At 45.7% G+C, this 121,896-nt stretch overlaps 1 protein-coding gene and 1 non-coding gene across 2 annotated transcripts; one reads left to right on the top strand and one right to left on the bottom strand.

Moving 5' to 3' along the window:
- Positions 1-5,969: 5,969 nt before the first annotated feature.
- Positions 5,970-6,076, bottom strand: LOC122898242. Its single transcript, XR_006382928.1, has one exon. It is a non-coding gene; the product is annotated as a U6 spliceosomal RNA (small nuclear RNA).
- A 2,801-nt stretch (positions 6,077-8,877) lies between these two features.
- On the top strand, positions 8,878-109,519 carry CLIC5 (chloride intracellular channel 5). Its single transcript, XM_044252067.1, has 6 exons — positions 8,878-9,267; positions 61,993-62,102; positions 65,460-65,585; positions 73,433-73,539; positions 97,578-97,762; positions 104,831-109,519. The coding sequence occupies exons 1-6, from the start codon at positions 9,205-9,207 to the stop codon at positions 104,996-104,998; spliced, it is 759 nt and encodes a 252-aa protein (XP_044108002.1). The 5' UTR covers positions 8,878-9,204; the 3' UTR covers positions 104,999-109,519.
- The last annotated feature ends 12,377 nt before the right edge of the window (positions 109,520-121,896 follow it).

The raw sequence follows: 121,896 nt of genomic DNA, 5'->3' as shown, positions 1-121,896 counted from the left end.
AGGATAGGAAACTCTAGGGATATCAATTTTTAGGTACCAAGCGATCTAGTCACTCAAACAATAATCAGAACTTGGGCTTCCTTTCTCCATCTCTTAGTCCTTGTTTTCTCTCTACTGGCTTTACTTTCGATTATGTTCTGTCTTCGCGGGGGCAAGACAGAGCAGGCAGCCCCGGGACCATCCTGCAGTTTCTCTGCAAGCCCAGCAGAAGGAAAATTGTCCCTTAAGCACATTTCTGACAAAAGGCCCAAATCTGAGCAAAGGCTGATCTTTTTTTTTTAATCACATCATAATGAGGATTCATAGTCTATCTTCTAAGAGTTACAAAGGAAGAGCCTTAACTAACTTTGCCACCTGGAGCCCTAAATCCAGTTTTAAAAACTGATTCTTTGCCAACTAGATTTTAAATGAGAATGTCACGAACCTACGCTAAGCAGCATGCTTCACCAGTCTACTAGAAGACGTGACTTGTTTCTCATTTTAAAAATGGAACATTGGGTCCCAGTTGATCATGTGTCCATTTTGAACCAATCACTGTGCTCCCAGGGATTCTGTGTTCCCATTGGCCCACGCCAGTTACCTGCCCACCCCGGAAAGTCCGCGGGAACCTAATGGGCTGCGAATGGAGCAGGTGTAGATTCCCAGGGTAATACGCGGTCCTTTTCAAAAAAGCAAATGGATTTTGGTTGTCAATCGTAACAGCTATTTGCTTTTGCTTTCAGAATTCTAATCTGCTGGGTCACTGGCGTTTGCCCACTTCCTTCAACTCATTTTGCATTCTGCTCCCACCCATGGACAAGCTGACTCCCCCTCCCCAACATTCCTTATCTTTCTCCCCCCCTCACCCCCTGGGCTGGGGGCCTCTGGAATACCATGCCTTTTTTTGAGTTACTAAGGGCTATCTCTGGTCAGTTGGCAAGATGGGCCTGTTGTCCAAAAGAAAATTAGATGTGTGCATAAAAGTAATATGGGTCAAAAAGTTTTTTTGAATTTTGTTACACATGTGTTTATCTTGGATCCTGTCCAAGGCTTTTAAAAATATATTTGTGTAATAGTTGTATTTTAATGTGATCTTGCTGTGACTAAAGTATGAACTTTGCCATTAAGTGAGCCAATTACCAGAGCAGTAAATTCTGCCAAAAATTCATGGTGCTGCAATAGAACATGACCTCAGATCACTTTGCTCTGGCCTCTTGTCTCCCGTGGCTTTCCTTTCTCTAGGGGCTAGGTATTTGTTTCTTTTTCATGTGCCACATTTTTGTGCCTGCTTCTTTTTTCAGCTCTGTCTCTGGTGTCTCTGAGGTTAAGCAGAGTGAAGGAGGGTTCCAGAATCCCCAGTTCCACCTGTTCCTTATCCAAGATGAGTCATTCACTGATTCCAACTCAAGAAGCAATTTCTAAGTCTCTTTCATCATCCCAGCCTCCTCCAACTGCATTGTCCTTCTCACACACTGGAAAGCACGGGGGTTAATAAGACAGGCTTCTGCCGTGGAGAGACCTTGGGTTAGAATACCGGCTCTGTTGTTTATAATGATGCGTGTGATCTTGGGCAAGTTCCTAAACCTTCTTAAGTCTTTGCTTCCTCATTTGTAAAATGGGACTGATAGCACCTGTCGTGGGGGTTATAATAGAGACGAAGCAAGCTTAAGCATGATTTAGAGTCCCTGGCACATGGCGGACCCCTAGTAATGTTAACTTTTATTATTCCTACCTCTTTCCCATGTTTTACTTCAAAATTAGAATTTTTATACAAACCCCACACTCTAATGTCCATTTCACTGATGTCAGCCTTTGAGTAAAATAAGGGCTGAATCCTTAGTCGTGGAGGACCCTGGGAATAAAAGAGCTGCCTGATACTTGTTAATTCATTCCAACAACAATTATTTTTCCAGCTGTACTTGGATTATTAACAGTTTGTTGACAAGTGGTTTTTTTGTTTGTTGGTTTGTTTTTGTTTTTTGGTGGTGGTTGTTCACAAGTCTATATAGCAGGGAACCATTATGTTCTGAAGGTCATATGGAAGACCCATGACACTGGATTCCTGCCCCCAAGGAGTTCTAGATCTTGTGGAAAAGACAGAAGGCAATCCATGAAGGCATAACACAGGAGCAAAGATTGCTTGTCAGCAGGAGGCAATAGGCACAGCCTGTTCTCGGAGGGTTCTAGAATGAGCATGAGCAATCTGCCCCCAAAACACTGGTGGAGAGAATGAGTAATGAGTGAATCAGTGGGTGAGTGCCGGTTGTGGACAAGGACACTTGGCTTCAGTCCAGTGTGCTCCCAGTCCCCTCCCTGGGAGACTGTAGGCAGACTGCTGTAGGGACCAAGGTTACTGGTCAAGTGTGGCATGCGTAAGGGCACATTCGTTTATAAAGGAATAGATGGAACTTGCAACCCACCCTAACTCTCCTCACAGGCCCACCTGAGACTTCATGTGGGTGTAATTGCTCCAGGACTCGCTCCCTTGTCTACACCCACCTGGTCCTCCCCCAGAGATACCATATAACTGGGGTTTCTGCAGCTGTCATCAAACCCAGATGGTACCTTCAGCTTGAACCTTAAACCCTTGAGATGTTCCAGGAGATCCTTTGTAAAGAATGTCAGAAAGGGACAATCTGATTCTCATAAAAAGCCACCACCCTGGGCAAAGTGAGTGGGTTCAACTAAATATCACTAGGCATATAAAAGTTGGAGCTTGTAGCTGATGATGGGCTTATATTCTGGTACTGGGTGAGATATTTCTAAAAAAAAGAAAAACAAAACAATAACTCCCTACAAGGATCATCATTATTTCATAATAAATGTCCATTTATCATACACACACTCTCTCTCTTGGTCTAAATGTGCTTATTTTGTTGTTTTATTTTTTTATTTCAGTGAAAGCTTGTTTTACTTTATTGACTATAATTGGGAACACTAGGTCTCATGGAACAGAGACTTGTTTTATGTATCTGAAGTCCAGGGTAAGATAAGATCCGATACTAAGGATCTGAAACAAAGAAGGTGTGGAAAGGGGATATACAAAAAAAAAATCTAGCAGCTTTACTTTTTTTTTGAAGTGTTTAAGAATCTTGATCATCTGAAAAACTTATTTACAGAAAATTCTCATTTTGGTATAGTATTCTGTATGTTTTAATCATGCAGAAACCTCTATAACCATCACCAAAAACAGGATACAGAATAGTTTGATCACCTGAAAAATTACCTCATATTACCCCTTTGTAGGTTCCCCTCTCCCCGCGGTCCCGACAACTGGCAGCCACTGATGTGCTCTCTGTCACTATAATTTTGCTTTTCTATACTGTCATATAACTGGAACCATTTGGTATGCAATCTTTTATTTTTATGTGACTCAAATTTTATTTTATTTTATTTTTAACTTTTAATTAATTTTTATTATGTGATGTTAGTCCCCATACAGTACCTCATTAGTTTTTGATGTAATGTCCCAAGATTTATTATTTGGGTATAACACCCAGTGCTCCATGCAATACGTGCCCTCCTTAATACCCATCACTGGGCTCACCCATCCCCCACCCCCTGCCCTCCAAAACCCTCAGTTTGTTTCTCAGAGTCCACAGTCTTTCATGGTTAGTCTCCCCCTCAGATTCCTCCCTGCCCTCTGCTTCATTTTTCCCTTCCTTCTCCTAATGTCCTCCATGCTATTCCTCATGCTTCACCAGTAAAGCATTGAATGAACACTGGGGTATGGTAAAGCATTCACCATGCTTCACCCAAAAACCATACTATGATTGACTGTCTCTGCTTGACTTCTTTCACTCAGCATAATCTCCTCCAGTCACTTAGTATAGTGCAGCTGAGATTGGTCCATTTTGTATGTGTTCATTCTTATTTATTGCTAAGTGCTCTATAGTTGTACGGATGTACCACAATTCTTTTCTTCCTTTAGCTACTGAGGGACATTTCGGTGGTTTCTCTTTTGTGTCAGTTTTGAACTATGCTGCTATGAACATTCACATACAGGTTTTTGGGAGGACCTAAGTTTTCATTGCTCTAGGATACCACCCGGGAGGTGACAAGTGTGTCTTATGGGTAGCTTGTATTTGACTCTACATGGAATTACCAAATTGTTTTGTCAGAGTGACGGATAGTTCCGCATTCTCACTGACAATGTATGGGAGGGAGTTCCCGCTGCTCTGCCTTCTTGCTACCCCATGGGCTTATCGTGTGTGTATTATTTTCACCATTCCAATGGGTATATTGTGGTATCATTTTATTTGTATTTCTCTACTCAATAATGATGTTGATCATCTTTTCATGTGCTGATTTATCATTGGTATGTCATCTATGGTAAAACGTTCAGATTCTTTTGGCTAATTTTTAATTCGGTTGTTTGTTTTCTTATTTTTGACATGTAAAAATTGTTTACAAACTCTGGATACACATTCTTTGTTTCCTCCTCTTCTTATTTCTGGAAGAGATTTATAAAATTGGTATTATTTATTTCTTAAAGGTTTAGTTGAATTCATTAATGAAGACATCTGGGCTTGGAGGTTTTTTTGGCAGGGAGAAGATTTTCAACTATGAATTTAATTTCTTTAGTGTATATGGGACTTTTCAGGTTATCTCCTCCTTCTTGAATGAGTTTTGTTAGTTTGTTTCTTTGAAGATTTGGTTCTACAGAAGTCTCCAATTTATGTGCAGAGTTGTCTATATCCTTCCTTTATTATCCTTTTATGACTGCGGTAGTGCTATCCCATCTTTCATACCCATACTGATAATATATAGCTTCTCTCTTTCTCTTTTTGCAAATCTAGCTAGAAATTTATTAACTTTATCAATCCTTTACAAGAATTAGCTTTTGGTTTCATTGATTTTCTCTGTTGTTTTGTCTTGTTTCAGTTTCATTTTTTCTCCCCTTATATTTATTTTTTTCCTTCTTGCTTTAGGTTTTGCTGGTTTCTTAAGGTACAAACTTAGATTTGAGACCTGAATTTCCTTCTAAACAGAATATTTCAAACATAAATTTCTTTCAAGGGCTACTTTAGTTTCATCCCACAAATTTTGATACATTGTATGCTCATTTACATTCAGGTCAAAATGTTTTCTAATTATCTTTGAGACTTCTTTATTGACCAATGAATTTCTGAAAGTGAATTGCTTAATTTCCAAATACTTAGAGGTTTTCCAGAAACATTTTTTATTAATGTAATTGATTCTATTATGAGCACAGTTTCACTCTTTGAAACATGTTTACTTTGTGACCCAGAATATGGTTCACTTTGGTGCATATTCCATATGTGGTTAAAAATAGTGTGTTTTCTGTTGTTATTTAGATGGGATACTCCATAAAAGTTCATTAGGCCAAACTGCTGATAGTATGGTTTAGATCTTCTATATTCGTGCTGATTTGTTGTTGTTGTTGTCTATTTGTGCTATCAATTACTAAGAGAAAATTTTGTAGCCTCGAACTACAATTGTGATTTGACTCTGTCTACTCTGAGTTCTGTCAGCTTTGCTTCATATATTTGGTATGTATTTAGATGTATTTGGTACATATTTAGCTCTGGTATTAGGTACGTATTTAGAGTGTCATATCTTTTTTTTTTAGATTTTTTGTTAATTTATTTATTTGAGAAAGAGAGAGAGAATGAATGAGTAGGGAGAAGGCTAGAGGAGGAAAATGTGCCATTTTACAATACATTTTGTGTTTGCTCTTTTTTTTCCCGTCAAACTTATTATATTATTTGAAGATTTCTTCCCATTACATTTTAATATATCTATTGGCTTTTCACTATATCTCTCTGTTTAACTTTTCTAGTTGTTGCTTTCAGGGTGGTTACAACACACATATCTAAATTTTCTCAATCTTCTTAGAGTTCATAGTTGGCCACTTCAAGTGAAGTATAGAAACCTTACCATTATATAAATCAGTTTACATCTTATTGAAATCAAATATATTGAAAACCCCACAAGACAAGTTATAATTTTTGCTTTCAACAATCATACAAAAGTATGGATGGTACACAGACTCACACGTAAACCTTTCACTGGGGTCATGCCAATCTTCTCTGTATTTTTCCAACTTTAGTATATGTGCAGCCCCAGTGAGCACTGAAGGTGTTTTTGAAGTTCTTTAAAGGTAAATATTTACCCCAAACTTGCACCAACTTCGTGAAACTATGATTGTTAGAAGTACAGTCTATGACCAAGGACGTGTTTTTCTCGGGACAAAGCCATAATTGACTCTAACCAATAATAATTTGACATTAAAGGGTATAAAATAAAGACATGTGGTAACATGAACTAAAGCAGAATGCAAATTCAAAAAGTAGAAACATGCACAAAAATGTTTTATCACCAAAGCTGACTTTTTGTTTTGTTGTTTTGCAATATGAATGTTTATAATAGCAAAACTACCAGTTATCTGGAGGGATGTCTAAATGGAAGGTGTTATCTAGAAATTAAAATAGAACTGGTCCATTTTCCAATAAGCAGTAGATATCTGGAGAAGACGAAAGAGAGGCTGGCTCTGCTAGATGTGGAATTAAGGAGAGTGGAGGTCATAACAGACACTGTTCAGATCATAGCCAAGAAAATGATCACACATGTAAAGCATCTTTCATCTAAAAATAAATAACCCTCAACGGCATTTTATGCATATAATTTTATTTACCTCTGCCACAGTTGCTATTGCAAATAGTGTCCAGAGTCCAGAGCAGGGAAGTGATGAGTCTATGGGGCACGCAGTGAAGGTATCAGTCTCCCTCTGTGCCCTTGTCCTTCCCAGAGTATGCAGTCATTGGCTCAGAAGGTACAGCTGGGAAGGTGACTGTTTCTCTAAAGGCTTTGGTGATGTAAGCCAAAAACCAAGGAGGAGGAGAGGGCAATGAAACCTCATCTAGACTGAGCCGTAGTGTACTGTGAGGGTTGCAAACTTGGACTTGTTGACTGTTCAGTGAGAAGGAAGCATTTGTACTTGGACTTCATGGAGAAACAGCCTGCCATAAAGGGTGGTTGGGATACCACGCCATCTTCTCCATCTGTCAGATGTCCGACCAGTCAGGAAGGTTCAGTCAAAGTGCTTTCTGCTTTATGAGGCCTTGCCCTCTACCCACTCCAGCTGTGTTGAATGGTCTGCCTCTATGCTGACTGATAGAGCTTCTCCATCTGCCCAACTCATGTGATAAGCTTCATCTTCCTTCCGTGTGACAGTTACCCGGAAATGGATCTTAATCTCCATTCAGACCAGGACAGTGTCGTTGTTTCTTCAAAGTGACTTACCCAGTGTGCGCTAAGTTGGAAAGAGGCAGTTAGTAGAGTAGTTGAGAGAACAGGCTCACTCTTTCTGTGTTCAAATCCACCATTTTCTAGCTGGATGTCCAGGGACAAGTTATTGAAATATTTTAAGCCTCTATTTCCCCACCTTGAACACTGGGATAATAACCTTATTTGTAAAGACTCAACAAGTAAAGGTGTACAGTGCTGAGCATTTTTGTCTGGTATATACTAAGAACTATTACCTATTTTTATTATTAAGTGATTAAATTTTTTCTTACAAAGCTGTGAAATACATACATATCTGTGAGCAAGGCAAGCCAGAACACAAACAGGACAAGCAAAGAGAAGGCAGAGAAAAACAAACCAAAACTGACCAGATTTCAGATGCCAAAGATTTAGTACCTATTTTTAAACGAAGTGAAAGGTGGAAATGCAAATTGGTACAACTGCTCTGGAAAACCGTCTGGCAGTGTTGATTCAAGAAGAATATTCTCATACTCTATGACTTAAAAAATTCCACTTATAAGTATATGCCCAACAGAGAAGTGTCCTTGTATTACCCAAGGATGCTTGATAGAATGCTCTTAACAGCAGTATCTACAGTAGTGGTTAACTGGAAACTATGCATATGTCTATCACCTGAAAAATGGATACATAAATGTGGCCATGAAAATGGATGATTTACAACTACACACAACAGAATCAATGAATCTCACAAATGTCATGGTGAGCAAAGGAAGCCAGACATCAAGGAGTATTTACAGCCTTTACTGTAAGAGTCCAGGCAAAACTAACCTGTGTTGTTACAGGTCAGGATAATGGTTACAGGGATGGGGGCGGGGTGTGGAAGGGCAGGAAAGGAAGAGACAGGAAAAGCTTCCTAGCTAACATTTTATTTCTTTGTCTGGGGCTCTATGCGTGGCTTCAGTTCATTGAACTGAGATTTACCTGCGTTTTCCTACATGTATATCATACTTCACTGCAAAACAGGTAACAGAAGTAAGAATAGGAAAGCAAGGGAAGGAAAGAAAAGAACAGAGAAAGAAAGGGAGGGAAAAACAAGCCCAGAAGATGAGAAAGACACAGGTCCTGGGCTTTGGATGCATCTGACCAGTTGGGCTCAGCCCTCTACCTCACACACCAGCCCTGCCCATCTGCACCCCCTGCCCTACTCCATTTGCCCAGCACGTGGATGGCTTGTATGGGGTGGGTGGGGGGAATCCTCTCCTTCTCTGCCCTCTCCCCAAGCTCCTCCCCACTCTGACCATCACTAAGTCAGGAAGGGGCTTTCCTGGGGGGAACGCTGGTTTTGGAGTAACTGGGGAGTGGAGGGTGCTAAAGCATCATTAATGAAACCTAAGACTTAAAGCCATCTTTTCTCTCCTCTTTTCCTCTTCGCCTGGACTCCTTCTCCCTCCCCGTACCTTTCCCAGAAGGTCCCCCTGAATCGGTGGCAGTGGCAGTCCGACAGGGCCGCGCCTGGGGCGCTGCTGGGCTGGGGTGGTGGGGCGGAGCGGGGGCCAGAACCAGGGCCAGGGCAGGGGCCGCGCTGGCGGGGTGCCCCTCCCCCCCCGCCCCGCCCGGGCTGACCCCGCCCCGCGGCCTCCGGCTATTTTGGGCGCGTTGGCGGCGACGCGGGGATCGCTGACAAGCGCGGATCCTGTGACACCTCCCTGCAGCCCGGCACTTGTTGCTGGGGGACCTGCTGCTATCCCTGAATCCACCTTTCCCCCTTGCCCCCTGTCCCCTCTGGCTTCCCTCCTTTGCATTCGATCTCTCCGAACACTGATCTCTCAGACACTGCTGTTCCCGGCTTGGGAAATAGATTTGAAAATAATAGTAATAATAATAAGCGCCGCTCTCAAGAAGGGCCCCGTTAAAGCAGGAGCGCAGAGGGCTGGCCCAGGCGCCGCAGAGGTGGCGCCTCCTCGGCCCGGGACGCTGGCCCCGGGCGCCGAAGGCATGACGGACTCGGCGACAGCTAACGGGGACGACAGGGACCCCGAGATCGAACTCTTCGTGAAGGTAGGTTGGCATCCAGGCGCTCGCTGCACCTGTCGCTCCAGCAGTCGGGCTCCTTGCGGCGCGGGCTCACGTGCCAGCGCAGACAGAGCTGGGACACTGGACTCTCCCCAGGGAGGACATCTCGGCCCTAGCGCTCCCTTGGGTGTCCTTCCTGCAAGCGGGACAGCCTCGCTGAGGGGCTCCGGGATGTCGGGGAGTCAGGCGCAATCCGGCAGGTGGCCGCCAGTCTTCTTGTTGGCCCGCAGTTTGTCAAACCAGCTGCAGGGTCAGTGGATCAGTCCCGAGCCCTGCCCGGTGCGATTTTGGCCAGTCTTGAAGGGTATCTTGAGGTATAAAGAGGTGGCAGACGCATGGCTGGACCACTGAACCTTTCTTCTAAAATTGCGGGGCACAGGGAGGTAAGAGAGGGACGGGAAGAAAAGGAAACCTTACGGATATAATTCTCTCTGACAAAATAAAAATAACATCTCTTCAAAGGTCCTTTCTTCGGCTCAGAGCTACTTCAAAGAAAAGCAGAAGGAAACAAAGGTGTTTCTTGCTTTGTGACCTGCAAAGCAGAAAGCAAACACTCCTTTCGCCCACATTACTACTATTGTCATAATCATGATTCCGCAGGGTAGTATCAGGAAATGCTAAGGGTTGGGCAGTGGGGGAAACCCAGGTGGACTTGGGGCGGAAGGGGATGGAGGAGCACAGTGAACAAACCAAGTTAAGTCGCCTTGCTTCCTGGGTGAAACAATCTTCCCTCAACACTGCTGCACTTCGTTTGCAGCCCGTAGGAGGGAAAGGGATGGATGCCGGCGAGGCAGCGTTTCCCGGGTCCACCCGGTGGTGTATTGTAAGAAAGAAACATTTGATCAGTCCTCGCTGTGGCCGACACACTGCAGAAGCTGGGAAACCTGAGGCGGCAGGAGAGTTGCCTCCTGGGCAGTGCAGAAAGCCTCGCCAGGACTTGGGGGAGGGGAGTCCGCTGGCCGCCTGAGCTCCAGGACTTTTCTCAAATGGGGAAAATACCCTTTCGCTGCAGTTTTCTTGAAATGCCCAGGTAACTGAGAAGGGGGGAGTCCTTGATACCTTTTAGAGGTCTCCTGGGGTGCATTTAAAAGGCATATGTATTCCCTGGAGTGGGAAAGATGTTATTTGGGGTAAATTACCCTGAATTCCAAGCTAATTAAACAGAAAAATTGTCACAAAAAAGTGTAAGACCTACAGAAACCTTGATAACCACCTTCTGGTCTTTGGTATCTTTCCGTGCCTAAAAAAATAAACCCCTCAGGTTGTGACTTATGTTACATTTGTCTAAGTGGTCTGTCCCAGTTGGCCCAGCCTACCACAAAGGTCTGTTACATTTTCTTCAGCCAGGTGTTACGTCCTTTGGGTTTATTTTTCAAAATTATCCATAGAAATCACACCTGTCATTTAGTGACATTTGCTTTGAGAAGGCTATTTCTCTCCCCTCAAAGGTGGCTCTTGTCTCGTTTGGTTTTGCGACCCTTCTAGGCAGGATTACCAGGTCCTTTGGCAGACCTGGGTGATGAAAGAGGTCACGTCCTCTTGCAAGTTTGGCAGCATTGGACCAAGGGCCAGAAATGGGGGCTCTGGGCCTTGGTGTCCAGGTCTGTGGTCTAGGGAACCAGCAGGGAGAGCTTTAACAAAGTGATGAGTTTCCCTGCTCTCCTTGAAGAAAGCTATTCTAGGACTTTCTCAGATTTCCTGGGAGCAGGTAGTTTCATAGTGTCAAGTTCCTGAAAGCTATTTGAAACACAAATTGACTCTTTAGAGCCAAAGGAGCCCTTTGCCCCACTACTAGGCACTGAGACGGATTCTGCCTGCACCTTTGGAACCTCGTTGGCAGCTTTGAAGGTTTTCTCCATTTATATAAAAATCACACTGCATAGCCCCCAGGGCCCCTAAAAGAATTCTAAAATGCCCATGTTGTTGTTTTGTCTTAAAGGAAAGAGATCCATGGCCAGGCAGGCCTTCATGATTAACTCAAAAACTGGATTGACTGTGGGACAAAAAGATGATAGGAAAGCTCTTGATTTTTTCCCCCCTCTTGTTTGATGTTCTGGGTTGCAGTTACCATTTGCAGGGACTCACATAGGCCAAAAATGTTGTGTAGTAAAGATCCCACCCAGGTTATGAATGGTTTTATTTTAGGGAAACAAGGGCCTGATCTACAGAATCAGGTCCTCCCAAAGTTGGACATTTGTCTTAGCTGTGTGATTCCCATGAGAAAGGCCTTCCTGTTGAAGGCATCTGGGGCCTGAGGCATCTTCTGCAGAGCAGGGTGGGTTGGTTTCCAGGAAGCCTTTTGGCCAGGTGGGACCCCACTCAGAGTGGGATGTGTCATTTTCAACACCTCCTTCAGGGGACCTCCTCTCTACCCAGCTGGTATGCTGGGCGTGTCGTTCAAAACCAGGATCACTCAGGGAGTTTCAGGGATACACAATTCTATCCCACATCACCTGCTTATCAGCGTCTGTTAACTACTATGACTACTACTCCTGGTGCTCTTGGTAATAATAATAATAATAATAATAATAATAAATGGCAGCATTTTAGAATTTCTGAAACACATTCAAATGCCTTACCTTGTTCCCTGTGTATTAGCCTTAGTTCACTTCTGCGAAAAATGAAGGAAACAAATAAATGCAAGTCACAGGGAGTTCATGAGAGCTCCTGCTGTCTGATGTTCAGTGAGTCACAGTCTGCCCCATGTCACAACCTAGGGAAGTAAGAAGGATGATTCTGCCCGTTCGATGGTTGAACAACACCTGTGCTCAGAAGTACACTGTAAATAACGTTCAGATCCATTCCTCAAATGTTCCTGTTTGGACTCCGAATTTCTTTCTCTTTCTTTTCCAAAGACCCGTATGTCAGGCCTTATACCTTCTTTGGCTGAATTAGGCAATTCATTGATACCTCACTAAACCATTCTACTGTCGTAGAATGCTGCCCGCTGTGCTCTGCCCTCCTTCCAGGGAATACTAGTAGTGACATTTTTAGTTTCTTCATCACCAATGAGAAAGTCTTGAGTAACTCTGCTCTGATATAATATTTCATAGAGGCTCCATGGATGGGACAGAGGCTTGGAGACACAGGATATGAGTTTGGGTCTTGTCCCTGCTTCTAATTAACTCATGACTGAACACATTACTTAAGTTCTATGAGGCGCAGTAGCCTCCTCTTGAAAACAAGAGGATGGTTATATGGTTATAAATAACCACAATTACATGATGGCGATCATATATTTTATGGCTCAGACGATGACATTTGGTGTGAGAGTGAAAGGGGGTGCTATGAATAATTAGGCTGGGACAGCAGGTGTCACCAAGAATTGTTCCCAGGCAAATCAGGATGTGTGGCCACCCTGATTATGGGAATACCACGGACATGCTGTTGAGGATTCCACAGGAGCAAGTAGGTGAAAGTACTTTGTGAATGAAAATTGGTATAAACACATATGAGTAAAATAACAATGTGAATTCCATGGCAGATTAAACCTTTCCTGATCTGCAGGCCCCCGATTTGCCCTAGGGAACAAAAGCCTGCCTCCTTCCTCACTTGCAAGGCTATTTCAAGAATAAATAAATGGGATCATGTACAGCTTGGACTTTGATTGTAAGAGGAAGACAACAGGTTCGATAGTTGACAGTGGCAGCCAATGTAGTTTATAGAAAGAAGAAAGAGCAAGGAAGTAAAAGCAAAACAGAAAGTGATTTGGAAAAACAAATACAGGATGTGCTGAGTAGGTTAGATCAACCGCCCATCTGTGTTGACTCCTGGACAGCCAGTCCCATCCTTGGACCCAAGAAGTAGAACACCACCAAAGTTGTTGCAAATATCTCTTGCTGCCAGGCATGTGAATTTCAATAGAAACCAGTGGTTCTCAACTTTGGCTACATATTTAGATTGTTTGGGGGAGGTTTAAGGTTTAAGAACTCCTGATGACTGCTACTTCTTGATCAATTACAGGAAAATCCCTTGGGGTGGGGGAAGGAGACCCAGAACCAGATTTCTTACCCCCACCCAGGTGACTCCAGGGTGCAGTTCGGGTAGAGAGCCATTGAGTCATGATCAGAGGCAAGTCTGACTGCAGGCAGTGTCTGCCATGGCTAAAATAGGTAGCCGTCCTAGAGGGAATTAGTGCCCAGAATTTCTAACAGCTTCAGGGTGTCATGACCAGGAGTGTTGTTGATACAGAGCTTGTACCCTATCTGTGCTCAGTTAACAGTTGCTGACGGACTATGAAGCCCTATCCACAGGACTCCAGAACCATCCGTGCATGGGGTTGGTCTAGTTAAATAACCATCAATTCAGCTTGGGGGAAATAAAACGGAGTCCTGCTGATTGTTGGGTGGAAATGACTAGCTGTTTTATTTATTGAGTGGTCTGGAAGGCTCTGACAGTGGTGCAGAGCCCATGTCAAGTCGTGGTCACCCATTGTATAGTCATCTGACTTCCAGAACAGACAAGATCAAATCTTGTGGCATTCCCTCTCAGATCCCCACTGCCCGCTGGCTGCCTGGTTCCCTTGCACATCTCACCTAAATGTGGGAGCATTAGGTTTTGCTGTTCCCTTCAGTACATTAAGCAACTGTTTTTCTTTGAGTCCGGGTTTGGGTTGGGGTCAGGAACCAATACACAAGTTCACCTGCTGTGCCATGTCTGTGAGTATGACTTTTCCTGCATGCCTCAGGTCTGGTGGCAGGGGCAGTGGGTCTACAGATGTTGAAGCCCACTGTTAGTGCACTCAGCTCCTGCCTCCCTGCCCACAGTTCTTGCTTCCCCAGCTTGCCTTTCTCCAGCTGGGGCAAAGACTCCATCCATTTAGACCATCTGGCAAACATCTTCTCATCTGGATTCCTTTTTTGTTGCCACGTGCTGGGCCCCTTTTAGTGACAGCAGGAGGCATGGTGGGAGAGGGCCCACTTTAGGGAGCAGGCTCTGGGTTTCCAGCTGGACGGGCTGGAACAGGCTGCCGTGGCTCTCTGTGCCTATTTTCTTACCAGTGCTGTGCTGATGACGGTGGGACACGTTTTGAGGTGTTGGTGTGAGCACTAGAAAAAGTTAAGTATGAATCTGCGGCAAAAATGTAACTTCTTCTGCAGGCCCAGTATAGCCTCCTTAGGGAGAAGCCAAGACCATGAACTGCCCTTCCTTGGCGTGTCCGAGAAGTCACAGGCTCAAACCTGTCTGTGCCTGCCTTGTCACTGGGACAGGACTCAGACTCGTCTACGAGCAGGAGCCGCATGTGACCATCACTGGCTCTGACTGTCTGTGCGGAGCTGCTTCTCTGGGAGCTGGAGGCCCACAGAGATCACTGACTGAATGATGTGTTTGGCCTGGCTACAGGCGCCGTGCAGATCCCTGGCCAGTGGTTGGGCTCTGCAAGCTCCAGGGACGTTAATTTCTCCTGTCGGTTTTTCTCCTCTCTCCTCTCTCATCCCAGGGAGCCCTCACATAGCTTTGGGGGCAGGGCCAGGAGGCCTCAAACCGCTGGGGGGCTACATTGGCCCTGACCTTGTTATTTCGGTGGCTTCCTTCCCTTTCCTGTCACTGGGCTCTGGGCCGGGCTTCACAGGCTCCCCTGGAAGATGTCTATAACTCCAGCCCGTAGATGAGAAAGAAGGCTCTAGAGTCCACATCCTTTGGTTTCAGGAGGACCCATTCCTCCCTGCAAACTTCTAGCTCTGCATAGCCACGGTATTGTCTTGCTGGTCTATACAAACAGCATAACAGACTCTCAGTAGCTGGTATTTTCAAAAACTGTCGTATGGGAGACATCCTCATTGGTCTTTGTCATCAGGGCTGGAGGACTAGAAAGAGCGAAGGAAAAAAGTGGGTAAGCATGGCTTTCCGGAAGATGTGGGTCAGTGATAAGAAGGTTCTCTCTACCCAGGGCATCCTAGATCTGACTCTGCTTGCATTCTGAGGGAGCACTCCAACTACTGGGCAATTTGTCTGCCAGCTCCCTGAGTGTAATCTATGTTGGAAACACATATATGTGGTCAAGGGGTATCTTAGTCCCGAGATGTGAAGTTCTTGAAGGATAAAGACTATAGATAGCCTGTTGTCAAGTGTTAAATAAATCCTTCCTAGAAAGAAGAAATAGAGTTTTAGCTTCTAGAAGCACTCTCTTCTAACGTGGGAAGGTTCTTTTAATTACATTTGGTGTAGCACTCATGGGGAACAGTGGCTAGGCCAATGGTGCTCAGCTCTGGGGTGTGAAAAAGTCACTGCATAACTTCTTTACATGGGCTTGTTCATGCTCTTTCTCCAGATTTTCATACTTAGAAGATTTGGGTAAGGCCTGGGTGCCTGTTTCCTCATGAAGCCACCCCTGAGTGGTTCTGGGATTCATCAAAGATTGAGAACCACTAGCCTCGAGCATGGGTAAATAGAGCTAAACAAACAGTGGGACATCCAAAGGGCAGCATGAAATCCAGCCCTTCCTTGAAACATGCATTTCCTTGGGTGGGCAAGGCTGAGGCAAGAAACTTCTTAGCATGAATCATCCGAATTGACCACAAGTAAACCAAAAAAGGGGAGGAAAGGAATGCATTGCACCTTTCTTTCATAACTTGCTTTTATTCCTTTGTAATATTGTGTGAGGACACTGGAGTGACGAGTACTTTTAGACGTTAGGCAAGAAGGAGGTATTAGTAAGATAAAGAACTTTGAGTGTTAAGGGATTGAAAACAGTTAGTCAGTCGACCAATCAACCAATTACCAACCATGTTTGTGAAGCCATCATCTGTGGAAACTGATGAGGGGGCCTGGAGAGCAAGGAGGGGAGGTTGCCCACAGTCCATGAGCTTGCAGCTAAGGATAGAGCTTCAAGCAATCATCAGTGCCTCATGAGTGACAGGAGATGAAGTGAGGGGTGTAGGTATAGGGACCCATATGGCCTGAAGGACGTTTCCAAGCGTACTTTGAGGGGAGGTGGGACATGAGTTATGCTTGGAAAAATGATTAGGATTCATAGAGTGGCAACCATATCAGATTCAGATTCAGCAACAGTATGAGGTAAGGCTGTTCAGGACCCAGGGGGTAGCTAAGGTTGGCTGGAGAGAACAGCCTATGGAGGGATGCAGCTGGAAAGAAGATAGGAAAACAAAAACAAAAACAAAAAACAATCCAATAATGGGAAGGATTGTGTGAATGGCAAGTAAATGGTTTTGGGTCCATCATAGGTAAATAGGAAAAAACCAGAAGTTTCTACACAGGTGGGCCCTAGATTTAGTTCCTCTTTGGAAAGGTTCATATGCAGCATTGTGTGATGGGGTGCACAGACTCAGGAACTTGAAGCAAGAAGCCCCAAACTCCCAATTCTGGCACAGCCACAGTTTTGGGTGTGTAACTGTCTTCAAAAGCAAATTTCCTCTTTGTAAAATGGGGTTAAAAGAAATCATAGAGTATTTTTCCTTGGAGAACCCTCTTAGAAGTCATTTAGTCTGAACTCCTCTTAGAAGATAAAATTCACAGTCTAACCTTTTAGGATACATGGCTGTATGGCTTTCAGGAAGAGAAGTGAGTAAAATGTGAGCTGCTCTGTGTTTGCTGTTGCTCTCGCCTTGACCATGTCAGAAGGAAAGCCTTGAGGAAGAGGTCATGAAGAGGATTCTCGAGTGTTCCTTGTGAGGTGGCCCTCATGAGCTCGAAGTAGGGCAAAAAGGAGGGATATGCTGGGGGACAGTGATGTGAGTACAAAATAGGGCACAGGCCTTGAAAGAAAAAGGTGCGGATATGTGAGGGACGTTGACACTTAGGATTCAGTGGTATCATGGTAAATTCACCTCCCAAGAGACTGGTTTCCATATTTGGTGAGTCTCTTCCCTTATTTTCTCGACACCATGGATGGGCTTGACCATGATTGTCTAAGGTGTTGTGATTGGACTGAGTGCAGATAAACTAAGTGGGCTTGAGCTTAACTTTTTTCAGGTTCATTTTAACCTGAAACCCTATGAATCTATGATAGGGTAAAGAGGACCAGAGTAGTTGATGGGCACCTGGGTGGCTCAGTGGGTTAAGCCTCTGCCTTCGGCTCAGGGTCCTGGGATTGAGCCCCTCATTGGGTTCTCTGCTCAGCAGGGAGCCTGCTTCTCCCTCTCTCTGCCTGCCTCTCTGCCTCCTTGTGATCTCTGCCAAATAAATAAATAAATAAATAAAATATATTAAAAAAAAGAGTAGTTGTTAATGCGAATAATCTTCCGGTGTTACAAGTGTTTTGTTTGAGATGATGGCAGGTCAGTCAAGGGCAGATGTCCACCAGAGTGCTGGAAAACCCACACTCAGAATGATGGGAAGGCCAGGGCGAGGGGTGTGGGTTTGAAGTTCTGCTCAGAGCTGCAGTTGAAGGAATAGGTTCCTGGAGGAGGAGGAGGGAGCACGAAGAAGTGAGGAGATAAGGACTGTGCTCAGGAAATGCCCATTTGTGGGGGAGGAATGAGCCACAAGAGAATCTGGCAAAGCTAATGAAGACGCAGAGACTGAGGGAAATATATGTAATGTCTTGAACGAAGGGAACTATGGGAACAATCGCTCAGAGGCAGGAGATACCAGGTGTCCCGGAAGGACTGAGTTCTGTGTGGCTGTGACGGAGTGTGAAGAGAAGCGGGAAGGTGACAAATATAAGTTGGGGTCCAATCATGAGGCACTTCTGAGGGCAGGTCAAGAGATTTGGACACTTATTTACAATGTCGACGGTTGCATGCGTACCACTGGCTTGTGGGGCAATTATATTTTAAGGGAGAAGAAAGTACTTTGTTGTCTGCAGCTGGTGTGCCTGCCCATGTTGCATCTGAGGAGATCTGAAATGGGAGGTCTTCGCGGTGTGTCTCGGGCCCCCCATGGGCTGTGTGTGTAGAAATTTGGTGCTGGTTACCCTACCCGCTGTATCAACCCCTACGGACCTTAAGTTGGTGTTTTCCTCTTCTGATCATCATTATTCTATGGTGAGGAGGAAAGCAACGAGTATCAGGCTGGAGAAATGACACAAAAGGTGAAGGAAGGATGTATCGTGAATGAAGTCCAACTGGGAACCCATTACCTAGAAGGCAGAGGAAGTGAAAACCATGTCCCAGTTACTATCGCTTAAAAATTCAGTTGGGGAGGTTGTCATGGCAACAGATATACTTTTCTTGATTCAGCTCAAGGTTCCTCTCTCCTAAACACACGCCTCTGCTACCCAGTGCAGACAAGGAGCAGAGAGGTCCAGGGAGTGCATATAGCATGTGGGTGGGGGTCAATCTCACTGTCTTTTTATTCATTTTCACATTTGGGTGCTGTAAATATTTTGTTAGTCACATCATAAAATCCAGGATTCACGGTGTAATTGGCCTTAGAAACTAAAGGACCCACTTATCTGTGGTTACTGATCACACTTGCCTTATGTTTTTCCTGTGGGGATAAAGAGTTCTGGGCAGGGCTTGACCACAGGACTCTGGGAGAGGGGGGTGCGGCAGGCAAAGTTATGTGACTTCCCCTCAGGTGGGTACTTAAGGAGCATCGCAGAGATCTGCTCTGTGTGGCAGGATATTATCAGGGACCAATAGAAACAGGAATCTCCTTTGTAAGCTGGAGTTTCCACGGAGGCATTTCATTCATTGGTCAGTGTGTGCCCCCACTGAAACCCCAGCCCATGAACTTGTTCACCTAATAGCTCAGAGTGTGTTGAGTGAATGGTTTTCCCTGCTCAGCCTCCTTCCCTGCTACGCTTGCTGCCCCCTAGGGCTGCCAGCTCCTCTGTGGGAGTCTATGTTTGCCAGCACACGGGGGAGATGGAAGGTGGGGGATCGTCTGGAAGGTTTGCAAGGTCTGTGACAGAAAGTGGCCAAATCATTGTCCCCTGCTTTCCATAGTCCAGAACTCAAGTATCATCTAGCTGTGCTCCTAGGAAAAAGGGGAGAAGGTTGGTGAACAACGAATCATTCTCCACCATAAAAATGATTTATTTCCTTGTTTCTTACCACGTTACTCATCACACCTTCCCACTCATGGCATCCTGCCTGCAGCCTGTCTCCCCTCCTGTCTGCCAGGTTTGATGTCATTAGCTTAATATTCCTTGAATACTTTATCACACCCATTCCTTTACTGGCTAGATCAAGTTCATCGCTTCAGCCTGGTATTGAAGACACTCCAGCCAGGCCAGCACTCCCTCTCCTGACCTTCTTTTCCCCGCTCCCTGAAAATGGTTCCTTAGGTGTCCGACACTTGGTGATGCATTGGCAAGCCTCTTCCCTGATTTCATCCTCAGGGATGAAAGGAGGAAGAAAGAGATTTCATCTTCATCACAGACAAGGTGCTTACTGGGCACTGCATACCGTGTTGTTCACCACAAGAGAGGGAGAAACCCGGAGATCCTGACTCCAGAGCTGGACAGTCCCCCCCAGAACAGGGCTGCTCAGCCCTGCATGGTCCTAGGAACCATGGGGACACTTTCCAAACTCCAGCACTAACTCATGAGTCAGAGTGTTCAGGGGATGGAGTCCCAGACGTCTGTAATTCACTAGTGCCCCGTGATTCTGATGCACAGTCCATTATGGGAACATGGCCTGTAAATTCATGAGGGTCCATGTGAATATCCAGAACCCAGAGAAGTGAATCTAAGGTGGGAATTTAAAGCCCCGTGATGCACAAATGTGGAAGAGAAATTTGAGGGGGGCAGTGGGTCTTCCAGCTGTTCTCAGGGCACCCCAATGAACATAGTATTTTGGTCACCTTACATATTGGCCCATGCCTTTAGAATCTGCTCTGTGCCTCATGCAATTGTAAAAACAGGCATGTTTCTGGCTTTCCCCCCCCCCCCCAACTGCTTATCCGCATTCCCAGATCAGAAGGTGCTTGAAATAGAAGATGTTGGGGAAGAGATTGAGAAGATGGCAGGGGGCCAATGGGTGTGGGCAATGGAGGGAAACAGACTTGACTTTGAGGTAGAAAACCCCGCCCTCACTCCCCAGTCCTCTTGGGTGCACTGGCTGTCTCTGTGTTTCTGGAAATCAGACAGTCAGTTTGGAAGGTGAGTAGTAATAGCCGTGACTGTGTCCGAGTCTGAATACCTTGCTTACCTCGACTACGTCCTGTTCTTACTCCCAGTTTGTGGATAAGAAACCTGCCACTCAGAGAAGGTGTGTCCTCTGACGGAGGCCACAGCGCTAGGACACGATGGGACCAGCTGCAGACCTCACCCCTGAGCGTCATGTTCTCTCTGTTACCTCATTTCCCCCACCACCTCCCAGCTGGCGAAGACAAAGTATACTAAACCTAGAGTAGGATATGTAAGGCTTTGTTTTTCCTAAATTCTCTGTGAGTCACATGAACAATCCAAGGTCAAGTCAGAGTTCTGTAATTAGGTAAATACCAGGTAAAGGCTTTAGAGCCACCTAAAGACCCACCTGTTCTCAACTCTCCTCTCTACTTCTCTGCCACAGTAGCATCAACCCCTTGGTTTAAGGCATGGCCCCCAAAGGCCCTTTATATATATAGATGTAACCCGGAATGGACGCTGGGTTGCCAGATGCTACATTAGCTAGGATTACTTATCAGGTCAGGCAGCAAGAGGAAGAGGATCAGAAGCCAATGTGGAGAGAGACCAGGAGTCTCTCCGTGTGCCATGGGCACCGAGTGCTAGGTGTCTGTCAGGGCAAGGAGTCAATGGTACCTGCTGTGTGATGTGGGGGTGGCTATGAGGGGCAAACTTTGTCCCCTTGCCGGTTTACCCAAGAGCAGGGTACTAACCAAAGTGTCTTAGTGTTCTAGGGTAAGCTTTGAAACTCATCTTTGCAAGGCTAAAGCCCTTGGCTTGAAAGAAACCTGGAGTGTGTTCCAGTCAGCCCTTACTCCACTACTGAGAACCAGACTCAATCACAGATTGATGGTAGAGTCCTACAATAAAAAAATTACAATGTACACTGAAAAGAAATTAAAAAATAAATAAAATTAAAAAAAAATAAAAAAATTACCATGCTCCATGGCATTATAAAGATAAAATAATTATTTGGAAGAAAATAAGCCATGTTATTTGTGGAATTCAGTGAATTCCATGAGTCTTCATGGGATTCCAGGAGCTTCCAAGGAGCATGGTATGGGACATTGAGGTCCAGAGAGGTTAGGATTTTATAATGCCACAGTAGCATGGAGAATAGAACTACTGGCTGAGGTTCACCATGTGACAGCCCAGCCCCACTGATGCTAGGGCCTTTCTGAATCATTCTGAGACACACTATATGGTTGAAGGCAGCAAAGAGCAAAATATAATAGGCACTATGCGAAATACAATTTTTTGAGCATCTGCCCTGCTCCACACATGGTACTAACCGCTCTGTTTAATTCAGCATGCCTGTGGCCACGGTGCCATGGAGTAGGTGTATTGGGAAATCTGGGGCTTGAAAGGTTTACTTCTTACCATGGGGTCCCACGGAACGTGGTAGAGCTGGGATACCAACCACAATTTTCAGTGTACATTAATAAATAAAAATAACAAAATCAAAGTCAAAGTTCTTGAAATACTCTTTCCCATGTGACAGCTCTTCATCGAGGTTGATCAGACGCCAGGCATGGCTCCGTTAGGGAATAAGCTGCAGAAGCCAGGCACAGTTGGACCCTGTGGAAGTTGCAGCCTGGGGGTGGAGAGGGCAGGGCACGCTGGGCAGGCAGGAGGACTGTGACCCAAGGGCAAATTACAAGGCCATGGCAGCTCCAAGCAAGGGGACCGGGTATCCAGAAGGCATTAAGTCTTGTTTTACAACACATCAGGGAAGGACTTTGGACTCGGGTTCAGAGGTGGGACATGAAACAAGAGTTCCAGCCAGGCTGAGACAGAGAAGGAGGAGGATACCATTTACCTCTTCCCCTGCTGCCAGGGAAGATTCTGGAAGGGGCAGATGATGAAGGGAACCCAGGTTCTCCACCCCTATCAAAACTGTAGGAATTTCTCTTGACACCACTGAGAACAGCTGTGGAGGACGCCTGCTGGCCCGTCTCCCACTTTAGGTCCCCTCAAAGGGCTATTTGCACCTTATCTCAGCCTGATGCTCTTCTGAAAGCATTTTTCTACCTGGGTGCCAAGAATTACACTATCAAGGGCGAGGTACCTTTCATTCCAGAGTGGGAGATAAATGGCCCTTGGTGGGAATGCATGGCTGGCTAACACTTTGGAGGGAAGGAGGACCTCCCAATGTGTAACCAGGCATCAGTCAAGGAGAGAAAAAAGAGATTCTCAGCGCACTGAGTTGATGAAGGGTTTGTGACATAGGGAAAGGAGAGTCTGTGAGGAGCTGGAAAACAAGGCCAGGGATGGAAGATAAATGTCACTCTTGTCATGGCTCTGCTCTCTGGGCTTGGTGCTAATTTACTTTAGTTGGGTCCAAGCAAACAGGAGCAGTAACCAGCTGACAGTGGTTACCTTGAAGTCAGAGATGAAGTGGATCCTCTCCTTAGGGCTGGCTGTTTCCTACAAGGGAGTCTGTGCGCCACCATCTTGATATGGTTACGTCTAGAGGTCGCATGTATCATACATACTCTATGTTATAACCATATGTTGAGCATGTGGGTGTTGGGCATACACTGTATGCTCCAGTCATGCTATTGCTAAATAATACATGTATATCTGCATTTATCCCACATTCACTGAATACTCTTTGAGTAACAGAGCAATACAGTGGAGCTCAGGGAACTTGGTTTTTGCTTCTGCTTTCTGGCAGCCTCTTACTTTGGACTGGTTGTTTGGGTTTCTTCAACTCTAAAACATGGGGGCTGGATGAAAGGGGAGCTGAGGTCCCTGTCAACTTGAAAATGGGTCCTTGGATTTTACTGTGTACTGAGCCATATGCCGCTCACTGCCACGTGCTGCGTCTCTGGGTGGGGCTCGGGCATCTGTGCGCTGGGACAGGGGCCTTGGGATGTCACTGTGTGAAAATACAACAATGACATCGCCAAACTAGTTTTGCACACCGAGGGAGATAGGTAAGCGGTTCGGGTGGGTCTGTGAGGCCTCAGCTGCTCCAGAAGGCTGATTTCCTGAGGAAGGAGAATGTTGTCTTCTGAGGCAAATGTTCCTAACAGCAAACTACTTCAGGCACTTTATGCCTTTGACTCCCCTGTGCCCTTGGCGGAGACACTTGGCCTCTCTGGGGAATTTTTCAGCTATGACAAAGGTGGGACTGCATTCCTAGGCCTGCTGGATCCTGGCCTCAACTCCAACTGTATACATTCATGGAATCCACTTATGGTCTCTGGCTGTTGTTTACTTATTTTGATTAACTTTCCCATTAGCCAATTGTATTGTGCGTGTGCATGTTTGTGTGTGCGTGTGCGTGTGTGCATGAGTGTAAATGTGTGTGCATGCCTCGTTTCCTCATACTCAGGACTTTTCTCTCAGCAGTCTCAGATACTGGGATCTGGCAGAAAATTGGTTCTTTCCAATGCCAACAAGTCTTGATAAAGGGCACTTGGACTCATTATTCATATGCTCATGTACTGGAGAATACTTTCAGCCGATTTCAATACTGACATGCAGAGCCCACATTTATCCTTCTCCCCTGTGTCCCTGCACCACGCAGGACATGCTTCTTCACAGCAGAAGCCAGGAACTGACTTTCTGGACCAATTCCTGCTCTGCTTTCTGTGGTTTGCAACAAGGAATCCCTATCAGTATTTCTTTAGAAAAAAAAATTGCACAACAGAATCTTCTCTGAAGTCTTACAGATCCTAGGACACCAGTGATAAAACCTTAGAATGTCCTATTAGGATATTTAACACTGAATATTTATTTTATAACTTCAGTAAATTCTTTGGGGGTGACTTTAATAAAGTCTGTTCCAAACGTAGATCCAGAGATGTGGAATTATCTGACTCACCGGGCCAGCCTGGGGTAGGCTGGGGTAAAGCCAATCACATGGAGGAAGTTGTTTTCCACCCTCCCCATGCCCTTTAGTGTTGCCAAAGGGTAGCCTTTTCACTGAGTGAAAACAAGTTACCATAATCCCAGAGCCTCCTTCGAGAGTGAAGAATAGTAATATTAACTAACATTTATTAAGTGCTTACTACATGCTTCCTAACTGCTTTACATTGCATAATAATACTACTACTTGTAGCCCTGTCGTGTAGATGAGGAAACTGAGGCACCAGGGGTTAAGTGGCTTAACTGAAGTCCCATAGCTCCTAAGTGTTCTTAGCCTACCGCCTCCCTGAAGCAGTGCCCAGAGGCCAGGGCAGGCTGCGTGGTGTCTGGGGGGAAATGGATAGTGTTCCCTGACCACCTCAGGGCCTCTCTATGACTTCCTCTTCTTCCCCTTCTGAATACTGTAGCAGACTTGGATGTTGTTCACCATCCATATCCCAAGTTCATACAAACAAATTAAAAAGGCACTTGATACACATGGCAGTGTGCTGTCATTGTCTTCTGGGTAAGCAGATGGACGCATGCCAAGAGCTGACATGGTCGTGGCTGAGGGTCCAGGAGAACCAGCCACGCCCTCAGCGAGCTGTGGGTTGCTCCTGTGGCACCCAACATGGTTGCCTTCTCTCGCTTGCCCAGATTCATCTGCTTCTTTCCCCTCTCACTAGACGTGGAGTTGGGTAATACAGGCCCAGTGAAATATGAGTCACTTGACTCAGTGACTGAGGAACAGCATTTTAGATGGTTACCCAAAAGCCTTACCCCCAGCCTCCTGATCCCCCTCTCAACCTGTCCTGAAGATGGAACCCTAGTGAGGACATCTATTGAGCATGCACCCTGCTTTCCATCAACTGCATGGAGAAGAAAGTAAACTTATGGATCAATCCCAAGGGTGAGTGCTGAGGGCTGATTTTAAGTTTTAAGTAGGAAGGGGACTGATTTTAATTTAACCTATGGAAGAACTTCCTTGCATTCAGAGTTGTCAAACAGAACAACAGAAACCTTGAGAGAAGTGGTGAACTATCCAGAAGGATGTATTTATTTACTTAAGGATTTATTTATTTATTTGGGGAGGGAACACATGCATGAGTAAGGGGAGGGGCAGAGGGAGAGAATATTCAAGCAGACTCTCTGCTGAGCGCGGAGCCTGATGCAAGGATGGATTCCAAGACACCTGAGATCATGACCTGAGCTGAAACCAAGAGTCAGACACGTAATGGACTGAGCCATCCAGGTGCCCTTGATGATGGGAGGTCGGAGGACTTCCATAGGGTTTGTTGTGGAAAGAATCCATGTATTTGGACCTAGCATGTAATCTTGGGCACATAGTAGGTGTTTATTACACAGTAATAATAAATAGCAAAGCTGTTCCCACTCTCGCGGACTGTTATTTTAATCTTCTTGTGGAAAGATTATTTCATGGAAGACATTAAATTGGTCAGTACCTATTACATGAAGGGTTTGTTAAAGTTAGAAATGTGTTATAAGGGGCACCTGAGTGGCTCGGTTGGTTAAGAAATGTGTTATAATGAGGCTGTGCTTTTGCCATGCTGGAGGTACTCAGAGGAGCAAGGGAAGGGCTCTCCTGTGTCCTGGGGTTGCTATAGCTCACACAGGAGTTTATGTGCTCAGGCATCATATTTGGTTTAAGTTACAACAAAACTGGGCCATAAGGCATTTGAAGGCAGTTGCACTAACTTTTACTTCCACATCCTCCATGAGTTGTTGTGAGATCTAAACATTTGTCAAATCCTCAAGGAGTTTCTCAGAGATTGATTGTTTGTTTAATAAAATCTTGCCAATCCTGGTGACCAGATCCAGAAAGTGTTAAATATGCTGATGGTGTTCTTTTGTTCAAAACGTGTTTTTGTTCACTTACTTTAAAATAGATATGTGAACTTATTAGTTGACAATGGCAATGGAAAAATTAGAATTTCAGGAAATTTCCTTTTATATACAATTAGCCATTTTCTGCTCCTGTGGATTTTTGAAATGTCTCCCAACTCTGAAAATTGGGGAACGAGGTCCTGCCCCATGAGCTTAAACTGTAGTGTTCCCTAGCTTTCTGACTGCAGGCATCTGTTTTCTATAAGGGTCTCTGGACCAGAGCTGCTCTCCTGGTTGGCTGTGACAGATGGGATCATTTCCTGTGGGAGCTCAAAATGCTGTGTAGGTCTTTTTCCCAGGAGTCCCTCCCCGGTGTTGCAGGGTATCCCATGGGGGTGCAGAGGTGGAGTGCTGGGCCACTGGGTCTGGGGCTGCCAAGGCAGAGTCAGGGTTAGGGATGAGATGTACAGGCATGAGCGCCGCTGATGTCACTGAAGGACAAAGGTGATCAGAATAGTCCAAGACAGGGGCGGGGGTTTGCCTTACGTTCTTTGGGACTCCTGATCCAATTTTCTCTTCTCTCACTGCCCTTTATCAACCTTATCCTGATCTTCGTCTTCGCTCTTGTTAATTATTTTTGCTGTGATAAGACCATGTTTTGGTTTAGAGGGATAGAAAACCTTTTTGGGAGTAGGTAGGATATATAAAATCCATAACATAAAATTAAAGTCTAATTTTTAGAAAAAGTCTTGTTACACATTTGTACAGCTAATACCTGTATCCGACCAGGCTGTCAGGAACCATTGTTGAGTTCTTGCACCCCATCTCCGTGACCTCCTTTGTCATCTATACTGACCCTCTGCTCATACTTACTACTCTGCTTACTTCTGTGATATATTCCCGACCCTCCTTAGAAGGCACCCAGGGAGTTTCAAGAAATGCTAACACTTGGCCCTACTCTGGACCAATTCAGAGTCCCTGCAAGTGGGACCCAAATACCCACATGTTTCAAAACACCCTTGGTCATCCTAACTGCAGCCAAACCAGGCATCACTTGTTTAACCCATCAGGTCCCTCAAAGGACTACATGTTAGAACATTCCAGGGAGCTCCTGAAGAAGACAAGCCCCTAGACTCCACCAGGCAACCCAAATGTGCAAAGAGAAATTTGTATTTACGTCACATTCGTGCCAGACTTTTCCTTTGCAGCCTCTGGCTTCTGGACACACCATTTTCTTTCCTTGAAGAGTTCTCTCTTTCCTTTTCCCATTCTCTTCTTAGAAACTAGCTCAGGATTTTCGCCATTTTAAAGAAACCCTTTTCTGATTGACATGAACCCTTGCCTCCCTCCCCTGGGGTCTTGTGCCCTCTGTCTCAGTTCATAAGATATGATATGGATTTGCAATACCAGCTTTGTGTATGATTAAAATAGGTGCGATTTCAGGCACACCAAGAAAAACTCCCAAGTTTTTCTAAGTAGCGTAACTACCCCTTGGCGACTGAAATGCTTATTCCACTTCTGTGTGAGTGAAGCATCTGAGGTCAGATATGGGGTGGGATGGTAAGGGGGACAGGCCTGGTGAAGGTGAGGTGAGGAGCATACACAGGATGGTAGATCTGAACATCTGTGAGCCCTTCCTGTCTGGTGAGCAGCTACGATGTGTCAGACTCAGGATAGGAGATGAAGGACATGTTCCCAGTGAGCTTGCTCCCTGTGAGATAGACAGTCACTCAGCAATTTTCACACCTCCCTTGCAGAGCTGTTGGGAGGACTGAATGACTTAATGTCTGCAAAGTGCGTACAGTAGTGCCTGGCGTGTAGTAAGTGCTCTGTAGATGTTGACTGTTCTTTTTTAAAAAAGATTTTACTTATTTATTTGACAGAGAGAGAGAGAGAGAACAAAAGCAGAAGGAGCAGCAGGGGGAGAGGGAGAAGCAGGCTCCCCACTGAGCAGAGAGCCTGATGTGGGGCTTGACCCTAGGACCCTGGGATCATGACCCAAGCCGAAGGCAGGCGCCTAACTGACTGAGCCACCCAGGCGTCCCAGATGTTAACCGTTATTATTTGGCTTTGCACATAGCTAAACGGCTCTCCTCATGCTCTATAACATTAATTTTTTTTTCTTATTAAGGTATAATTGATGTACATCATTATATTTTCTTACTTTTAAGATTTTATTTATTTATTTGAGAGAGAGAAAGCACAGAGGGAGAGGGAGAAGCAGGCTTCCCACTGAACAGAAAGCCCAATGAGGGGCTCGATCCCAGGACCCTGAGATCATGACCTGAGCCAAAGGCAGAGGCTTAACCCGCAAAGCCACCCAGGCACCCACATTATATTATTTTCAAGGGTAAGAATAATGATTTGATATTTGCCTATATTATGAAATGATCACCACAATAAGTCTAGTTAACACCCATCAGCATACATCATTTTATATATATATGTATATATATACATATATATATATATATTTCTTGTGATGAGAAATTTACAACTTACTCTCTTGCCATTTCTTATTTAAACCTTCTGACCTTCATTTCTTCCACAAACACTTACCTTGACGTCGTTTCATTTTATATCAACAGAGGTTCCCGGAAGGCTGTTAGTATTCCATGTGGTGGGCTCATAAATGACAAGAGTAAGTCGGCGTGTCTGCCTCTGATCAGACTGGAGGGGGTGATACCACGTCAGCGCATGCCCACTCCCGAGAGAGAGCAGCCAGGAGCTGGGGCCATGGCAGGCATTCAGGCGTGGAGCTGCCATTTCACGCCTAAGGGTGGAGGACGACTTCTAGATGCCTGACATTAGAAGAGAAGCCTGGAAAAGAACAGGACTGTAATGCTAATGGGCCACACCTTATCGCTTGTTACCTAACCCTCTACCTGGGCATCACCCAGGCTGCCATTGCGTCCTTACCTCATGAAGTAGGTCCTCTTAGAATCCAAACTTTAAGGATGGGGAAACTGAGGCTTACAGAGGTGGTCACCACCTCTCAGTATCTCAGGGGGAGTGTGGTCAGGCAGAGAGCAACGGGGAGTGGAGAAAACATTCCAGGTGGAGGGAGTAATAGAAAGTTAAGACCGAGCACGAGAGTTTAGTTAGTAGAGTGGGGGTGGGGAGGTCCAATGACAAACCCATTTTGGCCATGTGCAGAGGAGGACTAAGAATTACACTGGAGTGGTTGGTTGTCCAGATGATAATCACATGATCTGATGTCGTGGTACTGGAGCAAGGTCTGGAGACACCCCCCCACTGCCACCGCCAAGATGAAAATAAGAGATTAGCCCAACTTTACAGAGTGGGTCAGCCAACTAGAGCCACAGAGCCGGTGGGCCTGGGCACAGCCTCACAGAGACCTGGTTGTGGCCGGCGTAGTGAGGCTCAGGGCAGTGTCCAGAGCGTTCCGTGAGAGGTCTTCCCAGGTGCTGCATCAGAACGAGGACTCGCTGTGTGTAGGGAAGCTTCTTTTTCTTTCCCTCAGTGCTTCGTCCAAGAGTTCAACAGATGGGGTAGAGGCAGACACTGTCTTCCCTCCATCCGACCCTGTCTCTAGGAAATGACTTCCAGAAGCAGCCGTGTATTTGCTTCCCTTTGCTGTGTAACACTTGCTACACATGTAATGGTTTAAAACCAATGCATTTATCATTGCAGAGCTTTGTGGGTCGGGAGTCTGACATTAGCTTAGATGGGTTCTCTGCTCAAGACCTCCTCTGGAGCTGAGCCCTCGTGGTTGTTGGCAGAAGTGGGACTGAGGCGCTGAGGACCCTCACAGTTGCCTGCCACAGGGCCTTCGACATGGGCACTTATCATAATCGCTGCTTGCTGCTGCTGCTGCTGCTGCTGTTTTTCTTCTTCTTCATCCATCATCTTCTTCTCCTCTTCCTCCTCCTCCTCCTCTTTCTTCTTCTTCTTTTTAAGATTTTATTTCTCTATTTGTCAGAGAGACAGTGAGCACAAGCAGGAGGAGCAGTGGGGCAGAGGGAGAAGCAGGCTCCCCACTGAGCAGGGAGCCCAATGCAGAGTTCCATTCCTGGACCCTGGGATCATGACTTGAGCCGAAGGCAGAGGCTTCACTGACTGAGCCACCCAAGTGCCCCATAGCAACTTGATACTTTCAGGCCGGCAGGAAGTCTTTCCCCTGCGTTCTCCTGATTAAGTAAGGCCCACTCAGGACAGTCTCCTTTTGATTAAATTAAAATCAACTGATTTGTGGGTGTGATTATGTGCAAAATTCCCGCACCTTCACAATATTCTGTTGGCTAGAAACAAGTCATAGATCCCATCTACGTTCAAGGGAGGGGATCATGCAAGAGCATAAATGCTAGCAGACAGGAGCCATAGTTAGTGGGAGGGGTTCACCTTATAGTCTATCTGTCATAGGTAGATTGAGCTAACTTTCCTCTACATATAATAACATTAGCCAAACCCTTCATATACACCGTCTTCTCATATCCCCGTGACTGCTTGGGGAAGGAATTGTTATGGGCCCATTTTACAGTAAAGGAAGCTGAGGTTTGAGACCTGTCCCTTCCTCAGGTTCCCACAGTTTGTAGTAGCACAATATGCTCTTGAATTCAGGTGTGTCGGATATCAACCAAAAATCTGTGTACCACTTAAGTCAGTTGACAGTCTGAAGTTCCCCTAGGACCCCATCATATTGGGAACTAAAGTTTTTTTTTTTTTTTTAAAGATTTTATTTATTTATTTGTCAGAGATAGAGGAGAGAGAGCGAGCGAGCAAAGGCAGACAAAGAGGCAGGCAGAGGCAGAGGGAGAAGCAGGCTCCCTATGGAGCAAGGAGCCCGATGTGGGACTCGATCCCAGGACCCTGGGATCATGACCTGAGCCGAAGGCAGCTGCTTAACCAACTGAGCCACCCAGGCATCCCTGGGAACTAAAGTTTTACTTTGACTTTCTTGGATGCTTAATGCTTACCTACTTTATTTTTCTTCCCAAGCTTAGATCAAGAGTAAACCTATGATCTTGAACTTGGCATCATTGGGTTTTCTGAGGGACAAGGGACACTACTACTATGTAACAGGGTTTTTTGCATATATTCCTTTATAACCATTCTGCAGTGTGATTGCCATTATCCAAATTTTTGCTATGAGGAAACTCAGGTGCAGGCTCAGGGAGGTTGTACGTGACATTGGACTTGTTATACTTGTCAGGAGTCAGATGTTAAATCTGCCATCTTTCTGTCACAATTTATTTCATCTGGCACCCATGGGCCAACCCAAATCATTTTCTAAAACTAAAAGGAAACACAAATAAAAGTCAGAATGGAGGGATTTTTTTGTTTGTTTGTTTGCTTTAGGCAGGTACTTGTTTCGCTGCCTCTTTAACTTGCTGACCTGTTGCTGGAATGGAAACTAGTGACTTAAACATGAATGGAAACCACTTTAAAAAATAATAGCGCAAGGCTGGTGCCGTCTACAAGGAGACAGAAAGCGAGGCTTTCCAAGGAGTGCAGGGAACCTGCCTTGTTTTGCTCGATCTTCATAACCTCTTTCCTTTGTAAAAACAGACTGCAGGGTAAAGCATATATGTATAATTATATAGTCAAATAGTCTGGACAACTCCGTCTGCATGTCCGTACTTACAGACAAGGGTAAGTTTCAGGGGGAGACTTGGTGTCTTGCCCAAGGAAGAGCTGAGGCTACTGCACAGACCTCTTCTCTCACGAGCAATGGCAGATGTGTGGAGATGTCACTTGCCCTAAGGCAAGCTTATGGAGGAGAGATCAATTCGATCATGGGACCACAGAGTTGACCCCCCGAATTTAGCCATTCACAGCTTGTCGGTAAAACTCAAACCACTAGCTCAGGGCTGGTACTTCACTGTTTTCCCCCATCCTGGAGGGCAATGTGACTTGCTCTGCAGTCTGCCCCTTGGGGGATTTTGGTACCTTTAATGGGATGCCTCACTTTTTCAAGTTCATTTTTGGTGTACCTAAATATTTATGCAGAGCCAGGCAGAGAATGCTTTTAAAGACCAAAATGAGCCTTTTCTATTATCCCATTTAGATTACACTGGACTGCCTGGTTTATGTGTTTCCATGTTACCTGAGGCCATGAAAGCAGCACCCAAGGTCATGGTCACACAGTGATATTCAACACAGAAAGGTGGTGAATCTAGAAAACCACTTCCATCGATCATAATTTTAGCCTGAGGATTTTCCTCAATGCTTTTTCCAAAATTTCAGAGCAGCCCTGGACTCTTGCCAACCAAAATGATTTCTTATTTACAGAGGTACTTTTGGGACTTAGGATATTTACAGAATAATACTACCTCAATGGGATGTTGGGGCTACTTGTAGGAGAATTTGGACAGGGTTCTCTGAGGTCCCAGTGATGAGAATCAGGAAAGAGGACATTGTTCATAAGGAATGACACCTCGTAAATATCCCTGGGGACCGTGAGAGTTTTCCATTAGAGCAAATCATGCTGTGTGCTCCCTCCTCCCCTCAATATTTTGATGAGAGTGAAACAGGATTCAAATGCAAGTGTAGCCTGGAAGGGTAGACCAAGTCCCACACGTCAGGACCTCCAGGCTTCAGATCAGTCTATCCACGTGGGCAGGAGATTGATGCTGCTCCCTGGGACTGGGAGAGCCTCGATCCTTGGTACTGACCCACTGTACTCATAACCAGGATCCCTTAGACTGAGATTGGCCTTCAGTTTTCTTCCCAGGACATTGTCCCCCTGCCAGTGACTTCAGGTATGCACCACATGTTCCTTTCTCCAGAGGAAACCACAGTTGAGTAAAAGAGAGAAAGCTTGGACGTCTACACCAACAAGTATATAACTTCAAAGGTCAGCAGGAGATAGTGCTGAGTGTTGAGTTTGGAGAAAGAGCCATGACTTCTGGCCAGGGAGTTATCAAGAAAGGCTTAGTAGCGTGAGACGTGATGTTAATACATGTCTGTAGGAAGCAAACACTTGCAGAAATTCCCCCATACCAGCTCAGTTAACAGGGTCAGATGCTTGGGTTCAGTCCACAGTACCACTCATGTTGCTATTCTCAGCATCTTCCACTGCTGCCAATGGAACGGTATCAGGTCTCCATTCCATGAGTAGCACAGGAGCCACACTGAATTTCAAGTGAGACACACTGCCACTGATACATAGGAGTAGTTCAAGGAAGATGACTCAGGTAAATGGTGTTCTGGAAATGTGCACAAGAAATACGGCTCCAGGTTGTCTGTCCCCGAACAAGCCCTTTTATGGTGGGCAAAGTCACAATCACAGGCTCTTTGTAATCTAAGCATTTATGATGCCATGTGTGCTTAGTCTCTTGGCTGCATACTTGTGGACAGTAGTGGAGAATACACCCTTCCCAGGTTCTCTGCCTCATGAATGGGCAGATGGGAAATCTCAGCTCTAAATATCAGAAAAGTCCTCACGCTTCATCAAGCTTAATAATTTTCAAGGAATCCTTGTCATTTTTGTTAAGCTAAATCATATATAGAACCTTGCTATATGAAGAAAGAAAGAAGGGGAGCTGGTCCATTTCCCTTACCTGAAGGTGGGCCTGGGCATCTCTCAAGCTCCAGGGACGATGGTCCCCAAACCTCAGATCATGCTTACCACTGACTTCTTTCTTAAGCAACACAGTCCTCTCATCCAAATTAATAACCAGAAGGATTTTTCTTGCCGGAGGTCACATAGTTTCTCGTGGACCATGGTGGGACTGGAACCGGGTGGCCTCGACCAATTACACTAGGGATTCTGACAACCCTCCATTCCTGATACACCAAAGAACCCAGTGATACCGGAAGACAACACTGGAGTGTCAGTCAGGAACACGTTGGAAACTACTGGCAATCCTCGGAATTTGTACTTGGAAGAGAGTTTGGGAAAGAGGCTATTTCCAAAGGTATGACCAGGGTTTAGAGGCACCATCAGGAGAGAGTGGAGAAATATATCCAAGAGAGCAACAACAAAGGCCCTTTATCACCCTTAGGCTCAAACCTTTACCTAAAGATAGAAAGAGTCAGCGGAAGGTGTGTGCCCTTCAGTAAAGGGATGAGGCCTACTTGAAGCAGCCCAGCAAGTGTGGAACCAGGGCAGTAAGTGCCCTGACTTTACGTTCCTTCAGACGTCCGGTCTTCCGCTGGTGCCTCACTGGTCAACCGCATCCTCAGGGAAGCCCTTGAAGGTTTCTCCCATGCCAGCCTACCATGGGTGTAGGCCTGGTAGAACAACAGGAGAGGGGGCCGGAAGGGACAAACAGGGATTTCCAACACAGCTGGTTAGGAAGTTGTCACTTCACTGTTGTGGTTCCTGGTCAAATATTGCTGTGAGATGAGCTTGCTTTTTACAGAAAGGTAACTATGGGAGGAAGTTTATGAGGAGGGTAAATATAGATATTTGTTGTTCTTCTGTACGAAAATGGTGCAGTGGCTTTTAGATTCTTTGCTTCGCATTAATATGTGAGACTAGATTCTCATGTTTCTGCTCTAGGTAGAGTGGACTGCTTTAAGATCTGCTTCCTGTGTGTCTCTCTGGATCCGTCTCTCACCATGCCCTGTCCAAGCGACAGGGCATACTGAACAAACAGCTCAAGGCTCCCAGAGGGGCCAGATTCTCTAGGCTCCTAGTCCCTGAACATGCTGCTTTCTCTGTTTTGGAAGTTCCTCTTCATCCTTTTTGCCTAGACTGAGCCCTTGGAAGACTCTTCAGTCTCTTCCTCCCACCCATCCTGATTTAAGTCTCTTGGGGTGTCCCTCCAACACGATGTGCATGGCTTTGTCACTACTCCCATCCCATTGCCTTCTAAGAGCAAGTTGAATGTTCTGTGTCTGCCCTGGAGGCAGTCACAAGGTCAAGGATGGCAGTTGTTGACTTTACCTCTCTGGTATGGAACTGCTCAATGGATGCTTGTGGAGGGAAAGAAGGATTGCTTGCCCACCAGTCTGCTTGTCTTTGAAAACTGTATCATGGAAAACTCAATGAATTCTTCATGAGTGATTTTAATTAATAGCTATAAACAAAAGCAAATGATTTCGATTTTTCCTTTAAAGTCCATTCTCGAATTCCATTTTGTATGTAACCACTTCTGGTGAAGGCAACAAGCCCATGAAGGCCTCCTCCGGGGTGAGTCACAGGAAGAGGCCTCCTGGTGACAGCCAGATAGCAAATGTCTGCCTGTGGTTTCACGGTTTACAGAGTCCATGCTCTACATTTTCAGCTTGGACCTCAAAACAATGCTGTGGAAATGGGCACTATTAGCTCAAATGAATGTCATTATCCCCATTTTACCACAGAAGAAATTTGTGACTCCCAAAGTCACATGTCTTGTTCCAAAGAAATATGACTTATCTCAAAGCCACACAGCCACTTAAACATCAGTGTGGGACTGTGCCTTCCGACCTTCTGCCAGGTGACCTTCCCACTCTAGCACAGGTGTCTCAGGACAGCACGGGCAACATGAAAAAGCATTGGCATCTTCTAGCTGAAGACAGTAGATCACAGACCAGGTGGCCCTGGAAAGTACTTAAGGGTTAATACTGTTCAACCCTCTCATCTTGAGCACAGGGAGCCAGTATACTGATGGTTCCTCAGACTTTTTTTTTTTTTTTAATGTCAAGTATCTTGTTAAATGTTAGGGTGTGGGAAATTCAATCTTTGTACTGATTTCTCCTTTCCTTTCCTGTCCCAGTAGGTTCTTTTCCACACTCTCTCAGAATATATTCTCCAAGGACCCAGGTTCAGTTAATCTCTGTGAGTTATTCATTCAAAAACACAATTTTCTGAGGGTCTATTTTGTGCTAGGCATTATTCTAGGTGCTGGAGTATAGCACTGAGAAAAGTAGACATGATCCCTGCCTTCATAAGGTTTATATTCCAATGCGTGAGATACAAATAAAGAAACAAGGACATAAAGAAGTAATGTAATTTCTGACTATACATATTGGTATTAAAGAAATAAATAAGGTGCTAATTTAGATGGAAGAGGGGAATAAAAGACCTTTCTGTCTTAGAAAGCCTCTGTATTTTAGCCGGTAAGTAGGTACTGAGGAAATATTTGATGAGTGAATGTAGGTGTGCATAAGTTAAAATGAATGAGTGAATGAATGAATGGTGATTTTTCCTCTTTTTTTTCTTTTTAACCAGACAGATTTTTCCTCTTTTTTTTTTTTTTTTTAACCTCCTCCTCCTGCCCCAATCTACCCTGACCTACCTGCTGCTCCTTTGTACCAGCTGGTCCATACCTAACTCCATGTGACTCTTCATCCTCCCTCCTCCCATATACCTGCTACTCCCCGAGGTCACCCTGATATAGGGGAGCACTGTAGGCCGGAGCTGGCTCTGCAGAATGCCCCCCTCACTGTTCCGGCAGGTGGTGAGGACACCGGCCCACGACAGCATATGGTGTCAAACACTCTGCTTCCTGTGTTGATTTCACTCACCCAGCCACACTGAGGAGTGCAGGGATATTACTTTCCATGGCACTTCGCTGGCTCTGTGCATGACTGAGCACATCCCTTCCCAGAAAGGAGACTAGCAAAGCCTTACGGAGCCGTCCACCCCCACTCTTCTCTTCCTGCACTGCCACATCGACTTCCGATCTGGTGGGCTCAGCCTGTGAAGAAGCAGCCCCTGGGTGGAGGTCTGGGAATCTAACGGATTTGGGGGGAAATACCAGCTCTGGGTATACGCCACAGGGGTGCTCAGCTCCCGTTTTATGGCTGCTTCATAGTCCATTTCCCGGACATGCATGCTTTTCCTTGAGCAGCCCATAAAATCAGGCAACCAGCCTCAGTAACCTTGCCTTCACCTTGCCCTTGAATCATTGTGCACCTTTTACCAAGGGTTAGTCCATTTCTAGATTCATGGTTGTCCTTTTTGGTTCTCACACACTCCCAGCTGCATGTCATTTAGAGGGACTCCCCGCTCCAGAGGGAAAGGTCAGTCAGTACTAAAAGCTAATCATTGACGTCTTAAATGTCTCTTATTAAAACCACTCACCTAGGCAATCATGCAATCGGAGACAAACAGAGCTGTCACCTTTATCTCTGTGCAAAATCTCTCGTGAGCTGCAGAATATGTATATATAATCTATCTATATATATATAGTGTATGAATATATAAATAGATTTATAGACTCCTCCACCAAAAGAACTAGAAGAGCCTTACAGATGAACTGGCTCAACTCATAAGGAAGCTGAGCCTCAGGGAGAGGCAGGAGGGGCTTAACCCAAGTCGCCCCAACAGACAGGGAGTGGCCAGGACCAGAACAAAAGCCCCTACGTGGTCTGTGGTCCAGTGGTTCCTTCACCGTTTCTCTGCTGGTTCCACAGCCATCTCTCTTGACATCAAAACTTTTTCCTCAAAGTCAGTTGCCCTCATATTTCTCCTCTCTCATGTCTACTTTGCCCTTCCGAGTGTCCTGAGATCATAGCCTCAGAGGTACCCTGGACTGCTCCCCATGTTCCATCAGGTTCTGCATCTTTCTGCAGAATGGTCAGACCCTGGCAGACCCCCACCAAAGCTGGATGGTGATGGGGAAAGGGTGGTGCTCCCCACGCTGGCCCGAAGGCCACAGAAGCCACAGTCAGGGGAAGCCCTCACAGATCTAGGCAGAGTCTTGGCTGCTCAAACCCAAGGTATGTGGTGTACGTTGGGGTCTTTGACAAATGGTGAATCAGGTCTGCCCATTGCTTCAGTTTCTCCCTGGTCATAAATTGTGAGCCTTTGAGAAGCAATGTCCAATTCTTAGGTTTTAGAAGCTGCATTATTTCATTGTTCGATTAAATATTGAACTTATATGTGGGCCCCTAACAAGTTTCTAAAAAGTTCAGAGTGTTCAGAAATTTCAGAAATTACATAGCCCCGGGAGTTCCTACTTGTCTAATAAGTAAAAGCATTTAATAGGAATTGCAATAAAATACAGCGTGAAAGTGAGGACTCTGGACTTGGGATAAGAGTCAACATAAGCCATTGCACGTGTGCCTCAGATATGATTTTGAGCTTCACGGAAGGCCAGGGGAGAGAGAGAAAACACAGTTAGTTCTAGAATCCTCTTTTTAAGAGTGGAAGTGGAAGGAAATAAAATTTCCTGCCACTGAATTACTTTGAAAAATAATGTTATTTGTTTTCTATTTATAAAAGTAAGTCATGCTCTTTGTCGGAAGTTTGGAATGGATACATAAGAAGAGTATCATGCATACCCATTTCCCAAATATAGCTTCTGGTGGCATTTTGGTATCTTTCTTTCCAGTTTTTTGTTTGTTTTTTTTTAACGTTGGGATTAATCACCTGTGCATTTTGCAGTGTGTTCTATTCCCAACATGTTACCACTAGCATTTACTTCTTCTTTTGTTTTTTCTTTTACTTGAGAGAGAGAGAGAGAGAGAGAGCACAAGGGAGAGAGAGAGGGAGAGTTAGAAGCAGACTCCCCGTTGAGCGGAAGTCGGCTGCCTAACCGACTGAACCACCCGGGTCCCCATTTACTCTTAAGATTAAGTAATACTTTTACATGTGTCCCTGGGTTCTAAGATAATTTCTCACAAGGTGCTTTGTGGGGAGTGTATAGGGAACACTGAGAAATAGAAGGACCAATGTCTACAAAATAAAAATTGTTTTTATAGCAAATGCAGTAGAAATCTTTGTATGATAATTTATTCTAGTGACCATCGGTGAATCCTGAGGCCAGGACACTAACAAGTAATTTAGTGAGGTGATTTTCACAGATACTAATCTTAATCAGTGGGAGTATTTCACCCCTGACAGACCAGTATGATGGAAGACAAAGCGAAAGGCCAAAGGGTAGAGAGTCCCTGTGGCCCTTAGTGGAGCCTCCTTCATGTCAATTTCCAGAGATGGGCTCTGGATTCAAAGCTACTTCAAGGTCTTGAGGAAAATCTATTTAGGTACTTGGGTGTTTAGGACAATAAGTAATACTTAAGTGATCTGGGAAAGAATGCAACTTGTTTAGAAGGTCTCTCTTCCATTCAAAGGGTCACTTTGCACTGGAGAAAGGGAGGGTATGTCCCTTCCCCTGACTCTCCAGTTTGGTTTCCAGTCAGTACACATAATACTTTACCTTTGTCCCTGGTCCACACAGCACTGTGAGGCATGAAGGGAATGTTCTATCCTAATTTTATGAATAAAGAAATCAAGGCTCAGAGGAAGTGAATGACTCATCCAAGGTCATTTTCCACTGAAGAATGGAATCAGGGCTAGAATATGAGCAGTCTAACCAGACCCGGGGTTTATCCCATTCTGCTGTGTGTTTTCTGCAGACCCTGGTGCTTGGCTATATTGGAAGGCTGACCCACATCACTGTCAAAATTATTCTCTATCCCAGGCATCTGGTACAGAGTTTCTTGAAGTGTGGTTGCTAGACCAGAATCACCACCTGTGAACTTGTTAGAAATACAAGTTCTTGGGCGCTATGTAGACCTGTCATGTTTGAACAAGTCTTCCAGATGGCACTGAGGCATGCTAAAGTTTCAGAATCACTGTTCTAGAAGTTTGCAATAAATACTGTTGAATGAATATTTCGTAGAAATCTTACAGTCTTTCATTAACATATTTGAAACATTCAAGAACTCCCATTTATATTTTTATTTGAAATATTCCAGTGACTTCTCAGGACTACTCCTTATTAACCAATCCCCAGTCAGAAAGGAGTAATTTATCCTACCATGACAAAGAAGCCCAATATGGTATTCTATACATGGAAAACAGAAAAGAAGTCACCAGAGATGGAAACAGTAGTCCAGAAATAAGATCATAATGTAAGGAATGTTAATTGAGCTCTCATCTCGCACCACAGGCAACCCTTAAGTATTTTACACGAACTGATTTAATCCTCACCACAGCTAGAGGACGTTCTTTGTACCATATTGCATCCCCACTTTACAGATGAGCAAAACCAAGGCCAGGAAGCTTACCCAGGATCACAAAGTTCGTAGGTGCGACAACCTGGTAAGACTCCAAAGCCCAGAGGCTTACCTGCTCTTGTATTTGGCTTCTTACTTTCTGCATCTTCCAGAGAGGAGCGTGAACATCGAGCAAGCCACAGGGAAAGTGTTGAGTGGAGACGTGGTGGGTGCCCCTTGTCCCTAGAAAAGCACTAAGTACATTGTTGATGCCTAATACTGGTGAAGTGAATGATGACATGAACCATCCACAAAGTAATTCTAATAGGAGTGTGGAAAAGTCTTGCCAGGGAGGGTGGGATCTGAGTTGACATTGGAAAACAAGATATGTAGGGAAAAGGCAATCCAGAAGAAAGGAAGGGTACAATGTATAAATGCAGCAAATGGAGCTCCAGCAGAGATAGTGGGCAAGATGTTGCCTTGGAGGTGTGGGGAGGGATAGGAGGGGATCCTGACAGGGAACTACTGGTAAAGCAGGAAAGAGAGGGTGGGAGATTTGAGGGCAGCCCAAGGAGGTTGGAGTTTATTCTGTTATCGGTGAAAGGTCATTGGGGGGTTCTCAGGATGGGCTCAAAGGACTAAAGAAATAGTTTAGAATGTTCTAGAATATCTGTTTATTGTTTTTAATTTTACATATGACAGAGAAAAGTTGTCTGGACTGTAGATCTGAGGGAGTTTACTGGAATGACAACAAGAAAATCAAGTTTCCCCGTTTAGATTCATTATCATTTACATACAGTCATAGTAACTACAATATACCTGTCACTAAAGCTTGCAGTGGTTTTGATAAAAATGAGGTTATATAGTTTACTGTAAGAATCTTGGGGGTACTGTCCTAGCAAAGAGGGAGGCAAAATCCAAAAGACCATGGGACCAAAAACGAAGACTAGAGAAGTTGTTGTGATCTCTGATATTCCGGGATAGAATGAGAGCAATTAGCCAATCTATTTATTTAAAATAAATATCTATCACAAATATTTATTATAAGTCTTCATAGAGCTTCAACAGGGCTTCTTTGTAAAAGACAAAGCCCTAAAAGGAAGCAATTTTCTCTTTTGGGAAGAGGGTTGGTCTGTTTGAACCACAGGGCCATTTAACAGTGAAAAGTCAGGCAAATAGGGCAAAAATGATATGTGCCTTGCAGACACACAGTGCATGCAAGGTCTGCTCGGAGAGAGAATCAACAGTACTGCTTTATTATTGCTGTTATTTTCCTGACTAGCTGCCTGTTACCTGTTCCAGTTATTTTAGGAAAACCCATCGGTCTGAGCCATTACAATGTCCATCCTCCATTTCAACAGAGTCTGGAGTGATTGTTGATACTGAGAACCACTGGATTCAATCCCATGAAGGACATAGTTGTAGTGTTTTTATTTTTTTTTAAAGATTTTATTTATTTATTTGACAGACGGAGATCACAAGTAGGCAGAAAAGCAGGCAGAGAGAGAGGAGGAAGGAGGCTCCCCACTGAGCAGAGAGCCCAATGTGGGGCTTGATCCCAGGACCCTGGGATCATGACCTGAGCCAAAGGCAGAGGCTTTAACCCACTGAGCCACCCAGTCTCCCTGCAGTTGTAGTGTTTTTAAATAAAAAAGGGATCACACACTGCTTCCAGAATAATACATAAGAATCCAGCAGCTCGGTCTTTTAAAATAGCTGTATACTATTCCATAACCTGGCCACATTATTCTGAAAACAGCCAGTCTGCTATTGGTGGACATATGTTTGCAGTATTTTGCTTTTGAGTATCAAATATTAGTGATTATGAAAGGACAACTTAGCTATAAAGTTTAGTTCACTTTATATATATTGGCACGTTGGTTGGCAAAGAAACCTTTTCTCTGCATTATACGGGCTGAAACCTTGAGCCAGATAATGTTTCTGTTTGTTGTTGTTGTTTTTAAGAGTTAGCTGCAACATACTGACTTTCTTATATTCTTACAACTTTTTCTTTTAAAGATTAATTAATTTATTTGAGAGAGAGAAAGAAAGCAAGGGATAAGAAGGGGAAGAGGGAGAGAGAGAAACTCAAGCAGACTCTGCACTGAGCGCAGAGCCCAAAGCAGGGCTCGATCTCATGACCTATAGATCAGACCTGAGCCAAAACCAAGAGTTGGAAGCATTAACCAATGGCACCACCCAGGCCTCTGTATTTTTGCAACTTCCTATGCAAGTTTTCTATGCACTTTGGATTGCAGGAAGGCAGCCTGCCAAGCCAGTGCATTGCACCACGATGGGTGCCATGAGTGTGCAGCATGGAGCCTTCCAGAAGCCCCATTCATTGACCACAACACGTCAGGTTCCCACAACTTAATGTCTCAGGCAAGGGTCCAACACCCTACTGGTTCCACTGGCAGAGTGGCAGGTGCCTTCAAGAGGCTGAGGATGGGACCTGCACAGGATGGCTCCGTTCAGTGATTCTAAGCTCTGCGGGCTTCCCATGGACAAGCCACATCATGGAATTTCAATAAATAATGTAACCCTGGCTCCCATTTCAGCCTCGGTGTTCACTTTCAGCACCAGGCTGCCATTGTTATTTGCAAGCACGCCCCTCCTCTGCACGAAGTATGGAAATTGGCTGAGATTCACTGACATTTTGAGAACATGGGAGGGCCGGATTACTGTGTGCCCACGTGGAGATTTTTTTTTAATTTCTAAAGAGGAGCAATGTGAAATCCAGATGTTCATGGATGTACTTTTTTCGATAAAAAAGAAAAGCTGGTTATCAGTGACCTAGTGCGTTTGCCTTGTTACCTTATGAAGGCTTTGTCTTCAAAAGGTGCTGAATACCTGCCTTCTCAAATACCAACAGGGATAAATCACCTAGAGAGCTTGTTAAAAATGCAGACTGTGATTCAGTAGGTCTGGGCTAGGGCCTGAGGATCTCCATTTCCACCAAGAATCTACATTCCTGAGGAATGCTGATGTGGTTGGACTGCGGACCTTCTTTGAGTAGCAAGGCGATAAACAATTAGAATTTGCTCCTATCAAGAAAATTGTCTCTCTTAGGGCCATTGCTGGGAATTCTCAGGGAGAGCTAAAACACTTTTTTTCTTTTTTAAGACATTTATTTATTAGTGGGGGAGGGGCAGAAGAAGAGAGAGAATCTTGGGCAGACTCCGTGCCAATCATGGAGCCCCACGTGGGTCTCGATCTCATGACCCTGAGATCATGCAGGAATCAGCCAAGCTACGCAGGCACCCTTGATGGGACTTGATTGAAGAATGGGCTTCTGTTCATTTTCCTAAGAGATAGTAGTCTAGCTATAATGTCAATCTACTGGTGAGAAAGAAGGGATCTGGGCTGGCAGTGGTATTATCAGGCCACAGGCTTCCAGAGCACTGGTGTGTGCATTCAAGCCTCACAGAGAATTTGGGAAGCACCTGGCAGCTGTTGTTATTGCCATTACAGAAGAGGGACAGAGCTTGGAGGCCATTGCAAGCACCTCTCTGTCCTCCACTGTACCCCCATCCCTGGATTGAGACGGGATTGAGAGAAGAAACACCTTGCTCCCAGCTAGTTACAGAACTGCAGACACTCTGGACTGAAGTCCCGGATGCCCAACACTCCACTTCTAGTAAATTTGTTTCGAAGGCCTCGTTTCTCTTCAACCCAAGGTCATTCCCTGAGGCTGTGGTATTTGCATGCAAGCTACATTTTGAACACTTAGAATGAATATGTCTGACCCTGAATTTACCACAAGACTGAGAAGAGAGCAATAGAACATGGTCTGTTTTATGACTTAGTAGAAAGAACCCCATTAAAAAAAGATCTCATAAGAACTAATTGGGAGAACATGGGGGAAAATTAAGCTTCTCACTTTAGCTGTGTCCTATCTCTTCTGCGTCTTCAGAAGTCCTCTCTCTCTGTGGAGAAGTGTCTGCAGAGTCCCATCTAAGGTCGACATTATAGATAAGACATGTAATCAGCAAATGACGTTGATCTTCTACCCCACTGTTCCTAATCGAGGTCTCAGAATTTTCTACATCATGCTTCTGGCATTCTTTTCCAAGACTTGAGAGATGAAGCACAAGCTGAGAAATCTTTGCCATTCCTGAGCCTCCATCAGAAGATAATTTGGAGGGGGATGATCCCCTAAACATTTGATAGAGTTCAGAAATCTATCTGCTACTCTTGAAGGCCAATGCTTGGCATCACCCATCTAAACATAGCCCAGTAATAGTGAGCTTCCTTCCTTAGGAAGAGCTTGCAAGTGAAGCTATTGTGAGTGTTTAAGGGAGCTTAAAACAGTAGACATGGTTGAGGGTTGGCTTAGAGGGCAAGACCATAGCAGGATTTTTTAACAACCATGTGCAGCTGGTTTATTTGGTGTCCTCAAACTAAATGGAGATACAAATCATATGCTTGGTGACTGTTGACATAAACTTACGTTACATACACTTATACTCCAAACCTATAGATGGGACGATTCTGTTAGAGTTGGAAACACACTTTCACATCCTATGATCTACCTAGTGGTTAATCTGAGGGGTCCTTCCTGTGGATCCCAGTATCAAAATGCAGGAGCAAAAATAGGGGTTTTGGTGCTTGTGAATTTGAGTAGCCCAAGAGCATCATGCTAAATTCTGAGACTTACAGAGAGGATCCCATGGAGGAGAAAAATTCTTGTACCTCACTTATTTTGGAGTCGCTTGGCCGGTAAATTTGTATCTTTATAAAGGCCACTTTTAGGTTTTCCTCTGAGGCAAGAAGTGGAGAATTTATAGACTGTTCCTCACCAGCAAGGGCAATTTCCAGCATTTTTAAAAAATATTTTATTTATTTATTTGACAGAGAGATAGAGAGAGAGAGAGAGAGAGAGCACAAATAGGTAGGCCAAGGGAGAGGGAGATCAAGCTCTCCCCTGAGCAGGGAGCCTGATGTGGGACTCGATCCCAGAACCCTGGGATCATGACCTGAGCCCAAGGCAGACGCTTAACCAACTGAGCCACCCAGGGACTCTTATTTCCAACTTTTTTTGAGCCGAGATAATATTGCTGAGTGAGTAATCAGGAGCAGGACTGGACATTATGCAGTCATCCCTTCACTTCCCAGGCAGGGATGCAGAAAGCCACACTGAGGCAGTCACTAGCTCAATGGCACGTTCATCTTGCAAGACATCTGGGACCAGCACACACGTCTCCTGACAGCCACCGACCAGACAGAGAGACAGCCACTAACCAGACAGAAAGCAGGGCAGGCAGTCTGTCTTTTTTTTTTTTTTTTTTTTTTAAAGATTTTACTTATTTGTCAGAGAGAGGGAGAGAGAGCGAGCACAGGCAGACAGAGAGGCAGGCAGAGGCAGAGGGCGAAGCAGGCTCCCTGCCGAGCAAGGAGCCCCATGTGGGACTCGATCCCAGGACGCCGGGATCATGACCTGAGCTGAAGGCAGCTGCTTAACCAACTGAGCCACCCAGGCGTCCCCAGTCTGTCTTTTTTAACGGTAGAATTTGTGAAAGAAAATATTGTAGGTCTTGGAAAAATTCCCTCTCTGAATAGAACACAGACTTCATCTCAGGTTATGGCTTCCTGGGTGATGGCCTTGACTGTTGTGTGTGTGGTATGATTACTGGGGTGAATTTATTTTCTTTATGGGAGTACAATAAATAGAACATTTCCTGCCTTAGTCTGCCATTTGGAAAAGCTTTTCACTTCCCCTCTGGGTCTCAGGGATTACAAAAGACAGACTTCTTTTCAATTATAGCTCAGGCTAAGCTTGAGCATACAACTCCATCAGGGGTAAGCTCAGAGTGTGTTTTTCTCAAGGCAGAGAAAGCGAAATGGGGTCTCCTTGACACCAAAACCTGGCTCAGCTTCTATGTCTGTAGCCTTGAGGTTGTTTTTTAAAAAGCAGAAGATATAATGATCCAGGACTCTAGTCTTCATGGGACCTTCTGTAGGACCCTGAAAGGAATTAGTTGGGTGGGCTTGTGGGATAGGAGGGACCGGTTGGTGGGAAACTTTCCATATTGCACGGTAGCACAGAAGACTTTCCCAGATTGTGTTTTACTGTGGTGGTGGTGGGGGGGGTGAGCTGGAGGAAGGAGGGAAGGGCCCGAGGGCAGAGCCACAGTGAAGGCACAGCTGAAGGCTTGCTCTCTGTTGGGTTCCGTGCTCCCCTGTCTCCTGTGTGATCTCCCTGGATCCTCCCAGTCATCCCGTGGGGGAGAAAGGGGCATGTGAAGCTGGGGATTTAGGCACACAGCTTCTCCGCTACCTCCCCTGTAATCTCGGGACCTTCAGTATGAGTCTGGCTTCTTGTCTTTACCTTGAGTGAATCCTTCACTTTGATGGGAAGGATTCGTCGGACTTCAGTATTTTACTCTTTTAAGAGTCAAATGACAGGTAAGCCAGGGCTAGCAGGAACCCCTTCAGAGAGGAATTTTGACAGGATTCAGTGCTCACAGCTCAGGTGATTATGTCTGAATTATTTACGTTGATGATTTTGACTGTGCTTTCAACTGTCTCCGTGCTCCGGCTAACTCCACAGGTGACAGGTCACCTGCACTTCCTGGACCTCGGTTCTCGGTTGGCCTCCTCTGAGAAACGAAGGAGTTGGATGAGGCTGGAGGGATCTGGGTTGGGTTGAGGGTGGGAAACCTTCCAACAAGAAAGCTTCTTCAATGGCTTTCTGAGGTAACGTGCTCAGAATACTATGGAAAGGTGTTTGAGGAAAATCATGGGAAGACGATGCCTTGGAGGAGCCTTTCAGCGTGGAGGGCCAGCCCGCAAGCTTCGTCCTCTCAGCGAACATTCACGGAGCCTGTGCCAGGAGCCAGTGTTGTGCTGGGATCTGGGTGTCGCTCTGGCTCACAGGATTTCTATTCAGCCAGCCAGTAGAATTCTGAGCTGCAGATATAAGATTCAGTGATATTTACCTTTTCTGAGCCGCATTTGACCCTATTTTAAAGTGACTTTCAAGATCATCTTTTTTACTTTTGTATCCACTTTATAAATAACAAAACTAAGGCTCAGGGGCAGGGGAGGGGAGCAGTTATTTACCCAGGATCACACAGTTATTTGAGCCCAAACTAGATCTGGAACACAAGACTTCTAATTCTCTGCTTTTAATACACTCCCCTCTTTTGATTAAAGGGCTGCTCACGGAACTCAGTTCACTCAAACATCCTCCAAACATTCCGGCTTGGGTCTTACCACAAGCAACTGTCCCAACTGCTTAGCACTTGCATCTAAGGCAAAGTTAAACATTGCTGTAGTCTCCCACCTCCAGAGTAATTAAAAAGGAATGTGTTTTGTTTTTAAGTCTTGCCTTTCCAACCAGCACTGGAGTAATTTTAAGTAGAGTATTTTATTTTTTTAAAGATTTTATTTATTTATTTGACAGACAGAGATCACAAGTAGGCAGAGGCAGGCAGAGAGAGATGGAGAAGCAGGCTTCCCGCTGAGCAGAGAGCCCGATGCGGGGCTTGATCCCAGCACCCTGGGATCATGACCTGAGCTGAAGGCAGAGGCTTTAACCCACTGAGCCACCCAGGCACCCCATAAGTAGAGTATTTTAAATGGAAATTGGAGCAGCTCTGTGATAAGAATTTCTTCCCTTTGGCCTGGGCACCCATTATAGAAACTCTGTCCTTGTTAAGTTGTGGAGGTAAGGACTGATTGGATCTCACATGGGATTTAATAGGCAAAAGTCCGTGTGTCTGGTTTCCAGACTCTGGGGGGCTACTGTTAACATTCTTTCTTCTCTCCCAGTTCCTCACTTACCTGGAAGATGCCTGTAACCCCCTCCACCAAAGCTCTATTCCTTCTGCTTCTATCTGGTCCACGATCAATGGCAAACAATCATATAGAATTCATCCGTAAATTCAAATGCTTTCAGAGTTGGCTTTGAGAAATCGAAGTGGGGAAGATGCCATGTTGGCCGGGGTTGGGGGGTGCAAATGGGTCAGGGACAAGTGGTGGCAGGAAAAAGCAGATCTAGGAGACAGAGAGACTTCCAGAAGATAGGGTTTGACTGCTTTGTGGCCTTGCCTGTGATTGAGCTGATATACTTAAACCGGAGAATTTCTGGGTGCGTTTCCCTGATACAAAGCAAAGGATAAGACTGTCTGCTTATGGTTCCCTAAACACCCCACACCGTGTAATCAAGCTGCCGGACGTGCATCTATGTAGTAGTTTCTGCTCTGTGGTCCTCACCCACTGTTATGCTTTAATAAATCCTCGTCTACCCCAAGACCTTCCCTGAACTCTTCGTGTCCCTGCTCTACCCATGCTCTGTCATTACCGCACTTCATTTATGACCCAGACATCATCTCCTTGCCTTTCGCTGCCTCCATGTGGTCCAGTTTTTCAAGGAGAGGGACTGGTTCTCATTCATCGTCGAAATCCTAAGCCCTGCACTGAGCAGGCCTTCAGTGAAGATGCCGCCCTGCCCAAGAGGTCAGGTGACTGCACACGGTTCAGCGTGGGGTGAAACCTCTTAGTGTTCCACACAGCCAGGGAAGCTGAACTAGGACTTGAAGGAGACCCACCTGTAGAAGAAGTGGTACGTATAGCCATTGCTGGCTAGAGGACATTGCCGGGGAAGAGGAACTACGAGTGAGCCCATATGACCATGTGAGAGCTTGGGCCTGATCCCAGTGCTGTCTGTCACCCTCAGGGAGGACCCCACTACAGAGATCAAGAATAAACGCGTGTGGAGATGTAACCTTGAAGCTGGTGAGTGAGGCTCTTGGCATTGCTGCTGCACTGACTTGAGGTTCTCCAGACATCTTCCACCCCAAATATGCTCTCCATTCCCGGAACAGCTCCAAATGGTGCCCTTCTTTCAGGGCGTATGCAAGGACTGACGGTGCGGGGGGCGGGCAGCAATGGTAGAAGTGGGGTGGGAGAAGGCGGGCGGTGATCTGAAGGTGTCTCCAGGACAGGAGTACCAGGAAATAGGAAACCAAACAAGTAAGGGGGAGCACCTGAAATCTCCCTGAGACTCTGACTCTGTGTTTGGAGTGGGTCTGGGGGCCATTTTGGTCCATTTTTCTTGTTTAACATATCCCTTAGGTGATTCTATTGTATCCCTAACCGTGAGCCCAACTAGGTCAGAGGTGGCCAGGCCCAATCAAACATTGGAATCCTTTTGAAAGTTTTGAGGAAAAAAAAAAAAAAAGATCTGAGCCCTATTCCAGATTGATTAAGTCAGAATATCTAACGGGCCCTGACATGGCATCTTTTTTTTTTTTTTTGAAAGATTTATTTATTTATTTGACAGACAGAAATCACAAGGAGGCAGGGAGGCAGGCAGAGAGAGAGGAGGAAGCAGGCTCCCTGCTGAGCAGAGAGCCCGATACGGGACTCGATCCCAGGACCTTGAGATCATGACCTGAGCCGAAAGCAGCGGCTTAACCCACTGAACCACCCAGGTGCCCCATGACATGGCATCTTTAAATGAGTATTAGACTTATTAATTTCTAAAACATACTTTGCTGACATTTTATAAAATACTAATTTTGCAAAAAATTTTTTCCAAAGGGTCCCAGGTTTCAGTGAACCTATTTAATAAATCTTATCACTCAGATTTGATGTTAGTGCCATAGGCTTTTCTTCCATCATATTGGGGAGTTTGGGGTAGATGAGAGTGACTGAGCCCAAGTGAGAGGCCAGATGGCTGACTTGGTGAGCACTCTAACATCTTTCCAGACCAGCTTGTGGTGTCAAGATGCTGTATCCTAAACTCCTCGTTCAGATGACGAGAGCAGAGGGCGGGGCGAGTAATAATTGAGAGATCTTCACTATCACAGGATCCCAAACACCAGAGTTTGTGGGAGAAGTGGAGTTTAATGTCAAGATACCCTTGTCTGCTATGAAGATGATAGGAGTTGCAGGTTCATTCTGGGAATGTAGGGGAAATGGATTCACGATCAAAAGCTGGAACTAGTTTCTCTAGCATCTTGAATAATAAAAAATAGGTCAAGGGAGGAAAACCACACTCTTGACAGTGCCCTAATTAAGTGGAAAGCGTGTTTTCTCCACTAGGACTGGTGTTCTCTGGGGCAGGCTTAAGTCAGAAGACATCTTCAAATGAAACCCATGCGGGAAGGAGTTCTGTTTATTTGAGGCTGGAGATTTGTATCGCTCTTTGGTTTCCTTTGCTTTCGTACATTTCTGATGTGGGAGAATTCCGGCTTTTCACTTTCCTGATGCAAACACTGAGACCCACAGTCAAGCCTCAAAGAACAGCATGATGATCCCATAAATATTTGTAGCAAAGATTCTTGGGTAATGAGGGGACATACAGGCTTCCACTGGACTTCAGCAGAAAGTCACCCGTAATCTGCCACAATCTGACCGTCACCTTCATCCATCCATCTTCCTTGGGTTCTCATCTTTGGCACCTGAGCCACTTGTAAGCAGTGCTTGAGGAATGTAGCCCAGCATAGAAACTCAACGATCTTATAGAGAGCAGGCATGCATGTGCCTGGGATTGTACCAACAGTTCCCTCAACGTACATCCTCTTCCCTGTCTTCCTCATGGTCAGTGTGACACTGCCCTTATTTAGGGACACTTTTGCAGCCAGTGAGCAGGGACCATGGTTGCCCCTGTGTTTGCTTTCTCTACTGAATGGATTGTTTTGCACACAAAACCCTGAGCACCAAGGTATTGTTGAATTTTTGTGCCATCAAAGAGAGATCTACTGACTCTTTACCAAGCCGTAGCATTTCACAAACAGGGATGTTTAATCAGCTCTTGCTAAATGTTTGTCTTCTGTGGTCGCAATGAATAGAGATGAAAGTTTCTAAAGTGAACATCATGTGTTTTATACCTCCTACCATTCAGTTTGGTAACAATCCTCTTAGGTGAGGGTTTGTCCCCAATTTGCAGATAAAGGATGTGACATTGTGTGTATGTGTGTGTGTGTGTGTTACCTGCTGGGTAACATACCACCCCAAAACTTAGTGACTTCAAATGATGAAGACATTGATTTCACTCAGGAACCCAAAGTTTGGCTTGAGGTTGATGGAGATAACTCACTTTACTTCACTAGGTGTCATTTGGTACAGCTCGAAGGCCGGGGGCTGGCATCATCTGAAGTTGTACTCATTCACCTGTCTGGTGGGGGATGCCACCTGTTGGCTGAGCGCTTGGCTGGAAGTTGATTGTTGTGCTGTGGATTCCTCATGACCTGGGTTCTAAGGGCAGGCATCCCAAAGGAGAGAGAGCATGCCGGGCCCGATCTGTACTACTTTTTATGACCTGATCTCAGAAGTCATACACTTGACATTCTACAACTTGTGGAGGCAGCCATAAAGACCCACCCCATTTCAAGAAGAAGGCAAATATAGACTCCACCTTTGGAGATATACGGAACTAGAAATAGGGCTGTCGCCACTTTGGAAATAAAACCTGCCCCGTTCAGCTGCTTGATATCAGGGCTGGAATTTGAACCCAGGTCTGCCTGACTCTACCCGCTGCCCTTTATACTGTACTACTGAACTCTGTGAGGTCAAGGACAAAAGCCTGATCCTAGTGCAATGGAACTTAGTTGTTAAGTATCATGTCTGGGGCTAGTGGATCATGAAGAGCCTGACTTAGAGGCAGAGGTTTGGCTGCTGGGGGTTCCTGGGGCTGGTGCAGGTGTGTGATAGCGGAGTCGTTGTGCCTCCCGGAGCACTGTGGAGTAACACGTAAGGCATACCAGGACCATGAACTCTGTATTTCTTGAACACCTCTTGGGTTCTCAGGGTCTCATAAAATAAAACGGATAAGTAAATTAAACAAATCACCAAGTAGCACTCATGCTAATGGAAGACTTCTCAAGTGTCTTATTAGAAAGGGAGATCGTGTGGCATTGAAAATATTATTAATAAGAATACTATCTGACTTTTACTAATAAGAAAACCTCAGGTGTCTAATAACTGGCAAACTTCCGATTGAGGCAAAATCTAGAATAATGTAGAAGGGAGTGAGAGAAGCTGAGAGGCAGAATTCACCAGGAAGAATGGAGATAAGCAAGCCCTGTAGCATTTCCACATTTTCTCTTTTCTTCTTTCTTTCTCTTTCCTTTTCCTTCTTTTCTGTTTTTGTAAGCTCAGGGGTTGAATAGAATGTTCTAGGTCTAAGAGCAAGTGTTACTGCTGACTTAGGGAGGATAATCATGTTTGGGCGCTCCAGAGGGCATCAAGCGTGGAGGGGGAGAGCGACTAGCTGAGGGGGTAAAGGTCAGGAGGAGGACGCTGTCAGCAAAAGAACATGAGAGTCAGACACAGGGCCAGCAGCAACAGCAGAGCATTAAGCCAAGCGTGGGCCCTTCTGAGCCCCGGGCCTCATGCATCCTCACAGATGGTGGGCCCATAAAGCCAGCCCAGCAGAAAGGAGGCACCCGGTGACAGGGAGGCTGCGGAAACCTGAGTTTTAAGAAGTGAGGGTAATCGAAAGTTCTAACTACAAGAGAAAATTCAAGTAGGAGTAAGTTACAAAGAAAGGGGAAAAGAAGAGAATTGCTTAGGCCCAGAAAGTGATTGAAAGAGAATCATTTCAAAGGAGGATGTGAAGTAGAAGCAGGATGAGTAAGAGGTTTAAAAGAGACCCATTCATTTATTCAAACAGTGTGGACACGAAAGCGTAGAAATAAAAATCCCCGTAGGAGTTGAAAGAAGGGCTGGAAGCGGGGGTGTTGGTGTTGGGTGGGAAAGGGCAGCTCTTTCCCAGAGAGTGTGTGGAGGAACAGGAGGTGAATACAGACTCAGCCAGGAATGACACGAAGCTAGGGGGAGGCTGAAGGACACTCCCAAGAGGCCTCAAGAACAGCCACGTTATGCAACTCAGCAAGTCGTGGTTGTCCTTGGGCCCAAAGCCACCATCAGACCAGAGCGGTAACTACTCAGGGTCAAAGGCACCACTGGACCCTGCTCTCTTAGTCAGACACTGAACACAGTAGGCTTCCGGGTATGGCACCCACAGGGGCCCTTGGGTGGGGATAGTTACGCAACCATATCGAGGTGTTTATAAAACCATCTGGTGACTTAAGGTGATGATGACAGACAGTGCACTTCTGGGTTACCCGTCTCAGCGAATGCTTTTGAATTTGCCTAGCATGATGTTTAATTTTTTGTGTCAACTTGGCTGGGCTGCGGTGCTCAGATATTTAGTCAGACATTGTTCTGGATAGTTCTGTGCTCGAGGTATTTTTTGGATGAGCCTAACCTTTAAATTAGTAGACTTTGAGTAAAACAGGTTACCTTCTCTAATGTGTGTGGGCCTCATTCAGTTAGTTGAATGCCATAATAGAAAGACTGGTCCCCTGTGAGGAAGAGGGAATTCTATCAGCAGGACTTCCCTGAGTCTCCAACCTAATGACCTACTCCATCAGGTTATGGACTTACCAGACCTCTACAGTCATGTGAGCCAACCCCTTAAAATAATTGTATCTATCTATCTATTTGTCTATCTATCCGTCCACATACCCATCATCCCTTCCATTTGTACACATCTTGTTGGTTCATTTTTTTTTTTTTTTTAACAGAGAGATTGAGTAAGTAAGAGAGCATGAGTAGGTGGGGAGGTAGAGGAGAGGAGGAAGCAGACTTCCCTTTGAGTCTGAGGAGGGACTTGATCCCAGGACCCCAGGATCATGACCTGAGCCAAAGGCAGACACTTAACTGACTGAGCCATCCAGGCGCCCTCACATCCTGTTGGTCCTATTTCTAGAGAACCCTGCCTTGGAATTCTTTACATTGCATTGCACAAGCAGCAAGCCACAGAGTGCTGATTCAGCCTTTATAATCCACTTTATGGAAACGCTGACAGTGTCTGAAGCCTCAAATATATACTCATTACCTGTTCACTGAATGAAAAATGCCCAAATGACCCCAGTGAGTAAAGCCTTATGTGGCTGCTAAGAAAAGGGCTGTTTTTTACTCAAGAGGAGAGCTCCCTGTCCTCGAGTAGACCACAAACCACAAGTCCTATCTCTGCTAGCAGAAGGCTTACCGACCAAATAATTAGAGTCCATTCTGTACTGAAAAAATAATCATAATAAGGAATACTCGCTAATAAGGAAAAATGGGCAGGTCCAGCCATATATTGTCATTATAAAGAAAAATTCTTTCTTTTTCATATAATGAGAATCAGTTTCATGCTCTACAGATGAGTCATTTTATATCCAAAGAAAGTTCTCTTCCTGTGGCCTTTGTCACCTTGACACTCTTTCCCTAAGATAACAACCAACCTAGCATGGAAAAAGCTACAAATCAGAAATCAGGGATTATATCCCCCATTCTGTCATGGGACCAGGCTGTGCAACCATAGGCAAGTTGTTTAACCTCTCTGGGCTTGTTTTCTGACCAGTAAAATGAAAGAGTTAGACCATATCATCCCTGAGTTCAGTCCTAGCTCCATTACTGCAGAATTTTTATTTCTAAACTTGAAAAAAATCGCCTAATCACTTGAGTATTTGGGGATAGTTTTCATGGACCAAAGCAACAAAAATTTGAAATGTGCTGTAAATTAACTTTCTGGAGAGAACTGGAGTTTCTGTCTTCTAGGGCTTCATTAAGAGCTTATCCTTGCTAGGTTGTTAAATGAATCAAACAGGGATGTCTGGATGGCTTAGCCAGTTAAGCATCTGCCTTTGGCTCAGGTCATGATCCCAGGATCTTGGGATCGAGTCCACCACCAGGCTCCCTGCTCAACAGGGAGCCTGCTTCTCCCTTTGCCTGTTACTCTCCCTGCTTGTGGTCTCTCTCTCTCTCTCTCTCCGTGTCAAATGAATAAAACCTTTTAAAAAAATAATGAACCAAGGAACCTAAAAAGCTTGCATTTTGAAATATCAGACATTTAAATATCTGTAGCACATTGGTCCCAATCAAGAGAGAGAAACCACGCAGTAGTTTAAACAGGAGAAGTTTAACATAAAGTATTAACCATGATAGAAGATTGATCCTAACATATATGAGAATTCTGGAGCTGTAGAAGAATGGCTAATGAAGGGGTTCAGATCTCACTGGAGAGGTTAAAGTCAGCCCCACAAAAAGCACAGAAGTTCACTGGTTTGGTGAGGCCAGAGCTGGTCTGGAGTTGTTTGGAAAAGCAATAGGCTACCATCCAGAGCTCAGAGGGGAGCAGGTGGTCAGCAATGGTGTCAGAGGCATAAGCGGGAACCAGGTATCAGCAGGAGCAGGAGGCCTTCAGGCCACATGAGGCTTGCAAAGGAAGCATCACATCTGCGTGGACACCCCGACCAGAGGCAGGCTACATGGGGGCTTTGGCCTCTGTGTCAATAGGGCTACAGAGTGGTTATCACCAGGCTGTGGCTGCAAGGTGCCACAGGGATCACATTCTGGGCTGTGGTTGGCGCAGGCTCTGCTGGATGTCTTCCCACCCACACAGCTGACCCCCAGCCCACACCACAGACAGCAGAAGAAACTCTTCCTCCTGCAAGGTCCCTGTGGTGCTATCTCCTGAGAAAGATACCTTCGTGCTTACTTTAGAAATGCTGAGAGGCACTTCCCCCTATTCTCACAGAACATTTCCTACAGAGGGCATTCAGAACTGAGAGACAATAAATTGATAAATGACACAAATCTGTCAAGCTTAAATGTTGTCTGTCCATTCCCTGCTATTCTTTCTTGGTTCCTCTCTGAAAAATTCTTCCCTCTTCCAGACGTTGGTGCTTACAAATGACTTTGGGACAATTAATCAGCTTCTTCTTGTCCGCAGACAAAGCTCCATATACCTGGTCCTTTCATGGGGTGTCTTAAACCAACACTTCTCAAATGTTGTTCATGACCTCTTGGGGTCCCTGAGACCCTTCCAGGAATTCTGGGAGGTCTCAGCTTTTTCAAAGGAATATAATGTCCCCCTGGGGTTGAAATTTCACGAGTAAGTTTGCTGGTGTTTTAGCACAAATCAAGGCAGTGGTATGAACTAGGACTAGGAGTCACGTGCATGCAGAAAAAAAAAAGAAGCCAGTCTCGCTTATGAATATCCTGGATGAAGTGGTTAAAAAAAAAAAAAGTATATAATGGAATAAAACCTGAACCCTTGGTGCATGTCTTTTAAACATTCTGACTGAAGAAATGGGAAATGCACATAAAGCTGCTGGGCTGCATTCCGAAGTCAACGGTTGTCGGAGGAACAGCTCTTGCTTGTTTGAGTGGAAAGCCGAACCAGCCGGCCTCTCACAGAGCAGGGTTTTTACCGGAAAGAGCAGGGGGCAGACAAACTATGGCTCCTCAGGCTTGGTGTCTGCCAGACTCTTTCTGGAAAATCCAGGAGATGAACTTGGCGTCTCAAGGCTAACCATGGACAGTATTGATTGCCTATGATCCAGTACAAGCTTTCAAGAGAAAATGAGGATATTGGGAAACAGATACCAGCCCCCACGCCCTTGACCGTGTCTCTCATACTTCTCGGATGAGCTCAAGTGGTGCTGTTACTGAATGAAATATTTTGACATTGTACGATGACACGTATCGGCCTTTGGGAGATCTGTATCATTCAGTGAAACGCTGTTTACCAAATGACGAATTTGTGATGTTAAAAAATCATTCATGGGTGAATGGCCCATTCATAGTACGAGATAGATGAATGGGTTTTAGTGGAACAGAAGAACTTGGCTGATAGGGTTTCGAATTCCATCCACCAACTAGGTTTTAAGAAACTACCCTTTGAGTTTCGGTATGGTATTAAAGAAAAATGCCCCCGTTTATCTGAAAAAGCTATTAAATTACTCCTCCCTTTTCCAAGTACATATCTGAGTGAGGCCAGATTTTCTTTTTATACTTCAACCAAAAAGCAAAAGATTGAAGGCAGAAGCCAACTTTTATTAAGTCAGACATTAAGGATTTTGCAAAAACATAAAACAATGCCACTCTTCTCACTCAAGTTCTTTCCTTAAAAAATGTACTTCTTCTTCTTCTTCTTCTTTTTTTTTTTTTCTTACAAATACACCTTTTTAAAAAAATATTTTATTTATTTATTGGACAGACAGAGATCACAAGTAGGCAGAGAGGCAGGCAGCGAGAGAGAGGAGGAAGCAGGCTCCCCACTGAGCAGAGAGCCCGATGCGGGACTCGATCCCAGGACCCTGGGATCATGGCCTGAGCCGAAAGCAGAGGCTTAACCCACTGAGCCACCCAGCCGCCCCCAAAATATACTTCTTTTATTTTAGAGTATTATTTATGTTAACATACAATATATTTATTATCATTGCCATTATTATATTTAAATAAGTAAAAAAAGATTAAAAATACTTTTTAGCTTTCATTTATAAAACAATAAATACAAAAAGCTGTTTGGGATTCTCAGCGATTTTTAAAAAGTACGTAAGAGCTCTGAGACCAAAATGTTTGAGGACTGCTGTCTTAAATCTCCATTAGTTACTAGAAGTCACAAAACTGTAGGAATTTTCAAGTGTGGTAGTAGAGACCAATAGAGGAACGTGATTTCATTACTCAAGGTCGCACAGTGAGTCAGCGACCGAGATGGCTTGAGATCCGTGATCTGCTATGTTGTGTCGTACAACCCAGACTTCTCTGGGACGCTCTTCAGAACACCAACATTGCGATTTTGAGATTCTCAAGAGATAGATAGGGTGCGATACCTTCCTCCCCTCAAAATACATCTGCTCAAACAGGAACAGGACCGACTAAATCTGTGCTTATTGCTACTTAGGGCACAGTAAGTAAAACCTGGCCCTTGTGTGGGGGGTAACCACGCTCACCTTTTAGAGGGAGAGACTACATGAAAGGCAGTATCTCATAGCATACAATATGACTTACCTGGCAAGTAATATAATGTATAGTCATACAACCTATATAATTCTATTATTCTATTATTATCATAGGCAATATTATATATTACAGAAGTTTTACTGTATCTATAGCATATTTATAGTAGAGTATAACTTACAGTAAATACATTTACTATATCTAGGAAAGGGGAAGGACTTTGGGGTCACAGTTGGCTGGTAATTCTGCACATGGGCACAGCATGGCAAAGCAGAACTGTGAACTTAGAAAATTTGCCACCAGCTGTATACCATGCTCTTTCTGACACTTTCTGGCTTGCATTTGTTTCTGAGGGCTGTCATAACAGATCACCATAAACTGGATGGTTTTTCCCATACACAGAGATTTATTCTGGAGGCTAGAAGTTGAACATCAAGGTATCAGCAAGGCCATGCTCTCTCCAGAGGCTCAGAGAAGGCTCCCCTTCCTCATCTCTTCTAGCGTCTGGTGTTTCTGGTGATCCTTGGTGTTCCTTGCCTTGTGGAGGCAGGACTCCAATTTCTACCTCTGTCTTCACATGACCCTCTCTCCTGCAGGTCTGTGTCCATATTGCTCTCTTCTTATGAGTACATCCACATATTTAGGGCCTGCCCTAATCCGGTATATGACCTCATCTTACCTTAATTACGTCTGCAGAGACCCAAATTAGGGAGCACTTAACATTCTGGAAAGACGTGAATTTGGTGTGTGGGGGAGGCATTATTTAACCTAGTACACTGCTTGTATGCCTGCCTTCAGCATTTACTGTTCACAGCCTCTTCCCCAGCCCACATGTTTTCCCTCACACTTTTCAGGGCCTAGGGTCCCATGGAACCTCACCTGGCTGTTCTCTGTTGGTGTTTTGAGTGGTTGCCACAAGCTCCCTTTCTTTAACCCATGACTTTAACAAAGGGCTTCTCTGGGCCACATAAGTGGTGAGTTGTGAAGGGGGAAAGAAAGAAGCTGAACGACTCCACAGTAAAACAACAAAAACAAAAAACCCCAGTGGAATACCCTGATTTAAGAAATGGGCTAGGGACCTAAATAGACATTTCTCCAAAGGAGACGTTAAGAACCAACAGGTATACGAAAAAAATCTCAATGTCACTCACCATCCGGGAAATGCAGATCAAACCCACAATGAGATACCACCTTACACCTGTCAGGGTGGCTGTCATCAAAACCCCCATGGCAACAAGCACTGCTGGGGATGCAAAGAAATCGGGACTTGGGGGCACTGTTGCTGGGAACGCAATTGGGAGTAGCCACTCTGGAGAACAGTACACAGGTTCCTCAAAAACCTAAAAACAGGACTTCCCTATGATCCAGCAATCTCGCTTCTGGGTATTTATCAAAAATAACTGAAATCAGGATCTTGAAGGGATATTGGCACGATCCCCTTCAGTGCAGCAGGGTTCACAACGGCCAAGACGTGGGAGGAGCCTAGGTGTCCGTGGACCGGTGAATGGATAAAGAAACTTGACTGTGCTATATACACACTGTGGAATAGTCTTCAGTCTTAGCACGGAAGGAAGATCCAAGAATGTCACGCCATGGATGAACCTCGAGCACACGATGCTAGATGAGTTTGGTCAATCATAGAGAGACAGATATTGCCTGATTTCGTTTGTAGGAGGTCACTAGAACAGTCCATGTCATAGGATCAAAGAGTGGAATGGTGGTCACCAGGGCTGGGGGGAGGGGAAACGAGGAGCTGCTATTCAGCGGGAATAAAGTTCCAGGTGAGCCCGGTAAATCAGCTCTAGAGCTCTGTGGTCCCACGCTGTGCCTGTGGTCATAGTAATGTATGGTCCATTCACGAGGTCTTGGGAGGAGGTCTCATGGTAAATGCTCTTACCCCAAGAACGGAGAAGAAAAGAGAAAAAAAAAGAAAAAGAAAAGAAGGAAAAAGAAAAGGAAGCTGAGCATCCTCAAATGTTATTTCTATGGCTCTTTGGCAATTTTTGTTTCCTGGGTAGCATCATGATTTATGACAGAGCATAGCTGTCTGGGCCTAACGTGATTTACGGCAATAGGGAAAAGATGGGAAGCTGTGAAAGCCAGCATCCTCCGCACCTCGGACACAGCTACGGGCACAGGGGTGGAAGGGTGGGATGTGTGCACACAGTCCCATCACTGTCACCTTCAGCTCTATGACCTGGGGCCACCAGGTTATCTCTTTGGGGCCTCAGGTTGGGCTCTGGGCATGTGGCTGCAGGATCTGGAGCCAGATCGCCTGTATTCAAACCAGGGACCATTAGACCGGTTCTCTCCTCTCTCTGTGCCTCAGTTTCCACAAATTGAAAAAGGGTGCTAATACCCCACTTCATGGGCTTCTCGTGAAGAATAAATGAGTTAATATTATATGTGAAGCATTTTGAACAGTGCCTGACAATGTAGACATGAGTTGTTGTTCTATGAATTTTCTTTCCAGCTTATTAGAATTCCAGTATTTTACTAGTTCTTCCTTCAGTTCCCTTATCATTACTTACCCACCCCCCCACCCAGCTACCCCCACCAGAGGAAAAGTAGGTGGCAGTACCTGGATATGGCTTTTGGTTTTGTTTTTTAATTCTTTCCTTGTCATTTCTGATGAGCCCTGGGGAAGATTTCCTTTGTCAGGATGTCTTAAACGACTAGGAACCAGGTGCCTGAGGAGTGCTTCTTGGGAAGGCCTTAGGGAGCCGACATTATAAACTCCAGTGAGCGCCAGGCTATTATTAAATTAATAGTCGCCTGTCTGAGTGAGGCTTTATCAGTAACTCTAGCTCTGCGGGTAGGTGTGTTGCCCACAATGTGGCCTCCCACCTTTCCGATTTTGTATAACGGAGCCTGTGGTGTCTCAGCTGCTCAGGAGTGGGTCTATTTGCAGCACAGAGGAAAAGCGAGACCTGAATAAGGATGGGGCTTTGGGGATCGTTAAGAGAGAGGTAGAATAACTGTAATTTCATAGCAATTACCTACAACCAACACCGTCAAAGGCGCCAGTTTTCCGTGATAAACCTGAGCCTCTGCTGGGAGCAATTTGCAAGGTAGAAATAAGCATACAATTAGACTCTTATGTATGAAAGAAGGCATCAGCCCCTCCCCGTCCAAACCTCAGAGGGGAAAATACTGGGTTGCATTTTGGGAGTGCATTATTTTTTTCTTCTTCTTTAAAAAAAAAACCTTAATAAACCCTCATTCCAGTATTTTGTTTGAGTTGTTTCCAGCTTTGCTAGGAAGCCCGGGGACCTCCCAGCTACCTGATGGGGCTACGGTTTCCAGGGGAGCCACCAATGAACTTGAGTGAATGGGTGATTTCTCCCCCTAAGTACCATGTCAGGGACCCATAAACCACTCTGTGGAAATGAATTATACAGAGATCAGTTACCCAACTTTTTTGTTGTTGTTGTTCATGCATTTGCTGAAAATGAGGTTGTTATAAAATTCATGTCTCTGCAGCCCACTCAGAAATAAAACTAGGCTTGCCTTTCAGATGATAAAACAGAAACAAAAACAAAAATGAAAAAAAAAAAAACATGCTATTTTGAGAACGGTCCTGAGAAAGTGAAGTCTAGTGAGCAGAAGTATGCAAGCACTCAGGAGGGCTATCTGATATTGTTCCAGTCCTATCTGTCAGCCAACCCCATAGGAGGCCACAAGCTTTTTGGCTAAATGCATTTTTTTGAATCCCCTGTGTAATTTTCTCCAGGGCCTTGTACATATTGAGAGTGAATTTGCATTGATCAAGTAAAAGGGATAGTTTAACAAATGATGGCTTATTGATGCTGAAGGTCAAGTACTAGTCAGAACTAAGGGGGCTATTGATTAAAATCTTGAGTCTGCCTTCTAGATATAGAGAGATGGTGTCAAAGTCTGAACTTTTTTTACTCACGATATATCATGGAGCAAGGACCAAAGGGTACAACAGAGTAAACTAGAGAGGAACGTAGTTTGGCTAGGTATAGTCAAAGAAAAGCATTTCTAATGGTTAGAACTACCCTCAGAATGGAGTGCTTTGAGAGATACAAATTACTGGTGTGTGAAGACATTTAGGCATAAACTAGATGATTACCTGGGGTTATAGAAGTTGGTGGTCCAACATCATTTATGTTAGACTGTGAGATGTGGATGGTCTCCCTTTATCCTGAGATGTAGGGGCCTATGGTTTCAGAAAGTTATGACTACATAGTCGCCATGCTGGGAACTCAAATTCAGTCCAGCACCTATTTATTGAGTCTTTACCATGTGCCAGGCATTACATTTGAGGAAAAGGACAATAACCTAGGGCAACTGCCTTTGAAGTTAGGTTGGGTCATGGTTTTAGTCAGTTCTCCATTGGGCATATATTCCTTCACATGCTGATTTAGGACTCTGGTTCTTTCCCTTCTTTCTAGGCTGGAATCGATGGGGAAAGCATTGGCAACTGTCCCTTCTCTCAGCGTCTCTTTATGATCCTCTGGCTGAAAGGCGTTGTGTTCAATGTCACCACTGTGGATCTGAAAAGGTAAACAATGCCACGTTAAGGAGGGATGTGTTTGGCCACACGAATGGAGAACTTTCTATGAGGGAGGGCGAAAGCCTGCCTGTGTCTTCCAGCAGCTTCCTGCTTTCATCACATGGACCATGTGTCTCAGGGCCCATCCCCACATATTAGAGAGGGACCTGGGACTGAGCATTTCTCTGCCCAAACTAACGAGGTGTTAGTAGCAAGAAAGTGGGAAGGAGTAGATATTGGATATGCAACAGAGAATGGCCCAGAGGTAGACATGCATATCTTAAAATCCAGGAGTCAGCCATTCCAGCAGTACTAGCATCCCAAGCTGGGGGACCCTAGTAGGACTTCAGGTGTAAGACTCCTGAGATTCCAGGCTGTTGGCATCTGACCATCTCCCCTGCATTGCTCTCATTTTTGGAATTCCTTAGTGTGAGCATTCTGAATTATAGGCTGGGATGAAGAGTTGCTCGTGCACTTTTAATGGTTATTAAAAATACCAGGGATCATTCACTATCAAGAGCCACTTATTTCAGGCCCATATCCTACTTCCTGTCTTCCACCTGTCCTTTCAATGCAGAGGCGCTCAAGGCTCCCTCCCTGAGCCTCTAGCATCTGCCTGTATAGCTTCTTCCCTGGTGAGCTTAACATATTCTACATGTCACCTTTATGTAGATTATGCTATACCCAGGTCCCTACCATCTAGAAATCTCTAGAGCAATTTCCACTTGCATTTTCTATTATCTCTTTAAAATCTAGACGTCAAAACTTTTATCTGTCGTTTCCCCTTTGAATTGAGCTCCCCTCTTGAATACCTGGGTTCTTCCATTTTCTAAGCACTGGAGAATTTCCGGCTCCCTTTTCTTGCACCTCCCTTGTCAACCAGTCACCAAAGGCAGGGCATTGTCCCAGTGTGCTGCGGCTCACCTCTGAGGCTTCTCATCCGTTCCCTAAGCTCACACTGGGGTTGGGTCCCACCACTGCCAGCCGACTGCCTCTTTGTTCTTCCAACTGGACATCATCCTTCCAGGTTCTCTGGAACCTGGACCCATCCTTTATGTTATCCTCAAGTCATTCTTCCTAAAATAATCCTTTAGTCATATGGTTCTGATCCTTCCCGTTGGCAGTAGAACAAAACCGACTGTAGCTCTTTGTCCGATCTTCAGTGTTCCCAACATTGTCTCCCAATGCTTCTCATCGTGACCTAGCCCCCTCTGTCAGGCTGCACTCCTGCTTGCCCTGTCCCCTGTAGAGGCCAGCCCCTGGCTAGGAGGCTCCCTCGGCTTCACAGATGCTTTCCTGCCTTCCTGAATGGACAGACTATGCCTAAGTCCCAGATTTTATCCTCCCTCCCCTGGATTATCATCGGCAGGAGTGTGCTTGTATGCTTGGCTGGGGATCGGAATGGGGAAGGAAGCCACCTCAGCGTTCCTCAGAAGCTTATGTTGCTCTTTCATATCTGTTATCTGACCCACCAACGCCCGTAGAGGCGGGCTACGCAATAGCCTAACTCCAGGTCAATAGATAAGGAAACTTTCTTACTGCAATAAATAAATAAATAAATAAATAAATAAATAAATAAATAAATTTACTAATTTTTTAAAAAGGATAGAAAAGGAAAGAAACAAAAGCGAAGAAAGAAAACATCTCTATGAGACAGAGTTAAGGGCTTAAAAAAAAATACGCGAAACAACAAAGTTCAGCAATTTCGGAGAATATTCGTTTCTTATCCTAGCACCACCATCTGTTGGGCGGAGTGACCCGGAACGAGGTCCTTCTGTTGGTCTGAGCCTCTGTTTGCTCGGCTGTACGATGGGAACAGAAAGCACGGCCTTGTCTGCAGAGGACCTGTGGGGATGTTGTGAGGCAGGCCTCGGGGAGCAAGTACGTGTGGGACTGTACCTGGCTCAGAGCAGGCAGGACACAAGGACTTTGCTTAGCATCACCCCTTCCCTCTGGAGCTGGCAAGGCAGTCAGGACAGAGGACCGACACAGATGAAATAGTCCATCAGTTAGACCTGGCCTATCTACCTAAACTCAAATTGCATAATTTGAGCCAAAAATGCTGAAGAGGGTCCATGAAGAGAGAGGTCCGCAGCTGACTAGCCTCTCTTTGGCTGGAAGAGCAGCATCCGCCGTAGGCAGCACCCCCCCAGCGAGCGATGCCAGACTCCAGGGGCCCCTGTTCTCTTGAGTCACCCGGGGGGAAAAAGAGAACTCTGTTTCTTTAAGCCACAGAGAGGTAATGGCTGAAAAATAAAATGAGTATAGATTTCGCCGCCCCGCTGAGAACGCAGGCACTTCTGCCTTGTGTCAGCTCTGAAAAACACGAGGAGGAGGGAAAGAATGTCCTCTCATTGTCCAAAGGAGGGACGCCCACCAAGTAAACAAAGGGACCGAGTAGATGAGATCTTAAAACCGCTCTTAGTCCCAGCTGTCTCAGGAGTTCCAAGTGCCACACAATGTAGCTGCAGAGGATGTGTGTTTAGGGAGCGATAGGGGAGTAGCACCATAATTGAAATTCTTCCCTTCCCCTCCCAAACTGATTACGCCAGGAATTTGTTTCATTACAGACTTCTCTTCCCCTTGTTTACTTTTCTTCGGTTGCTCCATCCAATGTTTTCAACTCCTGACTCCCGCAAGGGTAGCGTTCTCGGCAAGAGCGTTTGTGGCGAATCTGATATTCCAGCCCCGGCGCAGGGATGCGTGCTTTGTAGTTCCTCCTCTTCCTTACTGTTTCCTTTGGCACTGCCCCCGTCCCATGCCCCCGGCCCTGCTCCCCCCCCCCCATCCGCCAACCCTCCTTCTCTCACTGTGCTCCAACCCTGCTCTTTCATTTCCACCAGCTGGTGGAAGTGTGGAAGCACGCCCTTGGGCATGATCGGGGCCATGGTGACGCCAAGGCCACTTTCTCTCCTGTTGCATATACTCTTAACAGCACAGAAGATAGCTCTTAGTATACACATAAGATGTAGTTCATTGATTTTTAAAGTTTGGCATTCCTCAGTGTTCATTTTTGTTAAGCTAAGTGGCGAAGGACCTTTTGAAAGCAGAGCCGCGCCTTTGCCCTGGGTATTAAAATCTTGGCACTCATTTAGACGGCCACCTGCCATCACTCTGCTTTTTAGTAGAATGCAACTCCTTCATTGTAACTTATTCTCATGACTTCTGCAGGACAGGCCTCCTGTGTCACACCACATCCCTTCCGAACTTTCTCGAACCTCCCTACTCTACCCGCCCCCCAACCTAAGTCTGTTTTGCCGAGAGGCATGCTGGACAAACTGGGGAGTCTAATTTATAAGTTGTAGGTTCCTCCAAAGTTGAGGTGCCCTAGTGTAAGACACCTCCTGAATCTTGATCTCTCTACAGAAAGCCAGCCGACCTGCACAACCTTGCCCCTGGCACCCATCCGCCCTTCCTGACCTTCAACGGGGATGTGAAGACGGACGTCAATAAGATCGAGGAATTCCTGGAGGAGACTTTGGCTCCTGAAAAGTAATGAGCTGCTTATTTCTGAAGCTAATGGCAGGGGTGGGTCCATGTTGGAATTACAGAAGCATAGTGTTAGCTTCGAGGAGGCAGATTTCCAATGGAGCCTCATCAGTCCAGAGCATAGGACCCTCTTCTCAAACCCAGAGAGCTGCCAGTCTTAAAACTGTTCCACCAAGTCCAACTCCAAGAGTGGACAACCCTAAGAACAGGATATACCTCCTCGACAGAAATCTGGGAAGGGGGCCGCCTTTCCGTCTCCCTACATGAGTCCTCCCCCATTCATTATGCCTAAAAGACCCCTAAACGAGGGCAAAGTCTCCCCTGTTTTAAGAACGAGAGCTGGAAGGCTGACGAAATTAGAGTAAGCCAGGAGAGAAGTAACTCTATGACTTATAAAACCATACCCACGTATAAAGTCACAAATCTGATCAGGTCTGGTTGAAGCCCATAATCAAAGAGGAAAAAACTGGCTCCTCTTCTAAAGTCAGCCCTGAGGGTTTGAGGGTGGGGGAAGAAAGCGGAGGGCTAGAGGCTCTCTGGTAGAGAGAGGGCTAGCTGCTCCTGATGGAAAAACGGGTGCAGAGGGAAGAAAAAGAATTCTGAAAGTTACAGGAAACTAGACGCGGTCCTTACACTCTAGTATAATCAGGGATTAGAACAAACACACTGTTTTGTTTTAACTAGAGGAAGATTCCATACAGGTAAGTCTCACACACACTCCACCCTGGAGGAGAGCCACTGAAAAGTTTAAAGGAAAAGTGTTCAGAGTCAGGTTTCAGGCTTACTTTGGGGGAGCGGGAAGATGAGCAGGGCAGAGGAGGGAAAAGTTGGAGGTGAAGAAATCAATTAGCAGAAGCTACCTGGTGATGGTCACAAAAGACAGGCCATGTGGCTGAACTAAGGCAGTAACCGTGAACTGGGGGCAGAGAGGGGAGGACAGACTCAGTATCTACTCAGCACCTAAAATAAGAGGGATTGGGCCACTGGAAACCAAACTAAATGGATCTTGTATTTATTTTGAAATTATATTTATTTATCAATACTTTTATAGTCCTCAAGTGTCCTGGGAGATAGATATTACCTAGTCTTGTTTGACAGCTGGGGAAACTGAGGCATTGAAAGGTTGAGTCACTTGTCCAAGGTCACATCTCTAACAAGTGACTGTTAAATTAAAATTCCCAGTTCATGCTCTGGTTAAGCCTTAACGTTTATATATTCTTCCTAAAAAGTATTCTTTGTCTTCTACCTTAGGATGGTTTAATTTTACACTTAGAGTGGAAAGCTGCCTCCGGCCCATTGGAAGCAGCTGAATGTAGACTTTAAATGAGGGTATTGATTAAACCGGCCATAACCACTATCTCAGCCACCACCAGAAGCCACAGCATCCCCAATCAGGACACCAGCCAGTCACTGTGCTGAAAGTATCCTGGGAGAGCTCTGGTGCCATCCCCAAATTCTGCAACTCAGCCTTGTCGCTGGTGCTGGTTTGAAAGCCCATAAGAGAAAATCATTGCTGTTTGCAGTAACTGAACGGAGTTTAGACCATGCATGGGGGACTGAGAAGGGACTGTCCAGGGGGAAGCTACTTTCCTCTGAGGAGTAATACTCACGCTCAGGAGTGGCCACTACTCTCTAGGCCAGTGGGGAATGGGAACCAGGAGCGGTGGGGAGCAGGCTGTCCCACAAGTCCTTTGCCAGGCCAGTTGATGGAGGTACGAAGGACTGGGCTGAGCCCCTGGGCCTGAGGCCTGCTGTCCTAGTTCCACCAGCCGTGTGCTGTGCCCCCTTGAATATTCCTTCTCTGCTCGCAGCCTCTGTCCCAACCTGTGGAAAAGGATGACCAGAGAGACTCCCCTGTTCTTCACGCCCACGTTAGCCTAGCTCCCTCCACCCTGACTGGCTGCGCCTTTCCCAGGCTCTTTTTCTTCCTCAGGGCTGTCCAGCCCCACAACCACAGTGGGACCAAGAGGGCCTGGGAGACCCCCAGAGGGTACATGCCCCCAGTGCACATGTATGTTCTTCCAGAGGACAACCATCATCAGATCCACCGTCATTTCATCAGATTCCAAAAAGTTGCCATGATCCAAATAGAGCTACCCGGTGTCTGACACAGACACTCCCTCTTCTCTTCCCCCTCCACACACCTTACCTATCCTAAGTTCTGCTTCCTCTGGTCTACGTCCTTTTCTAGACTGCAGTGGTGTGTGGGAGGTTTTCCTTCATACATTTCTAACATATCAGTGATGCAACAGTCCACCACACCCAAGTAGCAGGACCTCTGAACTGCTCAAATGCATGTCTCGAGAATGCCACCAAGATGGCGGGCCTAATGATGAGACTGGCAACGTCCTGGAGTCCACAGGAATGCCCTTGAGATGACTTTGTATGGGTCATACTGGGCCAGAGGTCATAATTACCTTCCAGTAAATGCCCCCAAGCTAGTGCCTCGGCCTCACAAAAGAAGACCTGCTGTGCTGCCACAACAGGCGCCTAGCCCCAGCTGGCTGCCCACTGATTTGAGCAGAGAGGCCCCTGTGGCCCATAGTGGAGGCCCCCAGGGGAGCGAAGCTTGACCTTCTGGCTCTCTAGGGGGCAGCAAAGCCCCCAGAACTCTTCACTGAAGACTGTTCTGCCATGTGTTTCTCATCACACCACTGTTTGTAAAAGCTGCCAGAAAGCCAAGAAATTGTGGTAGCCTTTTTCCCCTTAGCTTTATTTTTTAAAGGAAAAAACCACATGCAAATACTCCAACCATTTTTTTTTTGGTAAAATCACATTTGGTCCCACAAAGCATTTGGTGTCAAAAGAAATTCAAGAAGTCTCAAGTAGGTTCTAAATGAGACTAACTTCCCCTCCTTTCCTAAGACTGGCCCGGTTACCATTCAACAGGGAAGCACTGGGATCAGCGTTGTGATTATGACTGAAGGGGGCTGGGCATCACCTTTCACCTCCATAGAGTGGCCAGAGCTCAGAGGATCCAGAACTGAGAGGCAGGAGAGCAGACTTTGGCCACCTTTCCGTAGTGTGGATGACCTTGGGTCACCCTCTCTCCCATTTCCTCATGAGGAGGTGGAACTGTGTAGTCCCTAAGATGCCTTTCAGCAGAAGCTCTATGATCCTGTGAGGATCTCGAAGTGCTTTTCCAGAGCTGGCTGTTATTTAAAATACCCCTCGTGCATAGATGCTGTGAGAAGTCAGGAGGGCAAATTGATAATATATCATGGTATGGCAAGTAGTCAGTCAACTAGCAAGTACGTACTGAGGACAGATGGGGTCCAGAACAATGCCAGAAGTGGAAGACGCTTTGAATTTATTATTTTGAGAAGTGTTCGTAGATATCTCACAATTGACAAAAATAGGAATGCTTCTTCTCACCCTCTGGGAAGTAGAGAAGCAGCGTTAGTACCAAGGACAGGATCACGTGGTGGCTGAGAAGATGGACTTTGGGGTCAGAATGACTTGCGTTCCAATCCATACCATGAGGTTGTGCCATACAAATCAGCCATAAGATCTCCATAGTGTAGCAGAATACAGTTTATTCCTCACTCTGGCCAAGTCTAAGTGGGCAGAATGGCCCTCTTCCGTATTGTAGCCTTTGGAATATGTGACCCCCAAGACTCCTTCAGCAGAGAAAAAGTAAGAAGGTTTGTGCCAAATGTTTTTAAGGGCCAGGGCTGTGAGTGGTCATAGCACGTCCCCTCTCAACCTATTGGCCAGAATCCAGTCGCATGACCCCAACCTAACTGAGAGGCAAGAGCTGGGAAATGAAGAGAAGCACATCTTTAATTCTCATATCTATAAGATAATGATTGTAATGTTGATCTCATGGGATTGTCATAAAAGATGATACTACTGGGCACTGGGGTGGCTCAGTGGGTTAAGCCTCTGCCTTCGGCTCAGGTCATGATCCCAGGGTCCTGGGATCGAGCCCCACATTGGGCTCTCTGCTCAGCAGGGAGCCTGCTTCCCCCTTTCTCTATGCCTGCTGCTCTGCCTACTTGTGATCTCTGTCTGTCAAATAAATAAATAAAATCTTTAAAAAAAAAAAAAAGATGATACTACTGAGCCTAGTGCTGGACTTCGAGGAAAAAACTCATGAAGCGACATCTTGAAGTATTAGAAAGCTAAGTCACTACCTTGTTTGTGATGGTCTTCCAGATGCAATCCTAAGGACCTTTGTCTTAAAACTGCAGATCCCAAGGGATGTCTCTTAATGATTAAGCCAGACCATGTCTACCTCTAAGGATCATTTGCTTAATTAGCAGAGACAAGAAAAACAAGCACACGGCCAAGGATCAGAAGAGTCAGAAGTATTAACCTGCTTTTCAAGTGAGGGCTTGGTGAGATGAAGAAGCTGGAATAAAGGAAAGGGAGAGAACTTTTCAGCTCATTAGAAAAAGGAGGGTCAACGTTCAAGATACCAGGGGAGCCCCTAGGATCGGCAGAGGCCCCTCCATCAGGGCAGAATTATCTCTCTTTCTGCAGTGTATCCCCAACACCAGGGACAGGACCTGGCCATGGGGGATGCTTAATGCACGCTGAGTTTATTCCGTGGGCCTCTTGTGTTCAGTGGCATGGTGGCCTGGGTCAGTGAGAAGTCGGTGGGGGCCCTAAGCCAGTTAGAGCACTTCCATCTGCATACACACACACACATACACACACATATTATATGTTACATATATTATAAGTAGTAATACACATATATTATAGTATTTATATATAATATAATCATATGATAATAATATATATTTATATAATATATATATTTCACTACTATTTACAAAAAATATTTTTTGTGAGAGAGGCCAACTATTTTGTATTCCAGAATGAAACTTAAGTGTAAGTCTAAGATGATTGCATTCAAAATAAGAGATCTTAAAAATAGAAAAGAGAGAAATTGTCATCAGTTAGAGCAGAGGTCAACAAACTTCTCTGTAAGGGACTACATAGTAAGTCTTTTTGGCTCCGGGGGCCGTAGAGTCTATGTCACAGGTATGTTGCTGTAGAGTGAAAACAGCTATATATGACATGTTAATGATGTAAGTGGCTGTGTTCTAATAAAATGTCTGATTACTGAAGTAGAAATTTCATATTATTTTCACAGACCACAAAATACCATCCTCCTTTTGATTTTTTTCAGTGATTTAAAAATGTTAAAAGCAAAAAAAAGGGGGGTGTTTGGGTGGCTTAGTCGTTAAGCATCTTCCTTTGGCTCAGGTCATGATCCCAGGGTCGTAGGATCAAGGCCCGCATCGGGCTCCCCGTGTTTCTCTCTCTCTCAACTAAATAAATAAAAGCTTTAAAAAATAAAAAATAAAATAAAGATGTTAAAAAACTATTCTTAGCTCGTGAGAGGTATATAAATAGATACTGGGCTGCACCTGCACCGTGGGCTGCAGTTCACTAATTCCTGAGTTAAGAAAAATTCACCACGTCTTTGTCATCAGACCACATCACAGTCTTATTTCAAAGATGTTCCTATAAATGAAATGTATTTCTCAGAGTTCTAGAGAAACAGAATGTACTCTGTAGCCCACCTATCTGCATATACAAAATATGGTATAAATACGGAGCGAACATGAAAGCCTTTAACATCCCAGTAGAGCAGCCTCCTCAAGTCTAGTTACCGAAATCTGTGAGATTAATATTTGGATACACATTTCCCACAAAGACAAACTTCAGATGGGACATTAAGCTGTACAGTAAAGTCTCAGGAAATCATAGCACCTAGAAGACAGGCCAGCTCTCGCCTGCTTTCCCTGAGCACATGGCCCTTTGTCGCGCGTCTCAGATTTGGTTCTATCTACTCATGTTGGGCCCACACTAATGGTGAAGAAATGGTCAGATTATTGCCAGTCTGGTCAAATGATGGCATAAAGCAAAACAAAACAACCAACCCAAACAAATAGTCTACTGAAAATGCATTTTCTAGACCTTTCTTTTTTTACCTTACCAAGCAAGAGCACAGGGCACTTGGTATTTATTAATAATAATTTAAAACAATCAGTCTGACAGCCTGCCAGATTCTGTGTGCAAAGACCAAAATGGGGAAGGATGATCTTAAATTGCTATGGTCTTGGCTTACCTAGCCTCTTGCAGGAAACTTGCCTGGTACCCCAGGGACAGCAGATGAATCTGCTTATTTCCAGTATGTTCAGGAAGACATGCGTGCTGGACCTGTGCAGAGCGCCATCTGCAGGCAGATGGAGAGCGCACGCGTGGTGCTCAGCTGAGCTGGAGGGAGGGCTGTGGGGCTTTAAGGGTGAAGAGCTGAGTCCAAGAGAGGCCACATAACACGACCTGGAGAGCTGGGCTTCTAGAGTGAAGTTGGTCCTAGCTTTGCCACCTAGCCACGTGACCTTAGGCAAATAGCTTAAATTTTCTGGGCCTCCTTTTTCTCATGTGGGAAATGAGCCTGATCAGAGTACCAACAGGATTGTGAAGACTAAGTGATGCATACTCATAAAGGGGCTAAACCCGTGCCCAGCACATAGCGGGCACTCAGTACAAGTCTGCTTTCGCAGGTATCAGAGCAGTGGTGTGTTGGAACGGAAAGAACACTGCCCCGGGGGGCAGGCCGGGTTCTCACAGTCCCCCAATGATTATGATCCGTGGGTCCTTCAAGAGCCATTTCACCTCTCTGGTCTCTAGTTGTCCTCCCTGTAGAGTGAGGACCAGAATGCCTTCCGTATCTGCCTGATGGCAGAGGGCTGGACCCCGTGACTTTCTGAAGAGTCCTCCGATGGCAGTATCTGAAATTAAACAGTCACTTAGCAAAGCACAAGACTGGGTAGTCAGTCCTGGCTAGCTATTGGGCCAATTGAAAAGCAGCAGCAAAAAAGAGAGAGATTAAGAGAGAGAGGGAGAAAGAAGGGAAGAAAGAAGGAAGGAAGGAAAGAAAGAAAGGAAAGTGAAGGTTAGGGGAGGAAAGGAAAGAAAACAAATAATTTTTAAAGACTTCCATTCACCTGATTTACAACATTAAAGGAAATTTAAAAGGTATTTTCATTTTAACCAAAAGCAATCCAACAGTGGGCAGTAGACAATTATTCACCCGGAGAGCACAAAGATCCACACAACTGATAATGATGATAAGTAAGCCATCGTCCCTCATCTCATTCCACCCCTACCTGGTCCTACCCATACAATTTTTGTGAAATGGCATTCCTAGAAAATTGGAGGGTGCTAAGGGGTTGAAGGCAGGGATGCCCATACAGGCAAGTGTATCTCATTCAGTTTTAGAGACAATAGAAACTTGTCTTAACTCGGGTCTGCCTCTTACCTTCTTCTGGTTTCACATGAAAGCCTGTGCCAAGATGAGAGGCTGGGTTATTGCAAATCTAGCTCCACGCCTGGAAATAAAGTATCAGAAACACTGGACCTGCTGTCAGAGCCTGGTAAATTTTATTCTTACTGCATACAAATAAGAAGTGGGTGAAGGCTACTTCAGAAGAGCACCAGGGGTACCCTTTCTTTTGAGAAATAGCTTCAAAGCCTCAGTGGCGAGGTACCTCATATCTCATATCTCATATCTCCTGGCTCCCAGAATTAGGGGTCCAGTTAGGATGATCCTAACTGCTGGAGGTACAGAGTTCATTTAGTACGGGTTGGGGAAATGTCAGGGGCACCTCCAGAATTTTGTATGGTGGTCTTGGATGAGACTCAGGTCCTCTGAGGGGTCTTCTGGTTCCCTGCCCACAGATTGTGTCCCCTACAGGCAGCCCTAGAGAGTATCCACCCTTCCTATAGGTTCAGCGTAAGATCCCCAAAAGATCTGTAGATCAAACTAGAAAGGGAGAAAGGAGCTCCAAGTTCTCACTGATTCTAGAACACCACTCCCTCCATTCCAGGTACCCTAAACTGGCCGCGAAACACCGGGAGTCCAACACGGCCGGCATCGACATCTTCTCTAAGTTCTCCGCCTACATCAAAAACACGAAGCAGCAGAACAACGCCGGTGAGTGACCCCCTTCCACTCAGCACTCCTGACAGCCCTTCCCACTGCCCAGGACATCTCAGACACCCAGGTCCAAGAAGCGTCCGGCACCAGTGCTGTTCACTGTTTGCCCACGACCATGTCCCCCGTGACACAGGGAGTGGGGTGTAGATCCGTCTTTTTGTCTAGTGCAGGAGAAAAGGCCAGTGGGCATTTGTGCTGAATTTGGAGGCAGGGAGGCAATTTGTGTTCTGAGCCCGTAATGGTCTGTGCAGAGGTTTCCTGCCTAGGCCATACCGCTGGCCATTTGTCCCAGATTCACGACCATACCTGGGTTCTTAGGAGGCCCTACCTGGGACCACATATTCCAGCTTCCTTCTGGTCCCTGTAGGCCTTCTGAAGGGGCTGTGCAGAGGTCATGGTGGGACAGCACGGTCACCACGTGGGTGAACACTGCAGAGGGAGCCCGGCCCTCTGCTTCCTCCCCCTGCTGCAAGCGCAGAGGATACTGGGGGAGCCGCAGCTCAAAACCTGACCCATCCCCCATCCGGCCTTGGCTACAGAGCCCAAGACTAGTTCTCCTGTGAGGGCTTCTCGGAGGGGTCTGTCTCAGTGCCTCATTTAAGCTCCTAGCACTTTAAGTACCTCATTTGGCCTTTCCTTTAAGAAGTAGACAAAGCAATTCGAACAGAACCATCAAATTGAGTATGTGTCACACTTGAAAAACTGTGTTTAAGACCTAGGAGGATAAAGAAGTTTTCTTGTCTCCCAGTGGGAGAATGAGACAGGCTTAGGGGCAGAAGCCTGGAGCCCAGCACAGGGTCTAACAGAGCAAGGCCTGCACGAATCTTGGTGAGTAAAGGAGTGAACGAATGACCATCAAATGAACACACGATGGACCCACACGTAGTGGGATATGCTAGACGTTTCAGGAGCTCAGAGGAGAAAGGCATCTTTTTGGACGCAGTGACCAGGACGGGCAGCTATCCTGAAGCGAGAGGGAAGACATTTTGGCAGGAACAGAGTTGGTGCAGTGGGAAAGTTGTGTCTGCCAGGGGTGTTCAGAGCAGGAAGGATTTACCACAGGGCCTTTGAGAAAGCTGCTCTGAGGGGGTTTCGACTGGGTTTCAAGAGGTGAAGGGAGATCAGTGGGCTTTGAGTAAAGGGAGGAGGTCGTGGGGGTGGGAAAATGCCAGTGGCAGAGACTGAAGAGAATGACCAGAGCCCGCCGCTCCAGCCTGAGGGTCGGGTTTTATCCTACGGGTCACGGCGGCCATTCCAGGGGCGTGAGGAGGCATGAGAAGGAAACCAGCCTTCAGGGACAGGAAGAAGAAGAAGGGATATGGAGAGATTTTAAACAACTTCAGTGCTCCTGTTTGCCTGCTGTTTGGACCTGGGTGGGTAGAGGAGTGTCCCCAACAAAGCCATGTCTACCGGGAACTTGAGAATGAGGTCTTAACTGCAAATGGGGTCCAAGTAAGAAGGGAACACAGAGAGCCGGGGAGAGGTCCGTGTGAGGGTGGAACAGGGATTGGGTTGTCACAACCAGATTGGGGGGCCACCAAAGCTGAAAGAGATGAGGAAGGGCCCTCTAGAGAGCCTCGGGAGGGAGCACGGCCCTGCTGACACCTTGATTTTGGACTTCTGGCCTGTAACACCGGGAGAACAGATTTCTGGGGTGTTGGGTCACCCACTGTTGTGGTGGGGCTGGGACGTGCAGGCAGCCCTTCAGGGCCGTGTGTGCCAGGGAATTCAGCTCTGGTTTGCGCATCCCCCATCCAAGGCCCTGTCCTCTCAGCCACAAATACCTTCCTTCAGACTTATCAAAGCACCCTCAGGATTATTTGGAACCTTCCAGAGTTTTCAAGTTACAAATGGCATTGACATCGTATCCATATTTACAGTTCTCTGATCCCAACCCCAAAGCAGCAGTTTCCACTGAACATCCCGTATTGGTTTCTTATAAACTCAAGGCTCTCCAATTTCCATTGTTTCCACTTCTTCTCTTTCCCCCTGTTTTTCTCTGGGTTGAGTTCTGTCCCTGTGACTCCTTATGCCCAGACTCATCTGTGCATTTCAGAGCCCCAGCCTTTCTGCTGTCCCAGAGAGCCTGTCCCCATAACAGCCCTTGACGTGGGAGTTCTCCTAGTCCTGCCTTGAACTGGACTCTGAGCAATTGTTCCTTCCCTGTAACTATGGCCTGCTACCCTCCAACCACCCTCCTCCTTCACTTTCCCTTCCCTTCACCCTTACCCTCCAGTTCTGGTCTGCTGGGTCCAGAAGTTCTTAGGCTCAGAAAGCCAGAAGGCAAGACAGAGAGTAGCTTGGTGGCTCACTGCACTCAGCCACTTGCCCCAGAGACAGGTCATACCCAGCTCTGCTTCCTGCCAGCTTTGTCGTCGGTGTCGCCGGTGGCCCCCCTGGAGGCTGCAGCAAGAGACCCCATGCTTCTGTTGATACCCCTCCATATGCTTCTTTCCCATTTCTCTCTCTGGATCTTCAACTCTGCATCTATTTCTTCAATATCCCCTCTTCAGATTCTCCCTTTTGTGTTTTCAACTTCATTATCTCTTGAAAAGAGCCCTCTCTCTCACCTTATCACCTAAAGCCTCCCAGTTCTCATAGATGCACTGGTCATGGCAGTGTGCCTTTCCTGCCCTCTTGACATCAAAGTGTGAAAAAAACCAACACGGTGATGTGGTCCTGCCCTGTGGGTCATCTCTCCACTCTTGTGGTGGATACTGGGACTGCCATTCAAAATGTCCCTGTTTCACAAAACCTCAAAAGTTCCCTGCTACTGAGGCCCAGCCCCCATCCAGGGGAGCCATTCATAGCAAGCACACAAGAGAACTGTTTGTTAGTTTGTACATTCGGTTGTTCACTTATTCATTCAGCAAACATGCGTTGCTTCGAACAGCAACAAGCCCAAGCTAATGTTTCAAGGGCATTTCTTGTGTGCCAGGTACTATGCTAGGTTCTAGAGGAGTCAAGACAAATGAGACCAAGTCGTTGCCCTCAAAAACTAACTCGGGGAGGAGGAGAGGATGGAAAACATATGAACAGGTGATTACTGGGACTCCACATCTGCCATTTCTAGCTGTACAATTTTACTAGAGAGACTTCTCTCTAAGCCTCTGTTTCTGCATCTATAAAATACACTTAAGAAGGCTTTCAGTTTCTTCCAAATAAGGCGATTAATAGCACGACCAGTTCTGTAATGCAGATTCGTTGACTCTATAAGTCAGGGCCTACGAATTCTGACACGTGGGGAATGCTCATTTACTTTTAACTTTGATAATAGCTGCTAATGAAAAAAACATGAATATAGGCATCAGAAAATCCCACTTCAGCTCTTATTTCTACCACCCCCAGCTAGCACTTCCAAATCTCGCACTCACATTTTCTCATTTCTGCGTGTTTCATTTTGTCTCCCATGTTCTTGGTGTCTTCTCCTCCTCTCCAAAGGCTACAGGGAGGAAGGTCCGTGACCTGGGCCTGCCTGTCACACCTTCGGGATTGTTGCTTTCGACCCCAAGTTAGGGTTTTGTGCTCTGGTCTGGTGTCTGTCACTGTACGACCCGCCCCAGCCGGGTCCCCTTGGTCTGTTGAGAGCGAATCCCCCTCCACGCCCTGCCACGTCCCCTTCTCAGACGTGCTCTTCAGTTGGCTTAAAGACAGCCTGGACTTTCTCATGAGATTCTCGCTCTCCCTCCCCCTGCGCACACACTCTCTAAACAAATAAATAAAAGTCTCAAGACGCCATACTTAATAAGATGCTATATGGCCTTACTTTCTGGCCACTTGGGTTTTCTCCCACCACCAACCTGGTTTGCAGGCGATGCAGGGACTTTGTTTCCCCATATCTCAGAGACTGGCGGCTGTGTGGCAGTTCACCTTAAATACTGAAATCCACTGCCTGGGTTCAGACCCCAGCTTCCTTCTCTTCTTGCTGGCCTGGGGACACCAAGCAAGTTACTGCAATTCTCAGTGGGGTTCAAGTTTCTTCATCTGTAAAGTGGGGGCAGTAAATGTCCGTACCTTGTAGGTGTGCCAGGAACAGTGCCGGCACTGGGTTCAGATATCGGCTCTATTTTCATTCTGTTCAGTGAGTCAGCATACAGTTCAACATTAGCTTTTGATGCAGTGTTCAGTGATTCATGAGTTGCATGTAACATAATATACTGAACATTATCATCATCTTCATCATAATTTTTTTTTTTTAAAGATGAATGTCAGCTCTTGTTCTGTGCTGTTATCCAGAGGTGAACAGGTACACCTCAGCAGAGAGGTCTGGGGTAAAAGTGTAGTTTGAGGGGGTATATATAGTACAGTCCATGAGTGAGAGGAAGGGAGCACTAAGGACAGCATGAAGGTTCACCCACACTTATGGGAGAGCAGCGAGAGAGAGGTCAGGGAGGAAGGTTAAGAAGGATTGGCCAAGGAGTGAAGAAGAAAGCTGGGAAAGGCAGAAGATAGGGAAGATCCTGAAGCTGAGGAAAGAATGTTTGTTTTATTTTGTTTTGTTTTTAGGAGTGATCTGTGGTACAAAATGCTATGCAAAGGATCATGGGAGGCTTCGTGCTGTGCACAGCTCCCTGGAAGGGTCCTTGGGCATCCTTCTTTGATAGCAGCCCCTCGCCTGCAGCAGCCCGTTCCTCAGATCCTACACAGCAAGGGGGAGTCCAGGCTGGCTGGAGATGCAGGCCCTTCTCCCTTGGGGAGGTGAGGGGGTGTAGGCACAAGAGGAGACCGCTCTGAGTGGGATCAAGAGCCCACTGGGAGGCAGTGCTTGTGGCCCTGAGAAGGGACATCCCTGAGCGTGCAGAGAGCAGCACTGGGCGTGGGTTTGGCTGTGGGTTTGGCTCCCTGCTGTGAGCCCCTGCAAGGTACTTTTTCCATCCAGCAGGGTGGCTACCTAGCCTCCTGGGTGCAGTAGTGAAGGTTTGCAGCTGAAGGATCATGGGACGGTGCCAGCTTTGTCCATCCTGCCTTTGGCGCATCTGGTAACACAGGGGCAGTCAGCAGCCGTCAGCTCTGTCCCCACCCCGGTCCGCTGTCTGCCCTGCTGTGTGGCTCAGAGGCGGAATCCGACCGTGGCATGGCCGCTACCTTCAGGGGCGGCTGGGCCTCCAGCTCTCACATCACATCCTCCGTCTCTTTCCAAAAGTGTTGCCCTCTGGCCCTGCGGTTTTCACCCTCCTCTGAGATGCGGTCGTGGCGCATGGAGCTCCCCTGGCCAGAGACTCCGCAGCTGTGGCTCCCGTGCCCTACCCTAGCTCCCGCTCCTGGCCGCTCCAGCCCATCGCTTGCAGGTTTCCGCCCACCCCCTCCTTACACTTGTCTTCCCTACTCCGTCTTCTCTATGGCGATCTGGGTCTTTCTCTCTGTGTACCCACCTTACACTGTGCATGTGTAACCCTCAAAATGCTGTTTGAACAGACTAAAAATCTCTGCCAAACCCCTTGGCTTCCAAGAAATTCATTTTAACTGCTGACACTAGTCCGGCTGTGAGATACTCTATTTTACTTGATTTTTCACAATCTCTCTTTTTTCCGTATGCCTCAATCCTATTCAGCCTACAAGTTTCTTTCGGGTTTTGAACATAGCACATGCGCTGGGTGATTAACAAAAGGGTCTAACCCATATCTTTAGTTCTCTGTTACTATGTTTCAAGTCCCTTTTATCTTTCTTCCAGCCCCATTCTGTGTCCCCAGATACACTTAACATTCCTGCCCAGGATCATTACGGTGTGGTTGTCGGTATTCTTTTCCCATTTTCTTTTTGCTTGGACAGGGAGTGGACATACATATGCACGTAGACTAAGGCAACAGCCCTGTTCCGTTCACACCTGCACTTGCTGCCATCGCCATCCTTGTGCACATGCTGGCTTCCGAGGGACTCTCTTTCCTTACCTCCCATGGTGTGTAAAAAGCCCCCCTCAGTCGCTTTTACCTCACGCATACATCATGTGAAGCCTTATGGCTTTCCCTAGCTACAAAACACACATACACGTCAGGCTGCTGGTACCCCGTGTTTCTGAGCCGAATGATTTTTTTTTTCCTCCCGGTTTGGATGGTTTTGGTGTTGCGAGGCTTCCTTGGAATCCCCTCGTCTCTTCTTTCAAGTGCAGCATTCCCTTGTATTTTTGCCTTTGTGTTCCTCTGTCTAATGGGCATTTTTATTTTCAAATGTATCCTCACTCCGCTCGCTCCAAAAAGGCTTGGTAACTGCTCGGAGGGGCACGTGATGCACAACCACGCAACACACACGAGGACGGGGTGCGAAAGGAAAGCCAGGGCTGCACACTGACGCAGACCACAAATTTGGCACTAAACCTTCTAGCATACAAAGCCCAAAGGGACCCTCTGGTCAGCTACAGTTTGGTTCTCCCCATAGACAAAAACATACCGACCTCCCAGAAGAGGAACTAGTATTACCGATCTGGGGGCTGGAGTCCTGGTATGAAGGAGCTGCTATTTTCATTGGCTTTGGCCTTTGCCTTGTGTGATTTCCCTTCTTCTTGTCTGTAGACCCCAGGCCGCCGACTTCACGCTCCTGTGACTTCTCTCCTCTTTCCCTGCAGGTGCCTACTTCACCTTGCCCCTCCCCCCCCAAGTCAGATAAATATTTCAGACTTTTCTTGACTTGTACCCCTTTTCCCCCCAAAATGCATTTTTTTCTTTTTCCTCTCCATGTATCCCAAGGGCCCTCAGAGCCCCCTGCAGCTTCAGGCCTATTCCGCCAGCTCTCCTCCTGCTTTTTGTCATTTCCAAGACTCAGATCAGCCCACCTACCCATGTCTGTTTTCATCATGAGGCTCAGGCACCGGAGCGGGCTGCCTTTGCAAAGATGTGTCCTTCTCCACTTAGGGACGACTTGTGCTATCCTACCATACCCATCTTAAAGTATTTGTCCTAATAAAATACTTCTACCTTCCTAAATAAAGCCCTAAAAGCCTTCCTTGGGTACCAAAGGTGTGCTGGGACACAGTGCTGTGTGTTTAGTGTAAAGTCCCACACCACAGACTGAGTTGTCTCTCTAGCTTTTGCCCTTCCTTAGTTAGAAGTGCCGCGGCCATATTTTCCAAACTGAAGATCAGCTGTCTAACAAATTGCTTTCATTGAAAATAATCCAATTATAAGAAATTGGTACTGTCCCAGAAAATCCAGGACACATGTCCCAAATTGAAAAGCACCTGGTTGGGGCTTAGCCCTCTGCTCCCCCTTCTCACCAACCTAAATCCAAACCCGGCAGCCACCACAGGGGGAAGGAGAGTCTGTCATGGTTCCTACCACCTCCTGACCCCAGATCCTTTGCTGAAACACATGGTCCTTAGCCACGAAGCTCGCTGAGTAGTCCTGATTCTGTTTGCGAACAAAGGCCAGGGTTTCCTCCTTCCTGAGACTCGCATCAGCAGCTTCACATCCTGAGACCTGGAAACACGAAGTGGGCTCTGTGGGCTTATTCTGAGATAATTGGTGATCACAGCCACATATCAGGAAGAGGACTCTTGGAATGTTCTAGAAACCTCGGTGAGCTCATCTCATCATTGCAATGATCATTCTCACTTGATGGACGTGTCATTAAAGGATGACGCTGCACATAGTAACACAGTATCAGTTACTCCCATCCTGTCCCTCTCTCTTCTCCTCATCTTCCCCCAGAGCCGTCATCCATGGTAGCATGACCAAGCCATATGCATCTGCTTTCCTTGCTCCTTTCTGCACTCAGGCCTGAATCTTCAAACTGTCCTGACTTCTCTCTTCTAAAAGGTGCCTCTTGCAGTGAGCCATACTCCTGGCTGACGCTGATGGAAAAAGATTCTGTCTATAGCCCTGGCCATCTTTCTTTTCCTGCCGCATGCCCAGTGGTTTGTGTCCACACGAGCTCATTCCTGCCCTTCCACCTCTCAGCCCGCCTGTCTGGCTGACCATTCCAGCAGATGGGCTCCTCCGGCCCCTGATCTGTGTGCACCTCCCTGTCCCAGTGGTTGAGTACCTACTTCCTAGCTATACCCCTCACTCCCTTCTAGTAAAATCTGTCACTAAACAAGGCCAATCCCACTTGATGTATGGAATTTGAGGCTCATGGGCTTTATCCCAATACTAAGAAGTTTAGTTAAATCTGTACAATGGGCTGCCAACAAAAGAAGTGAGTGTCCCGTCACTGAAGGGGAACAGAAAGAGGCTGGACCTATGGAGGTAGGAACTGCCTGATCTAAAGTGTCATCTCATTATTTGATTACCAGTTAAAAACAAAAGATGCTTTCAGATAAACAAAAATCCTTTCATTTCAACTGTAACATATTGATTGTGAGAAACAGCCTGATTTCAGAGATGTCAAGTATGAAAACATGAAACATGAGAGGTAGATGATTCCCATAAACTTTCCCAAATGGAGCGTTCTATAATTTGCTAGAAGCTCTGCCATGGAGCATCAGATCCTCCTTACGCTTGGCCTTCAGTGATGCCTTTGGAAAGAAAGTGAATTGAGGTCAACATTACTTTCACATCCCTCTAGGCTGCCCGTCCTGACTCCGTGTTGGCTGAAGGGTCAGCTGTGTCTCTGTCTCTCGTGCCTGGAAACACATAGCACCTGTCTCATAGGTTAGGGATTGACAAGCATTTCCTTCCTTCCTTTCAGATTTTAATTATTTATTTGAGAAAGAGTGAGAGCAGGAGCAGGGGGAGGGGCAGAGGGAGAAGGACAAGAAGATTCCTCGCTGAGCAGTGTAAGAGCCCAGTGAGGGCTTGATGCAGGACTCGATGTGGGACTCCTCAATCCTAGGACCCTGCGATCATCACCTGAGCCAAAGACAGACACTTAATTGATTGAGCCATCCAGTCTCCCCCCTCCCCAAACATTTTCTACAAAGGGTCAGATAAATATTTCAGACTTTTCGGACCACAGAGGCTGTCCCACCTGCTCAGCGCACTGTTGGAAATATAAGGGAACCGCAGACAACACACAAGCAAGGCAGTGTGGCTGTGTTCCCATATGGCTTCACTTACGGACACCCACCATTTGAATTTCACATTCTTTCCAGGGGTCATAAAATAGTCTTCTGAAATTTTTCATCCATCCCCAAATGTAAAAACCATTCTTAGCTTGAGGGCAGTGTGAAACGACCAGTGGGCTGATTTGGCCCTTGGACAATAATTTGCTGACCTTTGTCTCAGGACATCTCAGACTCTAAGAGCAAATTTCTTAATTTCTAGACCTCTCAGCCTCCTCCTCTGTAATAGGGAGAGTCTAACAGTGTTCTTTCTTGTAGCCTTGTCATGTTAATGACATGAATGAATGCAGTAAAGCCCCGAAGACAGTTCCTGGCACACCATAGGCACCAATATGGGTTAGCTATTGCTACTTTGCTGCTGCTAATTTCATAAATCCTCCCCCAAATTCCCTGGTGTCGGCCCTCCGCCTTGGGTGGCCCGGCTCTCATTGAATGTAGCAGCATGTGCTGCCCTCTTCTGGCAGCGGGTGGGATCTGCGCTAGAGGGGGCTGATCTGTTGGAGAGGCCTGTGGATTTTCAAGCATCCTCTTCATAGGAGAACCAGTTATACCCAATTTTGGCTGGGGCTTCAAGAAGAGGCCACATCTTCCTTGGGGACTCAAAGCCATCTTCCATTCTCTGTCCCCCACACCCCAGGATGGCGCACGTCCAGCAGGCCCGACGGATCTCCGGAGAGGCCGCTGGCTACCTGCTAACCAGATACCCTCATTGCTTCTCTCTCCCTTCCCTCTTCCCCTTCCACCACCTCCGGTCTTTACTGTTATGAACTTCCTGTACCTCAAATAGGAAGGTGTTTGACAGGATTCAAAGCGGCCGGGGAGGGCCATTAGCCCAGAACCACCAAGCCCCCTACAATCAAAGGCCTTCTCCCAAAGCGTCCTGAATGCGGACCGCTGTGGGGGGGGGGGGTGAGAGCGGGGAGGCGTGAGGCGGAAAGTTTTTCCGGATCCCCCAGGATGTGGCGAGCCGTGTTTAAAAGAGAGTGGATATTTATTATCCTAAGCCACTTCAATCACGAGGTGATTATTTCCTCCTCCTCCTCCCTCCCAGCCCTCGGCCCCATGTTCTGGTGGTGGGCCCAGTCTGAAGGCCAAGGCCTCTCCAGGGGGAGGGGCACGGCCCCGCCTCTCATTCAGGCCCCCCGGTTCTGGGGGGAGAGCTCAGGCCATATGAAAAAGGCAGGAATGTGAACTCTAATGACTCCGGTGAGGCGCAGAACCCAGCGAGGTGACTGTGGGATTCCAGGTCTATCCTGTCAGAAACACTGACCTGTTCTTTTGGAGAAAGACAGCTGTGTCCCAACTCAGGACAACTGGTTCCCCGGACAAAGTCCTCAACCCAAACAGTTATCATGGTGGAGGCTCCTGGGTGGTCCCCGGACCACCGCAGTGGTGAGGATAACGAGGTGACTGTCTTGCCACTTCCTCATAAAGCAGCCATTGCTGTCTCGTTTCAAAAACGCCTCTGGTCATAAAGGAACCCTTCAGGCTGCCTTCCTTGGCCACCCCTGTGCGCAAAGAGCCAACTCAGGATATTTTGTTTGTTTGTTTGTTGGGTTAAAGTTTTGCTTTGATTAGCATTCTTACAAGGAAAAACAAATAACCTAGGCTCAGTGGGACCCACCTCGGAGGCTTGGCGCGTCCTGTACCCATGCACCCCCTCCCAGGCGGCGGGTCCTTGAGACTGGGAGCAAGAGGGAGGGGAAGGGCTGAGTATTTCCTTCTGGCACCTCCCAGGAGTTGCCCAGGGGATTCCTCTAGAGGGCCTTTGATTTGGTTCATTATTGAGGCGGATGCCGGCAATTTCTAATTTAACAAATTTCGCTTCTGAACCGAATCTTTGGAGGGCGGTTGGTGGTGGCATGGCACACTGACTGGGGGGGGATGGGGGGACGGTCCTGCATGGGTGGGCGCATTCATTAGTGGAAGGAGCCGGTGTTAGCTGTGTGGGCTCCCCGGCTGGAGTAGAGCAGAGACCACCAACACCATTCCATGTGGTGGAATTTCCCGCTGTCTGACCAGAACGAGTTCGCCTGGCCTGGCCTGGCCTCACGTCAAGGCCTGGGGAATAAAGGAACATAAAATGACTCATTTGAACCCTAGTTAAATGCTCTTTCACCCTCGGCTACTGTTACCTCATTCTGTGTACTCGACACCTCTTGTCTTTGTGCAGTCTACACATGGGAGCTAAATATGTTTCTCTGTCTCCACACACGCACATGCACACACACACGTGTGTTCTGATATTTCTAGGTACTAGCCAAGGCCATTCAACAGCTCCTGAAATAAATGGCATGTACCCATTCATCTGAAAACATGTGCTTAATGTGGAGTTTTATTAGTGATGAGACACGACATGGGCCTCATCTTCAGTATTAAGCATGATGGTATTTAGACCACAGAAGGGCAGTCGTGTGTGCGTGAGTCTGTTTATACTCCATCGTGTGCATGTGGGTCAGGAGAACTGTAGTTGGTGACACAGGGTCTGTGCTTAGAACTCCTCATCTATGATTAGCACATAGCTCTGAGGGAAAATTCTCTCTTGTCTTGACTCTTGGTGGAGAGTGGGTCTGGGCAAAGTAGCATGTAGAATGGGTTTTGCCGTTTTGGGGGGATGACAAGATAGGAAATCCAGGTGGTGTCCCGAACCTTCTATCAAAAACATTGAGACACCTCAATGATAAATGCTCCTTGTCAAGTTCAACACTGTCCCGTCCAGGCAGGATGGACCATGGTTTCTCCATGTCTCACAGGAGAGGTTGGCGCATGGAGTGATTGTTCAGAAGACGTGAGGGAGCCATGATGGTCACAAGACAAACCAGGCATTTCTCAGCTTTCAAACTCTTTTGCTACAAACTAAGTAATGGGAATTGAAACCGAGGCTAAATCCAGTGTGGTATTTGGAATTATGTTCTATGACTGGAACTGTCTCTCAGTTGAGAACCTATAATGCTTTCATAGCCTCTGTTGTAGTAAATGGAGCCCCATGGTGGGAAAAAAAAAAAAGAATTTTCTGTACCACATATAAAACCAATCAATAAGAACAATTAGAACAGTTCTTTCATGAAGACTGTCAGTGTGGTGGTGGTAGGAGTGTTTGCTTAAGTGGTATTTTCTTATCATCCTCATTTTTATAAAATGCATTTAAGGAACATTGAACGTAGTGCAAGAGGTGGAATTTCACCAAGAATCAGAAGTGAAGACACAGAAAACCAAATACTTGTGTTCTTCCAGCCACAAGTCAGAGGTCAGACTATTCTTCTAGAAAGCCCTGGTCAAAGAAGCATTTAATGATCCGTGTCACAGTAAGAAATATATTTCTCTGCGCCCAGAACCCCTCTCATTCCTGAATATTCTAGAGAAGGGGCTCGAACCACATGATTCCTTTGTGTTGAGCTCTGACTCTGATGATCACGTGCCCATTGGTGTTTGCAATGACAATTACCCATGTTTGGCTTCTGTTTGGGGGACCTCAAAGGCAGGTTTTATTCAACAGTTGGCCCACGTCTGACTCTGGTCTTGGTCTTACCTGTTCACCTGGCTTACAGATGCCGGGTTGCTGATGAACTATACTCGTTTGGCTCTGATGAACCCCCAGCAGGGCATACCAGGCCAAACAAATGATTTCCCTTCATCCATCCCTGAGAGACAAAATGTTATCATTACACGAAGAAAGGGAACCATTATAGGCCCTTTAATGAAATAAAGCCAGTTGCATAAGCATATAGAGACATATAGAATTACATTTTAGGGGCCCTCACTTTTCCTCAAACCCCACTGAAGAGCTCATTCTTTCAACAAACACTTATTCAATACCAAGCACTGTGCAAGGTGCTAGAATAATAATGGAATAAAGAACTATTGACAATATCTATGTGAATTGGCAAAGGTTGTGTTTGGCCGCATGTCATAGAAACCTGATTACAGATGCTAAAGCAAATATTGATTATATTTTCCTTAGCAAAAACCTAGGCAGCATTTTACTATGTGCCATGCCCTGTCCTAAGTACCCTTTGTAAATGTTCACTTCTTAATAGGAGTTTGCTTTTCTCACATAACAAGTCCAGAGAGAAGAGAGGTCTGGGTGGTTGTAGTTGCTCAAAGAGTCATGGGTCTAGATCCTTAGAGCACGAACCCTCTGTCTTTAATGTGTGCCTTTCATCCTCATGTCGCGAGATAGATACTCTGCTTCCAGACGTTCAGTCTAAGTTCTAGGCAAGGGCAGCTGTGTCTGTCTTTTCTCTCCCAAAAGCCATGAATTTCCATGAATTTTCACTTCTATCTTATTGGTCATACCAGGCATTTGGTCTTCTCTAGTAAAAGTCTGGGAAGAGGGGACGCCTGGGTGGCGCAGTTGGTTGGACGACTGCCTTCGGCTCAGGGCGTGATCCTGGAGTCCCGGGATCGAGTCCCACATCGGGCTCCCAGCTCCATGGGGAGTCTGCTTCGCTCTCTGACCTTCTCCTCGCTCATGCTCTCTCTCACTGTCTCTCTCTCTCAAATAAATAAATAAAATCTTAAAAAAAAAAAAAAAAGTCTGGGAAGAGAAGCGTTTTTAACTGGGATATTACCACTCTGAGGAAATCTGGGTTCTTTCAGTAACAAAGAAGGCAAGCATGAATATTTGCATATAACTCACTTTCAGCTAAAGGTGATAAAAAAAAAAAGAGAGAGACTACAGTGAAAATGCTGATCTAGCCATGCCAAAAAAAGCCATAGTATTTCAAATTCTCCTTTGGGGTTGACCGACTCTGAATCATTTCCCCACGTTGATTTTAAGAAATAGAAGAATAGGGGCGCCTGGGTGACTTGGTTGGTTGAGCATCTGACTCTTGGTTTTGGCTGAGGTCATGATCTCAGGGCCTAGGGATGGAGCCCCATGAATGGCTCTGTGCTCAGTGAGAGTCTGCTTGAGATTCTCTCCCTCTGCCCCTCCCCCTGCCCGGCTCTCTTTTTGTCTTTCTCAAATAATAAATCTTAAAAAAAAAGAAAAGAAAAGAAAAGAAAGAAATAGAAGTATAAAATTGTACCCTTAGGGGTACCTGGGTGGCTCAGTGGGTTAAACCTCTGCCTTCAGCTCAAGTCATGATCTCAGGGTCCTGGGATGGAGCCCCACATCGGGGCTCTCTCATCAGCAGGGAGCTTGCTTCCCCCTCTCTCTCTGCCTGCCTCTCTGCCTAGTTGTGATCTCTCTCTGTGTCAAATACATAAATAAAAAATTTAAAAAATTGTACCCTTAATCTGCAACACTCTGACTTCAAACTTTAGAAGACGCAAGCCATGCGATTAAGGCACCCAGCTGAGAGCTTCTCCTCCAAGACCATAATCCATGTGGAGGCAAGTTCGGGCACCCAGAGGGCTGCTCTGAGCAAGGGGGTTGGAGGGTTTAATTGTGGTGTGTTGGGGGACTTCTGCAAAAGTATCCCTCGACCCCCACCCCTGTGGAACTTCCCCCTTAAGGTCGCCGCGTTGCATGACTAGGAGGAGCAAGGCTTTCTCGGGTGGGGCTGTGGTTACGACAGAGTCAGAGTGAAAGGACCAGCTGAATATTCAAGAAAACACTGCCTAACTCATCTGGGGTGACTTCCTCAGGGTAGAGGACAAGTCAAGCACAATATTTATCCAGCAGACTTCTTTCTTGCAACTCTAGGAACTTACTAGCTCTTTTGCATGCTGTTGATGTATTTTCTACATCATGCAGCGTCCTGCCTTGCACAGAAGAACGACTCATTGCGTGGCAGACATAGTTCTAAGCCTCCAACAGGCATCGCTCATGGCTACCCTACGAGGTGTGCTTTGTTAGGATCTCTGTTTCGCAGAAGGAGGAAACTGAGGCGCAAGAGGTTAAGCAGCCTGCCCAAGCTCGTAGGTGGCCGAGCCAGGATCCCCACGCAGGCAGCTAGTCCCATCGTCTGTGCACCTGACCTCTATACGGGATACATTGAAATAATCCATTATTTAAAAGGCATGTAGTGCTGAGTTTTTAAACATGAGTAGGCAGGTCATTTAGGAAACTGTGATCCAGTCAGTCCATAAACCATGGAAAAACTACCATGTGTGTTTCCCAAATATACTGCACAATCCTAGCTTCGTTTGGGGAGTCCTCACTCAGCAGCCACAGGAGGCCAGGGACACCGAAGCCGGCCCACCCACCGTGGGTGCTGGACAGAGACGCGTTAACAAAGGAAAGCATGGGCAGCCAGGTGAGAGTTCACAGGACAGGCACAGAACAATGACGCCAGTAATCATTTAGATTTAGAGCTGTGGTGGCTGGGTTCTAAATTTGTCAATGGCTATTATAGAAAAGACGTTGGCATTTGAGGATGAACAGGACAAAATGTGGTTAAATCACTTCAGCCTGAGTGTTTGGAGGGAGTGAGCCCTGAGAAAGGTCCAAAGGCTGGACAGAGGATGCAGAAAATATCTCCCTTGACTATGTTCATTCCGGGTGTTTGTTCATGAAGACTGAGCCTAGTCTATGGCTTAAAAATAACCTGTTACAAAGTAACCATAAAAATCTCACAGTTTTCAGCCTGATTCAGTCTGCTACATAAACTACAACCAGCATTAATAGCTCCAGTCAGCATTTATGTCGTTCTTTCTATTAGCACAATGGTTTTTACAACCATTTATGAGTTTCTGGAAAGCCTAATAGAAAACACACTTACATGTTTTACACGTTGGCCGTGGAAGATGCCGTTTGCGTCGGACGAAGACCGGCCAGGCCAGGAGGGGTCGCCGCTGCCCCGCGGCTGAGGTCTGGGCAGGCCTCCCTAACCGGGAACACAGTCTCTGCGGGTTCCCCTGGCTAGCCACGCCCTCCCTGGCCCCTTTCTGCTGCTTGCTCTTTCCACTGCCTGGCTCCAGTCAGAGTCCGTCTTTCTCCGTCTCTCTCTCTTCCTATCGGTTAAGTTATCACTGGGGGAGCTCACAGGGTACAAGGTGTGTGTACAAGAGGAAGCCTAAATTTGAAGACATACGTGATCATCTTTCTTCTTGAATTCACTGTGGCTTTCAGATTAGAAAATTATTGGAATCTGGAAGTGTCTATATTATGCATACCTCCCTTCATACTTTAAGAAAAAACATCTTATGAAAGGCAGGCCAAGCTTGTCCTAAATTCTTTACCATGCTGGTATGTTAAACACAGCCAAATGATTGCCAAAGATATGTCTTTAAAAAAAAAAAAAAATATATATATATATATATAAAATATGTGTGTGTACATATATATACACACATACATATATATTTTTCAATGCATGTGCTTTTACATACACATACATATATATACAAATATATACACATATATGTATATATAACATCTGCCTATATATAACATATATGTATATGTTCACACACACACACACAGTTTCTTTGTTTTGGGGAGTCATACTTTCCAACATGAGGAAACAGCAGGTTGATCTGTGTTGATTCTGCATGACGATCCTCTACTGGGCCTGGGGAAGAAGCTCTACAGAGGATCTGTTTCTTCTTCAAGGAAAAATCCCTGACTACCTTAGAAATATCTCAGTGAAGTATAGACCCATTCGCTTGGTGAATTTCTCCACCAAAGTGGGGGTAAGGGGCTTCCCACAGTGTCCTATATTCCAGTCCACCATAGTTTTAAGACCTGAATCCTACCTTCTTACTGGAAAGAACCATGGGCGTTTGTCATTGAATTCATCCCCCCGTCAAGGCTGAGATCTTTTCTAGAACAAACAAATAATACCCATGGCAGCAAGAGCTACGCCATCCTGCCAAGCTCAGCTGACGCCGTAAGAGGGAACAGTAGGGAACCTGTGGAAGTTGCCGTTGCATTTTGCCTTCTCCTAAATCACTGTTTGTCTTCCCGCCTTTCCTGTTTTCACCAGTGCCTAGAAACGGAGGCCTGGGAATGGCTTCCCACACGGGAACCCCTGGGTCTTTCACAGCTAGAGTCCCTCTGACAACGTCCTCGTCTCTGGCTGTGAGGCCAAGACTAGTGTTCTTGGTCTCATGCCAAAGGTGGGCATGAATTCTCCAAACTCTCCGACCAAGAAAGTTTGACACACTCCCATAGCTTGGAGAGAGCAATGCCAAATCCGAAAGAGACGATTCTAGGCAACTTGGGATCACAGGCACGTTGGAAATGCAAGAGTGCACTCTCTGTTCCGAGCTGTCCAGGATTCCCCTTGCACCTGGGAAGCTCCTGGATGCTTGGAGAAGCTTCACCTCAGACACCTGGCTTCATTCTTTCCTTCCCTCACGTCCTCTTGTAAACTGAAGTTCGACAACCGTAATCGTCAGAGCTAATTTTCTGTTTAGTCCCTCTATGTACCAGAGTCCGCAGAAGATGTTTGACAGCAACCTGTGAACCACCGTAACGGGTGCAGGATTCGGCCTCAGATCTCTTGAAAAGCAGAGTGGATGTGCCACTCCGTGACTGTGTCTCTGATCACAAGACCTGTCAGGGAAGCCTAGTGCAGGGCTATGTGACACCCCAACCCAGGATCTCTGTCCCCTTCCCGGTTGATACCTGTGAGGGGTTAACATAATCAGAGGGCCAAGGCACAGGAAGATAGGGTGCACCGCACCTGAAACAAAGCTTTGTTCCCATCTTCTATAAACCTGCCGCCATTTCTGCCTGTGTGGTTGAAGGACTGGGCATATGCTTCGAGTCACAAAAGGACCATGCAGATCAGCTGCCACTTACCTACTGTGTGTTCCAGAAGGGTCATGTGGGTCTGAGGGTATGAAGCCCAGTTCCCCATCTGCTAATAATTTTGCCTTTATGTGGTCAACCATTTGTCTTTATGTAACTCAACCATAGTTGGGCTATATTTTCTGTCTTTAAAGACTTTTGCAACAGAGAAAAGCCACATGACTCCAACTCCTTAAGCTTGAGAGATGAATGTAGAGCTTTATGGAAGGTTTCTTATGTGGGAGGGATTTACATTGCCCAGCACAAAGCCAAATGTCCCCTCCCCTATCCCACCTTAGAACATCTTTGTCTCTCCTTAAAATGGTCCTCTTTATGAGAGCATTTATGTTTCTGTCCACCTGACCTACATCTCCTCTTCTCCTACCCCTATAATTCTCCTGAGCCTTACGGCTGCTCCAGCCTCTTCCTCTTTCTTGGATCTTTGGCCCTCGGGCATCTGTGTAAAGCAGTATGTCCTCTCTGTTTCTGAAGAAAGGCTTCTTCCTCCAGAAAGGTGAGAGAGAGATGATATTATATTCTTATTTGATTTTTTTTTGTTCCCGTCACATTATCATTCATGTTTAAAACTATCAGATGTCAACCAGGTGTGGCCATCTTTGTATTTTCTCTCCAAGAATATGTGATGACCAGAGAAATCGCCATTGTGGCCTCGCTCAAACCACAGTTATGCTTTTGTTGTTGTTGTTGTTATATTGACATGATCTCGAAGGAGATGAAAAGGAAAAGCTTCCTCCAGTCTTCCGCGTATTTGTCAATATTTAGATAAATCTTTCTTCATAGAAAACACTCATGTGAATTTCTTTCTTTTCATGAGACATTCTACTGTCACACAGACAATGTGACAGCATTGGCCTTGAGTAGAGGCAAAGTTATTTGTTGCTGAGAAATGATGTGAAGGGTCCCAGTAGGCTGTCTACTCAGAGCTAACGCCTTCCAGACCCAATGACAGTCACTGAGAGTGCCAAGAATTCCAGCTAAAATCAAATCACTAGAACACAAATATTTTATCGAATTAGCTGGAAGGTAAGGGATGAGATGTGTGTCCTAATAGCCACACTCTTGTTAGGTAAATAAGAGCCTATGAGAAAGGTCTTTAGCATGGAAGGAAGGCGGAAGGCTGAGCGGACTCCCCAAGAGCCATGGGTCAGTTCTTAGCACCGAGAGATGGCTTTGCAGAGTAAAAGAAATTTAAGTTTTGGAATACAACAGTCCTGTTTTTATTTTTATTTATTTTTTTAAAAAAGATTTTATTTATTTATTTGACAGAGAGTGACAGCGAGAGAGGGAATATAAGCAGGGGGAGTGGGAAAACAGTCCTGGTTTTCTTCCTTATTTGGATAATAGGGTTAATATTTTGAAAATACTTTCTCTTTGTCTTTCTTGATTCTGATCTGTCCTAAGCATCCATCAGCCCCATGACAGGTAAGAATTCTGTAGAAGGAATTCTAACAAAAAAGAGCATTCACTATTTAGTTGCTGACTCAAAGTAGCATTTTCAACAAGATAGTAGCCGTACAGGCCAAGCTATTGTCTTAAAATGCTCTAAATCCCTTTATCTCTCAGTTTTAGCACATTAAGAACCAAGCCTAGAGGGCTCAGCTCATAGAGAAGAAATAGCCCTTAGGTCTGTGCTGTGGGCCAGGGAGGCTTGGTCTGTGGTTGATGGACTATTTGACCTAGGAAAATAAAAAGGAAATTGTACCCCTCCTGGCCCAGGGGACTTGGGGATGAAGGAGAAGAGACAGGTAGAAGGGTCAGGGAAAGAGAGATGCATCTGGGAAACCCCCCTTTGGCCCTTTGCTTGGGTATCTTTCCAGGGCTTTTGAGGGGGCCAAACAGCCTACCTCTGACCACCACCCTAGAGTCAACACACCTGTGCTTACTCTGGAAGGAAGTGGAAGTTTTCCAGAGAAGAGGTAACTGAGAAGAGACATAGGACCCGTGGAAGCTTCCCAAAGCCTTCCACCCGCTAGATCTCAGTACCCTTATCTCCCCAAGGCCATGAGGTCACAGCAATTCCCCCTTCCCATTTACTCAGTGAGAAGAGCAGAGGAAATGGAGACTTTATGAGAAACTGAGGGTTTTTATGCAAAAGAAACCAAGAATTCTCTAGAGGACCATTTATGACATCAGACTAAGTTGTAATCCAGAACTGACTAAAATAAAGTTGTCTTTCTCCCATCACCCAGGGGTTGGGGCTCATAAGGAAGACAAGAGCAGTGAAAAACAGAACCAGTGTATATCCGGGGAACTGTTGGCTTGCCCATGCATCTGTGCCCTGAAAAATTCCAAGACTCCATGTCTTTATCTGTTAAATGGGTATAAATAATAATTCGATCTCAGTAACTTCACTGTGTACTTAAATGATAGGTTGTGTAAACATCCCCAGTCTACTTGAGAAATTCAGTTAGTACATTTCTTGCTGGTGCTGGATCTGATCATGTGAGAGACACAGTGGGACGGAAGGTCCTTGGCCTGGGGCCAGCAGCTCCCCATAGCCACGATTGTCTTCTCCATGGGAGAGTTGAAGAGATGCCCGTCCAGGCTGCAGCTGGTGGTCGGAAGCGGCCCCTTGGTTCTTACCTCTCTCTCTGCAAGTTCACGTGCCAGAGAGAAAACACACGTGAGGAGCTGAGGTGCGGGACCCTGGGCGCACAGAGCTGCTCCTGTCCTTCCAAAGAGCGCCTTTGACATCTGTTCCGCTCTGTGTGAATTCTGAGCCCCAGAGAGTCTGTGTGGCTGCTTGCTGAGACCCCTGCTGCACTAAGAATGCCAGCAAAGCAGGGCTGAGCCATGCTTGCAAGAGCTAGTTGGAGGCTGAGCCAGAGTCTCGGCTCTCTGGTCCTCATTCAGCCTCCATGCCCTGGTAAGAGTATATTATTTTCTTAGCTCAAATTGCCGTTTCCAAGTCATTATTTCTCTACGACGAGAAAACAATATTGGTTCTTATGTAATATCAGCCTCAATGAATCTGGAAGTGATCACGGAATGGGTGGATTTTTTTTCCTCCTTAAAAAGGAGAAAAATAAATTTGAGATTGTTTGCATATGGCTGAGAATATTTATGAACTATTCCCCTTGTTTCCTCATCACATATTTTACCCGGCGCATTTGCGTGTGGTACAGAATAAATCTTCACGGGAAGGGCGGGTGGAGAGAGGGGCAGGCAGCAATGAAAGGACAGAGGGAGCCGTCAAGGGCCTGGGGCGTTGCTGCTCCCGGCTCTTAGGGTTTCCTGGCCTCAGGCTTGCTGGGGTCTGAGGGTCACCCCATCCTGCTGCTAAGAGGAAATCTTCGGGAGGGAAGGTTTCAAATGTGGAAACTGAGGGGATTAACATCTCCTTGTCCCTCTGGTTTCTTTTGCAACCTCCTCACTCTTACCAGAGCAGAAAGTTCAACACTAGTGATTTCGTGACCTGGGTGCTGTCGGCCAAAAGAGATAATTAAATTCTATGCATGCCAGATCGAGCCAGGGTCAGAGAAAGAAGTTAGCAGCTAGGAAGGAAAAGAACTGGCAGAAGATGTGTTGGTGCTGGCATCTGTTAGTCGAGAAGAATGGCCGTGTGTTAGCACAGATGTGTTGTTTCTGTCCCCACCCCCCCACGGCCATGTCTCACACAGCGCGTCACCAAGAATGATCCAGACAGAGCATAAGGGACAGGGGTGTGGCTGGATGTTACATCAGGATGGGAGGCAAGGCTCTGGGCTGTTGATTATCCTCTCTGAAGACTGGGCCTCAGAACTGGAGCATCTGAGAACCATTCAATGCTGCCCCTTGGGTTTTTGAGGAACATAACTAATGGAGAATATGGGGTCAGGGACAGAGAGAAGACAGCTGTCACATTTGGTCCTGCAGTAGCAAAAGCAATCATAAAGACATCTTAATATGGGGCGGGCGTGGTAAGGAGGTACTTTACTCTGCATAATCTGAATCAGTCCTCACCATGGCCTCAGGAAGATTAGGATCTTCATCTCACAGTTGAGATGAGAAAACTGAAACCCAGTGACATTGAGGAGCTTGGCCAAGGTCACACTTCGTTGTAAGTTCCAGGATCAGGGATGTTCCCAAGATTTGTGGGGTCTGAAGCCAATAGAATAAATATAAATAGGGAATTTTAAAAAATCTAGTTCAAGGCTTTGGAAGGAGCCCATGGGATGAAGGGAAACAAAGCTCAAACTTGAGCAGCGTCACAACAAATCCATCCTGGGCAGGGTTGAAATTTAAGCACACACTTTGCTCCAGGCCGTGCAGCCCTTCCCCTGCTGCCTCTCCTCCTCTTCTCTCTACCAACTACTTGCTTCACATTCCTGATCAAAAATGCACAGACTCCAGCAATGACACACAGAGGACATCCTCAGCACACACCCCCTTGGTATGTCGCATGGATGTCATAGCTACGGTGTACGGTGACAGCCATGCCCGCTGCCACACTTTATCCTCGCACCTCAAGAGCTCAAGGAGACATAGTTGAGATGTATCCAGAGCTGTCCTCCCAAGGAACTCCGGTTGCTCTTCTAGGCCTCTTACCAAATGTCACGATCGTTCCCGCACTGGGGGACTTGGGCACAGACTCACGTAATGGCCTGCTCGGGTCTCCAGCGGGCATTTTGTAATTACAAGCAGCAGTGTTTCATTTCCCTTCATTATCCGTCTCTGTCTCTTGGATTGATATCCGTTGGTCTGATTTCAACAGGCACTCTATCTGATTTTTCCTTTCTCCATTATAATCAAGATTTTGTCATAAGCGCCATAACTGGAAGGGGTGGAGGGATTGAAGGAAGCAAAGAAACTCAATATAGATCACAAGCGCTTCGGTGGGGGTGGGAGTGGGGAGCATAATAACCATTGTCTCGCACCCGCCCTCTACTATTGTCCTTGAGGCTTGCAATCCCGTCCTAGTCTAGACAATTACTAAGGAGAATACAAGCATTTTTCCCAGCCCTGTTCCCTCTATTCTCCCAAACGGGAAACTCAAAGCAGATGATGAAGTACAAGTTCAAATGCCACACCAGGGAGAAGGAAGTATTGAGAAACTACGTCCAACCTCCAGCCTCTTTTCAAACATTCCAGTAAGTGTTCAATTGATTTATCTTGGGCTGGTGTTGTTTCATTGTCTCAAACAAAGGCCTTCTATGAAAAGACAAACTTGGGTTATGGGAGGAGGCTAACAGAAGACACATTTGGGAAAAAGTAAATAAGAGTCCCATCCTCTGGGCTTTTCCCGCAGGGGCAGCATCCCTCTTTCATCTTCCAGAATTAACATCAGGACTGATTCCTATTACCTCCACATCATACTCTACACCAGGATCTGGGGAAAAGAAAAAAACAAAACAAAATAAAACAAAACCCAGCCTTGGGGATGGCGTGATGATACAGGTGCAGTGGCCGGGAACCCGACCTGCCATCTCCTCCATTGGTGTCCTTGGAGCTTGGGTGGTCAGGGTTCTGTGTCTGGAATTGACTGTGAGATTTTCGACGGATTGGTTCCAAGTGACAGATTGGTTCTACTCTTGCATCTAAATGAATTACTGGATAGGAAATTATTGGGGCAAGACTGTAAAAGTCTTTGCCACATTGTCATCCTTTGGATGTGCATTCTCTGAACCGTGTCCATGACTGGTTTCCACGCATCTGTGTCGGTACATTTATGGTGGAGCTCTCTGCCTGGTGAGCCAGCCCTTCCATTTTGGACATCTCTGATGTTTAGAACAACCTTCTCCAGATTACACGAAGTATTAACCTTCTGGTATCCATTGGTCCAGTAAGGGCAACATGAAGCAGGGAGGCTTACTTTGCTATGTTGTGTCTTCCTGGAAGCCTTGTCCCCTCCCCTTCTTATGCTGGTCGGTTGGTGCTTCCATAGTTAATGCTCCCACAAAGTCTGGCAAGTATCTCTGTCCTAGAGTTTCTAAGCAATTATTTACTAAGTGAATAGCCCTTTCTTTCTGCATTATTATGGGGGTTAATTGTGGAATATTGGCAAAATATCGAGAAGCAAAATAGAAAAAGGAAAATTGATTCTTATTGTATCTATTGGAGATAAGCACTCTAAAAACTTTGCTATATATCCTAATGGTTGTATTTCTATATTTATGGTTTTTTTTTTTTGAAGGATTAATTAGTATTTACTGTTTGGTTAAGGTTTGCTTTCTCAGACCACTTGACACTCTTCTGCTGCATTGTATTAGTGATTTGCAGGTGTTCTGCAGTGTGTGGGAGCTGGCTGTGTGACGGGGGGGGCACAGAATTCAGGATAGGCTCCTTCACTCTGAAGACCACTAGTTGTTTCCAGCGGCAGAAAGGTTGACTGAGGATTCTTCTGCTGCTGTTTCATGCCAGCCCTTGAGAGAGGCCTGACCAAGGCACTGAAGAAACTGGACGATTACCTGAACAACCCTCTCCCAGAGGAGATCGACGCCAACACTTGCGGAGACGAAGACAAGAGGTCCCGACGCAAATTCCTAGATGGAGACGAGCTGACCCTGGCCGACTGCAATCTGTTGCCCAAACTCCATGTGGTCAAGGTAAGACGGCTCTACCTGCAGGTTGCTTGCCATATCCAACTCCATCACAGGTCCACATCACCTGCATAGATCAGTCAAGGACAGTGCCACCTGCTGGTCCAGAGCCTGGGCTCTGAAGTCACAGGAATAGGAATCCAAAGTCAGCCTCCACTGCTTGCTGGCTGTATAGACTCTCCCAGCTTCCATAAAATAGGCATGTATTACTTACTTCTTAGTCTTAGTTTTCCTTCTTGGCTGGGAGAAGAAATACGGCATGACGGTGCCTGGCATATTATAAAGGCTCAATACATAGTAGTTGCTATTGTCGTAGCCTGTGTGGTTACACATACATTTATATGTGTATGCATATGTTTATAGATAGATATATAGAGCGCCTCTTCCTTGCCTCTGTCTCAAAGCTTTCCACTGGCCATACCCCTACATCTCTGCAAAGTTGCTTCATATGCAAGCCTTCTCATTCCCTCTAGTAATTCCCTAGGGCAGGCGTGTGTTCTCTTCCTCATCTATCAGTTGAAGGGGTGGAGGCTGCAAGAAAGTGATGTCATTTTCTTGCCATGGTTGTCCTCCCTGATCAATGTTGACATGCAATGTAATCCTGTCCTACAAGAATTCTAGGATCTGAGAGTTGGAAAGAAGGGAATTCCAAGGTCTACCTAAACTGTACCCCATCCCCACTGGGCCACTTTCTGCATGTTTGTGACAGATTTCCATGTAGCCGTTGCTGCACGCTTCTGGTGGTGAAGACCTCCCTGCTGAACGAGTCAGCCCTATCATTTTGGATGACTCTGATCATTAAAACCTCCTTCCTTTTTTTTTTTTTTAAAGGGGCTGGCAAGGGAGAGGGGAGGGGAGAGAGAGAATCTCAAGCAGGCTCCATGCCCAGTGCACAGCCTTATGTAGGGCTCCGTCTTACAAACTGGAGGTCACGACATGAGCCAAAATCAAGAGTCAGATGCTTAACCGACTGAGCCACCCAGATGCCTCTAAAAACATCCTTTCTTATGTTGAGCCAAACAGCTTCCCTTCTTCCCTTTGTTCTCTGGAGCAGCACAGAACAGGGCTGCTCTGTTTCACCCCATTCAAAGACAACAGGCGTGCCCTGATGTTCATTCTCTAAACTATTGCTTCTTCTTACATCCTTTCCTGGCCCTTACTAGCCTAGAGAAACACACAGTAGGACCATATCACTAGACTGTTCTAGTGTATACTTTTATACACACTTCTATGTCTCAGTCAGACATATGACTGATTATATCATTTGTCTCAGTCAGACAGCAAGCTCTGTGGAGACAGTGGCTTCTCCAAGCACGATGGTGGGCACCAGGTAGCCCTTTCATAAATATTCATTGATTGACCATTCAATCACCTCACTTGTGTCTTTAATATACCATTTTCCTTCTGCCCTTCACTAAGAAGAATCAGATTCAATCATTCATCACCTGGATATCTGCCTATCGTTTTCCCGCTGAAGTCCTGAGCTAGAAATGTGGGCTTCCCTCTAATCAGAACACAACCAGCTTGAATTGAAATCTGAGCTGTGCAAGCCCCAGTGTTCCCGCAGGACTTGGTTGGAGCTGGACTTGGGCGTCTTGAGACTTGGGTGGGAATCACGCGGGCCATTACTGATGGGCTGGGAAAATGCAGTCTGTTAATATGAAGACACTTTGGGTCTGGCGCCAAGTCAATGGTTACTTGCAAGTCCAGCCAAACTCCATGTTTCTGAAGTTCTTAATGACTGCATGCCCCACCACACCCCCGGAAACATCTTTTATTCTCTTTTCCTGAGGAATGAGTGGCACCATCAGGGATGGTATAATTCTAGTTCAGTCACCGTGTGTCAGTGTGACATATTGGAAAGACCCCCATTCAGAAAGTCACGAGACCCACGTCCTGGCTGGGTATCTGCCACCCACCGACAACATGAGCTGGGGCAAGCCACTGACTCTTTCTGGAATTCATTTTTCTCATGCCTAAATGAAGAGACATGAAGTATAGTCCTTCTAGCTTCTTTCTTCTCTCTTCCTTTCCTCCTTCTTTCTTCTGTCTTACTTAAACTTATACTGACTACCCACTCAAGAATTTCCTGTCGAATAAGGTAAACAATTGGACCCCCCCAAGGTCCTGTGCTTCATCCCCTGGCTCCTCCAGTCCCCCCCACCAGCCCTAAACAGCCACGCTCCGCCCATGTCCTTGGATGGAGTTCAGTGAGTTCCTCACTTGGAGGAGCTGGAATCAGAGGGAGGATGGCCTGCGAGGGGACAAAGGCCAGGCCTGCATTCTGTCTCCTTGGATTTCTGCTGATCCAACTTATCAGATCCCAGAGACCTGGCAAACCCCCGTCCTACAGAAAGAATGAAAGGGGAGCCAAGTCAGGCCTCCAGTTTGGCTCCTGAGGCCAAAACCTAATCTAGGCTGTGGGAGCTAACTGTTTTCATAGGAAAGAGCAAAATCAGACCATGAACATGGACGTTCCTGTGAACGTCAGAACTCCTGTGCTCATTCTTGCCCACACTCTCTCGTGCGCTCTTGCGTTCTCTGCCTCTCTTGCCTGGCTCTCATTCAGATTCATCTTCATTCTCCCCGAGAGCCTGGTTTGAACTCTCACTGTCTGGCTCCCTTCTAGTCCTCATCCCCTCAAGGCAAGCCAACATGTGAGGAAAGAACCAGAGATGTGGCCAAGGCTCGGGGCGTGCAGATCCGGGCAGGGAGGGGAATGGCAGGCCTTCTGGAGCGGCCCCAGGGGCCTGTGCCTAGTACAGGGACCCACTTCAGCCCCTGAAGCAAACAGCAAAGAAGCAAAAAGCACAAGTATATACCCATACTTTGCCCTTCTGCTGTTTTAAATCTCATAGTGCATCCTTTAAAAAGGAAAACAAATCCCAGCATGGAGAGACTTGAGGCCGCTCCATCTGTCCGTTTGTGACCCGCCCCTCCTGCATGGTCTTGCTTCTTAGCCACCACAGCTGCTTCTCAAAGGCTCATGGGCAAACCCAAGGGACCCTCACCCTGTAGTGAACAGTGGGAGGGGTCAAGGAGGACTGGCAATGGGTGTTGTCCCCAGCATTTGCTCGTGGCCAGTGCTCTGCCAGAGACTCAGATGCCATCGCCTTTGCCTCTTAGTCACACCTAAGCTGGACAACGTTGTGAGGCTGGCTTTTTGGTGACCAGCCCGAACCAGTTCTCTTAACAGAGAGAATTTAATAGAAAGAAGTAGTAAGTACTGAAGAACTAGGAAGGCAAAATATACCACAAGGTTCTACCCGAGTGAGACAGCTGCGACGGAAGGGCAGGGGAGGCTAACGGAAGAGGTCGGAATGATCTAAATGTGGAAACTTCGATGAGGGGCCCTTGCCAAGTCAACCTTGGACCTCTGAGGTGGGGCATGCTGAGCTGCTGCTGGGGGCTAATTTGAGGGGATGACCCCTATCTCCTGCTGTGGGGTCACTGTTGTGTGCTGGCCTCTCTCAGCCAGGGTGAGGACACTGGTTCCACTAGTGGTGGCAGAATGAGAAAACTGGACTCAGCTGCTACTACTGGGGCAAAGGAGAGTCTGACGGGAACAGGATGGCCAGGACAGAAAGCGGCAGCCCTTCTCCCTCCTCCAGCTTTGCAGTCTCTCTCTCTCTCTCTCTGTCTCTCGCACGCGCGCACCCCCTCTTGGCAGTGCTTAATGGGAAGTCCCTGGCAGAACAGCTGTGATTTGTGGATTCCTGGCCCACGCGTCCCAGTGTCCCAAAGAAACAGACGTAAGGGTGGTTTGGAGATAAGCAACAATAGCTGGATAAGGGGCACACACAAGGGATTCCGAGTACAGCCCTTCCTTTCTCATTGGTGCAGGGCTGGGTGGCCATGTAGAGAAAGAGAGGAAGGACGGTCATGGGAACAACAGGCCCAGCAGAAGGTGTAGAGGCAATGATATTGTAATAGCGTCCTTTGGTGACAGATGGGAGCAACAAGGCTGATGAGCACAGGAGAGCATATAGACCTGTCCAATCACTATGTGTGCACCTGAAGCTAATGTGACATTAGGTGTCAACTATCCCCAAATAAAAAGAGGAAAGCAAGGACTGTAACAAACATTAGTGATTACTCAGAAGATACCTGTTGAATTAATTCATTTCCCGTGTCATCTTGTGGAACCCACTTAGGCACTTGGCAGTTTCAGTCTACTCGTTGTTAAGGATTTTCAGGCTCTAAAATTAGGTGAGTTCCTTGGGACGCCTGGGTGGCTCAGTTGGTTGGACGACTGCCTTCGGCTCAGGGCATGATCCTGGAGTCCCGGGATCGAGTCCCACATCAGGCTCCCAGCTCCATGGGGAGTCTGCTTTGCTCTCTGACCTTCTCCTCGCTCATGCTCTCTCTCACTGTCTCTCTCTCTCAAATAAATAAATAAAATCTTTAAAAAAATAAAATAAAATTAGGTGAGTTCCTTATATTTGACTCTAGATGCACTTTGATTTAGGACACCTGAAGATAGTAAAGATGCAATACAACCGTTTATTGAATCCTTACTTATCTAACTTCTCTTTGCCTTACTTTCTTCATCTCTATAATGGGAATATAATACACTCTTCCTTATGGAGTTATTTAGAAGTTGTAGAGGATTGCACAGTGCTCCGAAAAGCCTGGAGCAGAGCACATAGTAAATCAATGCTTGTTAGTGTCACTACTCTTATAAACAGTGCTACTGAGGGGCGCCTGGGTGGCTCAGTCAGTTAAGCATCTGCCTTCAGCTCATGTCATGATCCCAGGGTCCTGGGATGGAGCCCTGCATTGTCATTGAGGTTCCCTACTTAGCGAGGAGCCTGCTCTCCCCCCATCTCCCCTCCCCTGGCTGTTCTCTCTCTCTTGCTCACTCTCTTTCTCTCTCACTCAAATAAATAAAATCGTAAAAAAAAAAATTTACAAAAGCCTTAGTGTTGAGCAGGCAGTATAGAAATGAAGAAGCTGAGTTTCTGCCCTTATACTGCTCACAACCTAGGGAAGAGAGAGAGAGGATATTAAAACAGTAATTGCAGTTCAGAATAGAATAGAGCTTACTATTGGGACAGAATTTACAAACTGATGCAGGAGAAGGGAGGGGAAGATGCATGCTCCTTGGGAATGTGGTCAAACCGATGAGGCTGAGCTTTTCACACAATAGGGTCATCATTGCGTTCACTCAGCACAGCTTTCCAGGGAGCCCTGACCATCACTGGCAAATGAAGATGAAAGCCCAGCGTAGCTGAACTTTGGGGTTCTCTGAGTGGGAGGATCCCAGGGCCAGCAGTCTGAAGACCTCTCTAAAAAGAAAACAAGAAAAGGAGGTAGAAGTCAGGGACACCTGTGTGGCTCAGTTGGTTAAACCACAGCCTTTGGTTCAGGGCATGATCCCAGGGTCCTGGGATTGAGCCCCACATCGGGCTCCTTGCTCAGTGCGGAGCCTGCTTCTCTCTCTGCCTGTGCCTGACACTCTTCCTTCTTGTGCTCCCTTTCTCTTTCTGATAAATAAATAAAATCTTAAAAAAAAAAAAAAGATTCAGAAGTCAGGGCCTTAGGAGAGAGATTATTCTTTGCTATTCCCACCCCTGCCCCTAGAGGCCTAGAAGCAAGAGGAGCTGATGTGCAGACCCCAATGTATAGTTACAATAAAGGAGCCCCGTTAAAAAGTACTCAGAATTTCCAGCCAGTGACAGCAGAGCCTGGAACCAAACACAAGCCCTTCTGAGTTTGAGGCCCCATGTAAAGACAAAGGTCACCCTCTCTGCATGCAAATGGGCAAAAGATGGGTCTCGGGGAATTATAATAGGAGATAATGTTTCTTGAGCACTCAGGATGAGCCAGCCATCCCTCTAAGCATTTGGTGTGTATTAATTTTATGTGTATTAATCCATTCCTCCAAGGTAGGTCTTATTATGACCTTCATTTTAGAGATAAAGAAATGGGGGCTCAAGGAGACTAAGTAACTAGTCCAAGGTCACACAGCTGTTAAGTGGTGGAGTAAAATGGCAGATTCAGTCCGTGGGGATCCAGAGCCCATGTTCTTAACTGCTATGCTACTGTTTCTGCACAAACAGCACCTTCCCAGAACGCCCAGCCACAGCCCCCACGTGTGCAAACTACGAAGAGAAGTCACGATTTGTTCACTCTCACAGCGTACATGGAACCTGCATGTACATTCCAACATCTAACTTCCTTTTTATGCTTTTTGTTCTCCCCCATGAATAAGGGTGCTTAGGTAAAAAAAGTGGATGAGGAGATAAAATTTATAATTCTATCAGTCAGCCATAACCACTGGTAACATATTGGTATAGATACTTCTAGTCTCTACCCGTATTTCTCCAAATGCATTATACTACTTTAAAAAAAATTATTACTTTATTGCACTGCTCTTGAAACTTAGCAATCTTTTTTTTAAATGATTTTACTTATTTATTCGAGATAGAATTTGATAGATTTATTTGAGCAGAGGGCGGAGGGTGAGTCTCGACTGAGCAGAGACCCCAATGCGCCGCTGGATCCCAGGACCCTGGGACCATGACCTGAGCTGAAGGCAGATGCTTAACCCACTGAGCCACCCAGGCATCCACTTAATGATCTAAGAGAGTCTTCCAGATGTCTGAAACTTCCTCTGCTGCATCATTTCTAAAGGCTCTCAAGCATGGCATTGTATTTACCTATGATAATGCATTAATTCATGTACCTATTGCTGGACATTTCTTTTCTCTGTCATTTTTTTCACTCTTGCATTTTTTACTCTTGATCCCATGATCACAGATAGGTAGCTAATCTTTCTGATGATTTCCCAAGGAAAGTCCCTCAAACAAGAATGAGTAGGTCAAAGGGAAAATTATATTTACTTATGAAATAAATAAGATTAGAGAAGATAGAAAGAAGGCAGTTCTGCCTGCCCCTTGCACAATACATATTTTGCTGCGGGGTGGCAGGGTGTGATGCATGCGGGGTCTCCACCCCCGTCCGCCCCGCCCCCCGCCATCCCCCCTGCTTGCACACCCGGTCCCACCACTAACTCCTCCCAGGTTTGTCTTGTGCCTTCCCGCCATCTCGGTCCTGCTGTCTGTGTTGTAGATCGTGGCCAAGAAGTACCGGAACTATGACTTCCCAGCTGAGATGACGGGCCTGTGGCGGTACCTGAAGAATGCCTACGCGCGGGATGAGTTCACCAACACCTGCGCCGCCGACCAGGAGATCGAGTCCGCCTATGCCGACGTCGCCAAGCGCCTCAGCCGGTCCTGAGCTCGGTCGCCTCGCCCCGCCACTGGCAGCACAAGGACTCTGCTTCTTCCAAACCAACTCCAGCCTCACTGACTTCCCTTCCACATCGCCTCGGGAAACATCTTTTGGTCGCGGGCCACCTCTTGCTGGCCCCGTGGACTCTAGCCTGCTGTCTCTTAGGAAGGTCCCAGCCAACCCCATCTGATCCCGCCGGCATCTGCAGGCGGCAGTGATAGACACCGTCAAGCTCTCAGCCTTTGGGCCTGGTCCGGCTTTCAGTGTGTTTGGGGTCAGCCCTGGAGAACCTGCCTAGGGGACTGTCCCCGGTCCCTCTGCCAATACCAGATTCGCTGCTCGGCTGCGGTAGCAACATGCAATCCTGTGTCCCCTTCCCCCTCCTCGTTGGTAACTCCTTGGCCAAGGACAGATGCCATCAAAGATCTTACTAGAAAGAGAGCCACCCCATTTGGGGGAGTCAGAGAGATTGAATGGAGGACAGGCAGGCTGTGGATTGGGCGGCTGGCACACACACCTTCAGTCCCTCTCTGCTTTCTGACGCTCCGGTCACACAGGGCACTGAGGACCAGACTGGAACACCATTTCAGACCGTCTCTGTAGTCTGCAGGGTGAGAAGGTCGTGATGCTCTCATGTATCGGGGGCACACCCACCTCTGTGCTGTGCTGTCCAGGTCTTTTGAGAAAGCAAAGTTGGCATGCAGTCACAAACCAGGGTGTCTGGGAAGGAGAGGGGGAACAGTGTCAATGCCAAAAGGCCCACGGGGTCTACTAGCCATGGGTTTGCTTGCTTAGCGGTAGTTTTGTTGGAGGTGACATGCCCAGGTTTGACAGATCCATGAGTGAATTTTGTTCTGTGAGAAAGCAGATGGGAGGTGGGGGGCAGGGGTGGGGGGTGAAGATAGAGAAGTTCTTTATGAGGCTCGAGGTTCCCTGGGAATCTTTGTGCAGGTCTTCTTTCTCATGATCTCACAAAGTCTTGAACTGCTGATGTCATGTCACTACCAACCAACAATTGGCCAAAACTGACTTTCCAGTCTCTTCAAGTGGTTCCCGAATGTGGGTCTGCCAGCCCAGTGGGGCTCCTGGCTGAGCTGGCTACAGCCTCTGATGGGTAACAGATGGTGTGATCATGGAACACCTTAGGAAGAAAGTCCATGGGCCTTTCTGACTGGGAAACCATGTGGCTTGAACTTGAAGAAAAGTAGATGCCCTTGCCATCTGACTCACCTGCCAGATGAAAAAGGAAAGTTTTTTTTAGCTAATATTTCTCTCCTCAGTTGCTCTCCTTCAGTTTTACCTCCCTCAAAGCTCATCTGGCTTGAGCCTGGGGAACCTGTGCAGAGGGAACTAAGAAAAACGAGTTAATCATCAGCCCTCTGTCCTAGTGGTGGCCTGTGAGAACAATCAGACATCATAGACCGTCACCTTCAGCAGCTCTCCCATCCGGGCTGCCCGCGGGTAGAGTGAGGTTCCCGAGTGCCAAAAAGCCCCGGGACATGGCTTGTTGCTCAGGAAGGTCAGGCAACAACGGTCCTTTCCATAGAAACATTGGCACATCGTTGGCCCAGCCACCCCCAGACAGAACTTTGTCTCCAGGGATCTCTGAAGAGATCACGTGGCCGTGATCTTAGCAGAGGGGAGGAAGCAGGAGCCCCTTGAGCCCAGTGAGGAAGAGGAAATTTCTCAGTAGGATGTTTTATTAGCCTGAGAGCTTTGCAAGGGCAAGAGGCATTGATTCATTCCTTCCCTTAAAGAAACCTTCCCAGGGATTCCCTGGGAACGGAGTCCCTAGACATGTTTAAAAAGGAACATGGTGAGGAAACAGTTCTTTTTACTGTAGGGAAAAGCCCCAAACTGGCCTCTTGGGAGATGAAGTCTGGAATGATCCCAGAGGATTTTTAATTAGTGTAAATCCTGTTGTCCTCAGAAACCCTGACCTGACTTTAGCAACACAGTCACAATGACTGAAGAGGCAATTTACTTTCCAGAGACCCGCAGTGGTGCTGTTTTAGAAGCATGGCGGTGTAGCAAAGGCAGCGGGACAGAAAACAGGCTCCCAGGTGGCACAGCTCCCGGCTGGGGGTTGTCTGATACTAATGACTGATTTGAGAGTCAGAATTCAGCCATTGGCTGGTCTTAAAACACAGTCTTTAAAAACAAAGAAGCCAAACTGAATCAATATTGTTGTTTCTAGATGTTCCTTCTGTGGTTTACTTAGTTTTGCATAAATAACGATATTAAGGCACCAGTGGGGGGAGGCAGTTAAATGATCAGTTATAACCACGGAAAACAGGGGATGGAGTTAGAGATGGAAAGCACTTCTGAGTACTTAATTCAAGAATATCTTTTGATTTCAATATAAGATTATGACATAATACAACTGACTCTTGACTGAAAGCTTTAATGTCTTATGACCAGATTTAGCAGAATATTCTAAAATAACAATAATATTACCTTCCAGTTATTTTTTCCAAAAGAGATTTTTTTCTCTAGATCCTTCAGCCTTCCTGGGCTTTGGCCACAAACCTGTCACATATACAGCAAATCATCTTCAGGCCTCAGTCTGATGAAGTCCTTAGGTGTCTCCAGCATCCGCTCAGGGAGTCCTGAAGGTTTGGTCTTCATCCAAAGTAACCCCATTTTTGGTCTTGAATGAGTGTTGATCCCTCAGAAAGCATTTCAGTGGCATTAGAAAGGATTTGGGTTGAGATCCTATTTTATTTTGGATTTATTTTTCTCCTTTGACTTTCATGTCACTATTTTATTTTTTGGAATAGCATAGCGGGAGGCAGAGGCAGCAAGAAGAATCAAACTCAGAATGACTGTGTTGAATTAACCCATTTATCAGATTGGGCTACCTCTCAGGTTGGCCCTGAGAGAAGGTATTGGGTAAGATTTTAATAACCTTATATGATGAGCTGGATAATAAAAGCTTGAGTGTTCTAGAGCATGGTCCTTGTATTGTGTGTCTTTATCTCCTGATGACAGAAGTGAAATGCCTGACAGCTCAGAATCACAGGCGACAAACCCCTAAAAACCCACTTTTATTTAGCCGCACAATCTCAGACTGGTTTCAGCTTCCCAGAAAATGCGTCTCTGGTGTACACATCTCCTGCCAGGGGCACCAGCAAGGATCTTGGTCTTTTCATTAGAAAAAGCCTTCTCCAAGAGTGACGTTTCCTCAGCTGCATTTTCCAGCCCATGTCAATGAGACGGCAGAAGCTCTTCACAGCACCCGTGACTACTGGTCATTCTGCACAAAGACAACACCAAGCATCTTCACATTGTTGCAGGAGGGATCGAGCCTGGAATTGACCCTGAAGATCTCAGAATCCCAGGAATCAGTAAGGCTTAGACAAATAGAATTAAAGTTGGGGGCGGGGCGGAGAGTCAGGAAGGTATAGGTCCATCTCTTAAGAGTTTTCCATTGTGAGAAACCAGTGAAGGGTCTGTGTCTAAAATTAAATTGGTCTAGAGGCAGCAGGAGTCCAGTAGTTACTTCTGTGATCCTCCACTATTCCTTGTGGCCAGAAGCCATTTAAGTAGCAGAGTGAGTCAAGATGCTGTTGTCTGTCTCTCCTCGGAAAGATGAAGTATCACCTCATTATTAAACTGAAGCTAAAGGATTTCTAAGGGATCCCTTCCTTATTTTTTCACATGCCATTAAAAAGAATCGTGAGCATTGGAGAGCGAAGTGTGCGTGTGAGAAGCATCCTGGTTCTCAAGTTAGGAGGACAGACATTGTCATGTCTTTGGCCTTGGAGCCTTTTCTGCAAAGAGACCCATTGTTTTCTATCCAGTGCTTTTTAGCATTCAAACCAAGTAACGTGTGTCCCCTTCATGAATGCATTTTCCTTTACCTTTGCCAATATTCTTCTCCCAGCTTAGTTTCAGGATATTTTCCTTTCATCAGGAGGTATGATCAAAAGTGTGCCTCATTTTATTTAATGTTACTTGCAGCATTAGATCCAATGCTCCCCTCACCCAACCAAAAATAAAATGAAACATTGCCTCATTATAAGGTTTGGGCTAATATGTGTTTCTATAAAAGCAATCTGTTTTTCTTTTAAAACATAGTTTAAAGAATCCAGTTATCTAATATATATACGATATTTTATGTATAGTTAGAGATTTCACAATAATGATTGTGCATACACTTAAAATATACAATATCCAGCTGATGTTTGAAATTTGTCTTACTTTCAAGACCTCGTGTTTGTCCCATTCTAAAAGCTGGGGGTTAACTGATTTAGTAAAAGATGCCTAGCTTTTTATAAAAGAACAAACATTACATTTTATAAAGACACTCCAAATGATGGTTACTTGCTGTTCTCAAGACCTTTAACTGTGGTGACAAAATAGCAGGACTTGCTTTCAAGCCTTAATAAATTTAAGTTGCCTTTCGATGAAGATACTGCTGAATGTTCTCTTCATGAATCTGAACGAGTTATAAATTTGTTTTCCAGTCTTGGTTGGTATTGGTATTAACTGATTTAAATAAAGTTGGTTTATTTTCGAGTATTACAAAGGTAATCATCAGACTACTTATTTGAGGTGCGGATTCCCTATGCTATTTAAATGACAAGTATGAACTACCTCCCCCCCCCCAATAAAAGTTATTCTGTTTTCCCATTATAAAAGAAAATATGTTCATTATTCTTAAAAATCAGAAGCAAAGAAAAAGAAAAAGAGGAAGAAGAAAAGGAAAAATAAGAAGCTTGTGACCCAGTCATCCAAAAATCCATTTTTATTTTAGCAGGGCTAAATTCTATTATAGAACATGAGCTGGGTTAAAAAAAAATAGACTGATGTTCATTCAAGGTTCTCACTTCAATTTCCTATCTGTATCATTATACCCAGGGTAAGCCAAAAGTGACAGTCCAGGTATGATTTAAGGCGTTCTTTAAAATACTAGTCTACCTGCCCCCAAACTCCCTCTTTGCTGACAGTGGCCTGACCCTATCAGTGTTCCTGGCCGAAATCCCCACCCCTAGAACATCACTGACTCTAGATTAAGGTCTCCAGAGTCTTCAGTAAGTTTTACCTGAAGCCAACATTGATATCAGATGAAGTCCTGACAGGAGAGGTGGCCAGTAGGTCACAGCAGGTTGTAGCTGATGCTGTCCATGGTCTCCCTCCATCACGACCACCCCTGTGTTCCCCTGGCAGAGCTCTGATTGGGCGAGGGGTTCTCCTCCCCACTCCTCCCTAGTCCCCACCCTCACAGGATTCAGGTAAAAGTGCTTCCCACCTCAGTTCCAAGGGGCGAAGCATGAATGAATGGTCTGACCCTGTCCTCCTGGCTGTGGTTGGTTTTGGAGTGGGTTCTTGACCATCTTGTCTCACCCAGTATTGTGAGAAGAGATTTGTTTAGGAACTTCTGAGAAAGATCTTCTGAACAAGTGTCTCCTTAAGTCAGTGCCTCTGTATGGGGGTTTGAGGCCTGGAAATGCTGCCCTCGCCCCACTCCCACCCGCCCCAGAGACCATGAAGGACAAGCATCAGGCAAAGTACTGCAAAAGGCACCAAGAGTGGAGAGGGTCCATCTCCTGATAGGACCACTGAGCTTCTGAATCAGCCCCCTGTGATCCTGTCTCTAAGTCTGCTTTTCCTGTTCTGTTATACATCCTGGATTATTTGAGGGGATTTGTTTGTTTGTTGTTATGAGTGGCTGAAGGTATCCAAGTGGTGGATGAGCCAAATTTGTTGTCATTATTGCTGTTGTTGTTTTTAATAGCCAGTTCCGTCATCAGATTGCTCAAGCAAAACGTGTTCCATGTTTCCATTGTTGGATCTGCAGGTTGACCAAGGGCTGTGGGCACAGGAGACTTCATCTCTCTGCATCTTGGTTTCCTTAATTGTGTTGTGATGAAACCAAGGGGTACGCGAGTGGCCATGCCTGTATCTGGTCTTGAGAACGGAGTCCTGTTCCAGAAATCCTGCCAAAACTTAACTTGGAGATAAGAGTGTCTCATTATACTTGCAAAGGTTGTGAACTGTGTCTCTTTTATTTTTATGTCCAGTAGCTAAGATCCCCAGAATTCCCAGTAAATTTTACCTTATGGGAAAGTGCCTGGGGTGTCAGACTCAGGGAAGCTCAGAGTTGAAAACTGGAGATCAGACTTCTGATCCTAAATGTATCACTACATTGCTATATGATCTTGAGTAAAGTCACTTTCTGGGACTGTTTCCCCAGCAGGATTAATAAGGCCTCTTTTTTGGGATGATGAGTTTCCTGATGAAGAGTACTTAGAAATAATAAAGAATTTTATAAACGGAAATGACATTTCAGCTAATTGGAACCATCAGTCCATTGGAAGGTCTCACGGTAGCCCTCCTAAATGGAAAGAAACTGATCACCAGAAAATACATAGGTATTAGGAACTGGTGGGTTAGGGTGTGCCAACCAATCCAAAGTTTTATGTTCAAAAGTGCCCAATCCTCCCTGTCTGGTGAGACCCACCTTATGATCACTGGGCTCTGGCTCTAAATCTTTGTAGATATCCTCCCCAACTCCCTTCTTCTGAAATATACTAAGACTCTATTGAAGAGGTGTTCTTTTTAATTGAAATCAATCTAATAATTGTAGCTTTTTCCAATCAAGTTTTTCTGGTGATTTTTTTCTCATTTATTTGTTTTGGTCATTGTCAACTAACACTCTGTATCTTATTTTTCAATTTTTTTTCCTTACTCATACATTATGAACATCTTTCCATGTCCCTTTTCATCTGCTACATCATTCTTATATATATGTATATTTTAATATTGATTCATTTATTTGAAAAAGAGAGAGAGAGAATGCAGGGGGAGGGGCAGAGGGAGAGGGAGAGAGGGAGAAACTCAAGCAGACTCCCTGATGAGCACAGAGCCTTATGCAGGGCTTGATCCCATGATTGTGAAACTATGAGCCGAAACCAAGAGTCAGACACTTAAATGACTGTAAAACTCAGGCATCTGAAGGACTCCTTGGCACGTGTAGAGATCCTTCTTTGAATAAAACATGAGAAAATTTAAAAATTAAAAAAAAAATCCTTACTTTTGGCCACATAAGGATTGCCACCCTAGACCAAACCCAGTTGATACCTGGCCAGTATAGCCTCAGAGATGTCAGGAACATTATGGGAAGATGCATATGTATGTGCACAAGAGGGCCAGCTTTGGAAACATTAGCACTGGACTTGTGAAGATCTATTTTCTACCAGAATTTTTTCCCACAAATTCATTGAACTTTTGGCCTTCAGAGTAAGGTCAGGCCTGTCCTTCAGGAAGATGAATGTGGATAAAGTGAAGAGAAAGAAAAATTGTGAGTTGGCACGGCCTGCCATGGGATTTATGAAAGTGTGATAGAAAAGTGAAGCCAGAAAACCTGAAATCCCAAGTCTGTATTTCAAGGGTGATGATATTTAGAGTACTATGGCCTCTAAAGTAACACCCAAGAGACAGGTAGATCTTCACCCTTAAATTCTAGATTAATTAAGGGGGAAAAGAGACTTTACATTCACCTGGAACCAAAGGACTTGCAGAAAATGATCATCTTCATTCTTTCCTGTTGCCCCCAACCCATTCTCATGCCTCACACAACTTCTGGAACACCGTCTCTTCTCATAGTGCCAGCGATTCTCAGAGAGATTCTCAAAAAAAGCAAACCAAGATGGCGTTAATTATCCAGCTCTTGATTTATCAAGATGCGATATAATCTGAAAACAAATGTTGAAGAAAGGTGATGAATGTAAAAGATCATGAGACTCTAACTGAACCATTGCACAATTAAGACCACAACAGGGCCAAGTTCAACAACCAAGAGAGACATGGAGCCCAAAAGCTATCATGTGGTTATTTAATTCTAGAAAGGGGAACTATATGAGGGTGTTGAGGGGAGTAATGAAAGGAGCAGTTAAAATGTAAATTGCCCACTGGAGACTATTTTAAAATGCTTTTTTGGAGTACCTTGCAAGGAGCTCCAAAGTCAATAATAAAAGAGTCTATAAATGCATCAAGGCAGAAAGCCAACTAGATAATCAGTGAGACCACTTGACCCAGAGCTACCCTGAGAGAGAAAATGGAGAGGCAGTTGTTTTCTTTTTAACTCTCTAAAAATAAAAAGAGACGACAAGGACATCTTCACTTCCTCTTTTAAAAGATATTCTCATAAATATGGACTTGAACGCAAATAGGACTGGGAGCAACCAATGGCAACAAGAGACATCCTGAGGGGGAAGCCACTGGGTAAAATTTATGTCTAAAAGGTGACAATAAGCTTCCCTACCAGGGGCTGTAAAATGCCCCATATAGCTAAGAATACAGCTCCAACTGCATCCACAGAATATTGATTCTCTGATATACTAGCCTAAGTATATACTGTGGGCAAAAAGGCCAGCCAAATACTGGGATCTCCTAGAACAGCATTGGCCAAGACACACAAAGCTTTGTACTTCCTAGTGCAAAACCAGGGTATGATCACTCCTGTCTGCAGTTTGGATGGACATATCCCAAGGAATATTAATGGTCACAATAGTCTCTATGTTAAATGCGTATCCTTGGGACCTCATGTGCTAAATAGTATGTATTGGAGTTATCTCAAATTCTTGCAATATTCCCATAATGTACTCCTTTTTTGAAAAAAAAATTACAGGAAGGGAATCAGAGGCCCGTAGCCATTAAGCAAGTTGCTCATGTTCACTAGCCATTAGGAGTTGGGATTTCAATCCAAAAGACCAACAGAAGGTCTTAGAAGAAGGAAGGAAGAGGAAGAAGAACTGAAACAAAAAATAGCGTTCCTCAGTCTGAAAGGCGGAGCTGTAATACGATCAAACCCAAAGTAACACAAAGCTCTGTGACTGGGTAAAATTGTGAACCAGGTACACATAGTGTGCGACTCCTTAGGACATCTAAAATTAAAAATACAAACTCTTCAACAATGTCTCTCAGAGACTGTTGTATTTAAGTACATAAAGGGCTTCCTCAGTTGTTTGTTTCATAGGTGTACAATTTTCATTGTATGGATATGTGTTTACCTATTTATTCATTTAAAGATTTTATTTATTTATTTGACAGACAGAGATCACAAGTAGACAGAGTGGTGGGGTGGGGGCGGAGCAGGCTCCCTGCTGAAAGCAGAGAGCCCGATGCGGGTCTTGATTCCAGGACCCTGAGATCATGACCTGAACCAAAGGCAGAGGCGTAACCCACTGAGCCACCCAGACAGCTCTGTACATTTATTTACTGATGAATTTGTAAATATTTTTGAATTGGAAAAAAAACATGCACAGTCAAAGAAAAGTCATGCAGTTCAAGAGGCATTACAATGAGAAGAAGATGACCTTCCTATGGCAAATACTCTCACCCACATCCCAGAGGACACCAGTGTTAACAATTCCTTATATTAACTTCCAGAAATTTTTGATGCACACACACACACACACGTTATATTGCACATCATGTTTTTTGGAAGACTATAGGACATGTGCGTGCATATATTGCACCAGATTTATTTTATTAAAAAATGGGAGCTTGACTTTTTATTCTGCATTTCTTACTAAATCTATCTTAAGGAGCTTCCTATATCAATATATTTCACATTTTCTATAACATCTGCACAGTGTTTCACTGTGTAACTTAATTCACTTGACCAGTCTACATTTAATAGACAATAAGGTCATTTCCAGTCTTCTGCCATTGAAATAAGGCTGCCGTGAACATTCTTGGTGGTATTTTTGAACATATATGAGAAAACATTTGTAAAATAAGTTCCTGATGGTATGATTAGCAGAATCCAGGTATATGCATTTAATTAATTAATTATTATTTTCATTTAATGCATTTGTGTGATTCAGCACTTGAAGTAGTATAACAAATTAAATACTGAAAAATCTCACCACCCCATCCCTCATCATTATACTTCCTTCCTCGTCTATAAGTAAAGATTTTATTAGCTTCTTGTGCATCCTTCTGGATTGTTCTTTATTCAGTTGCAAGAAAATGAAAATATATATTCTTATACCCTCCATTCTTACCCCAATAGCACATACTGCATACATTGTCCTGTATCTTACATTTTTTACTTAATATACCCTCCGGATCTTTCCATATAAGCACAAAATGTTTATCCACATTTTTTACAGCTACATACTATTCTGTAGTGTAGCTATTCCATAACTTAACCAATCCCCTTTTGCTGGACACCAAACTTACTTCTAAATTTTTGCTACTGCAAACAATGCTGTGACTAATAAGTATGCACATACTTAATTTTATATTCATATAAATAAATATAGAAACATGCATAAAGTGTGTTACCAGTTGGGTAAAGAAAACAAGTGAGGGGTGCCTGGGTGGCTCAGTTGGTTAAGTGATGGAGTCTTGATTTCAGCACAGATCATGACCTTCAGCGTTTGGGAGATTCAGAGTTCTGAATCAGGCTCTGCTCTGAGTATGGAGGTTGCATAAGATTATATCTCTCCCTCTCCTGCTACCCCTCCCCCTGCTTATGCTCTCTCTATGAATAGATAGCTAGATAAGTAAATAAATGCATACATAAATAAATCCATAAATAAAGGAAAACGGAATACAAATCTCTGTTGACTGACAAGTTTTTTAAAAATAAGATTATTTATTTATTTATTTATTTGAGAAGGAGTGAACACAGAGGAAGAGGGAAAGGGAGAAGCAGACTCCCTGCCAAACAGAGAGCCCATTGTGGGACTGGATCACAGGACCCTGATATCATGACCTGAGCAGAAGACAGAGGCTTAACCCACTGAGCCACCCAGGTTTCCCTGGCTGGCAAATTTTTGACAATTCCTTGAAAGGATAAACAAAAATTTAATAATAATATTCTTTACTGGGAAGGATGGGAACTGAAGGTAAGGGAACAAGGTAGGAAAGAGATTTTTCTCTGTACATGTTTTTATATATTTTATTATTTAAGTCATGTGAAGAGATGCTGTGGTGTTGTATTCTGTTCCTATTTTGGAAAGTATGTAATATGTATCAAAATCTGTTTATGACAGGTTCCTGTGAAATTTTGGGGTAATTTAAAAACAAAATAGGCCATTTAGGACTTCCATAGGCTCTTGAGACAAAGTTCTAAGTGTCCATGATGCTTCTCGTCTGAACTCATTCCTTCTGTGTCCCACCCAGCTTGTGGCACGGCCTCAGTGTGATTTTTCATGAGTTTTCATCCCTCGTTGGTTAATTTAATATTTCTCCCATCATCACTTTCCTGAAACCCTAGGAATATTAGATGTGCCAGTTAACAGATCCTTCCTACAGAATTGAATTAAGAAGTGTAATTGATAGAAAATGCCCATATGACACACAGATCCCGCATTGGGTGAAGAGACAACACATGGCTGTGGAGACTCCCCAGCAGCCTGGGTTTGCCAAGCTCAGGTGAGAGCCCACAGGGGAGATGGAGCACATACTGCCTTGAGCTTCAAGCCTCGTGGGTCCCTCCACCCCCAGCTGAACCCTCTGGAACTACTCTCACTTCAGTTGGCTTCTTTGAACCGCGATTTCTGGGAATATCCAGCAATGTCCCCTCCCACCACACACCCCTTGGACCTTCTGGGAATTTTAGGACTACATACTATATTCTGGCCCTGCCTTTCAGTTCATCGTTGACCGCAACCTTCAACAAGTCATGCTATAATAAGCAGGAGGTACTGGGGGGATTCTATTAGTCAGTGGATCATTTTCCTCCCTCCTCCCAATATTTTTTACCCCTCTCTCCTAAAGCCTTCCTGTAACAAGTCGGTCCCCAAAGGCTTCCCTTCCCCTCAGGCCTAGAACCACCTTCTAAATTTGTATTATAATTTTATTACCTTTAAGTTTATTATATATATTACATATCACAGATAATCTCTCTCTAGAATTAGAGCAAATATTAAAAAGCCATTGCTTCTTAGATGGTGAACCTGAAGCTGAAGTAACAGAGGTCCAAGACTCTACAGCATTCCAACTACTCATGGGATAAGTTATACCAATGGTAACTTTGCTTTTTCATCTACCCATGTGTGAGGGGTTGAATTATGTCCCCCCAAGAAGAAATGTTTGAGTCCTTACCCATAGTACTTCTGAATGTAACCTTATCTGGAAATAGGGTCTTTGCAGAGGGAATCAGGTTAAGATGAGGTCCTACAGGATCAGGGTGGGCCCTAATCCCACCCTGATCCAAATGAGGGGCATCCTTATAAGAAGATGAAAATTTGAATGCAGATAGACACCAAAGGAAAAGGACCATGTGAAGACAGAAGCAGAGAGTTGATATTATGCTGTCATAGCTGGAGCCACTAGAAGCTGAAAAAGACAAGGAAGGATTCTCCTCCAGAGGCATTGGAAAAACATGGCCATGCCAACACTTTGTGGACTTCTGGTTTCCAGAACCAGGAGAAATAGATTTCTGTTGTTTTAAGCCACCCAGGTTACGGTTACTTAATTATGGAAGCCCTGGAAACTAGTATAATGCGTATCTGTTCACTTCTGAAAATGTCCCGCCTATGTCCCTTCTTGATATGTTTCCACATATTCTCACTCCAAACTGGAATGTCACTCAAGCATCTTCAGAGAGGCTGTCTGCGGCAGCAAAGATGGGATTTCCGCATCACACACCCTGAAGTCTGAGACCAAGTTGCCTTTTCCTGCCACCTCCCTGGCATTCCCAGTAAGCACTCAAGAGTCTTCACACCAAAGGGGGCACAGCTCCCGAGAATGCTCAGGAGATCAGAGGTCTGGCTCCATAACATTACTTTGCACATATTCCCACATCCAATGGGCTTCTTGTCTTGTCCCGGCTCCAGGTATTTGGAAAATGTCTTCCTTTGCTTATTTCTACCTCATTGTGGAAGAAGGCACCCACCAGCTTTGTCCACCCCAAATGCCTTGGAGCTCTGCAGTGATGAGAAGAAGGCAGAAAAGGCCATTTTCAAAGCCTTTTGCCTAAAGAGCACCTGGAAGACTGATTTGGCAGGTTCTCCCTTCAGATTTCCTCTCAGGTGATCATGGATTTGGCAGTGGGGCACTTGGCTAATCCTCAAAGAACACAAATCAAAACACCCCATTCTCCTGCCTCATAATTATGTTATCCAGTTACTCCCCTCAAGCCGGTGATAAAAGGAAATCTAGTGAGTGGGTGCTCGACAGGTGGCCTTAAAAGGTTTAAATTGCCACTTGAAGTTGGGCTGATGAAAGGGGTCTGTGCAGGTGTGACTTACATGGACAAGGATGGGGAGGGGGTCGGCTCAGAGTACACCCAAGGATAGAGGGTTAGGCAAGTGTCTTCCCTGGGGTTCACCTTCCGTTACTGACCCAGATGCAGAGATAGAAGCCTGGGCAGCATCAGGACTGTGGGCTGGCCCTGAGAGAAATATTGAGGACTTGGCTTCCCCATGCTTTGTGGAAGATCAGCCCATTTCAGGACCTACTCTGAAGAAACCCAGGAAAGCTCTTATGGTACTTAGCTTAAAAGGCTGAATTCATGGGGTGCCTGCATGGCTCAGTGGGTTAAAGCCTCTGCCTTCAGCTCAGGTCATGATCCCAGCGTCCTGGGATCGAGCCCCGCATCGGGCTCTCTGCTCTGAGGGAAGCCTGCTTCCTCCTCTCTCTCTGCCTGCCTCTCTGCCTACTTGTGATCTCTGTCTGTCAAATAAATAAAATCTTTAAAAAAAAAAAAAGGCTGAATTCATTGGGAGCTAATCTTCCAGATTCTATTCTGGCCAACTGATCCCATCTTCAACATTCATCTTCAGTTATGTCCCCCTGTTTTCATCCCATGGAAATCTGTGAAAAAGTTCCTGTGCCATATTGGTTACTTCGGATGGGGAGTTCTGCTTCTTCACAAAGCTCATGTTTTCAGAATTTTGAGGGCCTCCCATCCCGCTTGGGCTATCTCTACATTTGGAACTTCTTGGCATAGCATCATATTTATTTTTCTTGAACCCTATTGAATATATATTCCCCAAAGTCTACTGTAGATATCCTATAAATGTGGTATTCCCTTAGCTTTTAAGAGCTCTAGAATGAGAGGACCCCTTCCTCCCTGGAATTCTATGACCTCATTTCATCAGCCTAGGTGTTTTTTTTTTTTTTTTTAAATTAAATCGAGAGGCAGCAACTGGAGAGTTGCAGTTCCCTCCCATCTTTTCATCTTCCCTCTGTCAGATTTGTATCCACAACAGGGAAGCATTTTCCATACGCTTCCACTTTGAGGGACTGACCAGACCGCACCCTCTCCATCAGACCTGCTTCTTTGGGGAAAAAAGTGATTTTCTGTTGACATCATGGGTGCAACATTACTAAAATATTTAGGGAAGGCTAGCACTTGAAATAGATAGTGGGGCAAGGGTGGGACAGCAAGTGTCTCAATTAGAATTCTCAACTGAATTGTCTTTTTATTTTTAACCTTTAATGAGAAAGTTGAAATTATTGAAAACTTATTTCATGAGATACACAGCACTTTACATGTACTTTTTTTTTTAAGATTTCATTTATTTATTTGACAGACAGAGATCACAGGTAGTAGGAAGAGAGGCAGACAGAGAGAGGAGGAAGCAGGATCCCCTTGGAGCAGAGAGCCCAATGTGGGGCTCGATCCCAGGACCCTGGGATCATGACCCGAGCCGAAGGCAGAAGCTTTAACCCACTGATCCACCCAGGCACCTCACATGTACTTTTGACAGCTCGTCACATATTGGGTAGTTACAAATCATCAATCTCTGAAAAGATGAAATGGTGAAGGGTACCTGGTCCCCAACACATGCCCTCTCCCCAAAATTGCAGTTGCCATAGCTCAGTTTTCGATTCCATTCCTCATTCATCAAGCCATAACTATTAAGCATTGGGATTCCCATGTATTACAAAAGTTAGTCTAATGGCTGTAACCAGTAACTGCCAAATCTTAGTGCTTCATGAACTAAAAGGCTCATTTCTCATCTGGGCCACAGGCCAGATCCAGGATTCAGTGACTGAATCCTGAATGGTCTCATGCCTACTGCATTTGCCTTTGCCAGGAACTGGACTTCTCAGCCTCCCTTGTGCTGCTGGTAGTGATGTGACCAAGTTCTAGCCAATGCGAGGAAAGGTGAGTCTTTGGGGCTGCCTAGAGTTGCCTTACATACCAAAAGAAAAGCATTTTTTCCCCCTATTGCCTCCTTCTTTGGAGTCCTGCTAGGGATTTGGTGTTAGTATGCAAGACTTTTTTACCTGGATAATTTCAATTCTGTATTGTCTCCTGCCTCCAGTTCCTCTTCTTCCCCTCTTGCATTTACTTGGCAACCAAGTCGTCTTACAAAAACACCTGTCTGATCATATCACTTCTCTTTGCAAAAAAGCCCGATTCCCTTGCCTTAAAGACACCTCCAATGCCTGTGTTTAAGGATAAGGTGTATGATCCACCAGTAATATGCCTGATTCCGTGGCAGCGTCTGTTGACATGAGACAACAGCATGTGGATGAAAAGCCAGCATGGTGAGGAATGGCCAAAGAGAAGGATGGAAGGAGCACAGGCCCCTGGAGGCATCCCTGTGCTCCTGAGCCAGTCCTAGACCCTCTCATTATGGACCTCCAGACTCCTTATTATGGGAGATAATTAAGTCTCCTCTTTTGTTGTTGCTACTTGCTGAGTTGGACCCTTCATGGTCTGTTCCCAAACCAACTAGTCCGCCCTCATCACTATGTATCTTGCCCTCAAGCTACTACAAGCTACGAAAACATCCTCCTGCCTTTTTTTTTTTCCTAGTTATGTTTCCCACCCCCCCCCTGCCTTGAATGCTCTTCTCCTGCTCCTGTTTCAGGCACCCAGATTGTCACCCCTCTTTTTTGAGATCCGGTTCTGATGGTTCTCCCTGCGGGGAGCCGTCACTGTTTTCCTCCAGGCATGCTTTGCCTCCTTAAGGCCCTTTCTTTCTACCTCCAACGACAACTGACAAGCCAGATATACATTTTCTTCTAAACATTTGGAAAAATCCAGGCTTCTCCATTGGTAGGAGCCACTTGAGGTCGGGGCAGTGTTTTACTTATCTCTCTTGAGTTCCTGGCACCCAGCACCCCATATCCTCTATTTATTATACCATATACTGTTATGGTTAAGTTATACTATATTTATTAAACCCTATTTATTAAGTACATTCTGCCCCTGTGCCACGAGCCCATCACACTACGAGCACAGCTCAAGCGCCTTCTCCCCACGTACCACAGCTACACATTGCCTCATGAATTCCTGGAATGTTGGAGTGGAATAGACTTGCAGCTTTCCTAAGGTTTATTACATTGACTGGGAAAAAAAAAAAAAAGGATTCCAGGAACAAATAATATTTGGGAAACACTGGGTTAAACAAAATTTAAACATGTCTTTCATGGTACAACTTCTCAGAGCTCATAATAAGCTAATATGTATTGGGAGTCTCTGAGAAAAGAATATGGCGACATCTCTCAATGGCCCAACCCCTGACAGTGGAACCCTCTTCTCCCACAGCATTCCCATTGACTCTGTTCTAGGGGACACATGCTGGGATGCTCTGAAATGCTACAAGTCCCTCATTCTACAGGTGGGAGTGCAGAGCCAAGCCAGCAAAGGAGCTGCCTGGTCCCTGGCTCAGTCTCTCCATCCAGCTCTGTGGCTCCAGCTTGCTCTTCTTGGCCACTTCTGGTCACACCACTAATTTAGCACTTCGCAGAGGTTGGTCATGTATTCACTTATGTCTAGAACTAAATTATAACTTTCTGAAAGGGAGAGGCCATTCCAACACGGTTCCGATCCCCTCGCTGTGCAATCAGGCGTGTGGTCAGTATATGCTTACGGCAGAATGAATGGAGAGAGAATGAGCGAGAGAGGTAAATGTTTATCTGTGTTTTGAGAAGTGATCATATATCTCTTTGGGGCCCAGACTAGACCCGCCATTATCAAA

This window comes from Neovison vison, chromosome 1 (genome assembly GCF_020171115.1).
Source record: "Neovison vison isolate M4711 chromosome 1, ASM_NN_V1, whole genome shotgun sequence".
NCBI classification, from domain to species: domain Eukaryota; kingdom Metazoa; phylum Chordata; class Mammalia; order Carnivora; family Mustelidae; genus Neogale; species Neogale vison.
The sequence above is the reverse complement of the archived record's forward strand: the minus strand, read 5'-3'. Positions and strand labels throughout refer to the sequence as shown.

Coding starts and splice junctions, on each gene's coding strand:
- CLIC5 (XM_044252067.1), top strand. CDS start 9,205: ATGACGGACTCGGCGACAGCTAACGGGGACGACAGGGACCCCGAGATC. Junction 9,268..61,992: donor AGATCGAACTCTTCGTGAAG/GTAGGTTGGCAT, acceptor CCTTCTTTCTAG/GCTGGAATCGATGGGGAAAG. Junction 97,763..104,830: donor CCAAACTCCATGTGGTCAAG/GTAAGACGGCTC, acceptor TCTGTGTTGTAG/ATCGTGGCCAAGAAGTACCG.